At 47.2% G+C, this 144,179-nt stretch overlaps 3 protein-coding genes and 3 non-coding genes across 6 annotated transcripts in view; 4 read left to right on the top strand and 2 right to left on the bottom strand.

Annotated features, from left to right (window-relative positions):
* The window catches only part of SDF4 (stromal cell derived factor 4), a 64,673-nt gene extending 60,266 nt beyond the window's left edge, over window positions 1-4,407 (top strand). Inside the window, exon 7 of the mRNA XM_075327245.1 lies at window positions 191-4,407. Coding sequence (XP_075183360.1) covers window positions 191-367 — 177 coding nt within the window. The 3' untranslated portion in view covers window positions 368-4,407. The remainder of the gene's footprint in view (window positions 1-190) is intronic.
* A 19,897-nt stretch (window positions 4,408-24,304) lies between these two features.
* Window positions 24,305-64,490, top strand: LOC142256200 (tumor necrosis factor receptor superfamily member 4-like). The gene is made up of 7 exons (XM_075327770.1): window positions 24,305-24,486; window positions 42,449-42,574; window positions 42,859-42,993; window positions 45,355-45,421; window positions 45,799-46,016; window positions 61,677-61,787; window positions 64,104-64,490. The coding sequence occupies exons 1-7, from the start codon at window positions 24,342-24,344 to the stop codon at window positions 64,181-64,183; spliced, it is 882 nt and encodes a 293-aa protein (XP_075183885.1). The 5' UTR covers window positions 24,305-24,341; the 3' UTR covers window positions 64,184-64,490.
* Window positions 64,491-71,265: 6,775 nt separating this feature from the next.
* On the top strand, window positions 71,266-71,348 carry TRNAL-CAG (transfer RNA leucine (anticodon CAG)). Its single transcript has one exon. It is a non-coding gene; the product is annotated as a tRNA-Leu (tRNA).
* Window positions 71,349-75,131: 3,783 nt separating this feature from the next.
* On the bottom strand, window positions 75,132-75,204 carry TRNAF-GAA (transfer RNA phenylalanine (anticodon GAA)). Its single transcript has one exon. It is a non-coding gene; the product is annotated as a tRNA-Phe (tRNA).
* Window positions 75,205-79,954: 4,750 nt separating this feature from the next.
* Window positions 79,955-80,027, bottom strand: TRNAR-CCU (transfer RNA arginine (anticodon CCU)). Its single transcript has one exon. It is a non-coding gene; the product is annotated as a tRNA-Arg (tRNA).
* Window positions 80,028-101,275: 21,248 nt separating this feature from the next.
* Window positions 101,276-114,295, top strand: LOC142256978 (L-amino-acid oxidase-like). The gene is made up of 7 exons (XM_075329008.1): window positions 101,276-101,299; window positions 101,452-101,675; window positions 104,500-104,609; window positions 107,470-107,671; window positions 109,673-109,738; window positions 110,247-110,374; window positions 111,720-114,295. The coding sequence occupies exons 1-7, from the start codon at window positions 101,287-101,289 to the stop codon at window positions 112,492-112,494; spliced, it is 1,518 nt and encodes a 505-aa protein (XP_075185123.1). The 5' UTR covers window positions 101,276-101,286; the 3' UTR covers window positions 112,495-114,295.
* The last annotated feature ends 29,884 nt before the right edge of the window (window positions 114,296-144,179 follow it).

Here is a 144,179-nt window from a genome sequence, read left to right as displayed (position 1 = left end):
CACAGAAGAATGTAACCTCACAACAGCAGCAGGTTACAACAGCCAGATCTATATCAGCCACATACCTGAAATGACTGCACATTAGAAAGGAGGTTTACAGGGGGTTACCCCCAGCTCATAAAGTGATGGTCTGTCTATTTAATGTCAGTTCTAATTTACAGTAATGCAATTTGTGTTTTGTTTTTTTTAGGAATACATGGACCCCATGAATGAGTACAACGCACTAAACGAAGCCAAACAGATGATCGCCGTGGCTGACGAAAATCAAGATCATTATTTAGGCCTAGAAGAAATCCTTAAGTACAGCGAATACTTCACCGGCAGCAAACTGATGGACTACGCCCGCAACGTTCACGAGGAGTTTTAAGGTTTCCTCCATTCACCCAAGATGATTCTTCCTGACCCCTTAGCTGAAGAAGTTTTTGCGTGGATGAAGGACTCTTCTTCTAGTTTAATGGGAGGATTTACACCAGTTTTGCTGCTACTCTTCCTGTGTATACTTAGTGTGCAGTATTGAGTGCGGGGCGTCGCCTTCCCCCTCCACCATTTGCGGCCCTCCTGGCAGAATTTGCACATAAGTTACGGCTTTTATTTGCTTAGATGACATCGTTCATCCTGTTCATACGATGACTTAAAATCGCCTGTTGGGGGCGCTCTAAATAAAAAAAGGGACTTGGCCATGGTAAATGGCGAACCGTCCATGTAAAGTGTATTATATTCTTGATCTCCGGTTTCCATGAAAATGTCACTATTTATATTCATTCTGTCTTTACTTTTTATTATTCATATCTGTTCTTCCATGTCTTTGCTTCGTCAATAATAACTAAGAATAAGCGCAAAAATATTTTAATTTTTTTAATTTTTTTTTTTTCTTGGATGCATGATTAATGCTGTGTCTGTAACTATAAAATTAAATTATACTTTTTATTATTATTTTTTTTTTATTTCTATATTTTTTATTTTTTTTTTTATTTCCTTCACCTGCACACTTGACTATATCATAGTATTCGGAAGAAATAGCACCACTGAGTAATAAAGCCGTCCCCTGTTGCATAGAGATGTAGCAGCTTTTTCCATAAATTTGGCACGACTGTATAATGGCTTCATATACCCGAGCCTTAATAGGACGCTTGTAGACTTTGGGGCTGCGCTCTACCTCTATAGACCCTCTATCAATGGGACAGAAAAAAAAATACTATTGCATGTGCCATCAGGATTAATCCTGTAATACTTCATATGGCAAGACATTGAATACCTATGGCCCTTTAGTATGGAGCGACGGGGTTGCCTATGTTTTCCTGAATTTTTTTAAAGGGAATCTGACAGCAGGTTTTTGCTATTTAATCTGAGAGCAGCATGATTTAAAGGCAGAGATCCCGATTTCAGGGATGTATGACTTATTGTAGTTTCCATATAATCAGTATTTTCTCAGCAGGTGATTATCATTAGAGGACTAGGTCTCCTGTGCAGAGCAGTCCAGCTAATCTGTATAATCCCGCCCCTATCACTGATTGCCACCTTACACAGGAAGCTTCCAATCAGTGGTGAAGATGCGGTTATACACAGCTCTGCTAGATCTATAGTAGAGAAAACAGGGATTGTATCAAAACTGCAAAGAAGTGAAACATCGCAGAGCAGTCCAGCTAATCTGTATAACTTCACCCCCACCTCTGATTGTCATCTTACACAGGAAGCTTCCAATCAGTGTTGTGGGCGGGGTTATACACAGCTCTGCTAAATCTACAGCAGAGAAAACAGGGATTCTATCGAAATTGCAGCAAGCAACTTAGTAAGTGATACATCACTGGAATCGGGGTCTCGGCCTCTACATCATTCCGCTGTCAGATTACATAGAAAGAATCTGCTGACAGATTCACTTTCATTTTCTCAACAGTCAACAAAGTTAGAAGCAAGTTGTCTTATATCTTATTGTTGCTTTTGGCATCTTATCTAATCAGCTCCTCTACATGTAATAAATAGGTTGATTTTTTTTTAATGTAAAAAGTATGTCTATCTTTGCAAAGTTTGAAAATCTAATGTTTTGTGTATGCAGCTACTGTTCAGATAGAAGTGTCTTCATGGGTGCAGACTACAATCTGTCCCCTATGTCTTAATAGCATGCTCAATGCTTGTAGGGGACATATCAATTTTTTTTTTGCAGTCTGACTACAAAGGTTTGTAGTCTGTAACCATGGAGACACACAAATCTGCAGTGGAGCTGTAGACTATATGTAAGATCTCTTGTATTGTAGATGTTTTCTTCTGTGTATATTCTCTCTAACGCTTATCTGTTGCCAATTTTCAGCCTATGTAATCAATATCCGTTTTGGAAGTTGTCCCTTGTGGGCATTCAGGTGAATATTTTATTGTGACTCTATATTTTTCAGTTATTTTTTTATTTTTTGGAAGGTCCACGAGTCCACACAAGGGAGCTACAATAAAGATATAGGAGGCCTCAGGAGTCCTGCATTATGAGTCTGATTCACATGGCCATGCTTTTTTCTTTTTTTAAATATATATATTTCTTCTTTGCTGGCCATTTTTTTCTTTTCTTCCTGTTTTGCTGCTTTTTTCCCTCTTTTATTTTCTTTGCTGGCCATTTTTTTTTCTTTGCTTTTTTTTCTTTTACTGCTCATTTTTCTTGTCTTTTTCTTTGCTGCTTTTTTTCCCATCTTCTTCTTTGCTGCTTTTTTTCCCATCTTTTTCTTTGCTTTTTTTCCCTTTTTTTCTTTGCTGCTTATTTTCCCATTTTTCCTTTGCTGCTTTTTTCTCCCTTTTTTTTTCTTTGCTGCTTATTTTCCCCCTTTTTTTCTTTGCTGCTTATTTTCCCATTTTTCCTTTGCTGCTTTTTTCTCCCTTTTTTTCTTTGCTGCTTATTTTCCCATTTTTCCTTTGCTGCTTATTTTCCCCCTTTTTTTCTGTGCTGCTTTTTTTCCCTTTGCTGCTTTTTTCCCTTTTTTTTTTTCTTTGCTTTTTTCTTTTTTCCCTTTTTCCCTTTTTTTGCTTTTTTTTATTTCTTACATGTTTAATGAAGTCAGTTTTATTCACCTCAAAAGCAGCAAAAAAAGCATCGTTTTCATTTAAGCATTTTTTGCGCTTTCTCATTGCTTTCAATGGTGAAAAAAAAACGCTGAAAACACTTTTTTTTTTCCATTTCAGTCCGGAAAATTAAAAGCAACCGCGTCCACGAAATTTCTGAAATCTCATAGCTTTTGCTGGTGCTGTAAAAAACAGCTTTTAATTTGCATAAAACTTCTGAAAAAAAAAAAGCTGCAAAAAAACGCAAAATGTGAACAAACCCTAACATTCATGGACTTTTATAGATCAGGTTGTTGGGCACTATCTCTCCCTCCCAACAGCGGGTGCAGAAGGGGGCAGATATTTTTTGTTTTGGCAGTAATATTAAGTGGCAAAACTATTATTCTTTATGGTTTTGGTTCACTTTTTTTTTCCTTTTACTTTTTTAATAAACAAGTGTTGCTTCTCAGACTTTTGTGTCCCAGCACGTCATCCAGGTCTATGACTAAGCGAGTGTCTGCTGAGATAAAACCTCTACATGTCGGCCCTGTATGGGGAGGGGGACGCTTTCTATACCCCGGGCCAATGCTGATATTAAAACAATAAGTCTTCAGAACCATGCAGATTTCACTTTTTGTGTTTTTTTATTTTTTTATTTTTTTTTTTATTTTATTTTATTTTATTTTTTTTTGTATTATGTCCGTGTCGACCGAAAAAAATGAGATTGTAGCTGGCGAGTTCTGTCCTTTTGTGTTGTGTTTTATGTGTAGGATCTCATATTAATATAGCTGGGTCTGTGTCTTTATCGTTTGATGTGTTTGTCGGGCAGATGTAGCAGAGCTGATTCTTGTCGTTGGATTTGTACATTCACGGCCATGTTTTCCATTAGACATAGCAGCATTTCTCCATGACGCCGCATAATAAATGCAAACATGATGTTTTTTCCACTTATCGGATTTTCCTTCTATTCAACGCACTATTCCCAATCAACTAAGCTGATTAGACTAGTGCGTTTTTTTTGTTTTTACGTGGACCATCTGTGTACATTGGGTCAGTGGTCTGTCTAGCAGTCTGGACCCCGGCCTAATGCTCCAGCTTTACCTGCAGACCGTGATATAAAGAATAAGCCCACCATGCAGGGAGCACATAGCGTCTTGCCAAGGGAACAGGCTCAGCTCTGCTACATTTGTTCGCAGGTCTTTAGACCCCATGGGGTTGGGTGGGTTATTGGAGGGAGATGTGGACGTGGGGCAATCATCACTTAGATGCCTGTAATTTATTTTTATACATTGGTTAATAACAACCTATTTTCTATAGATAACGTTTGTGTACCAAAGTCATCTCGTTTTATTCTGCTTCTGAAGAAATAAAGGAACCCGTGTGTCATGACTGTATGCGTGTACTCTGTAGTGTTTGCAGCTCTGTGGCGTCCAGTGATATTCACATATAGAAAACTAAAAACTCGAGTCGCGCCCATCCAAGCATCAACTACTGGTGACGAGTATCGAGCACCCGAGCATGGTAGTGCCCGCTCATCACTAGTTACGAGTACAGAGCACCCGAGCATGGTAGTGCCCACTCATCACTAGTTACGAGTACTGAGCACCCGAGCATGGTAGTGCCCACTCATCACTAGATACGAGTACTCAGCACCCGAGCATGGTAGTGCTCACTCATCACTAGTTACGAGTACTGAGCACCCGAGCATGGTAGTGCCCGCTCATCACTAGTTACCAGTACAGAGCACCCGAGCATGGTAGTGCTCACTCATCACTAGTTACGAGTACAGAGCACCCGAGCATGGTAGTGCTCACTCATCACTAGTTACGAGTACTGAGCACCCGAGCATGGTAGTGCCCGCTCATCACTAGTTACCAGCACCGAGCACCTGAGCATGGTAGTGCCCACTCATCACTAGTTACTAGTACTGAGCACCCGAGCATGGTAGTGCCCACTCATCACTAGTTACCAGTACTGAGCACCCGAGCATGGTAGTGCCCGCTCATCACTAGTTACTAGTACTGAGCACCCGAGCATGGTAGTGCCCGCTCATCACTAGTTACGAGTACTGAGCACCTGAGCATGGTAGTGCCCACTCATTACTAGTTACGAGTACAGAGCACCTGAGCATGGTAGTGCCCGCTCATCACTAGTTACTAGTACTGAGCACCCGAGCATGGTAGTGCCCGCTCATCACTAGTTACTAGTACTGAGCACCCGAGCATGGTAGTGCCCGCTCATCACTAATTACTAGTACTGAGCACCCGAGCATGGTAGTGCCCACTCATCACTAGTTACGAGTACCGAGCACCCGAGCATGGTAGTGCCCACTCATCACTAGTTACAAGTACTGAGCACCTGAGCATGGTAGTGCCCACTCATCACTAGTTACGAGTACAGAGCACCCGAGCATGGTAGTGCCCACTCATCACTAGTTACGAGTACTGAGCACCCGAGCATGGTAGTGCCCGCTCATCACTAGTTACGAGTACTCAGCACCCGAGCATGGTAGTGCCCACTCATCACTAGTTACTAGTACTGAGCACCCGAGCATGGTAGTGCCCACTCATCACTAGTTACCAGTACTGAGCACCCGAGCATGGTAGTGCCCGCTCATCACTAGTTACTAGTACTGAGCACCCGAGCATGGTAGTGCCCGCTCATCACTAGTTACGAGTACTGAGCACCTGAGCATGGTAGTGCCCACTCATTACTAGTTACGAGTACAGAGCACCTGAGCATGGTAGTGCCCGCTCATCACTAGTTACTAGTACTGAGCACCCGAGCATGGTAGTGCCCGCTCATCACTAGTTACTAGTACTGAGCACCCGAGCATGGTAGTGCCCGCTCATCACTAGTTACTAGTACTGAGCACCCGAGCATGGTAGTGCCCACGCATCACTAGTTACGAGTACCGAGCACCCGAGCATGGTAGTGCCCACTCATCACTAGTTACAAGTACTGAGCACCCGAGCATGGTAGTGCCCGCTCATCACTAGTTACGAGTACTCAGCACCCGAGCACGGTAGTGTCCGCTCATCACTAGTTACGAGTACTGAGCACCCGAGCATGGTAGTGCCCGCTCATCACTAGTTACAAGTACTGAGCACCTGAGCATGGTAGTGCCCACTCATCACTAGTTACTAGTACTGAGCACCAGAGCATGGTAGTGCCCGCTCATGACTAGTTACCAGTACTGAGCACCCGAGCATGGTAGTGCCCACTCATCACTAGTTACAAGTACTGAGCACCCGAGCATGGTAGTGCCCGCTCATCACTAGTTACCAGTACTGAGCACCTGAGCATGGTAGTGCTCGCTCATTACTAGTTACGAGTACTGAGCACCCGAGCATGGTAGTGCCCGCTCATCACTAGTTACCAGTACTGAGCACTTGACCATGGTAGTGCCCGCTCATCACTAGTTACAAGTACTGAGCACCTGAGCATGGTAGTGCCCGCTCATCACTAGTTACCAGTACTGAGCACTTGACCATGGTAGTGCCCACTCATCACTAGAGATAATCCATTGTAGTCAGCTAGCCATGGTTACATTGAATATTTGTTTTCGGTAATGTCTCCGGTGGCGCTCTCCAGACTTTCATACGTTTCATTGTCACATGGAAGGAGATGAGCCTTTACGTAGTATGAGCTCACAGCATGAATGAAGCTGATGACAATCTCAGACCCCACTTTCGTGTGTGATCGTTCTGCGCAGTCAGATGTTTTTCTACTTGTGGTTACCTTTTGTGGTTGATTCTCAGCAGCGGAAGCTACCTGCTTCTCGGGCACATTTTCCACTAGAGCTCTGTTGTTTACATGAAGTCTCTATGAGTGTCTACGCTGCATCCCCCACCTCTGATGATCTGTGCCTCGGTAGTTTTTACACTAAATTTTAGAAAGGACCTTTTACTGGAATATTTATTAATTTTGGTTTATTGACATTGACTTTCTCCTCCAATTGCCGCTGATTCTGGAACAGTTTTTCTTCTTCTGTACCGATCTGTTGCAAAGTTATGCCAGCACCAACGCCGCTGGAACAGCACCACCATTGGTAGCGCATATAGGCTTTTTTATTTTAATCCTGGCAAATTTTGAATTAAAAGGGGTTGTCCTTGTAGTGGACAACCCCTTTAAAGAAAAATTGAAGGTTTTTTTTATTATCTATAATGATTAGGTCCAGTCATCATGTTCTATCAGGTTGGGAATAGGCGTCCTGCCATACCGCTCAAGATTCACAGGAAAAGTTTCATATTTCCAAGCCAGAATCATAGGTTTGTCTTTTTGCTAGACTCTAAGAAAAACACTGATGGCACATTCTACGTTTCTAATGTGAACAGGTGCAAACCGAATATGAAACATAGTAACAAAAAGGAGACAGTTGCCCTCTGTAGTGCTGAGATATGTGTGACAATGAATATGGGAATATAGACATGCATTACTTCTATGAAAAACATCCAAAAAGTGAGATACTTAGCACACAAAAATGGCTACTTTTATGTGAGCCCAACAACCAGCAGCAAGGTGACCTCTTTTTTTTGTTGGGTCCCTATGCCTTCTGATTGCGCACTCCTGCTCTTCAGCCTTAGGCAATTTTAATTCTCCATTTGCAGATTCCTGTCCACCCATAAATTGCAGGGTTTTTTTTAACCCAAACAGAGGCATTAGTTTGATAGGGACCCAACAATAACAGGTCGCCTTGCCGTTGGCTGTTGGGCTCGCATAAAACTGGCCATTTTTAGTGAAAAGTATCTCAATTCTTACATGTTTTTTCATAGCAGTAATGCATGTCTATGTTCCCATATTCATTGTTACACATATCTTAGCACTGCAGAGTGCAACTGTCTCCTTTTTGTTACTATGTTTCATGTTCAGTTTGCACCTGTTTACATTAGAAAGATAGGACGTGCCATCAGTCTTTTTCTTCGATAACAGGGTCATGGCTTCTGATTAAGTGCTCCTGCTCTACAGCCTCAGGTGATTTTAATTCTCCATTTGCAGGTTCCTGTCCGACCATAAAATGTAGGGGTTTATTTTAACCCAAAGAAAGGCATTAGTTTGGTAGGGACCAAACAAAATTGAGGTCACCTTGCCATTGGCTGTTGGGCTCGCACAAAACTGGCCATTTTTTGTGCAAAGTATCTAATTTTTTCCATGCTTTTCATAGCAGTAATGCATGTCTATATGTCCAGATTCATTGTTGCACATCTATTAGCACTGCAGTGTGCAACTGGCTTATTTTTTTTTGTTACTGTCATTTTGTTAGTCTTAAGGCTTGGTTCCCACATGTAAAAAAACCTACTTTTTCCACTTTGTTTCTTTTCTATATATTTCCGCATCAGAAGTAGTAATAGTAATCTGATCTGCATTTTTCAGGGTCTTTGAGTTTTTGGTGCAGATTTGAAGCAGCAGGGTTTTTTTTGTGCAGAGATGCTGGTATTCGGCACTGAAAACGCAACTGTTTCTTTTTTTTTTTTTTTTTTTTTTTTTTTATACCTGTCACATAGAAGCCTATGGGTACAGAAATACACAAAAGAATGCACAGATCCAGAACAGAGCATCTTAAACACACCGTGTACATAAGTTTTTATTAAATCACATCCACTTTGCTTGAACAATTCATTTACTGCACAATAATCGCAGAAAGAAAAAAAAAATGCAGCATTGACCCTGTGTGAACATGTTTTTGAGGGTCACCCTCCATCTATATAACCTACTGTATCTGTCTGTCTACTTTTATTAATTGTGTGACGCCCCTGGACAAGTCAGGTCGTCACAGGGTACTGCACGATCTTTATCTCCCAGTGCAGGACTCAAACCCCCATGATTCTGGGTTCCCAGCTTGTAGCGCTGCCTGCATCAGCATACACAAATCCTAGGTGACACCTTGCACCACACCCTGTCAGGCACACCAGTGGGCTGCTAAGCTGGCATAGGACCCCACCTAGGGGTCAGGCAGGGAGGTGGAAGGTGACAAGTTAGTCTGTGGTAGCCCTTGAGCAGTGAGGAGCTCGAGGAAGCTGGGAGTTGGAGCTACCAGGGGGAGAAGAAACTAGGTTGCAAACGGTGGTCTGGGACAGGAGGAGTCGGAGACCCGGTCTCAGATATTGGGACTGGGTGCTAGGTTAGTCTTGGAGGATAGCCAACAGCCGCAGTTCAATAGCCGGGTTGGGACCGAAGGCACGTCGGGGTACATGGACCCTAGGTCGGGGAGACTCTTCAAGCAAGCCGGCAATTAACCTGCGGAGGACAGGGCCTTTATGGACTGTCCTCACGAAGCTCCGAGATCGGGGGCACTAGCGCAACGAGGGGGATAGAGCTTTCCAAGCAAAGCAGCCCACTGAAGCTCCTGAGAGCAAGCTCCTCTTGCTACCTATAGCAGGGAGCGGGGCCCGAAAAGCTCTAAGCTTAGGGACCATTTGGACACTACAAAATAACTGTGCCCGGAGGAAGGACCTGGACCGTCAGGCAGCACTGCAGGGGACGGAACCCGGACGAGTTCCCCCCAGAGGGCAGTGGCACCCAGAGACTTGGTTTACTATGCGTTGTCCGTGTCAGCTTTCTTCTTGAGTGAGTACGTGATTAGCCCCTGCTAACAGCAAACCTGCGCTCCTCTTGCACCCCACTACCCAGAGTCCTGTGGCCTTCCCTACCCGTGGAGTGTAACGTCATCTTGCTGCCCCACTCCATCACCCCGGGTACTCCCAACGGCAGCGGCGGTACTCCCCTTTACCGCACACCACGGGTGGCGTCACAAACTATATCTCCCCTGTAAATAGCCCCTTCTTCATTTGAGTGTGGCCGCAAGCCCCCGGGGCCGGAGACCCTCGAGCCACGAGTAATCACCCCCGGATCCGAGCAGTTCGACCGCTGCAGGGGCGGCACAATTGAATGTTAATCCTTTTTGCTCTCCGGACACATCATTAACCATAGGTTACATGTCCCAAAAAGTTTGATTTGCGGAAAATGAATACATAAAAAAAAAAAGCCTCCTATTGACCTGAAAATAGGTATCAAGCACTGAGATCCCCTTGGAGTATATTGAACCCCACTTTAAGCTATTTATTACCAACAGAGCCTTATTAATGTCCAAGTAACCTCAACCAATCTAGTTAAGTGAGACGGAGCCAGCGCCAAATAGAATAGAGCTGGAGTGACGGAGGCTTCAGATTTACTATAGCTCATACACATACAGTAGATTCACGCTTGGAAGATAAAAATACATCTACAGTATGGTCGTGGGGTTTATGGTTGATAAATTGGATTGGCATACTTGCAGTATCGAGGGGTGGGAGTTAGTGGGCGAGACCGGCTGAGTAGGTGGGCGTTTCCTGACACGTGCTCTACTTGGTTAATGAGTGCTTTTTAGCCAGTCGTTTAGTTTGGCTGACTAAAGGGTGCTTTGCACGCTGCGACATCGCTAACGATATATTGTCGGGGTCACGTCGTTAGTGACGCACATCCAGCGCCGGTAACGACATCGCAGCGTGTGACATCAAGGAGCGACGATCAACGATCGCAAAAACGTCAAAAATCGTTGATCGTTGACACGTTGCTCCTTTTCATAATATCGGTGGTGGTGCATGCTGCTGTTTTTTCGTCGTTTTTGCGGCATCACACATCACTATGTGTGACACCGCAGGAACGACAAACATCTCCTTAACTGCGTCCACCGGCAATGCGGATGGAAGAAGGTGGGCGGGATGTTCCGGCCACTCATCTCCGCCCCCCCCTCTTCTATTGGGTGCCATTTTGTGATGTCACTGTGACGCCGAATGCACCTCCCCCTTGAAGGAGGGATTGTTCGGCGGTCACAGCGACGTCGCTGAACAGCTGAACAGGTATGTGCTTGTGACGCTGCCGTAGTGATATTGTTCGCTACAGCAGCGATCACCAAATGTCGCACGAACGACGGGGGCGTGTGCTATCGCTCGCAATATCGCTAGCAATGTTGCAGCGTGTAAAGCACCCTTTAGTCTGGTTGCCACCATGCCTCCACCGACCAACTGACTCCATTCTCTGCTGACACTGCGAGTGAGCATGCCCCCATGAGCGGCCGATCCACCTAAGCGTGCGGGAGACATTGGGCTGGGCACGCCTACTCACTCTGGACACTGCAAGGACAGTACGCCAACTGACCAAGGCAACAAACCCGAGAAGCAGAAAAATATATTGCACTCTTGATACATTCTAAAAAACAAAGAATGGGACAAGAATTGCAATTTCATGTTAAGTTTTGCATCCCAAAAGCGAACACCTGCACCAGATCTCTATTTGGGTGACGTATACAGGTCTAATATTAAAGTATAACAACAAAAAATTGTGCAACAAAAATTTACATTTTTCGCAACATACACTTTGTGAGGTGCACACTTGATTTTACATTTCAGGATTTTGGATGTTTGTAGTATAAAAAAAAAAAGAAAAATCTAGCTTCCCTTCCTGTGACACACAAGCCTAGGTTTCAGGATTCTTTTTTTTTTTTCTTCTTCTTTTCAAAATTATGACACCGGGTATTAAACTGCCCTCTTGGTTTGCATTTGCAGTGTATGAGGATTAATAAACTGCTGTCATTCAGGTGCATCATATCATAGATGAATGAATTAAATCACAAGCTGTTTACATTTTTGAGACCTTCATATATAAGGGAGTTTGCCCCAAGATTCTATTTTCTGCAGATTGATTTGATCATCTTTAGTGGCAAGGGATTGGTTCTAGTATACCTCCCACGTGAAGTTCCTTACTTTTGTTGGCAGTAGAGATGAGTGTCATGATCCCGGTCCGACCGCGCCGCTCACCACCCGTCGCTCCAACCCCTGGGGTCCCCGCTCCCCGCCGAGCCCGCTCTCCTGCTACCCCGTCCAGACCTTTTCCCCGTCGGTTCCGACTCCGCGCCGCACGCTCGCTGCAGCCACCTGCGCTGCAGCCACCTGCGCTCCAGCGTCCTGCCTCTCCTCCTGTGGTCTCAGCTTTGACTTCTGGGTTTCGGTCCTCACACATGCACACTATGGTGTGCACTCACCTACACTTAAAGGGCCAGCACAGCTGACCGGGATATCCCTAATAAGTAACCTTGGGTATTTAAGACTTGCTATTCCCCATGGCCAGTGCTTGTTCAACATGTCCCTGTAGCTTGTCTCTTGTACCAGTTGTTCAGGTCCCTCTATGCCTGTGCTTGGTGTAACTCTGTCTCTGCTTGCAGATCTTGAGTACCGTGCTGAGCACACACTCCAGCCTGATCCCAGTAACCTGCTCCAGTCTCCGGTTTTGGATTTCAGCCTGATCTCGTTAACCTGCACCAGTCTCCGCTCCTGGACCTCAGCCTGATCCCGTTAACCTGCACCAGTCTCCGCTCCTGGACCTCAGCCTGATCCCGTTAACCTGCACCAGTCTCCGCTCCTGGACCTCAGCCTGATCCCGTTAACCTGCACCAGTCTCCGCTCCTGGACCTCAGCCTGATCCCGTTAACCTGCACCAGTCTCTGCTCCTGGACCTCAGCCTGATCCCGTTAACCTGCACCAGTCTCTGCTCCTGGACCTCAGCCTGATCCCGTTAACTTGCACCAGTCTCCGCTCCTGTACCTCAGCCTGATCCCGTTAACCTGCACCAGTCTCCGCTCCTGGACCTCAGCCTGATCCCGTTAACCTGCACCAGTCTCCGCTCCTGGACCTCAGCCTGATCCCGTTAACCTGCACCAGTCTCCGCTCCTGGACCTCAGCCTGATCCCGTTAACCTGCACCAGTCTCCGCTCCTGGACCTCAGCCTGATCCCGTTAACCTGCACCAGTCTCCGCTCCTGGACCTCAGCCTGATCCCGTTAACCTGCACCAGTCTCCGCTCCTGGACCTCAGCCTGATCCCGTTAACCTGCACCAGTCTCCGCTCCTGGACCTCAGCCTGATCCCGTTAACTTGCACCAGTCTCCGCTCCTGGACCTCAGCCTGATCCCGTTAACCTGCACCAGTCTCCGCTCCTGGACCTCAGCCTGATCCCGTTAACCTGCACCAGTCTCCGCTCCTGGACCTCAGCCTGATCCCGTTAACCTGCACCAGTCTCTGCTCCTGGACCTCAGCCTGATCCCGTTAACTTGCACCAGTCTCCGCTCCTGTACCTCAGCCTGATCCCGTTAACCTACACCAGTCTCCGCTCCTGGACCTCAGCCTGATCCCGTTAACCTGCACCAGTCTCTGCTCCTGGACTTCAGCCTAATCCCTGTGACCTGCACCAGTCTCAGTTCTTGACTTCTGCCTGATCCCGTTAACCTGTACCTGGTCCAGATCGGATCCTGCATCCAATGACTCTTGCTGATCCCGGCTTCCGTGCATCTAGGCCCTGTGTGGTTACGCCCGACAGTCACTGTATAGGGGTTCGCTCGAGGCGGCGTCAAAGGGGAGTCCGGTGCACGGTCCAGTGGGTCCACTCCCAGGACTATCCTTACAATGAGTGAATAGATTTGCAGGATTTTCTAGTCCAAGGGCCGGGTCTGTAGTCCAGTCCATGGTCACAGGACAAGAGCCCTGTGAACCTATGCTTACCTGCCAAACATTTTGGTGCTTTTTCTGATTTGTGGGCCCAACGTGATGTTATGGGTTTTACTAGGCCAACTAATCACATGACACACCAAGGAATACTGACCTGTCCGCTGGACCAGGGTCCTGTGAATCGCTTCGCTCATCTCTATGTGGCAGGTACTCCTTTTTCCTAAGCCTTTACTAATTTGGAGGACACAAATGATTTTTGCATAGATCAGTTTGACACTGGGAGGCAATTTACAGTGGGTACAGAAAGTATTCAGACCCCTTTTAAATTTTTCACTCTTTGTTTCATTTAGTAAGTTTAAAAAAGTTATTTTTTTTCCTCAATATGCACTCTGCACCCCATAATGTCAGGAAAAAAAACCCAGAAATGTAGATATCTTTGCAAATTTATTAAACAAGAAAAACTGAAATACTACATGGTCATAAGTATTCAGACCCTTTGCTCAGACACTCATATTTACGTCACATGCTGTCCATTTCCTTGTGATCCTCCTTGAGATGAGTCTACTCCTTCATTGGAGTCCAGCTGTGTGTAATTAAACTGATAGGACTTGATCTGGAAAGGCGCACACCTGTCTATATAAGACCTCACAGCTCAGAGCGCATGTCACACCAAATGAGAATCATGAGGTCAAAAGGAACTGCCCAAGGAGCTCAGAGACAGAATTGTGGAAGGCACAGATCTGGCCAAGGTTACAAAAGAATTTCTGCAGTACTCAAGGTTCCTAAGAGCTCAGTGGCCTCCATAATCCTTAAATGGAAGAAGTTGGGACCACCAGAACTGTGCCTAGACCTGGCCATCCAGCCAAACTGAGCAATCGTGGGAGAAGAGCCTTGGTGAGAGACGTAAAGAAGATCCCTAAGATCACTGTGGCTGAGCTCCAGAGATGCAGTTGGGAGATGGGAGAAAGTTCCACAAAGTCAACTATCACAATTAAAATAGCAATTAAAACCACATGATGTGGTCGGAATTAGAAAATGTAATATAAAGTGTATAAATCCAACCTCAGATCGTAGTTGTGATATATTTAGTGCTTTTTCATTCACTAATCCGTATATACCACCAAGAATCGCCCCCTTCCTTTTCCTAATATGTTCACATAGTGTTAACCACATCAATATGCGAAATATAGAGCACAGACAGACATGAGCCCACCCGTATCATTCTATATCACAAAGGAGAAGACTATAAAGATCAGTGCATCAACCAGAAATCCAGCGACTCAGCTCAACCAAGCGTACAGGGAACCTGAGAGCTGATTCATGCTGCCCGAACCATTGGCATCATGGATTGGCGACTGACTCCATTGCAAACATCCACGATTTTCTCTGAAGTGCTGCAGAGTTTAGAATAAGGGCTTATTAAGACGTCCGTATAAATCGGTCCGAGCAAGGATCACAATGCACAGACGGCTCCCCCAACCAGAGCATCACAGCCTCATAGATATACATAAAGCTATCAGGCTCGGATCAGTAGACTTGCTGCCGGGGAGGAGATGACACATCCACCAGGCAGGTCTTGCTCCAGCTTCTGCCTATGTGTATAAAGGTAAGGATCTATCTGTGTAGATTAGCGGCTACAAGTTAGATAGTTTCATCTAGTGATCAGCAATCTTCAAGTCTGACCACAGATTCTCAGTTGGATCAAGGTCTACAAGTCTGACCACAGATTCTCAGTTGGATCAAGGTCTACTCTAGGCTGTGACTCAGCCGCACCAATACATTTACACATTTCCCCTTAAACCACTTGCGTGTTGATTTAGCAGTAGTTTTGGGTTATTGTCTTGTTAGAAGGTGAACCTCTGTCCCAGTCACAAATCACTGATGGACTGAAACTGGTTTTGCTCAAGAATATCCCTGTATTTTGCCCCATCCATCTTCCCATTGACTATTTTCCTTGCCTTTGCTGCCGAAAAACATGTCCATAGCATGATGCTGCCACCACCATGTTTCACTGTGGGGATGGTGTTATTGGGGTGATGAGATGCATTGGTTTGTCGCCAGACATAGCATTTACCTTGGTGACCAAAAACTTAAATTTTGGTCTTATCTGAGGACAGCATCTTCCTCCATACATTTAGGCAGTCTCCACATTTCTTTTGGCAAACTCAACCAGTCTTCTTATTTTTGGCTTTAAGTAAAGGCTTCTTTTCTGGCCACTCTTCCATAAAGTAAAGCCCTATGGAGTGTATGGCTCACTTTGGTCGTATGGACAGATACTCCAGCCTCTGCTTGGGAACTCAACAGCTCCTTCAGGGTCACCTTTGGCCTCTGTGCTGGACAAATTCTTTAAGGAACAAATACAGTGGGGAAAATAAGTATTTGATCCTCTGCCGATTTTTCAAGTTTTCTCTCCTACAAAGAATAGAGAAGTTTGTAATTTTTATCGTGGGTGACTTCAATTTTGACAGACAGAATTAAAAAAAATACAGAAAATCACATTGTATAATCTTTAAATGATTAATTTGCTTTATTGCATGAAATAAGTATTTGATACAATAGAAAAACAGAACGTAATATTTGATGAAACCTTTGTTTGCAATTACAGAGGTCAGACATTTCCCGTGGTTCTTGACCAGGTTTGCGCACACTGCAGTAGGGATTTTGGCGTCTCCTCCATACAAATCTCCAGATCTTTCAGGTTTCGGGGCTGTCGATGGTTAACAATGAGATTCAGCTCGTCCAAAGATTTTCTATTGGGTTCAGGTCTGGAGAATGGCTAGGCCACTCCAGGACCTTGAAATTCTTCTTACAGGGCCACTCCTTAGTTGCCCTGGCTCTGTGTTTCAGGTCATTATCATGCTGGAAGACTAGCCACGGCCCATCTTCAATGTTCTTACTGAGGGAAGGAGATTGTTGGACATAATCTCGCAATACATGACCCCATCTCCCGTGCAGTCCTCCTGTCTCCTTTGCAGAAAAGCAACCCCAAAGTATGATGTTTACACCTGCATGCTTTACGGTTGGGACGGTGTTCTTGGGGTTATTCTCCCTCCTGGCAAATGGACTTGATAGCAAAAATTTCTATTTGGTCTCATCTGACCCCATGACCATCTCCCATGTCTCCTCTGGATCATCCAGATGGTCATTGGTGAACTTGAAACGAGCCTGGACATGTGCTGGTGTGAGCAGGGGACCTTGCGTGCCCTGCAGGATTTTAATCCATGATGGCATAGTGTGTTACTAATGGTAATCTTTAAGACTGTGTCCCCATCTCTTCAGGTCATTGACCAGGTCTTCCTGTGTAGTTCTGGGCTGATTCATGACCTTCTCAAAATCATCCTTACCCCCATGAGGTGAGATCTTGCATGGAACCCCATACTAAGTAAGATTGACAGTCATCTTGTGTTTCTTCCATTTTCTAATAATTGCGCCAACAGTTGTTGTCTTCTCACCAGGTTGCTTGCCTATTCTCCTGTAGCCCATCCCAGCCTTGTGCAGGTCTACAATTTTGTTCCTGGTGTCCTTAGACAGCTCCTTAGTCTTGGCCATGGTGGAGAGGTTGGAGTGTGATTGATTGAGTGTATGTATTGGTATCTTTAAGACCCGCAACACACATCCGTGTAATTTGTACGTGTGCGGTACGTATTTCCACGTACCGGAGACATGTACACACGGAGACCCATGTTAATCAATGGTAGATGGCACACACACGTAAAATCGCAAGGAACGTGTGTCCGTGAGGTAAGTACGTGTGTGCGCTTTTCTACACGGACAACATGTTTGGCCAGCAGCACGCAGGCACGGACCCGCTTTAGTCTATGGGTCCGTGCCTGCACGTACCGCACACGGAGTATCTCCGGGTTCAGCACGTTTCGTGCGTGTGCGTTTTTACACTAGCGATCTTATTTTTATTTTTTTTTTAAATTAAAGTCAGTATACTTACCTTTTTTTCTGCTGTTCTCAGTCATACTTACATTGGCACTTGGTTTTTTTCTTCCCCCGCCTCATACCGCTCCCCGATCACCAGCGCGGCGAGGAACAGCTGTGCAGAGAATACGCTGCAACAATTACTTTGAATATGCCGGCCGCTCATTAATCAATCTCGTATTCCCTGCTTTCCCCACCCACCGGCGCCTATGATTGGTTGCAGTCAGACACCCCCCCCCACGCTGAGTGACAGCTGTCTCACTGTACCCAATCACAGCAGCCGGTGGGCGTGTCTATACTGTGCAGTAAAATAAATAAATAAATAATTTAAAAAAATGGCGTGCGGTCCCCCCCATTTTAATACCAGCCAGATAAAGCCATACGGCTGAAGGCTGGTATTCTCAGGATGGGGAGCCCCACGTTATGGGGAGCCCCCAGCCTAACAATATCAGTCAGCAGCCGCCCAGAATTAGCGCATACATTATATGCGACAGTTCTGGGTCTGTACCCGGCTCTTCCCGATTTGCCCTGGTGCGTTGGCAAATCGGGGTAATGGGTTATTGGCAGCCCATAGCTGACAATAAGTCCTAGATTAATCATGTCAGGCGTCTCCCCGAGATTCCTTCCATGATTAATCTGTAAATTACAGTAAATAAACACACACACACCCGAAAAAATCCTTTATTAGAAATAAAAAACACAAACATATACCCTGGTTCACCACTTTAATCAGCCCCAAAAAGCCCTCCATGTCCGGCGTAATCCAGGATGCTCCAGCGTCGCTTCCAGCTCTGCTGCATGGAGGTGACCAGAGCTGCAGAAGACACCGCCGCTCCTGTCACCTCCACGCAGCTAATGAAGGCAATAGCGCGATCAGCTGTATTCAGCGTTGGCCGCGAGTAACCTCAGTGACAGCTCAGCTGATCGCGCTATTGCCTTCATTAGCTGCGTGGAGGTGACAGGAGCGGCGTTGTCTGCTGCAGCTCCGGTCACCTTCATGCAGCAGAGCTGGAAGCGATGCTGGACCATCCTGGAGTACGCCGGACATGGAGGGCTTTTTCGGGCTTATTAGAGTGGTGAACAAGGGTATATGTTTGTGCTTTTTATTTCTAATAAAGGATTTTTTCGTGTGTGTGTGTTTATTTACTGTAATTTACAGATTAATCATGGAAGGTATCTCGGGGTGACGCCTGACATGATTAATCTAGGACTTAGTGGCAGCTATGGGCTGCCAATAACTCCTTATTACCCCAATTTGCCAACGCACCAGGGCAAATCGGGAAGAGCCGGGTACAGTCCCAGAACTGTCGCATATAATGTATGCGGCAATTCTGGGCGGCTGCTGACTGATATTGTTAGGCTGGGGGTCTCCCCATAACGTGGGGCTCCCCATCCTGAGAATACCAGCCTTCAGCCGTATGGCTTTATTTGGCTGGTATTAAAATGGGGGGGACCGCACGCCGTTTTTTTAAATTATTTATTTATTTATTTTACTGCACAGTATAGACACGCCCACCGGCTGCTGTGATTGGGTGCAGTGAGACAGCTGTCACTCAGCGTGGGGGGCGTGTCTGACTGCAACCAATCATAGGCGTCTGTGGGTGGGGAAAGCAGGGAATACGAGATTGATTAATGAGCGGCCGGCTTTTTCAAAGTAATTGCTGCCGCGTATTCTCTGCACATCTGTTCCTCGCCGCGCTGGTGATCGGGGAGCGGTAAGTATGAGAGAGGGCTGCTCACTTCAGTCACTCGGGGGATTAGCGGTCACTGGTGAATCCTTCACAGGTGACCGCTAATCAGTACGCGGCACACAGACAGAGCCGCGGCATGACAATGAAGTCGGGTGAAGTTCAGCCGACATGTATCAACGACATTGTTCAACACACAGACGGACATTCCACACGGACAATCCACGTACACATACACGGGCATTTTACACACAAACACGGACATTTTACACGTGCACACGGCTCGCATACGCCATCACACGGATGCCATACGTACCGGAGAAACGCCCCAAATAAACGGAACACGGACCTGAAAAACGGACCGTAAGACACGTACTTTTTTTTTGCGGAAGTGTGTTTTAGGCGTAACACAGGTTACTAGTTGAAACAGGTGCAATTAATACTGGTAATGAGGGGAGAGTAGGAGAAAAAATAACAGGTCTGTGAGAGGCAGAATTGTTGCTGGTTGGGCAGTGATCAAATACTTATTTCATGCAAAAAAATGCAAATTAATTATTTAAAAATCATACAATGTGATTTTCTGGATTTGGGAGGGGCAATTCTGTCGGTCACAGGTGAAGTTACTTACTATAAAAATTACAGACTTCTCCATTCATTGTAGGTGGGAAAACTTCCAAAATTGGCGGCGTATCAAATACTTAATTTCCTGACTGTATCTATTAAATCCATTATAATGATCTGTCCAAAGAATCTACTCTGTACTAAAACTCTTCAACCCCTAATGTTTTTTTCCACCCTTTTCAGACCAGGGTTGCCGCAGTGGATGATTTTCAAATTACTGTGGAAAGTGAAATAAAATCCACACTAAGCAAAGAAAATAAATCTCCCCGGAATTACTAAGGAACAACACATGACATTTGTTCATTACTGTCATGCCCAATCAGCAATGCCCTTAAGTGTATAAGGCTAAAAGTCTGCATTGTATACATGACTAAGATCCAGTGTGGCTCAAAATGCGTCATCCCATCCATGTGATTTTATGGATTTTTTTTTTTTGTACGTCATGTTTTTTAAGAATTTTGGAATAAATGTTGTTGTTTTCTATTTTCCTGGAATCGCAGTATTTTCTAACTAATGCTGAATTGGTGCTTTAGATCACCCAATTACAGCGCCCCTCCATTCATTGAGGGTGTAAGATGGAAGTTTTGGGAGGCCAAGTTAGAAAATAGGAGGCCAGAGATGGGGCTTGTATGTATCAGACGTGACACATCCTAAGGATATGCTGTGAACATCTGAGATGAGGATAAACCGTGTTCACACCTGTTTCAGGGCTTCCGTCAGCTTTTACGGGGGCACGGTGGCTCAGTGGTTAGCACTGCAGTCTTGTGGTGGCTCAGTGGTTAGCACTTCAGTCTTGTGGTGGCTCAGTGGTTAGCACTGCAGTCTTGTGGTGGCTCAGTGGTTAGCACTGCAGTCTTGTGGTGGCTCAGTGGTTAGCACTGCAGTCTTGTGGTGGCTCAGTGGTTAGCACTGTAGTCTTGTGGTGGCTCAGTGGTTAGCACTGCAGTCTTGTGGTGGCTCAGTGGTTAGCACTGCAGTCTTGCAGCGTTGGGGTCCTGGATTCAAATCCCACCAAGGACACTATCTGCAAGGAGTTTGTATGTTCTCCCCGTGTTTGCGTGGGTTTTCTTTACTTTAGATTGTGAGCCCCAATGGGGACAGTGTTGCCATTGTATGTAAAGCGCTGTGGAATTAATAGCGCTATATAAATTAATAAATATTATATTATATTATTACTCACAGCTGAAATCGGTGGCATGTCAGGCATCCTTCAGTCCTGGGTTGGCAACTTGATTTTTTATTTATGCTGCTGGACAGTAAATGAAAAAAAAAAACTGCACTTCCATGACATGATGTCGTGTGAGCGCTGCAGACAATCAGTCGCAGCTGATGGGCTGCAGCGCGCGGACGTCACTCGGATGAAATCGGTGGCTTGAAGGAAGTGTGAAAACGGCAGCCCATTAGCGGCCTCTGTTTGTGATGACATGTCAGCGCTGCCACCAATGTCACCAGATTGTTTTTTTTCTATTTTACTTAGAGGGCAACAGCATTTAAAGGGGTATTCCCATCTCCAATAATTATATTAGCAAATACCTCCAATTAGAAATGTAGTATAGTTCTCCTGATTAGCTATGTTGCTTACCTTATGTGCAGGGCATTGCAGCACCTTAGGTATCCATGGTTACGACCACTAGCAACTAACAAACAAACTGTGACTATATGTGTGGTTGTAATCATAGATTTCTAAGCTGCAATGCCCTGCACATGAGGTAAGAGACATAGTATACCAGCAGAACTATACTACATACTAGTTAGTTGCTGCTAGTGGTTATAACCATGAATACCTAAGGTCCTTCAATGTCCTGCACATGAGGTAAGTGACAGAGAATCAGGAGAACTATATTACATTTCGAATTGGAGGTATTTGCTAATATATTTATTATCATTACACCTACTACATATTGGGATAGGATCTTGGAGATAGGAATATCCCTTAAAGGGGAATCTGTCACAAACTATATGCTCATGTAGCTCGTTCAAAGACCAGTCCACAAATACCTTTATATGACCAGTCTGTCTGTCCGTCACTAAGAAATCAGCCTTTAAATTGATATGTAAATGAGGCTGAAGAGCTCTGGTAGATCTGAAGCCTCCGTCACTCCAGCTCTACCAAGCTCCGCCTCCTCCTGCTTAACTGACAGCTCCTTTGCCTGAGGTCACAGCATAGACAACGAGGTGATGGAGGCTTCAAATATATCTTAGCCTTTTAGCCTCATTTACATATCAATTCAAGCCCATTTCTCAGTAATACTGGTATTTTCAATAATAATATTTCTTAATGTATTTATTGTTCAGTAGTCTTATCATTCGATATTGTTCACGACAATGGTATTTTTTACATCAATCTATTCCTACCTGCTGAATGATTTAACTGAGTATCTATCAGTGAGCTCTCTATGATGGTCTAAAGTGAAGAGGAGCTTGTAGCTCTTTTATCTGTCTTTTTCTGAGCTCCTCTCAGCTTACTTATGATAATGACCACAAAATAGAGTGTCATAGGCCTCCGACACACATCCGTGCCACCGGTATGTGTTGTTACGTTTTTGCACGTACCGGCGGCACGGAGACACGTACACCAATGTTACCCTATGGTAACTGGTACACACACGTGAAACCACACGGAACGTGTGTCCATGTCGTTTGTACATGTGTGCGTTTTTCCACACGCTCAACATGTCCGTTGTTCTCCGGCATCACGCAGGCACGGACCCGCTAAAGTCAAAGTATGTGACACCCGTACCGTCCATGTGCGTTTTTTTAGTGAATTTTGGTTGCGATGTCCGTCAATCGCCCTCTGTCGGTCGGTCGGAATCTTTCGCTGTCAGATGGTCGCTCTGTCTGTCTGTCTCTCTCTGTCTGTCCTTCTCTCTGGCCGTCGCTCGGTCTCTTCCCCTCTTGCATACTCACCAATCCCCGATCACCGGCGCGGCGCTGCACAGCTGTCAAAAACCTCCGGCGGCTTTTACTTTTTTGAAAATGCCAGCCGCTCATTATTCAATCTCGTATTCCCTGCTTCCTCCGCCCACCGGCGCCTATGATTGGTTGTAGTCAGACACGCCCCCACGCTGAGTGACAGCTGTCTCACTGCAACCAATCACAGCCGCCAGTGGGTGTGTCTATATCGTGCAGTACAATAAATAAATAAATAATTTTAAAAAACGGTGTGCGGTCCCCCCAATTTTAATACCAGCCAAGATAAAGCCACACGGCTGGAGGCTGGTATTCTCAGGATGGGGAGCCCCACGGTATGGGGAGCCACCCAGCCTGACAATATCAGCCAGCAACCGACCAGAATTGCCGCATCCATTAGATGCGACATTTCCGGGATTCTACCCAGCTCTTCCCGTATTGCCCTGGTGCGGTGGCAATCGAGGTAATAAGGGGTTAATCATGACAGGCGTCTCCCCGAGATACCTTCCATGATTAACCTGTAAGTTAAAGAAAATAAACACACACAATGAAAAATCCTTTATGTGGAATAATCCCCAAATCAAACACCCTCTTTCACCAATTTATTAAGCCACAAATACCCCTCCAGGTCGGGCGTAATCCATGGAGGTCCCACGATGCTCTCAGCTCTGCTACATGAAGCTGACAAGAGCGGCCACATACCATGACCGCTCTCTGTCAGCTCCCCGCAGCAACTGAAGTGAGTCGCGCGATCAGCGATGACGTCACTCAGGTTACTCGCGGCCACCGCTGGATCCTCCAACTGTGACAGCGAGTCGCCCGAGTGACTGAAGTAAGCTGAGCGATCAGCGATGAAGTCACAGGTGAGTTGCGGTCTCAGGTGGAGGACTCCAGCTGGCCACGGGTAGGCTGAGTGACGGCAGCGATAATCACGCCGCTAACTTCAGTAACGCAGGGGATTATCGGTCACCGGTGAGTCCTTCACGGGTGATCGCTAATCAGGATGCCACACACAGACAGAGCTGCGGTATGACAACGAAGTCGGGTGAAGTTCATCAGAGTTCATTCTCATCGCGCAACTCTGTCTGCTGTCAGCGAGTATGTAGCAACGACATTGTGCATCACACACGGATCATTTCACACGGACAACACACGGACATTACACGAATGTATCTCACGCACACACGGACATTCCACATGCACACACGGCTAGCATACGCCATCACACGGATAGAGAAACGGACCCGAAAAACGGAACCAGACACATACTTTTTTTTGCGGAAGTGTGGCAGAGGCCAAAGAGCCTATAAAAGCCAAACTGCAATTTTTAAAGAAATTCAATTGCAAAAATAATTTTATAACTCCAAATATGTGCATTTATAGAAGAAAAAAAAAATGATCCCCAGAGACTGACAACCCTGGAGCCTGATTGGTCACAAATGCAAATTTGTTCTAGTTAACAAATCAGTTCCCAGTTTTAATGTGCTAAATAAATAAAAGCTGATCTGATTGGTTACCAAAGAGAGCAGAAGCTAAAGCGATTTGCCACAGCGGCCAATCAGATCAGCTTGTATTTATGTAGTACAATAAATCTGTCATCTGATTGGCTACTGTTATAACTGTACGCTCAGGACGTCCCGCCCACTCTTCCCAGTATAATAACGCGCGGCCGGTGCGGTGAAGGAGCAGAGGACGCCGCTGATGGAGGCTGCCGGGATGCGGGGCACCGGGCTGCTGCTGCTCACACTCAGCGCGCTGCTGCCGGAGCCGGTCACCGTGTGTCCTGCGGAGCAGTATCCCGAGACCTACCGGGGCCAGGACGTGTGCTGCAACTACTGCGACTCAGGTGGGAACGGGGGATACACGGTACATACAGCGCATGGGTGGATATAATGTATATACAGTGCACAGGAGATTTACAGTATATACAGTGTATATACCTTCCTCAGGGGGATATACGGTATATACAATGCACAGAAGATATACGGTATATAATACTGTATACAGTGCTCAGGTGATATACTGTATATAGTACAGTGCTCAGGGGCAATATACATTATATACAGTGTTCAGGGGATATACAGTATATACAGTGCATGGGGGAATATACGGTATATACAATGCACAGGGGATATACGGTATATACAGTGCTCAGGTGATATACTGTATATAGTACAGTGCTCAGGGGGAATATACATTATATACAGTGTTCAGGGGATATACAGTATATACAGTGCATGGGGGAATATACGGTATATACAGTGCATGGGGGAATATACAATGCACAGGGGATATACGGTATATACAGTACAGTGCTCAGGTGATATACTGTATATAGTACAGTGCTCAGGAGGAATATACATTATATACAGTGTTCAGGGGATATACAGTATATACAGTGCATGGGAGATATACGGTATATACAATGCACAGAAGATATACGGTATATACAGTTTCTACAGTGCTCAGGTGATATACTGTATATAGTACAGTGCTCAGGGGGAATATACAATGCACAGCAGATATACGGTATATACAGTTTCTACAGTGCTCAGGTGATATACTGTATATAGTACAGTGCTCAGGGGGAATATACATTATATACAGTGTTCAGGGGATATACAGTATATACAGTGCATGGGAGATATACGGTATATACAGTGCACATGGAGACATACGGTATATACAGTGCACATGGAGATATACGGTATATACAGTGCACATGGAGATATACAGTATATACAGTGCATGGGGGAATATACGGTATATACAATGCACAGGGGATATACGGTATATACAGTTTCTACAGTGCTCAGGTGATATACTGTATATAGTACAGTGCTCAGCGGGAATATACATATATATAGTACAGTGTTCAGGGGATATACGGTATATACAGTGCACGGGAGATATAAGGTATATACAGTGCATGGGGGAATATACTGTATAAACAGTGCACATTGGGATATTTTTTATATTCAGTGCATGGGGTAAATACGGTATTTACAATGCACAAGAGATAAATGGTATACAGTGCTCAGGGGGATATACAGTATGTACAGTGCTCAGGTGATATACTGTATATACAGTGCTCAGGGGGAATACACATATACAGTGCTCAGGGAAAATACACGTTATATACAGTGTTTAGGGGATATACGGTATATATAGTGCAAGGGGGGATATATGGTATATACAGTGCATAGGGGATATACAGTGAACTGGGGGATATATGGTATATACAGTGCATGGGGAGATATATGCTATATACAATACACAGGGGCATATCCGGTATATACAGTGCATGGGGGATATATGCTATATACAATACACAGGGGCATATCCGGTATATACAGTGCATGGGGGATATATTGTATATACAGTGCATGGGGAGATATATGCTATATACAATACACAGGGGCATATCCGGTATATACAGTGCATGGGGGATATATTGTATATACAGTGCATGGGGAGATATATGCTATATACAATACACAGGGGCATATCCGGTATATACAGTGCATGGGGGATATATTGTATATACAGTGCATGGGGAGATATATGCTATATACAATACACAGGGGCATATCCGGTATATACAGTGCATGGGGGATATATGCTATATACAATACACAGGGGCATATCCGGTATATACAGTGCATGGGGGATATATTGTATATACAGTGCATGGGGAGATATATGCTATATACAATACACAGGGGCATATCCGGTATATACAGTGCATGGGGGATATATTGTATATACAGTGCATGGGGAGATATATGCTATATACAATACACAGGGGCATATCCGGTATATACAGTGCATGGGGGATATATTGTATATACAGTGCATGGGGAGATATATGCTATATACAATACACAGGGGCATATCTGGTATATACAGTGCATGGGGAGATATATGCTATATACAATACACAGGGGCATATCCGGTATATACAGTGCATGGGGGATATATGGTATATACGATGCACAGTGGATATATGGTATATACAATGCACAGTGGATATATGGTATATACAATGCACAGGGGATATATGGTATATACGATGCACAGTGGATATATGGTATATACGATGCACAGTGGATATATGGTATATACAATGCACAGGGGATATCTGGTATATACGATGCACAGGGGATATATGGTATATACGATGCACAGTGGATATATGGTATATACGATGCACAGTGGATATATGGTATATACAATGCACAGGGGATATCTGGTATATACGATGCACAGGGGATATATGGTATATACGATGCACAGTGGATATATGGTATATACGATGCACAGTGGATATATGGTATATACAATGCACAGGGGATATATGGTATATACGATGCACAGTGGATATATGGTATATACAATGCACAGTGGATATATGGTATATACAATGCACAGGGGATATATGGTATATACGATGCACAGTGGATATATGGTATATACGATGCACAGTGGATATATGGTATATACAATGCACAGGGGATATCTGGTATATACGATGCACAGGGGATATATGGTATATACGATGCACAGTGGATATATGGTATATACGATGCACAGTGGATATATGGTATATACAATGCACAGGGGATATCTGGTATATACGATGCACAGGGGATATATGGTATATACGATGCACAGTGGATATATGGTATATACGATGCACAGTGGATATATGGTATATACAATGCACAGGGGATATATGGTATATATACTGTTTGCTGTGCGTATTTAACATTGGAAAGTATAGAAGAAGCTTTGTAGTTTATCCATCTGTGAAAAATATTCACGACACGGTATATATATATATCTATCATATCAGTCTCTGTCTCTTACATTCTTCGCACCCTAGCTCTTGTAAATCCATATTTTATCAGGCATTCTATCTACATAAGTAGACAAATCTTCCATTACGTACAGGTGAAAACAAAAATGGATTTTATTTCTGTCTTTTTCACTGTATTTAGTGGCTACAATGTTGCAAGGAACTGAGAAGTGCACCCAGCTTTTTAGTTACTTGTTGTTTCTTTTGTTTTCTATCCTCTACCTACATTTTTAAAATATTTTTCTATGTATCATAATATCTGTGTCTGCCTAGATATCCAAATATAGAGGAAGGCAGTAGTGCAAATTGCTGAAGAGAAATATATAGACTGCAACGACTGAAATGTTAGACCAGAGTTACAGGGTTGTGGAACGAATTATCTGCTTTTTAATAATTTCCTATGTGAAATTTCGCTTTGATATAAGAGTAACTTGGTTTAAGAGCGCACTGCCGGAACCAATTATGCTCGTAGTGCAAGGTTCCACTGTATTTGCCGCAGATGGTTTTCGTTGCCACTTTCCTCTGTATATTGATTTATATACAATTGTGTGTGTGTGTATGCGGATGGGGTGTTGTTTGATATCTATATAAGTGTGGAGGGGGATTGAAGGGGGGACAGGTTTGAACTTGGTGTCTTGCACCCAATACTTTGGGTTTGCACATTGATTCTCCATTATTTTGCAATTTATCTGTCTGTACATATATTCTGATCTCACCTGCACTGGTATAATATTTCACGAATAAGTACAAAACAGTAAAATTCCCTGTGTTCCGTCCATCTATCTGTGTTATCTGGATCAGTATTCTTTTGCCTACACTGATGTCATCAGGCTTTTTCACCATTTTTTTTAATTGCAAAACTATATAACCGGATCAAAAAAATGCAACATGTCACATTTTTTGATTCCGAGCATCGATTAGTCCGGTGCAACTATTCCGATGGATGAATGTGACTGATCCAACAGCAATCGGAAGCAGATATATATAGGGATTTTTGTTTTCTCTAAAAACTCGTATTACATGCACAACTTTTTCTATCATTCTAAAAATTAACAGTGAATGGAAACAAAACGGACCCCTTATCATTGGGGTCCCCCTGCCTCCATCTGATGCAGGAATGCACAGTGGTTTCTGTTTGTCCGGACCCCTTATCATTGGGGTCCCTTTGCCTCCATCTGATGCAGGAATGCACAGTGGTTTCTGTTTGTCCGGACCCCTTATCATTGGGGTCCCTTTGCCTCCATCTGATGCAGGAATGCACAGTGGTTTCTGTTTGTCCGGACCCCTTATCATTGGGGTCCCTTTGCCTCCATCTGATGCAGGAATGCACAGTCAGTTCTGTTTGTTCGGACCCCTTATCATTGGGGTCCTTCTGCCTCCATCTGAGGCAGGAATGCAGTTGGTTCTGTTTCTTCTGACCCCTTATCATTGGGGTCCCCCTGCCTCCATCTGATGCAGGAATGCACAGTGGTTTCTGTTTGTCCGGACCCCTTATCATTGGGGTCCCTTTGCCTCCATCTGATGCAGGAATGCACAGTGGTTTCTGTTTGTCCGGACCCCTTATCATTGGGGTCCCTTTGCCTCCATCTGATGCAGGAATGCACAGTGGTTTCTGTTTGTCCGGACCCCTTATCATTGGGGTCCCTTTGCCTCCATCTGATGCAGGAATGCACAGTCAGTTCTGTTTGTTCGGACCCCTTATCATTGGGGTGCTTCTGCCTCCATCTGAGGCAGGAATGCAGTTGGTTCTGTTTCTTCTGACCCCTTATCATTGGGGTCCCCCTGCCTCCATCTGATGCAGGAATGCACAGTGGTTTCTGTTTGTCCGGACCCCTTATCATTGGGGTCCCTTTGCCTCCATCTGATGCAGGAATGCACAGTGGTTTCTGTTTGTCCGGACCCCTTATCATTGGGGTCCCTTTGCCTCCATCTGATGCAGGAATGCACAGTGGTTTCTGTTTGTCCGGACCCCTTATCATTGGGGTCCCTCTGCCTCCATCTGATGCAGGAATGCACAGTCAGTTCTGTTTGTCCGGACCCCTTATCATTGGGGTCCCTCTGCCTCCATCTGATGCAGGAATGCACAGTCAGTTCTGTTTGTTCGGACCCCTTATCATTGGGGTCCCTCTGCTTCCATATGATGCAGGAATGCACAGTCAGTTCTGTTTGTCCGGACCCCTTATCATTGGGGTCCCGCTGCCTCCATCTGATGCAGGAATGCACAGTCAGTTCTGTTTGTTCGGACCCCTTATCATTGGGGTCCCGCTGCCTCCATCTGATGCAGGAATGCACAGTCAGTTCTGTTTGTCCGGACCCCTTATCATTGGGGTCCCTCTGCCTCCATCTGATGCAGGAATGCACAGTCAGTTCTGTTTGTCCGGACCCCTTATCATTGGGGTCCCTCTGCCTCCATATGATGCAGGAATGCACAGTGGGTTCTGTTTGTCCGGACCCCTTATCATTGGGGTCCCTCTGCTTCCATATGATGCAGGAATGCACAGTCAGTTCTGTTTGTCCGGACCCCTTATCATTGGGGTCCCTCTGCCTCTATCTGATGCAGGAATGCACAGTCAGTTCTGTTTGTCCGGACCCCTTATCATTGGGGTCCCTCTGCCTCCATCTGATCCAGGAATGCACAGTCAGTTCTGTTTGACCGGACCCCTTATCATTGGGGTCCCGCTGCCTCCATCTGATGCAGGAATGCACAGTCAGTTCTGTTTGTTCTTTTCTAACAGGAACGGACAGTCGGTAATAATAAATGGACGTCATCAGAAATCTTAGTGGCCCCATAGACCTCCTGCAGGACTCTGGGGGTCTTCTTGGTGTTATCCGTAATATGAATGCCGACGTGCACCTATATTACTTCTATAGTACATGATATGAACCTTCCTCCTTGTATATCGTCATTTAAGACAAACATCTGTATAATTTCCCCAGAAGTTCGATGTGCAAATGTCAAATCCTCCCCATGATCAGATATCAGTCTATCGCTTCCTCTTGTGATACGTGTAATGTGCAGCGGCTCCTTTAAGTCACCTGTGTGTGGGGGGATGTTTTTTTCCATTTTCGTCTGGAGGTAAATATACTTTACTATACAGATATCTGCAGACGTTGCACTTTTCATAGAGAAAATAAGTCAAGGGGGAAATCCCGAAAAGGAAGGGACTAGTCCATTACTCACACATTCAGCAGCGGTTGCAGACTTGCTTCTCATGGCTGCATTTAGCTAAAGAAACCGTATACTTACCTGAATGTGTTCTGAGTATTATCAGAATTTCTTCACTTCATTATATCCTTTCCATATTATTGCATAGAAGAATATGTCCATGATTAATATTCCTATTTCCATAGTTAGGGAGCCACTAACCTACGGGAATCTGTCAGCATAATTTCATCACCCCAACTAACCCCCCCCCACACCTAAAAAAACCCATATATATATATATATATATATATATATATATATATAAGCATATAGTTGTCATGGTCATCTCCCTGTTTTTGGAGGCTAGTGACAGCTTTAGGACTGGAGCCTCTCATCTCCATCTGGCTCCCCATTAACTTGCATTAGGTTCTTGTTCGTGACGAATATCGGAATAGTACTAGGTATTCGGTACGAATAATCCAAACCCGAATATTTTAAGATTAGCTCATTCTCTTCACTGTAAGGATCTCTAAGATCTTTATGAAAAATACTCGAGTCCCCCATTGACTTCCATTTTGCTTGAGTACTCAAGTCGTGCCCATCCGAACTTCTGACTGCTCGTTTCCAGTACCGAGCATGGTAGTGCCCACTCATCACTAGTTACGAGTACCGAGCACCCGAGCATGGTAGTGCTCACTCATCACTAGTTATGAGTACTGAGCACCCGAGCATGCAAGTGCCCGCTCATCACTAGTTATGAGTACTCAGCACCCGAGCATGGTAGTGCCCGCTCATCACTAGTTACCAGTACCGAGCACCTGAGCATGGTAGTGCTCACTCATCGCTAGTTACGAGTACCGAGCACCCGAGCGTGGTAGTGTTTCCTCATCACTAGTTATGAGTACTGAGCACCCGAGCATGGTAGTGCCCGCTCATCACTAGTTATGAGTACTGAGCACCCGAGCATGGTAGTGCCCGCTCATCACTAGTTACGAGTACAGAGCACTCGAGCATGGTAGTGCTCACTCATCACTAGTTACGAGTACAGAGCACCTGAGCATGGTAGTGCCCGCTCATCACTAGTTACGAGTACAGAGCACTCGAGCATGGTAGTGCTCACTCATCACTAGTTACGAGTACAGAGCACTCGAGCATGGTAGTGTCCGCTTATCACTATTAGGGACCCTTCAAAGAAAAAATTCCAAAGATAATTCTGCATTCAGTTGGTAATCTCATGTAAGGACAGACAATGACGTATGGAGAGTGATTTCCAGTATGGCGTATACGGAGTGAATAACTGCCAATGGAACATTCTTTTCTCTGTTTCATTGTGATTCGATGTAATTCTGATTCTGTGTAAGTGCTAGTAGTGGATACAGTAATCTTCTGAGAATCTAGACTTGCCCAGCGGAAGGAAGTAATGACTGCGAGACGAAGAACCTACCTGTTCACTTCAGGCACTGCATACCGGATCTACAAATGTCTTCATTGATAAGAAGATCTGACAGCGCTCATGATCTATCCGTTTTAATAAATGCTTTGTTTGTTTTCTAATGCTTACACCTCACTATTGTGCAGTCCCTCTGTCCCTCTGTTATTCTTCCTGGAAATGTATGAATACATTCACACCTCCTCTCGAATGGGGCATGACCCTGGTGGTAAACGTTAAAGGAGGGTTCTCCCCTTTCAGTTAATGTTAGTTGTTGAGTGGAGTTTGGTAAAGAACAAGAAACCACTCTGTAGTCTCGGCCACTCCCAAAGTCTGTCATTGGTTGCAGCACTGATCGGCAGCCAATCAGAGAGCTCAGTGGCTGTGCCATTATAACTGGAACACCCTATTCAGAGCCGCTGAGCTCACCGATTGGCTGCCAACATGACGTTAGCGCCACAGTTAATGTCAAACACAAGAAATGGTAGGGACTCAGTGACGGACTTGGGTAATGTGGTGTGTATATACAATGCCTTGCAAAATTATTCATCCCCTTCGCTTTTTACCTATTTTGTTACATTACAACCTTTGTTTAAATATTTTTGTAATCCGATTTGTGTGTGATACGTCAGGACTAAGTAGTCTAAGTTGGGGAAGTCAAGTGAAAAAATATAGGAAAAAATTTAATTTATGGGATAAAATAAATAAAAATTGCCATGTGCATATGTATTCACCCCTTTTTGCTATGAAACCTCTAAATATTCCTGGTGCAAGCAGTTGCCTTTATAAGTCACATGCTCAGTGAAAGGAAGTCCACCTGTGTGCAGTCTAAGTGCCCTGGGGTTTGTCAGTATATACACACACCTTTTCTGAAAGGCCACAGAGGCTGCAACACCATTAAGGAAGAGGCTCCACTAAACAAACACCACCATGAAGACCAAGGAGATCGCCAAACCACACCATGAAGACCAAGGAGATTTCCAAACCAGACCATGAAGACCAAGGAGATCTCCAAACCACACCATGAAGACCAAGGAGATCGCCAAACCACACCATGAAGACCAAGGAGATTTCCAAACCAGACCATGAAGACCAAGGAGATCTCCAAACCACACCATGAAGACCAAGGAGATCGCCAAACCACACCATAAGACCAAGGAGATCTCCAAACCACACCATGAATTCCAAGGAGATCGCCAAATCACACCATGAAGACCAAGGAGATCGCCAAACCACACCATGAAGACCAAGGAGATCTCTAAACAAGTCAGAGGCAAAGTTGTTGTGAAGTACAAGTCAGGGTTGGGTTCTAAAAAAAAATTCCAATCTCTGATAATTCCCTGAAGCACCAACAAATCCATTATCATCAAATGGAAAGAACATGATACCACAGCAAACCTTTCAATAGAGGGACGCCCACCCATACTCTCAGCTCGGGAAGGAGGGCATTAATCACAGAAGCAGCACAGAGACCAAAGGCAACCCTGAAGGATCTGCAGTGTTCCCAAGCAGAGCCTGGAGTATTTGTCCATCTGACCAGAATAAGCCATACACTCCATAGAGCTGGCCTTTGAGGAAGAGTAGTTAGAAAAAAAGCCTTTCTTTGTCGCTCCATTGGGAGACCCAGACAATTGGGTGTATAGCTTCTGCCTCCGGAGGCCACACAAAGTATTACACTTTAAAAAGTGTAACCCCTCCCCTCTGCCTATACACCCTCCCGTGGATCACGGGCTCCTCAGTTTTATGCTTTGTGTGGAAGGAGGCACACATCCACTCATGCATTCTCATTTTAGTTATATCGGTTGGAAGAAAAGTGGGCCCCCACGGGGCCCCCGGCATGTTCCCTTCTCACCCCACTACGTCGGCGGTGCTGTTAAGGTTGAGGTACCCATTGCGGGTACAAAGGCCGGAGCCTCATGCCGTCTCCTTCACCATCCCTTAGCGGCTCTGGGAGAAGTGGGATCCTGAGCGGTCATCCATTCACTGGGACCGTGCTCCCTCCGCAGCCCCTGTGGGAATCTGTCAGACAGGAGTCTATTTATCCTCAGGGACCGGGCCCTGCATCACTAAGGTACTCTGTGTCCCCATGGGGGATGTGCATGGAGCGCCTTCATCCCGGACGCTGCAGCAGCTGCTTATTTGTGACGGCCGGCGGACTTCCGCGCCGACCGCGCCTGCGTGTCGGCCGCGGTCTTAAATTTAGTCCCCGGCTTCAATTGCGGCCTAGTAGCAAAACTCCCGCCCCCGGGCCTGTCTATCAGGGGTAAGGGCGGGACTGCCGACCTGACGTCGGATGTGAGGGCCGGAGCATCCTGTATGTTTCCTCCCCCCTCACTGATCACTGTGGGGACTCCAGATTCCCGCACTTTTCTAGCGCCGCCCACGGCCCCACTCCTCCCCAGAGACCTCCGGCAGCCATTTTTTTGGCATTCTGCCGGTGGAGGATTTCCAGGAAAGAGCTCTGCAACGCTGGGAGACCTAAGGCAGGGAATCTGGAGGACACACGCTCCGCTTTTTAGCGGTCGGTAAGCCACACCGGTCACCCGGTGCTGGTCCCCTTAGGGTGCCGGAATAGATACTATATATTTATATATTTCTGTTCGGTCGGGCTGTATACCCTTTCCCATATACCCTCAGTGATCACTCTCCTAGGAGACAACAGCATGTCGTCCAGAAGGAGCAAGGGTGCCAAGGCACAGGGTTATTTTGCGACCTGTACCTCTTGTGCGGCTAAGTTACCTGCGGGTTCCACCTACCCTCACTGTGAGCAATGCTCAACCCCTGTTTTGCTTGCTCAGCCGGAGCCTCGGTCACTAGTGGGCCCCTCGGCTCAGGTAGACCCCCCTGCTCCCCCTGTCCAGGCGGCAGGGACAGAGTTTGCCGTTTGTGCTGAAAAACTCTCTGAGTCACTCTCACAATCCATGGCTCAGTCTATGGACAAATGGTCTGCCAAGCTGCTTGAAGCTTTGCAGTCCAGACCGGTCCTTACACAGGCCCCGGGCCCTGTTGGATCGTCGCCTCCAGGCCCCTCTCTGTCCGCGCCGCAGCGCGTTCCCAGGGGGGGCCCTAGGTCTCATGTGGAGGACTCCTGCCCGGACCACAGTCCCAGACCGGCTAAGCGGGCCCGCTGGGAATCTTCCTTGACTTCTTCACGCTGCTCGGGTTCCCAGCTTGAGGACTCTCTGGAGGACGAGGCGGACGTCGCAGCTCAGGGCTCTGACCCTGACGTTGCTCTCAATCTTGATACACCTGAAGGGGACGCCATAGTAAATGACCTTATCTCGTCCATCAACCAGGTGTTAGATATATCTCCCCCGCCGCCACCTGTAGAGGAGTCGACTTCTCAGCAGGAGAAACACCAGTTTCGGTTCCCTAAACGTACACGGAGTGCGTTTTTCGATCACTCTAACTTCAGAGATGCTGTCCAGAAGCCCAGAGCGGTTCCGGACAAGCGCTTTACTAAGCGCCTTACTGACACACGTTACCCCTTCCCCTCTGACGTAGTTAAGGGTTGGGCTCAATGTCCCAAGGTGGATCCCCCAGTCTCTAGATTGGCGGCTAGATCTGTGGTATCGGTTGCAGATGGCTCATCGCTAAAGGATGCCACTGACAGGCAGATAGAGCTCCTGGTGAAATCCATCTATGAAGCCACGGGCGCGTCTTTTGCCCTGGCTTTTGCAGCCGTGTGGGCACTCCAAGCTATCTCAGCTTGTCTGCTAGCCGTACAGCGGTGGCATCCGCTAACTCTGTGGCAGTCCGCAGGGCCATGTGGCTGCGTGAATGTAAGGCAGACTCGGCTTCCAAGAGGTTCTTAACCGGTTTGCCGTTTTCTGGCGACCGCTTGTTTGGCGAACGATTGGATGAGATTATTAAGGAACCCAAGGGAAAGGACTCCTCCTTACCCCAGTCCAAACCGAAAAGACCTCAGCAACGGAAAATACAATCGAGGTTTCGGTCCTTTCGTCCCTCCGCCAAACCTCAATCCTCTTCGTCCAGCAGGCCGGAGAAAGGCCAGAGGAACTCCTATGCGTTGCGGGCTAAGCCACGCCCCCAAAAACCCGCCGGAGGCAATGCCTCCAAGGCGGCCTCTTCATGACTCTCGGCATCCCCGAACCGCATCCTCGGTCGGTGGCAGGCTCTCCCGCTTTTGCGACGCCTGGTGGCCACATGTTCAAGACCGATGGGTGAGAGACATTCTGTCTCACGGTTACAGGATAGAGTTCAGCTCTCGTCCCCCGACTCGTTTCTTCAGAACCTCTCCGGCCCCCGAGCGATCCGATGCACTTTTTCAGGCGGTGAACGCTCTGAAGACAGAAGGAGTTGTGATCCCTGTTCCCCCCCAGGAACATGGTCGCGGCTTTTACTCCAACTTGTTTGTGGTGCCAAAGAAGGACGGCTCGTTCCGTCCCGTTCTGGACCTCAAACTGCTCAACAGACATGTGAGCACCAGACGGTTTCGGATGGAATCTCTCCGCTCGGTCATCGCTTCGATGTCACAAGGAGACTTCCTAGCATCGATCGACATCAAGGATGCTTATCTCCATGTGCCGATCGCATCCGAACATCAACGCTTTTTGCGTTTCGCCATCGGGGACGAACACCTTCAGTTCGTGGCATTGCCTTTCGGCCTGGCGACAGCCCCACGGGTGTTCACCAAGGTCATGGCATCTGTTGTGGCGGTCCTACACTCTCAGGGCCACTCGGTGATTCCCTACTTCGACGATCTTCTGGTCAGGGCACCCTCTCAGATGGCGTGTCAAAACAGCCTTTCCGTCGCTCTGGCGACTCTCCAGCAGTTCGGGTGGATCATCAACTTCCCAAAATCCAAGTTGACACCGACCCAATCACTGACGTACCTTGGGATGGAGTTTCATACTCAGTCAGCGGTAGTCATGCTACCGCTGGACAAACAGCTTTCGCTGCAGGCAGGGGTGCAATCTCTTCTTCGGGGTCAGTCACACCCCTTGAGACGCCTCATGCACTTCCTGGGGAAGATGGTGGCAGCGATGGAGGCAGTGCCCTTCGCGCAATTCCATCTGCGGCCACTCCAGTGGGACATTCTCCGCAAATGGGACAGGAGGTCGACTTCCCTCGACAGGAACGTCTCTCTTTCCCTTGCAACCAAGACGTAACTTCAGTGGTGGCTCCTTCCCAACTCTCTGTCGCAGGGAAAATCCTTCCTACCCCCAGCCTGGGCTGTGGTCACCACGGACGCGAGCCTGTCAGGGTGGGGGGCGGTTTTTCTCCACCACAGGGCTCAGGGAACCTGGACTCCGATAGAGTCATCCCTTCAGATCAATATTCTGGAGATAAGGGCAGTGTATCTAGCCCTATTGGCCTTTCATCGGTGGCTGGAGGGCAGGCAGATCCGGATCCAGTCGGACAACGCCACTGCCGTCGCATACATCAACCACCAAGGCGGCACTCGCAGTCATCAAGCCTTCCAGGAAGTCCGACGGATTCTGCAGTGGGTGGAAGCCACAGCTTCCACCATCTCCGCAGTTCACATCCCGGGTGTAGAAAACTGGGAAGCAGATTTTCTCAGTCGTCAGGGCATGGACGCGGGGGAATGGTCTCTTCACCCAGACGTGTTTCGAGAGATCTGTCGCCGCTGGGGAACGCCGGACGTCGATCTCATGGTGTCAAGGCACAACGACAAAGTCCCGGCATTCATGGCCCGGTCTCAAGATCACAGAGCTCTGGCGGCGGACGCATTAGTTCAGGATTGGTCGCAGTTTCGACTGCCTTATGTATTTCCTCCTCTGGCGATGCTGCCCAGAGTGCTGCGCAAAATCAGGTCCGACTGTCGTCGCGCGATTCTCGTCGCTCCAGATTGGCCGAGGCGGTCGTGGTACCCGGATCTGTGGCATCTCACGGTGGGTCAACCGTGGGTGCTCCCAGACCGCCCAGACTTGCTGTCACAAGGGCCATTTTTCCACCTGAATTCTGTGGCCCTCAACCTGACTGTGTGGCCATTGAGTCCTGGCTCCTAGCGTCCTCAGGGTTATCTCAAGATGTCATTGCCACCATGAGACAGGCCAGGAAACCAACGTCCGCCAAGATCTATCACAGGTCTTGGAGGATCTTCCTATCCTGGTGCTCTGATAAGGGTTTTACTCCCTGGCCTTTTGCCTTACCCACTTTTCTTTCATTCCTTCAATCCGGAATGGACAAGGGTTGTCTCTCGGCTCTCTCAAGGGACAAGTATCGGCGCTATCCGTATTTTTTCAAAAGCGTCTAGCCAGGCTTCCGCAGGTCCGCACGTTCCTGCAGGGAGTTTGCCACATAGTCCCACCTTACAAGCGTCCGCTGGAACCCTGGGACCTTAACAGGGTGCTAACGGCTCTTCAGAAACCACCTTTCGAGCCGCTGCGGGATGTCTCTTTATCACGTCTTTCGCAGAAGGTGGCATTTCTAGTGGCAGTTACATCGCTCCGTAGAGTGTCGGAGCTGGCAGCGCTGTCATGCAAAGCCCCCTTCCTGGTTTTTCACCAGGATAAGGTGGTTCTGCGTCCTGTTCCGGAATTTCTCCCTAAGGTGGTATCTCCTTTTCATCTCAAACAGGATATCTCCTTACCTTCATTTTGCCCTAATCCAATTCACCAATGTGAAAAGGATTTGCACTCATTAGATGTGGTGAGAGCACTCCGGCTCTACGTGTCTCGCACGGCGCCCCTGTGCCGTTCAGATGCGCTCTTTGTCCTTGTCGCTGGCCAGCGTAAGGGTTCGCAGGCTTCCAAGTCAACCTTGGCTCGGTGGATCAAGGAACCGATTCTTGAAGCCTACCGTTCTTCTGGGCTTCCGCTTCCTTTGGGGCTGAAAGCCCATTCTACCAGAGCCGTGGGTGCGTCCTGGGCATTGCGGCACCGGGCTACGGCTCAGCAGGTAGCTACCTGGTCTAGTCTGCACACTTTCACGAAACACTATCAGGTGCATACCTATGCTTCGGCAGACGCCAGTCTAGGTAGGCGAGTCCTTCAGGCGGCGGTTGCCCACCTGTAAGAGGGGGTCGTTTTCGGCTCTTTTTATCGAGGTATTCTTTTACCCACCCAGGGACTGCTTTTGGACGTCCCAATTGTCTGGGTCTCCCAATGGAGCGGCAAAGAAGAAGGGAATTTTGTTTACTTACCATAAATTCCTTTTCTTCTAGCTCCTATTGGGAGACCCAGCACCCGCCCCTGTTCCCTTCGGGCTGTTTGTTCTTTTGTGTACACATGTTGTTCATGTTGAATGGTTCTTTTGGTTCATGGTTTTCAGTTCTCCGAACATCCTTCGGATTGAATTTACCTTAGACCAATTTATAAGTTTCCTCCTTCGTGCTTTTGCACCAAAACTGAGGAGCCCGTGATGCACGGGAGGGTGTATAGGCAGAGGGGAGGGGTTACACTTTTTAAAGTGTAATACTTTGTGTGGCCTCCGGAGGCAGAAGCTATACACCCAATTGTCTGGGTCTCCCAATAGGAGCTAGAAGAAAAGGAATTTACGGTAAGTAAACAAAATTCCCTTCTTTCTTACAGCCAAAAGACATGTGGGAGACTTCTGAAATGTATGGAGGAAGGTGCTGCTGTTAGAGGAGACCAAAAGTGAACTTTTTTGGCCACCAACGTAAATGCTCTGTTTGGGGCCAAACCAGCAGTTCATCAATTCAAGAACACCATCCCCGCAGTGAAACATGGTGGTGGTAGCATCATGCCGTGGGGATGTGTGGCGCCCTGGACAAGCCAGGCCGTCACAGGTACTACACCAACACACCCCACACCCCGGCTAGGCACACCTAAGTCAAACACAAATCCTTGTTGCCTTCCTCCAGGGGCTGATGTCCACACCAGGGGGTGGGCCAGGCGGTTGGTCCCGCCCACCGAGGAGTTCACAGTCCTGGAGGCGGGAAAAGGCAGGCAGATTAAGTTTGGAGAGTGAAGTGGAAGTAGAGGAGTCTGACCATATCCGGGTGCGTGGCCCGGGCACATACAGCAAGGTTGGCAGACGGTGGTGACCGTCAGCAGGAAAGGCTGATTGAAGTGAACTGTAAGGACCGGGGACGGGCGGTGGCCCGCCGGTACCGGACCGGGGAGTGAAGAGAAGCCAGCACCATTCGGCAGGGCCTACGGACCCCGACCAGGCTAGGAGTCGCCGTAAAACCGGTCAAATCCGTTAGCGAAGGGAACCTCCGGGGTTTCCCAGCAGCCAAGACCCGATTGAAGGCAACAGCTCACACCGTAAAGGGAAACACAGTCACCGCCAAGGCTACAGTTCCCAGGGCCAGAGCCTGCGGGCAAAAGGGGCTCCCTCAGCATCCATCCAAGCTGGGGAGCGGGTTACCGGTGGGAAGCCATTGGAACCGTAAACACAACACAGGTACAGGGAAAGGCAATCACCATCAACCTACCGGGAGAAGAACAACCGCAGCCGTCTGTGAGACCCGTCCATCCAGCCATTTGTTTGACCAGAGACTCTGTGTGGATTACTGGCTGAGTGAGTACCACCGTGCCGTGCGGCACAGCGCTGCCCCCGCGACCCTGCACCTCACCAGGCCCCGTCACCCGCCTGTCATCCCTCCCCTCACCGGGCCCCGGGACAACCAACCCCCCTACCCACGGAGGGGAGAACCAACATCCAAGCTGCTCCCTGTCATCGCTCCCGGGATCCCCGTCCAGAGCAGCGGTGGTGTCACAACCTCACCACAACTGTGGGTGGCGTCACGGACAATATCCCCAAACCACACACCAACCCCCCTTTCACTCACGGGCGAGGAACTCCGCTCGAGTCCCCGGGATCCGGCCCACCGTTCGAGCCACCACTGAGCAGCAGCAGCAGCAGCCGGACCCGAGCAGTGGGTGAGCGCAGCGTCCCCTCCTCCGCCCGCGACAACTTGGCGTCACGAATAGGATCTTACCGCTCTGCCATCTGGTAGAGGTGCGCCTTGTGACCGCCGGAGGTGTCCGGCTGAAAATTTGGAGAAGCCGCCATTTTGGGCATGAAAAGTCCCCGCTCGAGCGTCTTCCCGAGTAGTGGAGGCGCGAAAGCTGAAACCCCGCCCCTGTAGAGGAGGAGCCGGAAAAAGACTAAGGGGGACGGATGGCGTCTGGCCGCATGTAAGCCGCGGCTATAGAAGCAGGGACGCCGGGACTCTGCAATGTTGTGGTTCCTGGAAAATACCGCTACCAACATGTCCGCCCCGCGCAGCTACGCAGAGGTTACGGAGCCGGTGCCCGGGACAACGGCGTGGCTCAGGGCCCGAACGGCGGGGATCTGCCGGCGCTACCGTAGTCAGATATGTCTGCTGATGGAGCAGTGGACCGCGGAGGTGGAAGAGGTAGCTGCGGTCGCCCGGGTATACGGAATGGAGACCATGATGGAGGAGCTGGTGAGTGACCCACGCCCCTGTGTCCCCGAGGGACCGTCCGTTGCGGCTGAGGGACCCGGTCTGCCTCTGGCCCCCATGCTACCTCCGTCTTCCCTGCCCGTGCACCCTGCTGCTGCTGGTCCGTCTGGCGTGCACCCCCTCGTGACGGTGGCTGAAGGAGTGGTGAGCCTGGAGACTGCGGCAGCTGGCGGCAATCCGCCTGGCGCAGGGACAGATGATAGTGACTCCGGACCTGACACAGAGCCTGTTTCAGAGGAGGACGAGGGAGTCGTCGCCCTGTATGGCGCGGAGGCCACTTACATCCCCCGGAGCGGGAATAATGGATACCGGGCGGCCCTCAGTCCACTATACCATCACACGACCCACTCTACCCTCACCTACTGTATCCTCACCCATCCCCTGTAGATTGTGAGCCCTCGTGGGCAGTGTCCTCTCTCCTCCTGTATCCTCATCCATCCCTGTAGGCTGTGAGCCCTCCTGGGCAGGGTCCTCTCTCCTCCTGTATCTTCACCCATCCCTGTAGACTGTGAGCCCTCGTGGGCAGGGACCTCTCTCCTCCTGTATCCTCATCCATCCCTGTAGGCTGTGAGCCCTCGTGGGCAGTGTCCTCTCTCCTCCTGTATCTTCACCCATCCCTGTAGACTGTGAGCCCTCGTGGGCAGGGTCCTCTCTCCTCCTGTATCCTCATCCATCCCTGTAGGCTGTGAGCCCTCATGGGCAGGGTCCTCTCTCCGCCTGTCTCCTCACCCATCCCTGTAGGCTGTGAGTCCTCAGGGGCAGGATTATTGTACTTGACCCTATTATGTGTACTCCTTTTCACATGTAAAGTGACATGGAATAAATGGTGCAATAATAATTATTAATAATAATAAATAATAATAATAAAGTTGTAGACATGTTCATTACATTGACTACATACTGGTGTCTTCTCTCCTGGATTGTAAACCATGCCTACATTGCTGAGTGCTCCTGGCTGATTATTTACACATTGTTTTGTACCCCCTTTTTTTAGGTCAGGAGATATCAGAGATCTGCACACCCTGGAATAAAGTATCGAAATGTAAGAATTGTAGGGAAAACCGCTTCAACGAGAAGAATGCCAGAGAAGGCTGTAAGCTCTGCACATTCTGTAACAAAGGTATGTGCCAGGGAGATGCCAGCCCTTCCTCTATAGGGGATAGTTCGTGACAAAGGTTAGGGTCCCAAACTCAAAATCCAGCCATTATGAGGAATATCTCCTGCCCTGAGGGAAGCATTGCGGTCAGATATGAAACTCTTTCCCACTTGTATGGACATTTCTAGAGAAGATACCGGCAGCTTACTCCAGTTACATCAGCCATTGGGGGCTACACTTGGAAAAAGGGGACATGCACATTAGATAATATAGCAAGATCGTGATTTTAGTGTTTTCTGATTTCACAGATGAAGGAAGCATTGAGAAAAAGCCATGCACGAAAAGCTCCGATGCCGTATGTGAATGTCCTGAAGGAAGTACAGCAAGAAACAAGCGCAACACCGCCTGTCTATGTGACAAGGGAAAAGAGATTGTGAATAACAGTATGTGGTGTGCATGGTCATTTATACATATATTTAAGGGGTACTATTAAACAGGAGAATTTAGATGAGCTGTGCCCTGGTCCTGCCTCCCGTCCGAACCTACGCGGCAGCTGGTCTTCTATTCTGTACTTGGCATCCATGGCACCTCTTCTAAGCCCCACATATCATCACAGTGTGCCATGGCAGTACTGTCGGAGGTGCCCAGGATGCCCGTCTGCAGCACAGCACTTTAGATAGTGGTCAGTTCAGCTTCTCTAAATTGATATGTGCCCCTAAGGGCACGCATGTAACACAATGAGAGCTGTCTTCTGCTTTTCACTGACTGATAGTTGAAGGTGGAGAAACTTTCCCCCCCCTCATCAGTGAGAAAAACTGATAGAACTGATGTCTGAATGACGCCTTAGTTTTGGGTATACTACAGAAACCTTACAAAAAAATTTTTTGTGTGGAGGTATGGCTTATTGGATACTGTGAGGCATATATGACGATAAGTGGAAAGAGGAATCTGACGTGTATGGGCATGTACCAAGATGGTAGAAAGAAGTGTGCACCCTGGATTACAATGCGCAAGTACTCTAGTTGTCAGACAAGGTACCTAGTCACTAGGATTTATTAGGTGAATGGGTACATAAATATATACCCATATGCCCATACACATCAGATTCCTCTTTCCACTTATAGTGTGTTTATACATGATATATATATATATATATATATATATATATATATATATATATATATAAGAAGAAAGGAGGTGGCACTCACGAGTAGAAATATAAAAATATTCGTTAATTCTTTAAATAAAATAGACATCAAAAAGCACAGAGGGATGCAGGGGGCGTCAGAGATGACGGCGGCCTTTTCGCACTCACGGGCGCTTCGTGTATGTATATATATATATATCCATATATATATATATAAGTATATATATATACATATATATATATATATATATATATATATTACAGACCAAAAGTTTGTACACACCTCATGCAAAGTTTTCTTTATTTTCAGGACTCTGAAAATTGTAGCTTCACATTGAAGGCATCAAAACTATGAATTATTTAACACATGTGGAATGAAATACTTAAAAAGTGTGAAACAACTGAAAATATGTCTTATATTCTAGGTTCTTCAAAGTAGTCACCTTTTGCTTTGATTACTGCTTTGCACGCTCTTGGTATTCTCTTGATGAGCTTCAAGAGGTAGTCACCAGAAATGGTTTTCCAACAGTCTTGAAGGAGTTCCCAGAGATGCTTAGCACTTGTTGGCCCTTTTGCTGTCACTCTGCGGTCCAGCTCACCCCACACCATCTCGATTGGGTTCAGGTCTAGTGACTGTGGAGGCCAGGTCATCTGGCGTAGCACCCCATCACTCTCCTTCTTAGTCAAATAGCCCTTACACAGCCTGGAGGTGTGTTTGGGGTCATTGTCCTGTTGAAAAATAAATTATGGTCCAACTAAACACAAACCGGATGGAATAGCACGCCACTGCAAGATAATGTGGTAGCCATGCTGGTTCTGTATGCCTTCAATTTTGAATAAATCCCCAACAGTGTCACCAGCAAAGCACCCCCCACACCATCACACCTCCTCCTCCATGCTTCACGGTGGGAACCAGCCATGTAGAGTCCATCCGTTCACCTTTTCTACAAAGACACGGTGGTTGGATCCAACGATCTCAAACTTGGACTCATCAGACCAAAGCACAGATTTCCACTGGTCTAATGTCCATTTTTTGTGTTCTTTAGCCCAAACAAGTCTCTTCTGCTTGTTGCCTGTCCTTAGCAGGGGTTTCCTAGCAGCTATTTTACCATGAGGGCCTGCTGCACAAAGTCTCCTCTTAATAGTTGTTCTAAAGATGAGAAGGTGTGTCCAAACTTTTGGTCTGTACTGTATGTATATATATATTATATATATATATATATATAATATTTACACACTATATATATATATATATATATATATATATATATATATATATTATGTACACACTATATATTATATATATACACATATATATATATAGTGTGTGTATGTATGTATGTATATATATATATATATATATATATATACCGTATATATAATATATATATATATATATATATATATATATATATATAAAAAACTCTGCAATAGAAGAAGAAAGGAGGTGGCACTCCCGAGTAAAATTCTTCGTTTATTCTTTAAATAAAATAGACATCAAAAAGCACAGGGAGATGCGGGGGGCATCAGAGATGATGGTGGCCTTTTCGCACTCACGAGCGCTTCATGTGTATATATATATATATACACAACTGATTGTCAGCTCTTGGTCATACTTCTGTGAATCATAAGAACCCTATTAATCTTCTTCTTTTAGAATGTCAGCCCTGCCTGCCTGGATATTTTTCAAGTAAAGAAAATAGCTTCTGTCAGTCATGGACAAAGTAAGTATTTAATTAAAAAATAAAAAAAAATGTTGCCTGTCCTTTTTATTGAAAAGTGTCCTTTGTTTTCTAAAACCAACTACTGGGATCCTATTGGTAGTGGTTTCATTGTAGAAAGGAAGTCTTTTTGTCATAACAAATGCATGATAGAGAAGGCCAGCTGCCACGAGGGCTCCGGCTTTATCTGCCCCAATTGGGTCCCTGTATATCATTATATGTCATTGAATCATAATACAGATGGAGCCATTAGAGGGGCTGGTACAACGTGTTTCTGTCCACCATGGCTCATGAATTCCATTTCCCGCTCTTTCTTCTTTCCCTATCCTATATAATCTGTATTCATGATTTTTTCTCTGCACCTTTTTTTCCCCCTTCAGCTGCAGTGCTTTGGGCCAAAACGTTTTAGAGCCAGGATCAGCCATGACGGACGTGAAATGTTCCAAATCCAGCAATGTGGTTGTTACAGTTCCTACCACGTCTATGAAACCAACTTCTTCCAGCAGCAGAAGAAAAGTATCCAGTCTTCCGAATGTCACTACTTCTAACCATATCTCGATCGTTAACCCAACCACAACTGGCAAGCCATTGAACTGGGGTAAGCAGGGACATAGCTATGGGAAAGGGGGCAACCGGGACCTTTACCTGGAGTATTTAGATACAGAATGAGGGCATTGTACTTCACCACTGTGTGACGGAGAGCCTAGCTAAAGTCACTTAAAGGGGTACTCTCGAGTTCAGGAATGATCCCCTATCCTATCTTCGTCGGTCCCATTAAGAATCAATTCGTAAGATCACCGCTCCGTTGAAGAGCCCAGTTTTTGGCATCCATGGGGTCCCAGTTACTGCATCTGCAGTGATCAGGATGTTATCCCCTATCCTAACTTGAGAATACCCCTTTAATAAGGTCTTTTTTTACTCTATAACTTTAGCAGATCTCTGCATTTTCTGCTAGTATCCAGCAAGTCTCAATTTCCATACAGGGGATTCGAAGAAAATCATGTTAGAATAGAGAACATAAACCTTCATATGTTCCTGGTCAGGCTAAAATAAAAAAATTCTGGGGTTTTCTGCAGATGTGTTTTTTTTTTGTTTTTTTGTTTTTTTTATTTCAAAGTGGAAAATCCTCGCCCGTCTTTCCATTTTTGCATTGACATAACATAAGAATGATGTATCATTTTCACTATAGCAAAACTCCAAATGATCGCGTAGTTGTTATAAAAGATAATACATGTATGACGTCTCCCATTGATGCATCATAAATGTTCATAAATGGAAAAAAAAAACCCTAAAGAGGAAGAAGGAGGAGGGGGAGAAATCGGAACAAAGCATTCAGCCTGTGGTGAGACTTGGTGTCAGATGGGATTGTGTTTCCTCTTCAGCAGCTTCTCTTTGCATCTCGTCTCTACTTTTGCATATATCATATTGTAAGATATGAGATACACGGGAATACTGGTGTTTTTTGGAGGAAACTCCGACACATAGTAGATGTGGTTTGGTGGATTTTAAGTTCATAAGTGGTGCAGACTTGTCTGACCACCCCTTTAAACCCAATGTGTGCAGCCAACCTCTAAATATTAGGGCTTAAGTATATAGCATGGCTACGACCGTGAACCATACGGCTCCCTGGTATGGTGCCGGACGCCTTCATATGCTGCTGTACAGGCTCCGTCTTGTGCCGTGTACAGAGATTTTCTTCTGAAGTAATACCGCACTGACGTTATCCTTCTGAACGTGCTGCACTGATCATGATAAATCTTAAGAAAAAAAAGTCGGAGTCCGTCGCATGGAGGCAGAGGGGGATCCCTACTACCCCTCTAGTTTTCTATGGCTATGGGCACGAGACCAGAGGCCCCATTCATTGCATTTGCGCCTATTTTTGCAGTTTTAAGCCCTTCACGACCAAGGACGTATATATACATCCTTTGCCATGTTTGTCCTTTTAAGGCATGTTTCACACGTCAGTGGAAAACACAGATGTTTTTCACTGACGTGTTAAAAACGCATATGTCCCTCGGTGTGCCGGGATTCACGGCACACTTGTGTTTTCCATGTGATATCCGTGATAACACATGGAGATAAATTCACCTATCCCCGCTCCTCTTGTCCGTGGTGCTGAAGTCTCTCGGATGCAGTGTCCGGCGGCTGCTGTGTCTCTCACAACTGCAGCTACTTCCGGGTCGGCTGTGCAGTGCATAAATGCATATTCATGAGAACAATTAGCCAGCCAGGAAGCATAAGAAAGCAGCGGCCGGAGACAGCGTTGCTGGAGACAGGGGAGTTTAAAAAGCTTTTTTTATTTTCAATGTACGTGTTTCATGGATCACACCATAGTGTGGTCTGTGGGACATCAGTGGTACGAGAAAAAACGTACATGCCTCCGTGCGGAAATCACGGACATGTGTGTCTGCCGCACAGGAGACACGGTCAGTGAAAAATCACTGATGTGTGCGCAGACCCATTGAGTTTAATGGGTTTGCGTATGTCCGTGATTCTGGTATGTATAAAAACTGTCACATACATACCAGAATCACTGACGTGTGAAACAGGCCTAATGCGGCCTCGCACGATGAGCCCACATTATTCCCTAGACGTGTCTGCTGATTTAATCAGCAGACATGTGCACCTAACAGGAGTGGGTGGATCTCTGATTCATTCGTGCCTGTTAACCTTTTAGATCGTGCTGTAAAACACTGACAGCGCGATGTAAGGCACTGCGGCGGGGATCACGTTGTTCACCACTGCCATTGGCGCTCCCGTGATGCGATCACGGGGCACTAATGGGTTGCAGTGACAGCCGGGGGGGGTCAAATGATGACCCCTGTCGCTGTCATAACTCGCTTCCTGTGAATGCCGGCAGACCGCCGGCACACACAGGAGAACAGCATTTCTGCTGACCATTTTTATTCATTTCACTAGTCCCCTTACGAGACTTTATGCCTGCACTGTCTGATCGCTTCTCCTATACAGCGCAATGCTTCAGCATCATTCTGTACAGGAGAAGCGATCAGACAATGCAGGCATAAAGTCCACTAGGGGGTCTAGTAAAAAAAATAAAAATGATACAAAATGAAAAAAAACAAAAGTTCAAATCACCCCCATTTTGCCCCATTGAAAATAAAACAAAAAAAAACCAAACATATTTGGTATCGCCGCATTCAGAAATGCTTGATCTATGAAAATATAAAATCAGTAAATCTTATCGGCAAAGGGCATAGCGAGAAAAAAAAATTAAAAAGCCAGAATAACTTGTTTTTGGTCACTGTAACATTGCAATAAAATGCAATAACAGGCAATCAAAACATCGCACCTAGACAAAAATGGTATAATTAAAAACGTCAGCTCAAGACACAAAAATAAGTTGCTATTAAGCCCCAGATCCCGAAATATGAGAACGCTACAGGTCTTGAAAAATGTCTCCAAAAGCGTAATTTGTTTTGTTTTTTTTATACAATTTTCTGAATTTTTTTTTCTTTACCATATGTACACCTATATACCTATATATACATTTGGTCCTCTCTCCTCTTATACCAGTCTGTTATGTACTGTTAATGATTGTTGTATGTATACCCTCTTTCTTTGTCGCTCCATTGGGAGACCCAGACAATTGGGTGTATTGCTTCTGCCTCCGGAGGCCACACAAAGTATTACACTTTAAAAAGTGTAACCCCTCCCCTCTGCCTATACACCCTCCCGTGCATCACGGGCTCCTCAGTTTTATGCTTTGTGTGGAAGGAGGCACACATCCACTCATGCATTCTCATTTTAGTTATATCGGTTGGAAGAAAAGTGGGCCCCCACGGGGCCCCCGGCATGTTCCCTTCTCACCCCACTACGTCGGCGGTGCTGTTAAGGTTGAGGTACCCATTGTGGGTACAAAGGCCGGAGCCTCATGCCGTCTCCTTCACCATCCCTTAGCGGCTCTGGGAGAAGTGGGATCCTGAGCGGTCATCCATTCACTGGGACCGTGCTCCCTCCGCAGCCCCTGTGGGAATCTGCCGGACAGGAGTCTATTCATCCTCAGGGACCGGGCCCTGCATCTCTAAGGTACTCTGTGTCCCCATGGGGGCTGTGCATGGAGCGCCTTCATCCCGGACGCTGCAGCAGCTGCTGATTTGTGAAGACCGGCGGACTTCCGCGCCGACCGCGCCTGTTTGTCGGCCGCGGTCTTAAATTTAGTCCCCGGATTCATTGCGGCCTAGTAGAAAAACTCCCGCCCCCGGGCCTGTCTGTCAGGGGTAAGGGCGGGACTGCCGACCTGATGTCGGATGTGAGGGCCGGAGCATCCTGTATGTTTCTTCCCCCCTCACTGATCACTGTGGGGACCCCAGATTCCCGCACTTTTCTAGCGCCGCCCACGGCTCCACTCCTCCCCAGAGAGCTCCGGCAGCCATTTCTTCGGCGCTCCATTGGGAGACCCAGACGATTGGGTGTATAGCTACTGCCTCCGGAGGCCACACAAAGCATTACACTAAAAAGTGTAAGGCCCCTCCCCTTCTGGCTATACACCCCCAGTGGGATCACTGGCTCACCAGTTTTTCTGCTTTGTGCGAAGGAGGTCAGACATCCACGCATAGCTCCACTGTTTAGTCAGCAGTAGCTGCTGACTATATCGGATGGAAGAAAAGAGGGCCCATATAGGGCCCCCAGCATGCTCCCTTCTCACCCCGCTTGTGGTTTGTAAGGTTGAGGTACCTATTGCTGGTACGGCGGCTGGAGCCCACATGCTGTTTTCCTTCCACATCCCCCTGAGGGGCTCTGAGGAAGTGGGATCTTACCGGCCCCAAAGCCCTGAGGCCGGGCTCCATCCACAGACCCATTGAACCTGCTGGATACGGAGCTGGGTACCGTTCAGGGACATGGCCCTGCACCATTCAGGTTCTCTGTGTCCCCGTACTCACAGGCACAGCACACTCCAGACTTGCTGGGTGTGCTAGTGCGCCGGGGACAGTAAAGGGTTACAGTCACTGCAGCCTAGCTGAGTGACTTTATGTATGGGGAACTACCGCGCCGGACGCTCCGGGAGCGGCGGCGCGGCTGGGACTTGTAGTGCGCCGGGGACTTAGCGCCGACCGCGCTTTTACGGCGGCGGCGCTTATAAATCCAGTCCCCGGCTTTTGCGGCCTAGCTCCGCTTCGTTCCCGCCCCCACCCTGTCAATCAGGGTAGGGGAGAGACGCTGTACAATCAGCAGCGCCGAGGGCTGGAGCCTTATTTACATGCTCCAGCCCTCTCACTGGACACTGTGGGACGCCGGTTTCCCGCTCTGACTTGGGGGCACGCCCACGGCCCGCCCCTACTCACACGAGCTGGAGAAGGACGCCGGCAGCCATTACTGCAATCCGAGCTGAGAGATCGGACTCTGGGCAACCAGGCACAGGACTAGGGCGACCACACACCCGCTTATAGGCGGGCGGTAAGCGGCACCTGAAGTGCTGACCCCATTAAATACCGCAGTTGTCCATTTGTATTTTTATGCATACACTGCATAGGTCGCTATTTTTGGCTATATGCCCTCTTAGATGGCGACACATCAGCAGCAGGAAAGCAGGGGTGCTAAGGCACAGGCTTTCTAGGCTGCTTGTATTGCATGTACTGAAGCGTTCATGTGTAGTTATGCTTGTATGCTATACACTGCACTGTACGGTCGCTAGTCTGGGCTATTTTCGCCTAGAATGACTAGACTACAGCAGCAGAAAAGCAGGGGTGCTGAGGCACAGGTTTTTTCTATGCTGCTTGTATTGCAGGGGTTGCAGTGTTCATTTGTACTTATGCTTGTATGCTATACATTGCACTGTATGGTCGATATTCTGGGCTATATTCCCCTAGATGGCTAGTCTACAGCAGCAGAAAAGCAGGGGTGCCAAGGCACAGGCTTTCTATGCTGCTTGTATTGCATGTGCTGCGGTGTTCATTTGTACTTTATGCTTGTATGCTATACATTGCACTGTACGGTCGCCATTCTTGGCTCTATGTCCTAGATGGCTAGTCGGCAGCAGCATATAAGCAACACAGGCTTTCGATGCTGTTTTTACTGCATGTGATACTGTTCCACGGCACTGAACCCCATTGTGTGCAATGCTCCCCTGGAGCACTTGGTCAGCCGGGGTCTCTACTAGACGTGGCCAAAGGAACCACCTGTCAACCCTGTCCAAGGACAGGGATGGAGTTGCAATGGGATAGAGACTTGCAGTCCGGACAGGCCATGGGCAATCTGGATCAGTGCTCCCTGGCCACCCTCATTGGGAATAAAATCGGTGCTCCGGGGGGGGGTCCCAGGAGGCTCTCTGTATGGTGAGGCAGACGTAGCTCATCAGGACTTTGATCCTGACAACGCTCTCAATCCGGATACACCGGATGGTGACGCCATAAGGAATGATCCTTTAGCGTCCATCAATGGAATGTTGGATCTTTCTCCCTCAGCTCCCCCAGCGGAGGAGTCAGCTTCACAGCAGGAGAAGTCCCATTTCAGTAGCTCAAACGTATATTGAGTATTTTTCTGGCCACGCTGACTTCAGAGAAGCAGTCCAGGAACACCACGCTTACCAGATAAGCGTTTTCTCCAAACGTATTAAGGATACACGTTATCCGTTTCCCCCTGACGTGGTCAAGCGCGGGACCCAGGGTCCAAAGGTGGATTCTCCAATCTCCAGGCTTGCGGCTAGAGCTATAGTTGCAGTGGAGATGGGACTTCACTTAAAGATGCCAGACAGATGGACTCTGGTTGAAATCTGTCTATGAGGCTATCGGCGTGTCGGTTGCTCCGGCATTTACAGCCGTATGGGCACCCTAAGCTTTTCAGCTGTTCTTGCACAGCTGGTCTTGAGCATATGTACATTTGTGCCGCAGGGGCGTCCGTAACCTCGCAATGTCTGCATTGCGACTTACCCTATTAATGCTGTCCTGGAAGGACAGTCGAGGTTTCGGTCCTTCCCAAGCTCGGGCAAGTCCCAATTGTCCTCGTCCAAAAGAGCTGAAAAGCCTCAGAGGGGCTCAGTTTCCGGGGGCTCAATCACGCCCAAGGAAGGCAGCCGGAGGAACCGCTACCAAGGCGGTCTCCTCATGACTCTCAGCTCTCTCATCTCTCCGCATCCGCGGTTGATGGCAGACTCGCTCGCCTTTGGCGACATTTAGCTGCCACAGGTCACAGACCGGTGGGTGAGGGACATTGTGCCCACGTGCACAGGACAGAGTTCTGTTCTCGTCCTCCGACTCGATTCTTCAGAACGTCCCCACCTCCCCACCGAGCCGATGCTCTTCTGCAGGCAGAAGGAGTGGTAATCCCTGTTCCTCTTCAGGAACAAGACACGGTTTTCCTCCAATCTGGTTGTGGTGCCAAAAAAGGATGGCTCTTTCCGTTCCGTTCTGGACCTAAAACTGCTCAACAAGCACGTGGAGGCCAGGCGGTTCCGGATGAAACCCTCCGCTCCGTCATTGCCTCAATGTCTCAAGGATATTTCCTAGCATCAATAGACATCAAAGATGCTTATCTCCACGTGCCGATTGCTACAGAGCACCAATGTTTTCTACGTTTCGTGATGGGAGACGACCATCTTCAGTTCGTAGCTCTGCCATTCGGTCTGGCGACAGCCCCACGGGTGTTCACCAAGGTCATGGCGGCAGTGGTAGCAGTCTTGCACTCACAGGGACACTCTGTGATCCCTTACTTGGACGATCTACTTGTCAAGGCACCCTCTCAAGAGGCATGCCAACTCAGCCTGAATGTTGCGCTGGAGACTCTCCAGACGTTCGGGTGGCTCATCGACTTCTCAAAGTCAAACCTGTCACCGACCCAATCACTAACGTATCTTGGCATGGAGTTTCATACCCTCTCAGCGCTAGTGAAGCTTCCGCTGGACAAGCAGCGGTCACTACAGACTGGGGTGCAGACTCTCCGTCAAGGTCAGTCGCACTCCTTAAGACGCCTCATGCACTTCCTCGGGAAGATGGTGGCGGCAATGGAGGCGGTTCCGTTTGCGCAGTTTCATCTGCGTCCTCTTATTGGGACATTCTCCGCCAATGGGACGGGAAGTCAACATCCCTGAACAGGAAAGTATCCTTTTCACAGAAGGACTCTCTGCAATGGTGGCTTCTTCCCACCTCATTATCACAGGGAAGATCCTTCCTACCACCGTCTTGGGCGGTAGTCACGACAGATGCGAGTCTGTCAGGGTGGGGAGCAGTTTTTCTCCACCACAGGGCTCGGGGTACGTGGACTCAGCAGGAGTCCACCCTTCAGATCCATGTTCTGGAAATCAGAGCGGTGTATCTTGCCCCACTAGCCTTCCAGCAGTGGCTGGAAGGAAAGCAGATCCGAATTCAGTCGGACAACTCCACAGCGGTGGCATACATCAATCACCAAGGAGGGACACGCAGTCGACAAGCCTTCCAGGAAGTCTGGCGGATTCTGATGTGGGTGGAAGCCACGGCCTCCACCGTATCCGCAGTTCACATCCCCGGCGTAGAAAACTGGGAAGCAGACTTCCTCAGCCGCCAGGGCATGGACGCAGGGGAATGGTCCCTTCACCCGGACGTGTTTCAGGAAATCTGTAGCCGCTGGGGAAGGCCGGACGTCGACCTAATGGCGTCCAGGCACAACAACAAGGTCCCAACCTTCATAGCACGGTCTCGCGATCACAGAGCTCTGGCGGCAGACGCCTTAGTGCAAGATTGGTCGCAGTTCCGGCTCCCTTATGTGTTTCCACCTCTGGCTCTGTTGCCCAGAGTGCTACGCAAGATCAGATCCGACTGCAGCCGCGTCATACTCGTCGCCCCAGACTGGCCAAGGAGGGCGTGGTATCCGGATCTGTGACATCTCACGGTCGGCCAACCGTCGGCACTACCAGACCGACCAGACTTACTGTCCCAAGGGCCGTTTTTCCATCGGAATTCTGCGGCCCTGAACCTGACTGTGTGGCCATTGAGTCCTGGATCCTAGGGTCTTCAGGATTATCCCAAGGGGTCGTTGCCACCATGAGACAGGCTAGGAAGCCCACGTCCGCTAAGATCTACCACAGAACGTGGAGGATATTCTTATCCTGGTGCTCTGCTCAGGGAGTGTCTCCCTGGCCTTTTGCATTGCCTACCTTTCTTTCTTTCCTGCAATCTGGGTTAGAAAAAGGTTTGTCGCTCGGCTCCCTTAAAGGGCAAGTCTCGGCGCTATCCGTCTTTTTTCAAAAGCGTCTAGCACGACTTCCTAGGGTGCGCACGTTCCTGCAGGGGGTTTGTCATATTGTACCCCCGTACAAGCGGCCGTTAGATCCATGGGATCTGAACAGGGTACTAGTTGCCCTCCAGAAGCCGCCCTTCGAGCCTCTGAGGGAGGTTTCACTTTCTAGACTATCACAGAAAGTGGCTTTTCTGGTAGCGATCACATCTCTTCGGAGAGTGTCTGAGCTAGCAGCGCTGTCATCCAAGGCTCCTTTCCTGGTCTTCCACCAGGACAAGGTAGTGCTGCGCCCCATTCAGGAGTTTCTCCCGAAGGTGGTATCCTCTTTTCATCTTAATCAGGATATCTCTTTACCTTCGTTTTGTCCTCATGCAGTTCATCGGTATGAGAAGGATTTGCATTTGTTAGATCTGGTGAGAGCACTCAGAATCTACATTTCCCGCACGGCGCCCCTGCGCCGCTCGGATGCACTCTTGGTCCTTGTCGCTGGTAAGCGCAAAGGGTCGCAGGCTTCCAATGCCACCCTGGCTCGATGGATCAAAGAACCAATTCTTGAAGCCTACCGTTCTGCTGGGCTTCCGGTTCCATCAGGGCTGAAGGCCCATTCTACCAGAGCCGTGGGTGCGTCCTGGGCATTACGACACCAGGCTATGGCTCAACAGGTGTGCCAGGCAGCTACCTGGTCGAGTCTGCACACTTTCACCAAACATTATCAGGTGCATACCTATGCTTCGGCGGACGCCAGCCTAGGTAGAAGAGTCCTGCAGGCGGCAGTTGCCTCCCCGTAGGGGAGGGCTGTCTTCGCAGCTCTAACATAAGGTATTTCTTTACCCACCCAGGGACAGCTTTTGGACGTCCCAATCGTCTGGGTCTCCCAATGGAGCGCCGAAGAAGAAGGGAATTTTGTTACTTACCGTAAATTCCTTTTCTTCTAGCTCCTATTGGGAGACCCAGCACCCGCCCTGTTGTCCTTCGGGATTTTTGGGTTTTTCGGGTACACATGTTGTTCATGTTGAACGGTTTTTCAGTTCTCCGATGTTACTCGGAGTGAATTTGTTTAACCAAGTTATTGGCTTTCCTCCTTCTTGCTTTTGCACTAAAACTGGTGAGCCAGTGATCCCACTGGGGGTGTATAGCCAGAAGGGGAGGGGCCTTACACTTTTTAGTGTAATGCTTTGTGTGGCCTCCGGAGGCAGTAGCTATACACCCAATCGTCTGGGTCTCCCAATAGGAGCTAGAAGAAAAGGAATTTACGGTAAGTAACAAAATTCCCTTCTTTTTTGGCACTCTGCCGGTGGAGGATTTCCAGGAAAGAGCTCTGCAACTCTGGGAGACCTAAGGCAGGGAATCTGGAGGACACACGCTCCGCTTTTTAGCGGTCGGTAAGCCACACCGGTCACCCGGTGCTGGTCCCCTTAGGGTGCCGGAATAGATATATATATATATATATATATATATATATATATATATATATATTTCTGTTCGGTCGGGCTATATACCTTTTCCCATATACCCTCAGTGATCACTCTCCTCGGAGACAACAGCATGTCGTCCACAAGGAGCAAGGGTGCCAAGGCACAGGGTTATTTTGCGACCTGTACCTCTTGTGCGGCTATGTTACCTGCGGGTTCCACCTACCCTCACTGTGAGCAATGCTCGACCCCTGTTTTGCTTGCTCAGCCAGAGCCTCGGTCACTAGTGGGCCCCTCGGCTCAGGTAGACCCCCCTGCTCCCCCTGTCCAGGCGGCAGGGACAGAGTTTGCCGTTTTTGCTGAGAAACTCTCTGAGTCACTTTCACAATCCATGGCTCAGTCTATGGACAAATGGTCTGCCAAGCTGCTTGAAGCTTTGCAGTCCAGACCGGTCCTTACACAGGCCCCGGGCCCTGTTGGATCGTCGCCTACAGGCCCCTCTCTGTCCGCGCCGCAGCGCGTTCCCAGGGGGGGCCCTAGGTCTCACGTGGAGGACTCCTGCCCGGACCACAGTCCCAGACCGGCTAAGCGGGCTCGCTGGGAATCTTCCCCGACTTCTTCACGCTGCTCGGGTTCCCATCTTGAGGACTCTCTGGAGGACGAGGTGGACGTCGTAGCTCAGGGCTCTGACCCTGACGTTGCTCTCAATCTTGATACACCTGAAGGGGACGCCATAGTAAATGACCTTATCTCGTCCATCAACCAGGTGTTAGATATATCTCCCCCGCCGCCACCTGTAGAGGAGTCGACTTCTCAGCAGGAGAAACACCAGTTTCGGTTCCCTAAACGTACACGGAGTGCGTTTTTCGATCACTCTAACTTCAGAGATGCTGTCCAGAAGCCCAGAGCGGTTCCGGACAAGCGCTTTACTAAGCGCCTTACTGACACACGTTACCCCTTCCCCTCTGAAGTAGTTAAGGGTTGGGCTCAATGTCCCAAGGTGGATCCTCCAGTCTCTAGATTGGCGGCTAGATCTGTGGTATCGGTTGCAGATGGCTCATCGCTAAAAGATGCCACTGACAGGCAGATAGAGCTCCTGGTGAAATCCATCTATGAAGCCACGGGCGCGTCCTTTGCCCCGGCTTTTGCAGCCGTGTGGGTGGGCACTCCAAGCTATCTCAGCTTGTCTGGCTGAGATTAATGCGGTCACACGTAATTCTGCTCCGCAGGTTGCGTCTTTGACTTCTCGGGCGTCAGCTTTTTCTTCCTACGCCATGAACGCAGTTCTAGACTCTGCTAGCCGTACAGCGGTGGCATCCGCTAATTCTGTGGCAGTCCGCAGGGCCATGTGGCTGCGCGAATGGAAGGCAGACTCGGCTTCCAAGAAGTTCTTAACCGGTTTACCGTTTTCTGGCGACCGATTGTTTGGCGAACGATTGGATGAGATTATTAAGGAATCCAAGGGAAAGGACTCCTCCTTACCCCAGTCCAAACCGAAGAGACCTCAGCAACGGAAAATACAATCGAGGTTTCGGTCCTTTCGTCCCTCCGCCAAGCCCCAATCCTCTTCGTCCAGCAGGCCGGAGAAAGGCCAGCGGAACTTATGCGTGGCGGGCTAAGCCACGCCCCCAAAAACCCGCCGGAGGCAATGCCTCCAAGGCGGCCTGTTCATGACTCTCGGCATCCCCGAACCGCATCCTCGGTCGGTGGCAGGCTCTCCCGCTTTTGCGACGCCTGGTGGCCACATGTTCAAGACCGATGGGTGAGAGACATTCTGTCTCACGGTTACAGGATAGAGTTCAGCTCTCGTCCCCCGACTCGTTTCTTCAGAACCTCTCCGCCCCCCGCGCGGGCCGATGCACTTTTTCAGGCGGTGGACGCTCTGAAGACAGAAGGGGTTGTGATCCCTGTTCCCCCCCAGGAACATGGTCGCGGCTTTTACTCCAACTTGTTCGTGGTGCCAAAGAAGGACGGTTCGTTCCGTCCCGTTCTGGACCTCAAACTAATCAACGCTTTTTGCGTTTCGCCATCGGGGACGAACACCTTCAGTTCGTGGCATTGCCTTTCGGCCTGGCGACAGCCCCACGGGTGTTCACCAAGGTCATGGCATCTGTTGTGGCGGTCCTACACTCTCAGGGCCACTCGGTGATTCCCTACTTAGACGATCTTCTGGTCAGGGCACCCTCTCAGATGGCGTGTCAAAACAGCCTTTCCATCGCTCTTGCGACTCTCCAGCAGTTCGGGTGGATCATCAACTTCCCAAAATCCAAGTTGACACCGACCCAATCACTGACTTACCTCGGGATGGAGTTTCATACTCAGTCAGCGGTAGTCATGCTACCGCTGGACAAACAGCCTTCTCTGCAGGCAGGGGTGCAATCTCTTCTTCGGGGTCAGTCACACCCCTTGAGGCGTCTCATGCACTTCCTGGGGAAGATGGTGGCAGCGATGGAGGCAGTGCCCTTCGCGCAATTCCATCTGCGGCCACTCCAGTGGGACATTCTCCGCTAATGGGACAGGAGGTCGACTTCCCTCGACAGGAACGTCTCTCTTTCCCTTGCAACCAAGACGTCACTTCAGTGGTGGCTCCTTCCCAACTCTCTGTCGCGGGGAAAATCCTTCCTACCCCCAACCTGGGCTGTGGTCACCACGGACGCGAGCCTGTCAGGGTGGGGGGCGGTTTTTCTCCACCACAGGGCTCAGGGAACCTGGACTCCGATAGAGTCATCCCTTCAGATCAATATTCTGGAGATAAGGGCAGTGTATCTAGCCCTATTGGCTTTTTATCGGTGGCTGGAGGGCAGGCAGATCCGTATCCAGTCGGACAACGCCACTGCCGTCGCATACATCAACCACCAAGGCGGCACTCGCAGTCGTCAAGCCTTACAGGAGGTCCGACGGATTCTGCAGTGGGTGGAAGCCACAGCTTCCACCATCTCCGCAGTTCACATCCCGGGCGTAGAAAACTGGGAAGCAGATTTTCTCAGTCGTCAGGGCATGGACGCAGGGGAATGGTCTCTTCACCCAGACGTGTTTCGAGAGATCTGTCGCCACTGGGGAACGCCGGACGTCGATCTCATGGCGTCACGGCACAACAACAAAGTCCCGGCATTCATGGCCCGGTCTCAAGATCACAGAGCTCTGGCGGCGGACGCATTAGTTCAGGATTGGTCGCAGTTTCGACTGCCTTATGTATTTCCTCCTCTGGCGATGCTGCCCAGAGTGCTGCGCAAAATCAGGTCCGACTGTTGTCGCGCCATTCTCGTCGCCCCAGATTGGCCGAGGCGGTCGTGGTACCCGGATCTGTGGCATCTCACGGTGGGTCAACCGTGGGCGCTCCCAGACCACCCAGACTTGCTGTCACAAGGGCCGTTTTTCCATCTGAATTCTGCGGCCCTCAACCTGACTGTGTGGCCATTGAGTCCTGGCTCCTAGCGTCCTCAGGGTTATCTCAAGATGTCATTGCCACCATGAGACAGGCCAGGAAACCAACGTCCGCCAAGATCTATCACAGGTCTTGGAGGATCTTCTTATCCTGGTGCTCTGATAATGGTTTTACTCCCTGGCCCTTTGCCTTACCCACTTTTCTTTCATTCCTTCAATCCGGAATGGACAAGGGTTTGTCTCTCGGCTCTCTCAAGGGACAAGTATCGGTGCTATCCGTATTTTTTCAAAAGCGTCTAGCCAGGCTTCCGCAGGTCCGCACGTTCCTGCAGGGAGTTTGCCACATAGTCCCACCTTATAAGCGTCCGCTGGAACCCTGGGACCTTAACAGGGTGCTAACGGCTCTTCAGAAACCACCTTTCGAGCCGCTGCGGGATGTCTCCTTATCACGTCTTTCGCAGAAGGTGGCATTTCTAGTGGCAGTTACATCGCTCCGTAGAGTGTCGGAGCTGGCAGCGCTGTCATGCAAAGCCCCCTTCCTGGTTTTTCACCAGGATAAGGTGGTTCTGCGTCCTGTTCCGGAATTTCTCCCTAAGGTGGTATCTCCTTTTCATCTCAATCAGGATATCTCCTTACCTTCATTTTGCCCTAATCCAATTCACCAATGTGAAAAGGATTTGCACTCATTAGATCAGGTAAGAGCACTCCGGATCTACGTGTCTCGCACGGCGCCCCTGCGCCGTTCAGATGCGCTCTTTGTCCTTGTCGCTGGCCAGCGTAAGGGTTCGCAGGCTTCCAAGTCAACCTTGGCTCGGTGGATCAAGGAACCGATTCTTGAAGCCTACCGTTCTTCTGGGCTTCCGCTTCCTTTGGGGCTGAAAGCCCATTCTACCAGAGCCGTGGGTGCGTCCTGGGCATTGCGGCACCGGGCTACGGCTCAGCAGGTGTGTCAGGCAGCTACCTGGTCTAGTCTGCACACTTTCACGAAACACTATCAGGTGCATACCTATGCTTCGGCAGACGCCAGTCTAGGTAGGCGAGTCCTTCAGGCGGCGGTTGCCCACCTGTAAGAGGGGGTCGGTTTCGGCTCTTTTTATCGAGGTATTCTTTTACCCACCCATGGACTGCTTTTGGACGTCCCAATTGTCTGGGTCTCCCAATGGAGCGACAAAGAAGAAGGGAATTTTGTTTACTTACCGTAAATTCCTTTTCTTCTAGCTCCTATTGGGAGACCCAGCACCCGCCCCTGTTCCCTTCGGGCTGTTTGTTCTTTTGTGTACACATGTTGTTCATGTTGAATTGTTCTTTTGGTTCATGGTTTTCAGTTCTCCGAACATCCTTCGGATTGAATTTACCTTAGACCAATTTATAAGTTTCCTCCTTCCTGCTTTTGCACCAAAACTGAGGAGCCCGTGATGCACGGGAGGGTGTATAGGCAGAGGGGAGGGGTTACACTTTTTAAAGTGTAATACTTTGTGTGGCCTCCGGAGGCAGAAGCTATACACCCAATTGTCTGGGTCTCCCAATAGGAGCTAGAAGAAAAGGAATTTACGGTAAGTAAACAAAATTCCCTTCTTCACTGTAAAGCGCCATGGAATAAATGGCGCTATAATAATAAATAATAATAATAATTTGGTATCTACAAACTCGTAATGACCTGAGGAATCATAATGTCAAGCTAGTTTTACCATATAGTGAACACGGAAAATAAAAAACCCAAAAACTAATTGTGCAACAGCACTTTTTTTTTGTATTTTCACCGCACTTGGAATTTTTTTTTCTCGTTTTCCAATACAGTATGGAGCAGAATGAATGATGTTGTTCAAAAGTACAACTCGTCCCACAAAAAAACAAGTCCTCATATGGCTATATTGATGGAAAAATTAGCTCTTGGAACTAGCGAGGAAAAACAAAGCGGAAAATTGGTGTACGGGTTAATTTGTGCTTTTAAGTCTACTTTAGATTGTCTTCGCCTATCGATCTATGGTCACCATTGTGGGGGCGAGTTTTAAGGGTTTATTTTTCCAGATGTTTGCAACTTTCTTCTAAAAAGTGGCAAAAGTTTTGTGCAAATATGCTACAGTTTCTCCCCTTCCTTAGAGAGTTATTTTATCCATATCAGAAATTTTTGCTCAAATTTTGTGACAAGTTTACAGACGAAAAAAGTAGGTTGGATTTTAAGGAATTTCGCCCCAAAACGTATCAAAATCCGCTCAACAAAAGGGGTTTAGTGTTTCCAGACGCGCTTGCTTCATAGTATAGGATGTAACATACTATCGTGTTTGTTGTTTTAGGGACGCTGTCGTTAATTCTGATTGGGGCGATTTTGCTGATAGTATCTGCTGGAATAATCCTAACCATGATAACGCAGATACATCGCAAGAAGAAGAACAGAGGATTCATCAGTAAGTACGATGTACCCCTATACCAGTCTGGGGTAACATTTCCCTGCTAATAGGGGGCTCAACACCAGAATACTGGACAGTCTCGTCACCTGCCTTGGTCCCTCCCCAATCTTAGGGTTAAGCACAAATGGCGGGTCGAACATTATAGATTCCCCAGAAGTGATTATATTATTAAAGGAATTTTAAAGCAAATCTGTCACCATATTTTACCATACGAGCTGAATAAAATTTTGCTTACATCCTTAGACCTGTTGAGACAAGAATAGTTACTTTGAAAACCAAAGTCAGATTGTCGGTGTAATCCCAATCTTGTGATGAGCATATAATGTCTGGTAGATTATTTGTCAGCCATTCTTACATGATAAATACACCAGCCTCATTAGGTCTGTTCAATAATGTATTCAGTTTTTTTATTATGACGTGATGACAGATCCCCTTTAATGATATACCATCATTTTGACTGACCTCTGGGGCCTCCAACAATTGTGATAATAGAAGTACAGTGACCCCCTCACAATTTCATTGTTTCCTTACCGGGAGGGGGGTATAAGTGTGCAAAAAGCAGTGGTCGTGGTATCCAACAGTTTTACCACAATCATTAGCTTTAGGCTAAATATAATATTGTTATCAAAGCTGGGATCGGCCTTAGGCCACGTGCACACGTTGAGTATTTGAGGAGTTTTTACCTCAGTATTTATAAGCCAAAATGAGGAGTGGGTAATAAATGTAGAAGTGGTGCCCATGTTTCTATTATACTTTTCCTCCTATTGTTCCTCTCTTAATTTTTACTTCCAAACTCTCAGGTAAAACACTCACCAAATACTCAATGTTTGCATGTAGTTTTAATACTAAGGTAAAAACTCACCAAATACTCAATGTGTGCACGTGCCTTAATACTGAGGTAAAAAACTCACCAAATACTCAATGTGTGCATGTGGTCTTAATTATGAGGTAAAAAAACTCACCAAATACTCAACGTGTGCACGTGGCCTTAAGGGTGGAAACACATCTATGCAAGTAAAATCGGTCCGACTGGGCAGAAAAATACTCGGCTGATTTTAGTTCACGTTAGGTGCGAGTCCAACGCTAGTGCGATGTGTTTTGCTCGCGTGTGTGTTGCGATTGCGATGCTAGTTTCATGCAACATCTTAATTAGATAAAAGCTATTACACATGTGTCATTTAATTAACCTATGGGAATGTGCTATCACATTCATCTAATGAGCGAAGTTACTGCCACACTCGCAAATGTGAACGCTGGTGAGCGTGTGTGATGCTACTTTTAATCCCCTTCCATAGGAAATCATTGGGACAAATGGTGTGAGAAACTCGCAAAAAAGCAGCATGCTGCGATTTTTTTCTCGGTCCGATTTGGACTGAGAAAAAAATCGCAGATGAGAGCTGAATCATTGACTAACATGTGTCCGATTCCAATGCGAGTTTTTCTCGCATTGCTCTACTGAGAGAAACTCGCAAGTGAGAAGCAGCCCTAATACTGAGGTAAGAAACTCACCAAATACTCAATGTGTGCACGTGGCCTTCATACTAAGGTAAAAAATTCATCAAACACTCAATATGTGCATATGGCTTTAATATTGATGTAAAAAGTGGTCATGTGAGGTCCCACTAGGCCACGTACACACGTTGAGTATTTGGTGAATTTTTTACCTCAGTATTTGTAAGCATAAATCAGGAGTGGAAGAATCAGAGGAAAAGTGTAATAAAAAATACAATGCACCACTTCTGTATTTTTCATCCACTCCTGGTTTTGTTAGGCCGAGTACACATATCCGGCTTTTCGCTGGTTTGACGGATGCGGCGCATGCCAGTACAGTGTATACAGTACACTGGCAGCGCAACAAGCGCCGGTCACATGCTGTCATGTGGCCGGAGCATGTTACCCGGAAGTTGCGGCGCTGCCACTGTACTGTATCATACTGTACTGGCGTGCACCGCATCCGTCAAACCGGCGAAAAGCCGGATATGTGTACCTGGCCTTACTGGGGTAAAATACTGAAAGTGTGAACATGGCCTTAGGCTCAGTAGTGCACATTGCATATTGTTTCTATAGGCCAAAAGTGTGTAATGTCGGCCTCTGTCTGGCAAATATTACTATATGGGAATATACTGAGGGACACTGCAAAGAAACGTACAATACAACTCATGTTGGTGGTTCCGTATGATGGATGACTACGATGGCATCCATCCTGATTATGGCCACTGATGATCACTATCCTCCTCAGTATGTGTCCTGACTTTGTTCCTAGCTTCAGATTAATTGCAAAATGATATATTATTTTTTATTAATTCTTCCTAGGAGGTGAGAGGTTCAGAGTTCCTGTACAAGAGGAGAGCACGAGTTCAGACTCCAGTCTTCCCAAGAATTGCCCGGCATGATGGCCACCTCGCACTGCAATGCAGTTCACAACTGCTTATTTCTCACTGGTATCCAGTGGCTTATTCTATGTGAACCCAGTTCAGCCCGGGAGATGTCCATAGACGTTGTACTGTAAAATCACCCCAATAAAGTGAATTTTGAAGGATTTAACCTTTTAATGACAAGACTGCTTTATCAAATTCTACCAAGAGCTGGTTTGTTTTTCGTGACCAATAGGGCCTTATTTTTGTATATTTTTTTTTGTAAAAAGCTGGAAAAAAATACTATTCATTTTTAATGATTCACAGTGAACTTGAAAATTAAAAATTGGCTTAATTTTGATATATAAAATTTGGTGTTTATGGCGTTTATCATTTCTGTTTGTATGATATCTGCAGCAAAAAAAAATCGACACGCTGATATTTCTGCAATTAAAATCTGTTCCACATGATTCTACCGTAAGGAAATCTTGGCTGCGGTCTCCATATTGAGGTGCAGGACAATGTTCGGAGTACACCCCATTTACTGACAGTGTAAGAAATGTGCAGCAGGTTTTTGGCATGACCTATGTAGTGCAGAAATGCCAAGGACTTGCAAAAAATGTTCTAATTTCAGTAGAGATTTTACTACATTTGTCTGAACTCGAGGTCCATTCACACCAAAACATTATTGTGAATCATAGGAACGCTTTTTTTCATGATAATTGTGCGGTCTAAACCGGCTGATGATCACCCAGTGAATGAGTGAAACGCACATTTGTCGGCTGAAAGGATCTTTCCTGCTGCACCAAAGATTACAGTTCTGTGCAGCACATACAACCAGCGCTGAAGCAGCTTCACTGTCGGAATTGTCTTTTGTGAAATTTTGCACAGCCGCCTCATTTACCTCCGGGAACGTCATAGACTATATTTTGAGGGGAAAATATAACCCCGCACTTTAGAGTTATTCACCAAAAAACCTTCTTACATTAAAGTCAATGGAGCTGGGAGCTACAGGTCATTAATAGGAGCTGTGATTGGTTGCTATAGGCAACGAAGGACATTCAGAGAGACGGTGACAGAGAGAGAGATGAAGAGGGATATAGAGACAGACAGAGAGAGAGAAGAAGACCGCGGGCAGTGACAGCCTCCTGCCAGAGATGATCAAATACAGTTCCCCAGATATACATGCAGCACTAGCTAAACTATTCACCCATGTCCTGAGTGGCGGCTACTTCCCAAAGAGCTGGAATCAAGGTCTCATAACGCCCATCTACCAGAATGGAGACCGATATGATCCAGCAAACTACAGAGGGATCTGTGTTAACAGTATTCTGGGAAAACTGTTTAACAGCATTATTAATAAAAGGATCATCACCTTCCTCACCCAGCGGGACACCCTCAGCAGAAGCCAAGCTGGGTTTATGCCAAACCATCGCACCACGGACCACATTTACACCCTGCAAAGCCTCATCAAGACCCACGTCCACGGCAAAAAACAGGGGAAAATATTTGCATGTTTTGTGGACTTCAAGAAGGACTTTGACTCAGTGTGGCACCTAGGCCTGTTTCTTAAATTTTTGGAGAGTGGAATAGGTGGCTGAACCTACGATGTGATCAAGAGCTCATACACTGAGAACCAATGCAGTGTGAAGGTGAACGGAAAGAGGACGGCCTTCTTCCGGCAGAGCCGTGGGGTAAGACAGGGCTGCAGCCTGAGCCCAACTCTATTCAATATCTACATCATGAGTCCCCAATTCCAGTCCTCAAGGGCCGCCAACAGTGCATGTTTTCAGGATTTCCTTAGTATTGCAGATGTGATAATTTAATCACCTGCACAGTTGATGATTCCAACACCCATGCAATGCTAAGGAAATCCTGAAAACATGCACTGTTGGCGGCCCTCGAGGACTGGAGTTGGGGAACCCTGATCTACATAAATGGACTGGCCTCAGCCCTGGAATCCTCCCCCGCCCCAGGTCTCAGCCTGCATGACCGAGAGGTGAAGATCCTGCTGTACGCAGATGACCTCCTGCTGCTTTCCCCATCGGAGAAAGGCCTCCAAGATAGCCTGGCTGTGCTAGAAACATTCAGCGCCACATGAGCTTTGCCCATCAACCAAAAGAAGACCAAAGTCATCGTGTTTCAGAAGAGGAATTATAACAAAACCTCCACTCCCTCCCTCACACTAATTGGCGCCGCGCTGGAGAAGACCAGCAGCTATACCTACCTCGGTCTGGAGCTAAACCAAACTGGGAGCCTCAAGCACGCAGCAGAGACCCTGAAAGGGAAAGCATGCAGAACTTTTTAAGCCATTAGAAAACAACTGTATCACCTCAAACGACTTGGTGAGAGTCTGGCTCAAGATATTCGACAGCGTCATCACCCCTATACTGCTGTATGGCAGCGAGGTATGGGGCCCAGTGACCTATCCAGACCAGACAAAGTGGGATTCCAGCCCAACCGAAGTCTTCCATCTGGAGTTCTGCAAATATCTCCTCCAAGTCCATCGTAGCACCTCAAACATAGCCTGTCGGGCAGAGCTAGGCCGGTTCCCTTTATGGCTCAGTATACACATGAGTGCGCTATCACACCATTCACACATACAGAACAGCAACCCCAGCTCCTACCATCATAAAGCCCTGCCGAGCCAGAGCAAACCAGGAACCCCGGCAGCCAGTACAGCCAAAGTCAGCAACACACCCTGACAAAAGCTCAAATAAAAGAGATCTCAGGTGGAAACAGGGCGGCACCAACAGACATACAAGCTGCGGGAGAACAGACTGTACCAGCACTGCCAGCAGGGGGCTCTGGAGGACGAGGCACATTTCCTACTGCACTGTAACAAATACTCAGCAGTGAGGGCCTCCCACTTCCAGATACTTACCGCTCATACCCCGGACTTTCCATCCATGGACGAGGAGAGGAAACTCTGCATCCTACTGGGGGAAGAATCAATGGTGGAGATCGCCGCCCAATATGTCACCACATGTCATAAGCTGAGGGGAACTAAAGACCTCCAAATGGACCACCATTCCCCAAATTGTGGCCCCAACACCCCATCACCACAACCCTAACCCACTCCCCTTTCACACTTTTTTTCTTGCTTTGGCAATACTAATTGTATTTTGGTCCTGCCAATAAAACCGATTTGATTTGAGAGAGACAGAGACAGACAGAGAGACAGTGACAGACAGAGAGACAGCGACAGGCAAAGAGACAGCGACAGGCAGAGAGACAGCGACAGACAGAGAGACAGCGACAGACAGAGAGACAGCGACAGGCAGAGAGACAGCGACAGGCAGAGAGACAGCGACAGGCAGAGAGACAGCGACAGAGAGACCAAGGGGGATAGACCAACAGAGAGAGACAGCGACAGACAGAGAGAGTCCAAGAGGGATAAAGAGACAGAGAGAGAGACAGTGACAGAGAGAGCGACCAAGAGAGATAGAGACAGACAGAGACAGTTACAAACAGAGAGAGAGACCAAGTGGGATAGAGACAGAAAGAGAGACAGCGACAGAGATAGACAGCGACAGAGAGAGACCACGGGGGATAGACCAACGGAGAGAGACAACGACAGGCAGAGAGACAGCGACAGAGAGAGACCAAGGGGGATAGACCAACGGAGAGAGACAGTGACAGACAGAGAGAGTCCAAGAGGGATAGAGAGAGACAGACCGAGAGAGAGACCAAGAGTGATAGAGATAGAGGCAGAGAGAGAGACTTAGACAAATAGATGGAGAGAGACGGATCTAGAGAGAGAGAGAGACAGATGGCTAGTGAGAGAAACAGAGAGCTAGAGAGACAGACAGGGAGAGAGACAGACGGATACAGAGACAGATATAGAGAGAGAGACAGATGGATAGAGAGAGAAACAGAGAGACAGATAGAGACAGTAAGGCAGAAAGGGAGAGACAGAAAGACACTTAGTTACTATCCCAGGCAACTCTGGGTACTACAGCTAGAATACATACTGTATATATATATATATATATATATATATATATATATATATATACACACATATATATATATATATATATATATATATATATATATACAACAAAAATGTTACAAAGCCTACCATATTTAATGCAATTAATGATGCATTAGTAAATGAACATTGTGTCCTTCCTACTATTCATACCTCTAGGGAGTTTTGTATCGAGTTTAACGATCCAATATGCTTGCCTCATTTACAGCTTTTAGTTTTGTTTCCCTCATTCACACCTGATGGCAGCATCAACCTTTTCCACTCCAAAGAATTTCAATGTGTCCAAAAAGCCATTATGTTGTTCAAAGAAATGCCCACTCACTCCAGAGTAATTGCTATTTTTGCTGTTAATGTTGTAGATATGCTCAGCTATCCTCTTATTAATCTACCTGCTACCTATGTATTTGTCTGAGCTGTTACTGCATAAAATGCAATATACAACATGAGTGCTGTCACAGTTCATGAAACAATATTCAGCCAGCCATCAATTTTAATTGCCTTTATTGCATGTTTGCACACATTGCACTTCTTCCCAAAACATTTGTGAAACCCCTTAATAGACAGCCAGGTTTTATTGTTGTCACTTCCAGATTTGAACAAACTAGGCGAGATCATATTACCTACAGATCTTCCTCTTTTTGCCACACATCTGACACATCATTCAAAATGTTCCGCGTTATATCATCCTGAAATAGGACAGGAATATATTTTTGAATGATAATCTTTATCGCATTACATTGAAGACTAAAGGGGGTACTAAATGTGGGCATGGATTTATCACGTCAACCATGTTTTTCCCCACAATACTCACTACTCACTAATCATGCCATGGTTATTAGGCCCCAGCCAAATAGCAACCTGCAACCACCCAAGAATGATGCATCCATTAGATATGACAGATCTGGCACTTTACCCAACTCTTCCCAATTGCCCTGGTGCAGTGGCAATCTGGGTACTATAAGGGGTTAATGTTAGCTCACAGCTGCTACTAAGCCCTAAATTAGTACTTGGAGGTGTGTATGCAACTTCCTCATTACTAATCTGTAAGTGAAGGTAAATAAACACAAACATCGAAAAAAAAATCCTTTGTTCGGAATAAAATACAAAAAAACCCACCCTCTTTTCACTTCTTTATTAACTTTTGCATTTCCGTTGTAATCCACACGATGTCCCACGACAATTCAGCTCTGCTACATCTGAAGCTCACAGTGAGGTCACAGTGAATGCCATAGAACATGACTGCCCTCTGTGAGGTTCAGGCATAGAATGAATCAGCTGCGTAATCAGTGGTGATGTCACTCAGGTTATTTGTGGTCACAGCGGGAGGTTCCCACGGTTCTCCACCTGTGATCGCAGGTAACCTGACCAAAGGTGACCTCAAAGAACTCTCACTGAATTCACAGACCTGGATCTCCTGGCAGAAAACTGTTGTTTTGCCAAGAGATGCAAATTTGGTGCTGATATTTTATACCATATTCCTACACCCAATCTACACCTCCTAGCAAAAAAAAAATAAAAAAAAATGCATCACTACCTCATCATACCACATGTGGTAGTGATGCATTTATTTTGCTATGAGGTGTAGATTGGGTGCAGGAATATGGTGTAAAAATGTCAGCACCAAATCTGCATCTCTTGACAAAAAAACACAGGAGATGCAGGTCTGTGAACTCAGTGAGAGTTCATCGAGGTCACCTGGGGTCAGGTTACCTGCGATCACAGGTGGAGGACCGTGGCAACCTCCAGCTGTGACCGTAACTAACCTGAGTGACGTCACCGCTCGTTGTGGCTCAGTCTCTGCCTTGAGCTCACAGTGGGTAGTTATGTCCTATTGTATGCGTACTACGTCATTCACACAGGCAGGGCAGATCAAAGTATTGTAGTGCGCCTGCGCAGGACCTCAATGTCGTAGGACGTGTCATGCACACAGGCTTCAGAAGAAGGAGGACACAACACAGTGGGAGGTGCATAGGGGAGCGGGCAAACAGACAGGGCGCAGAGTGCTAACCCCGCCCACAAAGTAAGTCATGAGCACATAGGCACTGACCAGCGTTCAGTAATGAACGCTGAATGTGCGTCCTTGCAGCGCACATGGGGATTTAAAGGGTCGGACGCCGCGTCTTGCCAGCAGATTCCTGGGGGCCGCAGAAAAAGTCATTGCGGGCCGCATATGGTCCGCGGGCCGGAGGTTCCTCACTCCTGCTTTAGGCTAACTTTTGTGGCAGATTACTCAAGGAATCCAGAGAACAGAAATTGCGTACTTTTTTTTACTACATTTTTGAGTAATAGCAAAATAAACGATATTTCTCAAATTTCATTTCTACTATTTTTTTTATCTTTGTGTTTTCTGACCAGGATGCCGATTCTTTTAGCATTTTTACTGCAGTTTTCTGGCTTAATGAGATCAAAATGGCTCAGCACAAAAATCACCAAAATGCTGATAATTTCCAATGCAATTTTCAGGCCATAGCCTGTGGGGTTTTTTTTTAAAACAAAGCACATAAAAAACGCTTTGTGTGAATGTAACTTTGGGCTATGTTCACATGTAGTATTCTTGCTGCATTGCTTTTCCATGCAGTTCACATTTGTAGAAAAATAAATGATATTTCTAACATCTCATTCACATGGTGCTTTTTTCCATTGCTGTTTTTAAATTTAGGTGCATTTTTTAAAATGTTAATTTTTTCATTATTTTTTTTTTACTCATTTAATAAAAAATGTGCATAATGTCGGCAGCGCGTTTCCTTCCACCACTGCATTTTTAGGTGGAAAAAAATGCAAGAAAGCACAATGTGAATTCGTGCTAAAATGATTCTTTTTTCCCCAAACGCAGGAAAAAAACACATCAGACGCATTTTCTGTGGTTTTTTTGTTGTTTTTTTTTTCCTTCTAAATATGTGCAGTCTTTTGAGGAATCTAGAGCAAATCATTCATCATAATAATAAAAAAACCCTCTCCCATTGTCTCATGCGTGGCCACTAGTTACACAACTTTATAGCTAAAAGTCCCATGTGATATAAACTGTAGGTCAGGATGAGACCATAAAGAACTTGAGCAAATACTGTGACGTTTCTTGTCACTTCCTGAGTGAGAACATTTACAAATAGTTCCCAGTGTCACTCAGGCAGTCAGGATGGCCGAGCGGTCTAAGGCGCTGCGTTCAGGTCGCAGTCTCCCCTGGAGGCGTGGGTTCGAATCCCACTTCTGACAGCGTAAAACTTTTGTATTTTATTTTTTTTCTTGTCAAAGGAGAAAATAAATGTATTACAAACGAGTTGAAGGAAAGATTTTTTTATTTTATATGAACTATTTATTTACATTAACAATATATACATATATATGTATGTGTCCATTTATACATATATATGTATGTATCTATATGTATACTGTGTGTGTGTACCTAATTGTATGTATATAGATATATATTTTTTTTTTAATACAAATATTATGTATAGGATGCATTTATGTATGCTATATATGTATCTATGCTACTTATGTGTATGTATGTTACATATGTGTGTATGTATGCTACATATGTGTGTATGTATGCTACTGATGTGTATGTATGCGATACATGTATGTATGTATGCTATTGATGTGTGTATGTATGCTACTGATGTGTATGCATGCGATACATGTGTATGTATGCTACTGATGTGTATGTATGTATGCTACATATGTGTGTATGAATGCTACTGATGTGTATGTATGTATGCTACATATGTGTGTATGAATGCTACTGATGTGTATGTATGTATGCTACATATGTGTGTATGTATGCTACTGATGTGTATGTATGAATGCTACATATGTGTGTATGAATGCTACTGATGTGTATGTATGTATGCTACATATGTGTGTATGAATGCTACTGATGTGTATGTATGTATGCTACATATGTGTGTATGTATGCTACTTATGTGTATGTATGCTACATATGTGTCTATGTATGCTACTTATGTGTATGTATGCTACATATGTGTGTATGTATGCTACTGATGTGTATTTATGTTACATATGTGTCTATGTATGCTACTGATGTGTATGTATGTATGCTACATATGTGTGTATGTATGCTACTGATGTGTATGTATGTATGCTACATATGTGTGTATGTATGCTACTGATGTGTATGTATGTATGCTACATGTGTGAATGTATGCTACTGATGTGTATGTATGTATGCTACATATGTGTGTATGTATGCTACTGATGTGTATGTATGCTACATATGTGTCTATGTATGCTACTGATGTGTATGTATGCTACATATGTGTGTATGTATGCTACTGATGTGTATGTATGTTACATATGTGTGTATGTATGCTACTGATGTGTATTTATGTTACATATGTGTCTATGTATGCTATTGATGTGTATGTATGCTACATATGTGTGTATGTATGCTACTGATGTGTATTTATGTTACATATGTGTCTATGTATGCTACTGATGTGTATGTATGCTACATATGTGTCTATGTATGCTACTGATGTGTATGTATGTATGATACATATGTGTGTATCTATGCTACTGATGTGTATGTATGCTACATATGTGTCTATGTATGCTACTGATGTGTATTTATGTTACATATGTGTCTATGTATGCTACATATGTGTGTATGTATGCTACTGATGTGTATGTATGTATGCTACATATGTGTCTATGTATGCTACTGATGTGTATGTATGTATGATACATATGTGTGTATCTATGCTACTGATGTGTATGTATGCTACATATGTGTCTATGTATGCTACTGATGTGTATTTATGTTACATATGTGTCTATGTATGCTACATATTTGTGTATGTATGCTTTGATGTGTATGTATGTATGCTACATATGTGTGTATGTATGCTACTGATGTGTATGTTTGTTACATATGTGTGTATGTATGCTACTGATGTGTATGTTTGTTACATATGTGTGTATGTATGCTACTGATGTGTATTTATGTTACATATGTGTCTATGTATGCTATTGATGTGTATGTATGCTACATATGTGTCTATGTATGCTACTGATGTGTATGTATGTATGCTACATATGTGTGTATCTATGCTACTGATGTGTATGTATGCTACATATGTGTCTATGTATGCTACTGATGTGTATTTATGTTACATATGTGTCTATGTATGCTACATATGTGTGTATGTATGCTACTGATGTGTATGTATGCTACATATGTGTGTATGTATGCTACTGATGTGTATGTATGTTACATATGTGTGTATGTATGCTACTGATGTGTATTTATGTTACATATGTGTCTATGTATGCTACTGATGTGTATGTATGTATGCTACATGTGTGAATGTATGCTACTGATGTGTATGTATGTATGCTACATATGTGTGTATGTATGCTACTGATGTGTATGTATGCTACATATGTGTCTATGTATGCTACTGATGTGTATGTATGCTACATATGTGTGTATGTATGCTACTGATGTGTATGTATGTTACATATGTGTGTATGTATGCTACTGATGTGTATTTATGTTACATATGTGTCTATGTATGCTATTGATGTGTATGTATGCTACATATGTGTGTATGTATGCTACTGATGTGTATTTATGTTACATATGTGTCTATGTATGCTACTGATGTGTATGTATGCTACATATGTGTCTATGTATGCTACTGATGTGTATGTATGTATGATACATATGTGTGTATCTATGCTACTGATGTGTATGTATGCTACATATGTGTCTATGTATGCTACTGATGTGTATTTATGTTACATATGTGTCTATGTATGCTACATATGTGTGTATGTATGCTACTGATGTGTATGTATGTATGCTACATATGTGTCTATGTATGCTACTGATGTGTATGTATGTATGATACATATGTGTGTATCTATGCTACTGATGTGTATGTATGCTACATATGTGTCTATGTATGCTACTGATGTGTATTTATGTTACATATGTGTCTATGTATGCTACATATTTGTGTATGTATGCTTTGATGTGTATGTATGTATGCTACATATGTGTGTATGTATGCTACTGATGTGTATGTTTGTTACATATGTGTGTATGTATGCTACTGATGTGTATGTTTGTTACATATGTGTGTATGTATGCTACTGATGTGTATTTATGTTACATATGTGTCTATGTATGCTATTGATGTGTATGTATGCTACATATGTGTCTATGTATGCTACTGATGTGTATGTATGTATGCTACATATGTGTGTATCTATGCTACTGATGTGTATGTATGCTACATATGTGTCTATGTATGCTACTGATGTGTATTTATGTTACATATGTGTCTATGTATGCTACATATGTGTGTATGTATGCTACTGATGTGTATGTATGTATGCTACATATGTGTGTATGTATGCTACTGATGTGTATGTATGCTACATATGTGTGTATGTATGCTACTGATGTGTATGTATGTTACATATGTGTGTATGTATGCTACTGATGTGTATGTATGCTACATATGTGTGTATGTATGCTACTGATGTGTATGTATGCTACATATGTGTGTATGTATGCTACTGATGTGTATTTATGTTACATATGTGTCTATGTATGCTACTGATGTGTATGTATGCTACATATGTGTGTATGTATGCTATTGATGTGTATTTATGTTACATATGTGTGTATGTATGCCTTTGATGTGTGTGTATGTATGTATGCTACATATGTGGGTATGCTACTCATGTGGATGTATATATTCTACACATATGTGTATATATGTTTGTTACTGATGTGTGTGTATGTCTGTATGCTACATATGTATATATGTATGCGTATTTTACTTATGTGTATATGTATATGCTACTGATATATGTGTATGTGTTTATATGTCTGTATGTGTATGTATATTTGGGTATGCCTAATTTTGGCCAAACTTAAAAAGTAGCCAGATAATCCTATGAAAACCTCCAGACATAGGACACAGATAAATTATGCATGGTGGAAAACAAGTGGTTAAAAACAACTGCCGAAACCCGGGATCGAACCAGGGACCTTTAGATCTTCAGTCTAACGCTCTCCCAACTGAGCTATTTCGGCGGTGCTGGTGGGTGCGGGAGCTGTCCCTGTTACTTCCTGACATCAGTGTGAGGGATATAGAAGCATTGTAGTCCCTTCTGCTCTATTCCTCATTCATGTAAGGATCCTTGCCCGGCAGCTCCAGAAAATGCTCTATTTGTTTAAGAAGATGCATCAAATAGTTCAACAAAATACGTTAATGTGTTCAAACCACAGCCTGGCTTCCTGTGCAGCAATGCACGCAGAGGGCTATAGACTATGCTATAGAGCCAGAAGAATATGCTCCCACTTTTTCACTTCTGGGTTATATTTTTCAGAAGGTGTCTGCACCAAAACAGCAATTTGATGTAATTGGGGGTTGTTTTTGCAGCCTTTTTTTAAAGCATCATTTTTGGTGCTTAATTGAAGCAATGTGTTGTTTCTTTATATACTTTTTTTATTGTGTAAACATTGAGGTTTTGCATTTGAAATATTTTTTTAGGCTTCCCATAGAATCCTATAGGAAAAAAAAACCCCACATTGAGTTTTATGCATATTAAAAGGGAACCTGTCAGGTGCAATATGCATTGCGAACCACGAGCCGTTCTGGGTGCCTATTGCTAATCCCTGCCTATAACTGCCTATGGCTATGTGCGCACAGTGCGTTTTTCGCGGCGTTTTCCGCCCATGCAGTGCATTGGAAAAACGCAGCAAAACGCAGAGATCAAAAACGCAGCAAAACGTAGCCAAAAACGCACCAAATCGCGGTAAAAACGCACGCGTTTTTTCGACCCGGGTGCGTGTTTGTGCGTTTTTATCGGCCAAAAACGCACAAAAACGCAGCATCAAAAAAACGCAGCGTGCGCACATAGCCTATAACTGTCCCTGTATCTGGTAGCATAGATAAGAGAATCTTGAGGCTATGTGCACACAGGAGATTAAACCTGTGGATTTAGCTGCGGATTTTCTGGATTTTCCAGATAAATCCGCAGGTTTATGCAAGTACACACACTCCCCATGTTATCCTATGGGACATAGGGAGTGTCTGTGTCCACGCTGCGGATACGTACGGCTCCAGAATATGCTGCGGATTTCCCACAGCCACACGTAACTGCATGTCAATTATTTCTGCGGAACTACCTGCGGAAATCCCGGCCATCCACTATGGAGATAGAGGCTGGGATTTCCGCAGGTAAATCGCACAAATGTCCGCAAGTTTACCGCAGCTATGGATTGCTGCGGATTCCGGGAGGCAGCTGCGGGAAACCTGCAGACATACCTGCGGATATATCCGCAGGTACAAAGTCCCATGGGCAAATAGACTTAGAAAAAGTATTTCTAAAGATCTTTTATCGTATGCTAATGAGAGCAGGGACTAGTCCCCTGGGCGTTGCTTCCCTTGCTAGTCGGCCCCTTGTTAGTACACCCCTGTGGGCCCCTGTGGGTATGCTAACATGCAAATAAATGTGCAGTGTCACAGAATGATCTCACTCACCTCTCTGCCGCCATCGCCGCCCGACACTGGATTTCAGCTCAGTGCGCATGACCCCGGATCATGCGCACTATGAAGCTGGGTGTACATGTCTTGGCTTCAAACTGAAGTAGTGCGCATGACCTAAAATCCAGGATTATGCGCGCTGAGCCGAAATCAGGACCCAGATGCGATGGCAGCGGAGAGGTGAGTGAGATCATCCTGTGACGCTGCGCATTCATTAGCATGATAGCACACCCACAGGGATCTACTAACATGCTAATGGGGCCGACTAGCAAGGGAAGCAACGCCCACTGGACTAGTCCCCTCACTCATTAGCATATGATAAAAGATCTTTAGAAATACTTTTTAAATATCTTTATAGGGATTAGCAATATGCACCCAGAACTGCTCGTGGTTCTGGGTGCATATTGGACCTGACAGGTTCCCTTTAAAAGCTGCTTTTTACAGCACCAGCAAAGCATATGATATTTCAGAAATCTCATGCACACAATCGCTTTTTTTTCCCCTGAAATGACAAACTGCTGCGTTTTTGAAAGAAGCAGCATGGAAATTATTTCAGCGTTTTAGCAGCGTTTTTTCACCATTGAAAGCAATGAGAAAGTGCAAAAACGCTGCAAAAAACGCAAACACTGTGTTTTTGCTGTACTTTTGTTGCTTTTGTGGTGAATGAAACGTACTGTAGACAAATGACACCCCAAAAATGCAGCCAAAAACACTGCAAAAATACAGCAAAAAAAGCAACAAAAACTGCTTTTTGGAAGTACCCTTTTTTACTATCAAAGAGAGAAGGTTTTGGCTGCAGAAAAAAAACACAGTGCAAACATAGCTTAAAGCGGATTTTCTGCAAAAAACAAACAAACAATGCATTGGAAAAAAAACAGAACCTGAACATTTTGACCACCCATTGACCTTGCTGCCTTCTCCCCCAAAAAATGCAGTCTTTTGCAAAAACAAGTTACATCCTTAGGGATTTTGACTATTTGGTGATTACCGGCTCGTCGGGTTATCGTCAGGCTGTTTAGCCTGTACAATAATCGGGTAATGAGCGTTCTTGGGAAAATCAGCCAGAGTTAATGCACCTTAAAGGGGTTGTCCACTAGTAGGTCAATCCTTTCTTAAATGACCAAGTATGCCAAGTAGCATTAGAAAAGCTTATATTCACCTCTCTATACAGTTGTAGAATAGCAGCACTCAACATAAGTGTCTAGGCATCTCTACTGAATAAATAATAGCAGAGCACATAATAAGGGAGGACACTGCACATAATAAGGGAGGACACTGCACATAATAAGGGAGGACACTGCAAATAATAAGGGAGGACACTGCACATAATAAGGGAGGACGCTGCACATAATAAGGGAGGACACTGCAAATAATAAGGGAGGACACTGCACATAATAAGGGAGGACGCTGCACATAATAAGGGAGGACACTGCACATAATAAGGGAGGACACTGCACATAATAAGGGAGGACACTGCAAATAATAAGGGAGGACACTGCACATAATAAAGGAGGACACTGCACATAATAAGGGAGGACACTGCACATAATAAGGGAGGACACTGCAAATAATAAGGGAGGACACTGCACATAATAAAGGAGGACACTGCACATAATAAGGGAGGACACTGCACATAATAAAGAAGGACACTGCACATAATAAGGGAGGACGCTGCACATAATAAGGGAGGACACTGCACGTAATAAGGGAGGACACTGCACATAATAAGGGAGGACTCTGCACATAATAAAGGAGGACACTGCACATAATAAAGGAGGACACTGCACATAATAAGGGAGGACACTGCACACAATAAGGGAGGACACTACACATAATAAGGGAGGACACTGCACATAATAAGGGAGGACACTGCACATAATAAAGAAGGACACTGCACATAATAAGGGAGGACACTGCACATAATAAGGGAGGACACTGCACATAATCAAGGAGGACACTGCACATAATAAGGGAGGACACTACACATAATAAGGGAGGACACTGCACATAATAAAGAAGGACACTGCACATAATAAAGGAGGACACTGCACATAATAAGGGAGGACACTGCACATAATAAGGGAGGACACTGCACATAATAAGGGAGGACACTGCACTTGATAAGGGAGGACACTGCACATAATAAAGGAGGACACTACACATAATAAGGGAGGACACTGCACATAATAAAGGAGGACACTGCAAATAATAAGGGAGGACACTGCACATAATAAGGGAGGACACTGCACATAATAAGGGAGTACACTGTTGCATGTAAGTGACAGCTGTTCCACACTACTGTATACTTCATTTGGTCTGAATATATTCTGAATTATACTCTCCTTCCACACTGGCGCTATTCCAGTGGCTCTCCTGATACTTGCTAAAAACTGCAGCCAATCAGAGGCTGCTAATGGGCTGCAATAGTAACATAATTAGTGATGAGCGAGCACTACCATGCTCAGGTGTTCGGTACTCGTTAAGAGCAGTTGATGTTTGGATTAGGCCTCTTTTACACATCCGTACAAAACGTGTGTTTTGCACGGTGCGTGGTGTAGGTGCATATGTGTGTGCGTGTTGAGCGTGTGCTATCCGTGTCACATTCACATAGCACATTGACAGCATGAACTTATATACTTACCTGTCCATGGTGCTGCTGTGTGCGGCGCTGCTGCTGCTTCCGGTCTGAGGTGCAGTGAATATTCATGAGCATAATGAGCGGGCCTGGAAGCAAGTGACATCAATGGTGGAGAAAGGTGAGTATAGAAAATAATTTTATTTCACAGAGACATGTTTTCTCCGGTGCGTGTCACACTGATGTCACACGGGTCACATCAGTGTGCAGTCCGTGTGGTCCGGGTCTACACATCTACGTGAGGAGCACACAGACATGCGTGTGCACCACACAGTCCATGGGAAAATGCGCAAACCCATTGATTTTAATGGGTCTACATGTGCCAGTGTCTCCGGTACGTGTGAAAATGGACGTCACACGTACCGGAGACACGGATGTGTGAAGGGGTCCTTCATGGAAGTCAATGGGGGACTTGAGCATTTTTTTTCCAAAAAAATACCCGAGTCCCCCATTGATTTCCATTATACTCGGGTGTTTGAGTCGTGCCCGTCCGAATGTCCGACCGCTGGTTACGAATACCGAGCACCTGAGCTCATCACTAATGAAAAAGTCACACAAGTGCAATGGTGAATATATAGTTTTCTTATTTTACTCGTGTGACTGGAGCACGGGGCGACCTATGCACCTAAAATTCCAAAGTGAAAAAAAAATATTCCTACCACCCCAGATGGGACTCGAACCCACAATCCCTGGCTTAGGAGGCCAGTGCCTTATCCATTAGGCCACTGGGGCAACTTGCATGTAAGCTTCCATGCTATCAGATTACAAGAATGGAAAATCCTCCATGTAGGCTTTGTGCACACATTGCAGATTGGGTTGCAGACAATCTACAATCAAATCTGCAAGTTGTGGCAGGAAAAAAGCTGCTGCAAAACCGCACATTTTTTTTACGTCTTTTAGCCGCATTTTTTTGTTTTATATCGAGACCTTTTTTTAATGCTTTTTTTTTTCATTGCTTTCAATGATGAAAATGTGGGAAAAAACACTGAAAATATTGACATTTTGCAGATTTTTTTTTTCTGCATCCAAATCTGCAAGGAAAAAACAATCCTGAACGTGTGCACAATACTTCAGTATTCTCATAGACTTTTGCTGGAATAAGTATATCCTTTATTTGTGAAAATCTGCAAGAAAAAAAACACCGCAAAAAAAAAAAATGTGACAGAAATGCAACATGTGCACAAAGCCTAAGGCTACTTTCACACATCAGTTTTTTTCCATCAGGTACAATCCGGAAAAAAATGGGTTAAACGGATCCGGTACTGCATCCGTTTTATCCCCATAGATTTGCATTATTACCGGATTGTACCAGATGGCTTTGCGTTGCATCCGTTTTTTTCCGGATGCGGCAAAATTTATCAAAGCGGCGGCCGGAGGCAACGTGTCTTGCAACGTTTTTTTGTCCGGCAAAAAAAACACATCGTGCCGGATCCGGCGCGGTACGGCGTGTTTTCCAATGAAAGCCTATGGACGCCGGATCCGGCGCAATGCGGTAAAAAATGGATGCGGCTTCCGGATCCGTTTTTGTAAACTGCACATGCACCAAATTAATTAAAAAAGCTGATCCTTCAAAAAAAAGGACAAACCGGATGCAAAAACGGATGCAAAACGGATCCAACGGATCCAGTTTTGTACGCATCCGGCATAACGGATCCGTTAAAAACCGGATCCGGTGGATACGGTTTTACATTTTTTTGCCGGATCCTTTGGATCAGGAAAAAAAAGGATTGTGCCTGAATGCAGAAAACTGATGTGTGAAAGTAACCTATGTTACCTATAAGTAAAGGCTATGTGTCCACGCTGCGGAAAATGCGCGGATTTTGCCGCGGATTTCTCGCGGAAAAGCCGCGGATTTCCCGAAAATCTGCAGCAGCGGCACTTCCCAGCCATTTCTATGGCATTTTGGAAATGCTGTGCCCATGCTGCGGATTTTTCCGCGGCGGATTTGGTGCGGATTTTGATGCAGAAAAATCCGCAGCAACATTCTCCCGTGGACACATAGCCTAAGGCTATGTGTCCACGGTAGAATGTCCCTGCGGATTTTTCTGCCTGAAAATCCGCGACTTTCGCGGCAAATCCGCACCCGCGGATTTGCCGCGGATTTGCCGCGGAATTGCCGCGGATTTTGATGCGGATTTTTTTTTTTCCCCATTCAAAACCAAAAATCCGCACCAAATCTGCACCAAACAATTGACATGCTGCAGAATTTTCCGGATCAAAATCCGCGGCAAATCCGCAGCGGAAAAATCCGCAGCATGGACACAGCATTTCCAAAATGCCATTGAAATGGCTTGGAAGTGCCGCTGCTGTAGATTTTCGGGAAATCCGCGGCAAATCCGCGGCAAAATCCGCGCAAAATCCGCTGTAAATCCGCAGCGTGGGCACATAGCCTAAATCCGCAGCGTGGGCACATAGCCTAACAGTCCATGAGTTCAGGTTTTGTGAAAGGTGAGTTTGATTGACAATTGTCCAAAAATTGTCAGGCAGGGTAAGGCTGTGACTGAAGGGGTTAAATTAATAGGTAAATCCCACGGTATCTGGAATGAAGGATGTGGGGTATAAGAAATACACGTGCAGATATTGGCACATCTCCTATGTAATTAAAACAGAGGTCACCTGGTAGCGTGGCCGAGCGGTCTAAGGCGCTGGATTTAGGCTCCAGTCTCTCTGGAGGCGTGGGTTCGAATCCCACCGCTGCCATTACTTTTTCATTTTTTCATTCCACCAGTAGGTGTCACTGTAGTCATTGTCTTTAATCTTGTTACTGCTGGATTCTAAACTTTTCTGGGACTATTTAATTCATTATTCTTTTCTTCTAGGACAAACTCCTTTGTAGCTACAATAAAAGGAGTCTTGGGAGCTACATATATCATTTTCAGGGACAAGACTGTCTTGATTTTTTGGCATTTTGTTATAAGTTCATCATCATCATCAATCCTAACAATGTGAGAAAGATTTTGTATGTGCTTAAAAATTAGTAATATATTATTTCTATAGCTGGGGCATTCCAGTAAAGGTGGCAAGTCTACCTCATTGGTATTATTTCAGCACCATATGGTGGAGTTATTTGGGTGCTAAGGAATTATATTATCTGAGCAATATATGATGGCATTAATATGGATCACTCCTTCCCGTCAGCCTGAGGGTGGCTTTACACGCTTCGATATTTGTCCCAATAACGCTAGCATGCGACCCGCCCCCATTGTTTGTGCGAAACGGGCATATCGCTGCCCGTCGCACACAAAATCGCACACCCGCGTCACACATACTTACCTGCATAGCGACGTCGCTGTGACCGGCGTACCGCCTCCTTTCTAAGGGGGCGGTCCGCTCGGCGTCACAGCGACGTCACTGAGCGGCCGCCCAATGAAAGCAGAGGGGCGGAGATGAGCAGGACGAACATCCCGCCCACCTCCTTCCTTCCGCATTATGGCCGGCAGCAGGTAGAAGATGTTCCTCGTTCCTACGGGGGTCACACACAGCGATGTGCACTGCCGCAGGGACGAGGAACAACAACGGGAAAGCGATAGTATCGATAATTGGGAGCGGACCCCCATGTCAACGAGGAGCGATTTTGGACGTTTTTGCAACGATCCAAAATCGCTCCTAGGAGTCACACACAACGATATCGCTACAGCGGCCGGATGTGCGTGATGGATGTGCGCAAAATCCGTGACCCCAACGAGATCGCTGTAGCGAAATCGTAGCGTGTAAAGCCCTCTTTAGGCGATTCCTATCCACTCAAAAATTGGAGATTTTTTTAACCCAAAGAGAGGCATTAGAGTAGATAGGGACCAAACATAGGAGGTACGGCTGTCGGGCTCACATAAAACTGGCCTTTTTTATATGCTATCACATTTTTTTTATATATATATATACTGTATTTTTCAGATTATAAGAGAAAAAAATTTGGGAGGAAAATGAGGAGTGTGTCTTATAATAAGAATGCAACTTCCGGGAGATGGAGAATGGGCGATGTGCTGGCTGCGAGGGCTGTACTGCGGGCGCTGTGCTGGCTGTGGGGGCTGTGTTGTGAGCGATGTGCTGGCTGCGGGGGCTGTGCTTCGGGCGCTGTGCTGGCTGTGGGGGCTGTGCTGTGGGCGCTGTGCTGGCTGCGGGGGCTGTGCTGCGGGCGCTGTGCTGGCTGTCGGGGCTGTGCTGTGGGAGCTGTGCTGGCTGCGGGGGCTGTGCTGCGGGCGCTGTGCTGGTGTGGCGCCCCTGACCTGGTCAGGCACCACTGAGTACTGCACCCATGCTGGGGACAGTACAATACAGGTAATCCAGAAGGCTGACCGAGGTGTGACTACACAGGCGCATAGTGATCAGGTCTCACACATGTACCTATGAGAGGACCCCTGGGGATCCCAGGAGGGGGAAAAGCCTTCACCTTCACTGGAATAGTGGAGGGGGCCAAAAGCCTCCATCTCCTCTCAAGGGGTGTGGTAAGAGAGCCTGGTTGCTAGGTGGCGTAGGCAAGAACAGGAGAGGAGGAGCAGTGAGCCGGTTCAGTGCAGAGTCCAGGGAGCTCCGAGAGGAGCTGACCCCTACCCCTGGGGCTGTTGCAGTCTGACAGCGCCCGCGCAGTGGCTACCGACGGGGGAGAACGGTCACCTAGGAGTGCTACCCGAAACCCGTCTCCAGCTAAAGAGAGAGCACAGAGTGGGAAGTAAGGAGACTGCTAGGGAGTACCAGGCCCAAACGGGCGGCAGATCCCGGAGCGGGGATAGATCCACCTTTCCTTGCTAAACCTGCCGGTGTGGGGCCCTCAAAGCCCACACCACAACACCCAAAAGCCAGACCCCGATGCTGCCACCGATGGGTGAGTCCAGTGATGCCCCTGCCAGCGCGAGTGCCCCGACCCCTGCTGCCACGTCCGCGGTCCCTGAAGAGGCGTCCGGCGCGGCGACGCTGAAGCAGGCCGCAGCCACGCCAGGTGCAGCCCGCCAAGCTCAGGCCGCCGCAGCGATGCCCTGCTCGGCCCACCAAGACCCGGTCCCTGCAGCGACGCCCAGTCCGGCCCGCAGAGAACCGGCTGCCACCGCGACCCTCATCCGCGCCGCAGGTGTGACGCTGACCCAGGCCGCCGCCATGCTAGGCCCGGCCCGCCGAGACCCTACCGCAGCCGCAACGCTCGTCTGCGCCGCAAGTGAGGTGCTGAACCAGGCCGCAGCCCCGTCAGGTGCGGCCCGCCAAGCCCAGATCGCTGCAGCGACGCCCAGCCCAGCCTGCAAAGACCCCATCGCAGCTGCGACGCCGATCCAAGCTGCGCCAGAAACGCCCATCCAGGCCGCCGCCATGCCAGGCGCGGCCCGCCAAGACCAGGCCGCCGCCATATCGGGCGCGGCCCGCCAAGAAAAGACAGACGTACCATTGTTTACCCCGGCCTGCAAGGCCAGAGCAGACACCGCTCCCCAGTCTAAGGAAGTCCCTGCTAGGAAGTCCCTGGTAGGTGAGGACCCCGCATACTGGCAGCTGAAGGCTGACCTGGAGGCCAAGTTCCCACAGGAGATGGTGGACCGGTACATGCTCCCTCCGCATACCCCCAAGGCGACTTCTGCAGCAACCATGCCAAAGAGATCCCCGCCTGGGCCGGCTGAAGAGCACCCATCCCCAGCACTGCCACCACCGGAGTGCTCAGAAGAACTAAGGGGGAGGGGAGGCCAGGAAGCTGAGGAGCTGACTCAGGAGCCACCAGCAGTGGATCCATACCCAGAGCCGGAGATGTTGCCATATTCCCGCTGGGATGAGGAAGACCTAACACCGTCTGCTGAAGAAGATCTGCCCAAAAGCCTCACCTGGGAGCTTGTAAGCTGTACCTCGCAGAATCCAGCCCGCAAGACACGGCGCCGTAACAGAACCCAGTCTTTCCCTGCACCGCAGTCCCCAGAGCAGAGAGATGACATAACGGCCAGAGACCTAGAGGAGAAACGGTTCCTGAGAAGAGCCAAAGCCCAGGTCAGAGGACCCCTTTGTCGAGTAGTAGTAGAAGATTTTAGCCTAAAATCAGGATACGGCTTCATCGTAGCACCTGGTATGAAAGAAGGCATTTTTGTCAACAGAAGAGACGTTAGAGCTCATTTGCCCAGAGGACATCCTGGAAGAAACCTAAGGATGGGAGACACAGTGCAGTTTACCATGCATCAAGGCGAAAGAGGCTGGTATGCGCTAGATGTAACACCATGTCCTAAAGAAAAAGAAACAGACACGGAAGAAGAAAGAGATCAAGAAAGCAGCAGGTGCCGCAGCCCTACAGGCCCAAGCCCTGGTAAGGAGGAATCTGCATAAAGTAAGAAGTACAGCAAGTTACAGTTTTGACCAGTTTGCAACGTTACTGTTTAAGAGATGTGCCCACATAAACTAATGTGAGAAATGAACCTTAAGGCTATGAACTGGCTATAGCCACAAACTCTCGCAGTGTAAATAGTTACACCAGAGGGCACCACCACCACCAGCGTCAGCCTGTTTAGGGGCTTGGCTCGTCTGCAACCAGGGAGCACGTCCGTATATAGGGCCTTGGCTTACCTGCAACCAGAGAGCATGCCTGTTTATGGGGCCTGGCTCTCCACCACAAAGAGGGTACCTGGTCAGCACCAACTGTGAAGGCCGCCTCTGGATCCTGCCAGAAGTGGCTGAAGGCGCGGCTTCACCAGGCCAGGTATGCCCTGAAGACCACTAGACCATGAAAGCCGCCTCTACATCCTGCCAGAAGTGGCTGAAGGCGCGGCCAACGTGAAAGGGTTTAGGGTGGGTTAACGGACTTGTGGGTGGAGGGTGGTGATGTATGGTACCTGGTGGTTTTAAAATGTTTTACCATGTTTTAATGTTTTATGCATTTTAAAATGTTGTCTTGCAGCCCGAGGACGTGCTGGTGATAACTAAGGGGGAATGTGGCGCCCCTGACCTGGTCAGGCACCACTGAGTACTGCACCCATGCTGGGGACAGTACAATACAGGTAATCCAGAAGGCTGACCGAGGTGTGACTACACAGGCGCATAGTGATCAGGTCTCACACATGTACCTATGAGAGGACCCCTGGGGATCCCAGGAGGGGGAAAAGCCTTCACCTTCACTGGAATAGTGGAGGGGGCCAAAAGCCTCCATCTCCTCTCAAGGGGTGTGGTAAGAGAGCCTGGTTGCTAGGTGGCGTAGGCAAGAACAGGAGAGGAGGAGCAGTGAGCCGGTTCAGTGCAGAGTCCAGGGAGCTCCGAGAGGAGCTGACCCCTACCCCTGGGGCTGTTGCAGTCTGACAGCGCCCGCGCAGTGGCTACCGACGGGGGAGAACGGTCACCTAGGAGTGCTACCCGAAACCCGTCTCCAGCTAAAGAGAGAGCACAGAGTGGGAAGTAAGGAGACTGCTAGGGAGTACCAGGCCCAAACGGGCGGCAGATCCCGGAGCGGGGATAGATCCACCTTTCCTTGCTAAACCTGCCGGTGTGGGGCCCTCAAAGCCCACACCACAACACCCAAAAGCCGCAGCCACGTAGCCACAGTTAGGGCCCATAGTTCACAGGAGGCAAGCAGCTGGAGTGATCTGGTCCAGGCAACAAGCAAACGGCAAACGAAGGGGAGAGAGGCTTCAGCAACTTCCCTGGGTGACCCCCATAGGGACTAAAAGTCGGGGTTACCCCAAACCACCAAGGGCTAAGGAAGGCGAGTTGGTAGTCACCATCAGAAGTCAGCCTGAAGGATACCTGGTTCCAGCCTGGTTCATCCCAGCTACGCCCGGGTTACTCACCCTGCCATCAACTGTGAGTAAAACCCCTGAAAGACATCCTGCTTGTGTGGAGTTATTCTGCGCCTTGTGGTTCTACACACCTACACAGGGCCCTGGGGCTTGCCTCACTCTCAGGAGGCTATCCCATCTGACTGCACACACCATCAGCCCCAGGCGACCCTCAACCTGCAGTGGCGGTCACCACTGACCGCAATACTGAGAGTGGCGTCACGACAAATAGAAGATTTCCTAACCGTGACAGGATCCAGCAGAGTGGAGTCCCTGAAGGTAATGCACCGACACAGCGTTCTCGGGGCTTCACACTGGCTGCGGGGGTTGTGCTGCGGGCGCTGTGCTGGCTGTGGGGGCTGTGCTGTGGGCGCTGTGCTGGCTGCGGGCGCTGTGCTGGCTGCAGGTGCTGTGCTGCAGGAGCTGTGCTGGCTGTGGGGGCTGTGTTGTGAACTCTGTGCTGGCTGCGGGGGCTGTGCTGTGGGAGCTGTGCTGGCTGTGGGGGCTGTGTTGTGAACGCTGTGCTGGCTGCGGGGGCTGTGCTGTGGGAGCTGTGCTGGCTGTGGGGGCTGTGTTGTGAGCGCTGTGCTGGCTGTGTGGGCTGTGCTGGCTGTGGGGGCTGTGCTGTGGGCGCTGTGCTGGCTGCGGAGGCTGTGCTGTGGGCGCTGTGCTGGCTGCGGGGGTTGTGCTGCGGGCGCTGTGCTGGCTGAGGGGGCTGTGCTGCGGGCGCTGTGCTGGCTGTGGGGGCTGTGTTGTGAACTCTGTGCTGGCTGCGGGGGCTGTGCTGTGGGAGCTGTGCTGGCTGTGGGGGCTGTGCTGCGGGCGCTGTGCTGGCTGTGGGGGCTGTGCTGTGGGAGCTGTGCTGGCTGTGGGGGCTGTGTTGTGAGCGCTGTGCTGGCTGTGTGGGCTGTGCTGGCTGTGGGGGCTGTGCTGTGGGGGCTGTGCTGGCTGCGGAGGCTGTGCTGTGGGCGCTGTCCTGGCTGCGGGGGTTGTGCTGCGGGCGCTGTGCTGGCTGGGGGGGCTGTGCTGCGGGGGCTGTGCTGCGGGCGCTGTGCAGGCTGCGGGGGCTGTACTGCGGGCGCTGTGCTGGCTGTGGGGGCTGTGCTGCGGGCACTGTGCAGGCTGCGGGGGCTGTGCTGCGGGCACTGTGCTGGCTGCAGAGGCTATGCTGCAGGGGCTGTGCTGGCTGCGGGGGCTGGGTCAAATAGGGCAGTGCTGCAGGCAGCGGATGTCCCAGATGCTCTGTCAGTGGTGTGGGCTTCAAATAATGGCGTCTGGAGTCTGCAAGTGCGCAGATGGAGCTCTCGGCTCAAGATCTCATTTGCGCACGAGCCGCCTCCGGTCCATTGATCCAAATGTTTAAGGAAAATGGCTCTCAGAGGTGGCACGTGTGCAGATGAGATCTCGATTTGTCATTGAGCCAATAGCTCAATTTGCACAAGCGCCAACTCTGGGTGCCATTTCTTTGAAGCCCGCATCACCAACAGAGCATCTGAGACACCCGCCGCACTGCCAGCAGCATCAGCCCACTGCAGCACTGCACCTGCCTTCTGTATGCCTGCTCCACCATCGCTACCACCCCCGCTCCCCCCCCCCCCCGTAAGACACCACTGTGTTTTAAGACGGACCCCTTTTTTTTTCTTACCTTTTTATTCCTCTAAAGTTGGGGTGCGTCTTATAATCCAGTGCGTCTTATAAAACGAAAAATACGGTATATATTTTCTTAGCAGTAATGCATGTTCATATTCCTATATTAAGTATTAACATATCTTAGCATTGCAGAGCGCAACTGTCTCTTCATCTCATGTTCAGTATGCACCTGTTCACACTTGCCTGATAGGTAGTGTTAAATGTTAAATTCAGAAATCAGAATTTCCTTTCCTGGGGAACATATAAGAGGGATGATTTTAGGAGGAGAGTCACCCAATCCTGACTGCCGCCACACTCCTCTACAAAATGATGTCACCTTAAATTGGATGAAGCAGCTATTGCAATTAGTGATACTGATTGTTGTACGACATTATGTTATGTTTCCTTCAGTAGCAGAAAATTATGTGGGTGTTGGCCCTTTAAGAAACCAGCTACCTAGTGTGGAATATCTAACCACAGCCCTATACATATATATAGTGAGTCAGGCGGCAAACCACCCTGTGCTATTTATGGGCCGTGTAACCTTTGCAGGGAACATATGTGCAATGTCACAATGCATGATGCAAGCACCGTACTTATAACACTTAGTCCGTGGTCACTAGAAAGTGGTGCTGCGAAATAGTCAGTGGCCACATCTCGTGATCAGTGGGAGATAGTTAGCCAATGCACATTGGTATAGTAGTCTGTAAGGTAATGTAATGTTAATGTAGGTTGTTTCATAAGGACGTTTTGGCCAGCAACAGATAGTAGAGTCAGAAGCAGTTAAGTTTTGGGACTTGCCCACCCTGGGAGGGGTCAAGTGAAAGGGAAAGTGACTGTTCATTCTAGAAGAGCCAGTGAAGACCTAGTGATGGACATGTAGTTGGTCAGTCGTGGAGGTCGCATACAGTGGCTGGTTTGTTGGAAAAGAGAGGAGACAGAAGGCAAGATAGTGTGAACCTCAAGTGTGAACAGAAACCAAGGGTGGGACTAGCATTGAGACCAGAGACCGTTCCTCAAACCCCAGACGATAGTAGCTGGAGCCATAATACTAACATCAAGGACCCTTAACCATCAAGGAACCAGGTGACTTCTACTGGTGCAGGACTCTAGTGGCCAGACTCCTTAACCGTCAAGGTAAGGGATGGACCTTAACTGTCAAAATATCGGGTGGACCTTAACTGGAGTTTGAATGTAGTCAACCAGTTTCTCACTAAGCATCCATTAGTACAAAGCTTTACTCAGGTCATTATGGAGACTGGATATGGGACTGCAGGAAAGGAAGATGGCCACCATGGTGTGTGCTGTAACACTGGGATGGATTGTGCTGGGACTCACAGTACTAGGTAGATCTGAAGCAACCCAGAAGGAAGTTGAACCGTGTCTGATAACGTGTAATGTGCTGAAAGATGTGTTCTAGCTGTCTGGAATGTGAAGTTGTGACAGAATAAACTGTACAGTAAACAGTTATGGCTTAAAGTGAACTGTTGTTCTCCGTGTGAGGGCGAGTCATCATCCGGTCCTGGCCAGCCGACACCAGAGGCAGTATGCGGCCTACATGGGTTCCCAGCCCACATGCGGAGAGTCCACACACTGAGCCGGAACCAGGTATTTCTTGTAGCCAGCTAGGACGTCAAGAGTCAATCCCTCGCCTACAGCTACCTCCCCGCCCCACTTTACAGCTGCACAGACAAAAAATAAGCTCATCTTAAAGAGCCCCTAGAGTAGTGAGAGTCCATGGGACTTCAGTTCGGTCTGGTGTTTAAGCAGAAACCATGAAATCTGATTGAGAGGCTCAGATTTATGCTAAACTACTGTATACGTGGGGCCTAGTAGAGACAAGCACCTCTATAGAGTATAGCTGCCAAATAGGGGTTTATATACACCATGCTCAAAAGTGGACCATTAATGAAGGTCCAGGGCATTTCCAGGAGGAGTGGAGGTGTTCTCAGAAACATTGGCAACTACCATATTACAGAGGAGTGCCTCCTATGTGACAAGTGGTTGTGGACCTCTCTCTGACAACTACAGAGAGAGACATCTGCTCTGACCAAAAATATGACACCTGGCCTGGGCAAGTATAGAGAAAAACACTCTAAGGTGATCTTCAGAAATTGACTCTGACAGCCATGACGGCTCTGTTAGTGGTTCTGCTTGAATTTAATGAGGCCTGAAATAGAGCTGAGCAATAGCTCCCTCAGGGGCGAGTGCAAAGAACGGGACATCAGAGTCTGAGGCTGCGTGGGTACTGAAGAATCATAATCCGAAGCAGCAGAATCTGAAGGGCAGGAGACTGCAGGTCTTGTGGCCCACAGAGTGCCCAGGGCACAGCAGCATAGTAGAGCCTGGAGCCGTGATTGAAGAAGTGGCACCAGTAAAGCATACCTCCCAACTTTTAAAGAAGGAAAAGAGGGCCAAAGTTTGCGGCGCAAATTTTTAGGCCACGCCCCCTAACCACACCCATTTCACAGTCACGCCCATATCCACTCCCCATCCACACCCATTCAGCATGGACACGCAGGCAGCCGGCGGGCCTCCAGCATGGACACGCAGGCAGCCGGCGGGCCTCCAGCATGGACACGCAGGCAGCCGGCGGGCCTCCAGCATGGACACGCAGGCAGCCGGCGGGCCTCCAGCATGGACACGCAGGCAGCCGGCGGGCCTCCAGCACGGAGACGCAGGCAGCCACAGTGAGGCGGCGGGCCGCCCGCACAGACAGGCGGCGGGCCGCCGCACAGAGAGGCGGCCAGCCGACTGCACAGAGAGGCTCCGGCCGGGAGGGGAGGGGAATCAGCGCTGGGGAGATTCTACATACCTTAGCAGCAGCACAGAGCAGACAGAGACTAGTTTCGGGCAGCGCGCTCTTCTCTGTTATGCCACGTCACGTGTTAGGATGGTAGGAGGGAAAAGCAGGGAGGCGGGGAGAGAGTGGGTGGGCGGAGCACGGGATACGGCTGTCCCGCCTGTGGCAACGGGATAAACAATGCAAAGTGTGATAGTCCCGCTGTATCCGGGACGGTTGGGAGGTATGCACTCACTCTGCTCTGTCCTCCTGCACTCACTCTGCTCTGTCCTCCTGCACTCACTCTGCTCTGTCCTCCTGCACTCACTCTGCTCTGTCCTCCTGCACTCACTCTGCACTGTCCTCCTGCACTCACTCTGCACTGTCCTCCTGCACTCACTCTGCACTGTCCTCCTGCACTGACTCTGCACTGACTCTGCTCTGTCCTCCTGCACTGACTCTGCTCTGTCCTCCTGCACTGACTCTGCTCTGTCCTCCTGCACTGACTCTGCTCTGTCCTCCTGCACTCACTCTGCTCTGTCCTCCTGCACTGACTCTGCACTGACTCTGCTCTGTCCTCCTGCACTGACTCTGCTCTGTCCTCCTGCACTCACTCTGCTCTGTCCTCCTGCACTGACTCTGCACTGTCCTTCTGCACTCACTCTGCACTGTCCTCCTGCACTCACTCTGCACTGTCCTCCTGCACTCACTCTGCACTGTCCTCCTGCACTCACTCTGCACTATCCTCCTGCACTCACTCTGCTCTCCCCTCCTGCACTCACTCTGCTCTCTCCCTGCTGCTGCTCTTACCTCAGTTGCAGAACAAACGAAGCAGCCGCTGTGGAGAGCCGGTCACATGTGAGAATCCTGGGCAGAAGAGGCAGGCAAAGGGGGCATGGCCAGCATAGAGCGAGCAGCAGGAGGGGACAAGGAAGACATCCCGAGGAGTGTATGTGTCCAGCATTCAGAGGGGGCGTGGACAACAGCAAGCGGCGTGCCCAACAGCATAGATGCCATGGAAGGCATCCAGAGAGTGTGGCCTGCATCCGGAGGGGGCGTGGTCGGCAGAGTGCGGGGGCGTGGCAGCTGCCTCTCACTACAATGCGGGATTACGGAGCTCCCGGGCGTGAGAACGGGACTAGACTATAAAATCGGGGCTGTCCCGCTGTATCCGGGACGGTTGGGAGGTATGAGTGAAGGACTCACGCTGCCTGCCATATGGTTGAGAACCAGAACCAACATAAGGAAGAGGGTTTCAGCGTAGCTTCAAGCCGCAGGAACCCACACATTACAGCACAAGCAGGAAGTCCTACAACCCACCTAGCTAGGTGGATCCTCTTAATTGCTTCCAGGCTGACCAGACTTCCGTTACTTGCTGGACCAGTCTTCCAGGCCTGTACCATCAACTACCAAGTAAAAAGATAAAGGAAACTATGGCCCTTGTGTTGTCCAGTTATTACCGGCGTCCTCAGTCCTGCACCCCAACGTTAAGTCCCTCCATCAATCACCTACTACTACCCTATCTGCCCTGGGGCCCAGCTCGGCCTGTGGAGAGCAATACCAACCAAGCTGCGTCTCCGTCTGCCTCAGAGGACCCCATCCCGCAGCGGCAGCACCTACCTTGCCGCATACCACAGGTGGCATCACAAACTACCATCCCTACTTAAACTGACACCGCCGTGGTCTTGGAACCAGGCCTTGCTGCCACCGCAGCATCACAGAAACGGATCCGTGGCCCGGTAACGAGTAACCCTAAGGCCCCTGTGTGGGCGTGTCATCTTCACTCCATCCCACCTCTGACTCCTGTCCCTGACATCCCTTTGAGATGATTCAACAAGCCAATTAACAGAAAGAGGATCACTTACTGGCCAGTCAAGTCTTCTGGCCATTTTGCACTGAGTTTCTGGCCATCTTACACTATGAGCCCAGGGTGGCCAGGGTGATTTTCCCTGGAGATGTCTTAACAGATGGTCCATACTTGGCACATATTGCCATCATGCTCTTTGGAGAGGCCAATGTCTGGTGGGTAACAATCTACTCCACCGATCCTATAAAAGCTATAACTGTGGTACTATTCCACTCCTATTCCTTGCCAGTCCTAGTCTTCTACAGTAAGCTTAGGATGTGACCCAAATTTATTCCTGGTGCAATCTGTCCATAAACACAAAAATGGTGCATTAAGGAGTGTAGGGGAAGCTCCAGTTTCCTAAAAAACCTACAGTAATGTGAATTTATCAAAGATCCTTTTAGTTTCTTAGAATGTTAGACGTATTAAAGGTTTAGTTGGAATTTTTCAAGAAACAAACCCTATTTTTTAGGGACCTAGTTAGTTTTGAAGTGACTTTGAGGGGCCCAAAGCTTGTGAAACCTTCTGAAATGTCCATATTTCTGCATAAATTTGATTTAAAACTACTCTAGATTTTCTCGCAAATCCTAAAAATATGACACGTTAGGATTACCAGTAACTTCAAGGTAAAATTAGTGTCTGGTGTTTTCAATTAATGGAAGGACAATCAGGTGTGAGTAGGCAACCTCTTTTATTGAAAGAACAGGATCTATCAAAGTCTGATCGTCTCATCATGTTTATAGAAGTGCGTCATGGCATGAAGAAAAGAGATTTCTGAGGACCTCAGAAGAAGAGTTGTTGATGCTCATCAGGCTGGGACAGGTTCTAAAATCATCTCTAAAGAGTTTGGACTCCACAAATTCACAGCCAGACAGATTGTGTACAATTCAAGACGATAATTACCCTCCCCAGGAACAGTCCACCAACAAAGATCACTCCAAGAGCAAAGCATATGATTGTCCACAAAGTCACAAAGGAACCTACGGTAACCTATAAGCAACTAAAGGCCTCTCTTTAGTTATTGGTAAAGGGGTTGTCCACAACTTGGCCAATTTTGATCAGTGCAAGGGCTAATAGGAGAATATGGTCCTCACAATTTGTTACACAATTTTTCATGAATGTGCTGAATAATTGGTTGAAAACTAAGGTATGAGCACATGGCAGGGCTCGAAAAGGTAAGAGCACTACTTGATTTTTGGAGAGAAAATTTGCCTGTAATAGATTGCAGAAGCCATATTTCATTATTCATTATTCATACTGCAAAATCTAAATTGATTTACTGACACCCTATCCTGTTTGATGCTCTGGCATTAGAAAAGATACTACTAGATAGTAAACCTGCCATGGATGTGTCACGAGTGATAGTCATGTGGTTTCTGGCAATAGAAGGTCACAGCATTGGCTCCATGACTTTCATTGTTCCTGCTGTCAGTATTCATTGGTATAAGTAGCTTTCCTGCTGGATTCATCTCTCCCCCTTTTGGACCCAGAAGGAGCTCGCCTTCTACCCAGCTGCTGATCATCAGCATTATCTTGGTGCTTAAATACTCCCTTCTTCCCTGGACTGGTGCTGGTAATATTATTCAATTCATTCTAGCTCTGGTTGCAAGCAGGTGGCTTGTATTCCTCTATGGTATCTTTGCTGAACTCCTGCCTGTATCATCTGTGGATAAGTAGTTCATGCTTTTTCCCCCGTGTGTTCTCCTTGCGTCTTCCTTTAGCGTTTAGTGGGGTTGATGAAGAGCTCATCTCATCCATTCCCTATTTAGGGTCAAGCACTAGGGATACCTAGGGTCAGGTATCTGGCTTGGCACATAGGTGCGGAACCTATCTAGGGTGGTGAGGGACCCAAGGGACCAGCGATAGATTTGGTCAGGGGTCACCATCTCCCCCTTCCCTAGACACAGGGCTTCCCTTCCCTTTTGACGCTTGCTTGGCATTTCCCCGTACCTAGCGTCAAAACCTGAGTGACTATTTGTATCATCTAATTTTTTTATAGTGTTATCAACTTACTTAAGTGTTCCAGGAACCTTATCAATATCTTCAAGCTTCATTATTGTCCGAATCAATTTAACTTTCCGGAATAGATAGCGAAAATTAAATACAAAGGAGGAAGCAACGCTCCCCAAACAAAGGCATTCAGGAACTGTCATGTATACATGGATTACTTAAAAAAAGAAGTATGAAAATAATAGACAACTATTTTTAACAAAATGGAGAAGTATTTATTTTCAGGATCGGGTAACGCAGTCACGTGCATGACAAATGCGGTCATAACTGAATACAAAATGGAAAAAGCCATGTGGTTAATGAGGCGGAAGAAATTTAACATTTTATTAAGAAATTTTATTAAAAATCGTAAAGTTCTAAAAACAAGGGGATATAATCACTGGCAACTAAATAGCTAGAATAAATTATACTTCCCCAAACAACCGCACAATAAGTAGACATTTTGGAAGCTGATATCATTGTGTAAGAAATATTAGGCGCTTGTAAAAGAGAACCTGTTGAAAACATTTTGTAAAATAGAGACATTGCTGTAATGGCGCTATAATACTGATTATATTGATTCCTTTGGTGATGAAATCCGCTTTGTGGTTCTTCTTTAATCACCATTTCAAGTTTTCTGCTAATTAGATTTTGGTGCACAGGGGCCGGACAGTGCACTGGGTTTTCTCCTCCCTGTCTGTGATTCCCCGGCTCTCTGCTGCCTTCAGTCTCTGAATCACCAGTAAGTGCTGAGATTTCATACATAGGAGGCAGATCATTCACAGACCGGAGGCAGTGGCGGGACCGGGGAATCACAGACAGGGAGGAGAAGACCCAATGCACAGTCCGGCCCCTGTGCACCAAACAGAAAGCGTCAAATGGTGACTAAAGAACTACAAAGTGGATTTCTTCACCCAAAGTATCAATGTAATAAGTATTACAGCACCATTTCAGCCATATCTTTCACATACATTACAAAATGTATTTTTCACAGCTCGCACTGTTCTATCTGTTCACTAAAACTGATTTTAAACTTTTTACTAAGATAATGGCCATTAAACTGCAGAACATACTTCCTAGCATTCTAGACCAGGGGAGCACAGCGATGCCATTGTGTGTGGCCCTCAACCAAGTAGGCACACAAAATGTTTGTGTAACAGGTTAAATTATTATGGGGCAGAATCTATTTCTAAATAGTTGTAAAAAAAGACTGTGTAAATTTATCATGAGTATTGTCATTAATTTTTCATCAGATCTTGGTATCAACCCATCCAATTCACACAGAAATCAATCCATAGATGTCCATAAATTTAGTGATTTGTAATAATGAGAAATTACAAAGGGAAAAAGTACTGAACGTGTGTACTGAAATTTATTTTATACGTCATGCAAAAGCCTTTATTGGTGATGAAGCTTCAAAACGCCTCCTGTGGAGAAACTAGTGGCCTGCATTGCTCAGGTGTGATTTTGGCCATTCTTCCACACAAACACTCTTCACATCCTGCAGGTTCCATGGGTTTCTTTTATGATCTCTGAGCTTTAGTTCCTTCCACAAATTGTCTATTGATCTTAGCTCCGTTGATAGTCTTGGCCATTCTAGCAGTTTAATTTTCTTTCTCTGAAACCAAATGAGAGTTTCCCTGACTGTGTGTTTGGCATCATTGTCTTGCTGAAATGTCCAACCTGTTCCATTTTCACAATCGTGGTAGATGGAAGCAGATTTTTATCAAGAATCTCTCTGTACATCAATCATATGAAGTTTGCCAGTGCCGTCTGATGAAAAACAGCCCCACACCATGATGTTCCCACCTCCAAACTGTGAAATATTGGCTATTCCAGCCATCCGCCAATCTTTATAAAGTTTATTTTCCATGGCCTGAGAAAATTCGGGGATGTTCCATAAAGGGAGATGCTTGGATATTCTGAGAGACTTTATGTCTTTCGGACAGCCTTTCGTGTCAAAACAGTTATGTAATGGAGATATGTGCTCTGCATGTAAAATGAGATATTCTATTAATAAAAATTACTGAAACAGAAATGACCAAACTCTTTATTTAGCATGTTAATGTCGGTATGCTTATGTAATAATGGGAGGGTTTGAATAGGATGCATTTATTTGGCCATACTCATTATTTTAATATGGTGAGCTCTGCCCAATAGTGCTATGAGGAGGACATGCCAGTTTTGTAATTGGGCGTTAATTTTGTTCACTAAGGGAGGATAATTGAGAGTGCATAATGATGAGGACAGGCATCTAATTTTGACTCCAAAATAAGTGAAGAATACAAACGCAATAGCTATAACCTTCACATGATGTATTTTGAAATGTGTATTTCCCTTTTTCCATCAAAGTATTTTACATTTATCAATATTAGTTAGCAGCATATACCTTATATGTGAAATATAAAACATAAAATTTATTAAATTATGATTAAAAACTACCTACGCAAAAAGACTAATGAATATACGTGCTATGGGCACAAAAAATATATTAATACAGCGGAACCTTGGATTATGAGTATAATTCGTTCGGGACTGTGCTCTTAAACCAAGTTACTCTTATATCAAAGCGAATTTTCCCATAGGAAGTAATTGAAATGCAGATAATTTGTTCCAAAAATATTGACTGTATTTATACAAACTTATTACAGTAATACAAAATAATGTACAGTATTTATATAAAATTATTACAGTACAGTAATACACAATACTGTGCAGTACAGTAATAGCATATAAAACAAATTAAACTGCATGTTAGCTTACAATAGAATTGTTGGTGTGCAGGATCTACAATACAAGCAATGTGCTCTACTGGTGATCAATAAGAAAGTACAGTACTGTAGCCACAAATGCAAATTGATAGACATGCTATATAGTATATACTGTACAATGGTATACTGTATACAATATTCAGTACATATGTACAGAAAGTTACCTCCAGAGCGGGTCAGAGCGCGGTGAAAGGATGGATCCGGAAGTGTATACAGTGAGTATTTGCTCTTATTGCAAAGCATTGCTCTTAAACCAAGTTACACATTTTGAGAAAGCTTTGCTTGTTTTGCAAAACGCTCTCAAACCAAGTTACTCTTAAACCAAGGTTCCATTGTATAACTAGATAGCTATTCTGACTCACGGAAATGTGTAGAACGTGATGGTGCCTGAACAGACCGCTTCTTCATGGGCCTTTCGTATTGACCTGCACTCGCGTTCATATCGGTTCCTGAGATTGCTTAAAGGGAACCTGTCACCAGATTTGGTGACTATAAGCTGCGGCCACCACCAGTGGGCTCTTATATACAGCATTTTAACATCCTGTATATAAGAGTCCAGGCCGCTGTCTAGAATGTAAAAATTACTTTATAATACTCACCTAAGGGGCGGTGCGGTGCAGACTGGTCGGACAGGTGTCTCCGTACTGCAACACCAGCACCTCCTCTTTTGGCCATCTTTGCCCACCTTCTGAAACCTACGTGCATGATGCGTCCTAAGTCATCCACACAAGCCGATACTGGGGTCCTGCACCCCATGTCCAATCAGCACCGGCTTCAGTCTCCCCACCTTCAGACCAAACGTTAATCAACAGGAAATGAGTGCTGCGGTTGCGCTAACTTCCTGTTGATTGCTCATTTGGTCCAAAGGCGGATAAGAAAGCCAGTGCTGATTAGATTCGGGGCTCGTGTGACATTTCAACCCCACGTGAGTCCCCGACACAGCAAGTCTCGACACTAGTAGAAGGGCACCGGTACGGGAGGTGATTGTAGGCTTTATTATTTTACCTGGGGAAACATGCGTAATCAGAAAGGATTGTCCTACTAGTGGACAACCCGTTTAAAATGAATTGGAAATCTTATTAGACGATCAATGGGACTCTGATCTAAGCAAAGTGCTTAGAAACCCAGAGGGTATCTCTACTCTACCAGATTCACAGGAAATATTGGACGCCGGCATTTTTAGACAGGACTGCTGCGTTGTAATTTGCCTGATGCTCATTTTATGCATATGTTTTGGGAATTGAATGAACTCAGCCCGTTCTGGAATGATGACCTAGATATAGTAAATAAGGTTTATGGTATAGCCATAAGACCAGATCCCAAAGTTTTCATATTGGGTCTCATACCAGATATTCCTGTGGAGGATCCATTGGTGATTGTTATGGTTTAAGTTAAAGCTTCTTGTTATTGTGATAAATGTGTAATTTTAGTAAAATGTTCAATAAAAATAATCTGATTAAAAAAAAATGAAAACAAACATTGTTAGTAAGTCCCCTATGTAATTTATATACTATTTACTTGCTGCAGAGTATTTGCTCACTTTATCTCTGTCTTAGGTCTTGTCATCTCCTATAGTTGATATACGGGTTTCTGGATCTCTACTTGCTCGTCTTGTCTGTCCTGTAACCCTTCCAGTTCTATGTTTAGTGTAGATTGCATTATGGCGGTGATGTCTAACAACAGGCTGGCAGTCACTGCGGCTGCCAATGAGGTATCGTCGGTAAGAAAGGAAAAGTCCAGCTCCAGGCGAGACGTGTGAAATAACCTGTGCTCTTCTTTATTCATTAAAATCCTTCCAACAAAAGCATTGCCCAAATTTCTGTGGTTAATTATCCACTCGTTTCGGATTTCGCGGCATCCTTAATCTGGAGGTGAAAGTCTCAGAATCAGTGTTTAATCAGCAAGAGATTATCACTGCAGGACTAGGTCTTGTTCAATTCAGTCCAGCTAATCTGTGTAACCCCGCCCCCACCACTGATTGGCAGATCACTGACAGAGAACACAGGAAGCTGTCAATCAGTGGTGTGGGCGGGGTTAAACACAGATCAGCGTTCCGAGCTCTGCTACTTCTAGGGATTCTACCAAAACTGCACCAAGCAGCCCAGGAAGTGACACATTGCTGGAAGTAGACTCTCTGCCTCTACATTGTGCCACTCTCAGATTTCATAGCAAAAACCTGATTTTCCTTAAATGAGGTGGTAAAGGCTTCGGGGACCCACTTAGAAATCTGGGCAGACCATAAACAATTGATTTAAAAGAAAAAATGTGACTGTCATGATCCAGGCCTGTATCAGCCACTGTGGTTTGATTATTTGACCCAGCTCTGGCCTAGTCATGTCAGGGGTTAACTCCTCAATGCCTGGCTCCAGTTTCCAGGATGCTATATCCTGGCGCTGCACCTCCGGTTCAGTGCCAGTGATAGTTTATGTTCTGCAGTGTGTGCTACTGGCTCTGGTGAGTTACCTGATCTGTCCTGCCTCCCTGCTACCTTGTTCTGACCCATACCCTCCTCCGTTCGTACATTTGTCCCGGTCCCTGACTACCCGCTCCTGTCTACTGTGTACCCTTCCCTGTCTGTCTCACCTCGGTCTTGACCTGTTTATCCTTCTCCCTTGTTTGAACTTGGACTTCCCGGCATCTGACCTGTATCCACGTTCCTGACTCCGGCCTCTGTCTCTCCCTTTTGCTATATATGTGACTTCTCAGCTTCTGACCCTTGGCTATCACCTGACCATGATTTGACTATCCCTGTACCATTGTCGAGACCTCCTGCTGCTAACCTAGTTTACTGACTACTCTACTGCCCTCTGGTGGTTTGCCTGCTTACTGCACGCTGAAGCTACACTGCTTGTAGCTTCAGCGTCTCCCTTAGTATAATGTGACAGTGGTCTTGTGAACGTTATCTGTTAATATGTAACGTAACATATCTGATGCCTTCTCTGTATCTCTATTGTTTAAAGGCCTAATTTTATATATATATATATATATATATATATATGTATATATATATATATATATATATATACCGTATATATATTTATATATATTTAAAAATAATGGAATGTAAATATTACCATACCAAAGGACAGGTACATATTGTGACATGAATTACTCAATATAATTGTCAAGTGTCACATTGCTACAAGCTGTCGTCAAATTATGCAAAATATCATAGGTCCCTCCCGCACGGGTACTCTATATAAGTATTATTACCAAATCAGTATCTTACCGGGATACGTTACAGGAAGATATGGACGTGTTTCGTAAGTAGAGGGTTTTCCAAAGTTCTCACTATTTGGTATATTGGTATATACTGGTTTATGTCAATAGAAATTGGCCAGGAATGAGTCCACAGCAGTTTCACTGTCCATGGTGTAATCTTCTCCATCACTGTCTCCATCTTTATTATCCACAGTATTTGTTCCCCTGGTACTCCGGTTATTGGCTGGGAGGGGGAAGACTGATCTCAGCCCTTTACAAGAATGCTTAAAAGACCCCGAGTATGACGATCTGCTGAAAATTGCCATAAATGGTTTACCGGTCTGCACCACAAAAACTCATCGAAAACACATTGTGATTGTTGGCGCGGGATTGGCCGGACTCTCCGCAGCCAAAGCGTTGCAAGACGCCGGGCACAAGGTAAGTCGGCTGATAAATAACTCAGAACTTCCACATCATGCTTCTATTATAATAATAATAATAATAATAATCCCGCAGCGCTTTACATACTTCATCATCTCTGTCCCCATTGGGGCTCACAATCTAAATTCTCTATAAGTATGTTTGGGAGAAAAACGGAATACCTGGATTTTTAAAGCTGGCGGTACACAAGATAGCGGATGGAAGAACATTCGTTCAATTTTTCCAACTCCCCCGTATACAGTACTGTTTGGTTCTGCCTAGTATTCATATGTTTTCAATGGGGTGAGAGGAGGGGGTCATCTCCCCTGAGAACAGAAGGATAAGGCAGAGATATTCCATTTGACCAATCCTCTCCTCCAATATCATCTCTCGAGGGAGAGTAGGAACTTGGAGGCCCCCATACACATCAGATCCCACTGAAATCACTATCCCAAAATTCATATAATCTATATTGGACCTGGTAACTGTTGTTTTATTTATCTAATGTTTTCTTTGCATAAATCAATAGATCAAATAAAAATAAGCAACTTTTTAATCTATCTTATCCGAAAAATCTGCTTCTTTCTCCTCCTGGACAGATCATTTATTCTAAATTCAAGGGTAATGCGGGCTTTACAAGAGACGATCTATCGTGCGATATGTCGTCGGGGTCACGGTTTTCGTGACGCACATCCGGCATACCGCACGACGTCGTCTCGTGTGACACATCTGAGCGACGCAGTATCGCTCACAAATCGTGAGTCATGTACTCGTCGTTAACTTTCATAATATCGTTTCTTTTCACGGGTGCAGGTTGTTCATCGTCTCCGTGGCATCACATGTTGCTCCGTGTGACACCACGGGAACGATGAACCCAGCTTACCTGCCTCCCACGGCACCCGCCGGCTTAATGGAAGGAAGGAGGTGGGCGGGATGTTTACATCCCGCTCATCTCAGGCCCCTACGCTTCTATTGGCCGGCTGCCGTGTGACGTCTGTGTGACGCCGAACGTCCCGCCCACTCCAGGAAGTGGACGTTCGTCGCCCACAGCGAGGTCATCCGGAAGGTAAGTCCGTGTGACGGGGGTTAAACGAGTTTGTGCGCCACGAGCAGCGATTTGCCCGTGACGCAAAAACGACGGGGGGGGCCCATAACAGAAATGACAGTTTTGTGTTTTAAACATTTCTATGGGGGAGGAGCTAGATACAATATATTCTACTGCAAGTTCTCCTGAAATGACAGTTACAGATATCCATAGAACTTTATGAGCACCAACTGTCATCTCCTATCTCAGTAATGGGACAATCTGAAGACAAATATTTCCGTAACAGAAATGACAGTTGGGCATTTTAAAAATTCCCTTTGGGGAGGAGCTAGATCTGAGACATTCTCCTGCAAGTTCTCCTGAAATGAAAGTTATGGATATCCATAGAACTTTATGAGCACCAAATGTCATCTCCTATCTCAGTAATGGGACAATCTGAAGACAGATATTTCCATAACAGAAATGACAGTTGGGCATTTTAAAAATTCCCTTGGGGGAGGAGCTAGATACAATATATTCTGCTGCAAGTTCTTCTAAAATAACAGTTACAGATCTCCATAGAACGTTATGAGCACCATCTGTCATCTCCTATCTAATCGGAAAATCTGTATTCACTGAAAACACATTTTACCTGTGAATTGGGAATTTTGAGATTGAATAACCTGGAAGAAGTGGATTTTTCTAATAAGATATATTACAAGGTTTCTTATTTTCATGTATACTACTGATTTACAGGGGGAAAAAAATAACGGTGAGAAGTAGTAAGAGCGAAAAGAACATACAAACAGATTCTGAAAAATAAAGACCAGAATAGTGGAACATCTGGCAGATTGAGAGAATACTAATAATTTCCACAATTGGATGTGTTTGAAAAAAATGTTCCTCTGCTTAGATAATCCTATATATGTGCCCTTGCTGTGTACTGTGTAATGGCTGTGTCTGACCGTACAGCGACATGGTCTGATCATACCACAGTTCCTGAGCCAGGGATGGAGTAAAAGAGTTATCCAAATATATGCCAGGGATTGCAGCTGTAATATTCCCCCCCGTGATAATGTCGCAGGGGTCCCAGTCGGATTGGAGAGGAACCGCAATTTCCTCTCCCAGCCTCTTAAATGCTACGATCATTATTGATCGCAGCATTTAGGGGGTTAAACAGTCAGGGGTGATGCGAAAATCGGTCCTGGCTGTGACAACCAGAGCTTGGCTATCACTTAAGCCGTGCCCCTGATGACTATAGTGCAGGCACAGCTCCTGTGCCCTATATGTCATCGGTCAGGTTCTCCTAACCGACCGTGATGTATCGGTACGTCAAATGTCGTGAAGGGTTTAAAGAGAATCTGTCACCAGGTTTTTACTACCTCATCTGAAATCAGCATAGCATAGTCAAAGAGACCCGGAATTCAATGATATATCACATAGTTTAAAGGGTGCAACTGTTCTGACACAATCAGATTTTAGATTTAGCATGTAGTAAAGCTGAGAAAGCTGTTCCCGCCCACAGCTCTTTATATACAATGTCTATAGACAATGAGCTGCTTATCACAGGAAGAGGGCGTGATTGGACTTGCTAAACTAGTCCAGCAATGATAAGTTCCAGGTCCTAAAACAATCAGTGCAAGTAAACAGCAGAGAGCTTGATAAGAGACACATAGCTGAAATCTGTGTGTTAACACCTACAGCGTGCTGTCTTCAGATTACGAAGCAAAAACAAGCTGTCAGATTCCCTTTAAATAGCTAGTCCTCATACACCTTGCAATTGTTATACAAAACCAATATTTTATCCTTATATGGCAGGTGACTGTGCTGGAGGCAGACAGTCGCGTCGGAGGTCGTGTGAGGACGCATAGAGATGCGGAGGGCTGGTATGCCGATTTGGGACCCATGCGATTGCCAGAGTCTCACAGGTATCATCAGTAGTGTTCACAGATTTGGAGATAAGTTATCACATAGATTTGGCGCTCTAATTATTTGAGAAGTGTAGTCTGTCCAGGTATATAATGTATAGTGTGGTGGTATGGGGGGAAAGTGTGTCTGGGTTATATAAAGTATTTCTTGAAATTAATTACTTATTTTTTGAACCTTTTCATGAAGATTTTTCAAGGTTTGAAAATTATAGTGTGTTTGTATATATTGTCAAAGAGTGAATAAAAAAGAAAGAAAAAGCAATAGTGGGGGAGGAGGGGGATGCAGGTGCATTTTTTTAAGCAGTTGCATAGTGATAGGACTCAGAGACTAGGCCTTACCAGTGGCGTAACTAGTGTTTGATGGGCCCCGATGCAAAATTTGGACCTGGGCCACCGCTCTCAATCCGCAGGTTGATCAGCGTTCTAAGGGGCACTTTGCACACTGCGACATCGCAGGCCGATGCTGCGATGCCGAGTGCGATAGTCCCCGCCCCCGTCGCAGCAGCGATATGTGGTGATAGCTGGCGTAGCGAAAATTATCGCTACGCCAGCTTCACACACACACTCACCTGCCGTGCGACGTCCCTGTGGCCGGCGACCCGCCTCCTTGTTAAGGGGGCGGGTCGTGCGGCGTCACTGCGACGTCACACGGCAGGCGGCCAATCGAAGCGGAGGGGCGGAGATGAGCAGGATGTAAACATCCTGCCCACCTCCTTCCTTCCGCATATCCTACGGAAGCCGCGGTGACGCCGGTAGGAGATGTTCCTCGCTCCTGCGGCTTCACACACAGCGATGTGTGCTGCCGCAGGAGCGAGGAACAACATCGGACCGTCGCGTCAGCGTAATTATGAATTACGCCGACGCTGCACCGATTATACGATTACGACGCTTTTGCGCTCGTTAATCATATCATCTAGACTTTACACACTGCGATGTCGCATGCGATGCCGGATGTGCGTCACTTTCAATTTGACCCCACCGACATCGCACCTGCGATGTCGCAGTGTGCAAAGTGCCCCTAAGTCCTATAAAGACATATGAGTTGTCCTCCCTCCTATTATGTAGTAATGTCCCCCCATCCTGTACTACTGTCCCCCATCCTGGGCTCCTTCCTGGGAAATATGTCCCCCATCCTGGTTTATAAATGTTTCCTATCCTGGTATATATGTCTCCCATCCTGATATATATGCCCCCATCCCAGGAAATATGTCTCCCATCCTGGTATATACTGTCCCCCATCCTGGTATATACTGTCCCCCTCCTGATATATATGTTCCTCTACTGTCCACATCCTGGTATATCTGTTCCTCTTCTGGGCCCCTCCTGGTATACACTATACCCATCCTGATATATACTGTCCCTCTCCTGGTATATATGTTCCTCTCCTGGGCTCCTCCTGGTATATACTGTGCCCTTACTGGTATATATGTTCCTCCACTGTCCACACCCTGGCATATACTGTTCCCCTCCTGGTATATACTGTCCACCTCCTGGTATATATGTTTTTCTCCTGGGCGCCTCCTAGTATATACTGTCCCCCTCCTGGTATATACTGTACTCACCCTCCCCAGCTCCCATGTTGCGCGGCGTCCTCTTCTAAAGCCGACGCACAGTAGTCGGCAGCTTTCATCGGCATCTGTGCCATGACAACGCATGACATCATTGTCATGTGCCGCCTCAGTCACGGGGACATCAGTGAAAGCTGCCTGCTTTTGTTCGACCGGCAACTTGAATCACAGTACAGTTCCCCGACAGGTCTCTGCGCCGCAAATTAGCTGTATGTGCAACCTCAAACACACATCCAGCTAATCAAGGGCTGCGGGCCCCCTGCACCCCTGGGCATGGCCACGATCCTTGCAACTGCGATGGTTCCACCCCTGGGCCTTATAGACTAATGAACACTTCATTCCCATAGGGAACCAAGGTCCCCACAGCCGGACCCAAGTAATCTTCCATTTATTGTTTTTCCTTAGAATAGATGATAAATGTTGTTCATGAGTTTCCCTTCTGAGAAAAAAAAATCTCCCTTCTTGAACATACCGTACTTGGTTCCTTAAAATAAACTGATTGCAAAGTGTTCTTTTGGTGAGGCGTGAGCAATCTTTGACTATTTGTAGAGCACACTCATATAACCCCAAATAATAGGGTGTCTATAATTAAAGAGTTTTTCTAGTGAAAACAAGTTATCATCACCTACTTCGCAGATACTTTTACCCCCATTCCAATGGCAGTGGACATTCATTTGGGGCTGCCGAGCTCTATTTTCGGCTTTTTCCGGTAGCCTTAGGCTACTTTCACACATCCGGTTTGAGCCGTGCGGCTCAATCCGGCTGTGAAACCTATGCAACGGATGCGGTGAAAACACCCGCATCCTTTGCATAAGTTTTTACATGCGGCCGGTCCGTTTTTTTCCGGTTGCGGCACGCTACTGAGCATGCGCAGTGGAAAAAACCGCATGCGGCGGCCGGATGCGTTTTTTTCCGCATCGCGCCGCATCCGGCATCCATAGGCATGCATTGAAAATGCGCCGCAGCGGCCGGATGCGGCGCGATGCGGTTTTTTTTTGCCGGAGCAAAAATTGTTGCAGGGAATGTTCTATCCGGCCGCTGCATTTATTAATTTTGCCGCATTCGGAAAAAAACGGATGCACCGCAAAGCCATCAGGTACAATCCGGTTACAATGCAAGTCTATGGGGATAAACCGGATGCGATACCGGATCCGGTTTACCCGTTTTTTTCCGGATTGTACCTGATGGGAAAAAACTGATGTGTGAAAGTAGCCTTATAGAGAATGAACGGAGCGGCGGTCGGGCACCCAAGCTGCTTTTCCATGTAATGATACCTCTGTTCCCTCTTACAGGATTGTTCGTGAATACATTAGGCAGTGCGGCCTGGAGCTAAGACCTTTTATTTCATCAAATGAAAATAATTTTTACCTATTCAACAACATCAGACAAACAGAGAAGGACGTCAGGAAGAACCCAAACCTGTTTGGATTTAATCTAACCTCAAAAGAAGAAGGCAAATCTATAGATGAGCTGTACAATCCGCTGTTACACAAGGTATATCCATTTTTTCTTATAGGGCGGATATAAGGGGTAAGGCATCTGCTCTTGTGAAGGTAGCCTAAGCTATAAATTGTTTGTTCAAACGTAATAAGAATATCTGTGTATGTAAATAATCAAAATGTAGATGCCATTGCATACTTATCTGTGTGTCTATATAGCAATCGCACAGACGCCATAATATGATTCTAGGTTATATCTTCAGGAAAGGGTTAACCAAAGATAATGAAGTCAGAATGTTGAACAATTAAAGTCTTCATGATGATGAGCAAAGGCCTTATCAGTAGTTTCACACACAGAAAGAATGTATAAAGAACAGAGATGTATTTTATAGTATACTGGGAAAGATTAGGGAGTTGAATACTCCCTAAACTCCCTGTTCTAGTTTCAAGGACATTCTGTATAATTGAGTCTTTTCCAATACACGAGTTCAGTCCATGACATTGGCTCATACAGAAAACACATCTCGTGTGATCATTGTCTGATTCATCTGCGTTGATATATAGCTAATACGGCACCGGCCTCTGGATGCCCTGAATGGAGATACCCTGAATGAAGATACCATTAGCTATCTTCATCTAAATTTCTCCCTTGACACTCTTCCATAGACCTCTTTAGAGATAACACTTAATATGTGCAGCCCTTTCTTTTTTTTTTTAGGCAATTCTTGTGGCCCTATGAATGTTTTTGACTTTGACAAACTAAAATTCAGTTGACCTTAAATTCAATAATAGGTCTTCACCATGTTGACAACAGCACCTAAACTCTCATTCAGACATAGGTTGTTTTACGTCTGAAAAAAAAAGATGGAATGTTATAAGTTTTTGGCTTGGGCAGAGTTTCATCGTTTTTTTATTTTACTGATGAGAAAAACAAAAGTTTTAATACCTTCTCCTATCAGTCAGTGACAAATGGACATCACATCTGAGTTCAGTCCAAGTTTTTTTCATGGACCTATAGGCTTGCATTGCCGAGTTTGCTCAGTAATCAATATCGGACATGTTTCTAAAAAAGGTCATGCACGGTTGGATTGGCCCACCAGAGGACCGGAGAATCCTCCGGTGGTCCCAGGCTGCATTGCCAAGTTTGATCAGTAATCAATATCAGCCATGTCTCTGTGATTTTGCTTGGTCCGAGGATAAAATCTGACATGTGAACAGCCCCGTAGATGGTCAAAGGTACGAGTGCTATCCATGGACAAGGTGGAAAATACTCATATGTGAAAAAATTATAGGTGAATGAGCTCTAAAAAAGGTCATACATGGTCGGACTGGAGAATCCTCTGGTGGGCCCAGGCTGCATTGCCAAGTTTGATCAGTAATCAATATCAGACATGTCTCTGTGATTTTACTTGATCCAAGGAAAAAATATGACAATTGACCAGCCCCGTAGATGGCCATAGGTATGAGTGCTCTCCATGAAAAAAGATGGTAAATACTCGTACATGAAAAAATTATAGGTGAAAGAAAGATCTAAGAAAGATCATACATGGTCGGATTGGCCCACCGGAGGACCGGAGAATGCTCCGGTGGGCCCAGGCACTTGCACCTACTGGCATTGCGTAGATATGACACTTATGTGTCAGCATTTCATTCATTGGTCTCCTAGGTTGTCTAACTTTGGGAAGCCATAAAGAAGAAACAGCGTTCTGTTCCTTACCACTAGTGAGTGGCATCTGCAGGAGACGATCCTGTCGCAGTGACGCACACTGCTCTCCGATGTTGACGTCATATAACAGACCTTTTCACTGAAGGAGAAAATACATAGTAGATATAGACTGAAAAAAGCCTGTTAGCTCCATGTAGGAACCTCTAGTTTGGACATTTTGCAAAAAATGTTCTACTCTGGTCTCCTCGTATAAAAAGGTAAACTGGGCAACACATTGACCAGTACACACACGCGCACACACACACGCGCACACACACACGCGCACACACACATACCAGAGGTATTACAATCTCGCTCTATTTCCCAACTCATCATTTTTATCTTTTTCAGGTCATCGCAAGCACAAATGGCAATTGCTCTAAACTTCTGGAAACGTTTGACCATTCTTCCAAGGAGGTATGACAAGTCATTGATCAGAAAAATATATCAACTTCTAGGGTCCAACAGCTCATCAAAATGCACATCTACCAGTTTTGGAGATGAATGTTGCCTCCATACTTCATGGGCCCATGTTGACTTTAACGGTCTACACACAGGTCTGTGTTACATCGCACAGCCATTAGATGCCAATCTATAAGTGGATATCTCCCCATTCCAATGGTTAGCAGCCTCCGAGACATCTTCTCCTTGGCAATAACAGGATTTGGCTTCTTGGTGATGCTTCATATAGCGCCATCTTGTATTCAATGTTGAGCTTTGGCATCTGCTGAGGTCTGTTTCTCAGGGTCAGCTGTTTTTTTTTTACCTTGGTACCTTCATGGCTAGTAAGCTATTCTTGAACTTGAAATGTGACTATGTCATTTGAATGCAGAAAAAGTTGAGCGTTGTAGATCTTCCTCCTCCAAAGAAGCTGGATATGGATGGTTTGGTGGTAATGTATTTGTTTTGTGCTTCTTCTCAACAGTCTTTCCTGGTGGATGAAGGACATCTAAGTGCAGGAGCGATTGAAATGCTTGGACATTACAAAAATACTAATGGAAACTACTACATCTCCTTCATTGAATCAGGATTGACATTGATTAACGACAGCAGGTATAAATTGCTCCAGTTCTTCATCAATGTCCACAAAGCCATGGTTGTTGGCTCCTTTGCTCCAACTGTGCCTAGATAGTAACAAAATAACAATGTTTAAGGCTTCAAGGAGCATTTAGGGTCTTAGATCTGGCCAAGAAGACAAGAAATAGATAGAACTTTTCCATGAGTGTGTCCGATTGAGAGGGTCCAGGAACTGTCATGGCTGACTTTCTCTGGCATTTGTGAAATATCTTTAACGGCTTATTTTTTACTCAGGCTTCCAAAATTTTGCAAAGCTTTCTTTCATCCTGTAGAAATCCTAATAACAAGGCGAACTGGCTTGTTGTTGCTTCTCAACCCTTTACCATTAATGCCCCATATACATCATACTAATGTCAGTCAACTCAGCCGGTATTGCTGCGTTTGGATATTGGTCTAACTTGCATGGAAGCCCCAAACAATTTATTATTGAGGGAGATGAGGACTGATTTTGGACTGAAGATGTTGTGCGGTATTCAGTGTTGGGTGTCATGGTGGCATTGGACTCTGTTCACACTGTAGAGTTCGACAGGCAGCCTGAGATTCCTTAGTTGCACAGCCTGTCACGGGCGTTGGCTGAGTTAATTCCTGCTGGGAGCTCCGGCTGCTGATTACCATCCTCGGCTGCCTGCACCCTTTATAAGGTTCTGGATTCTGAGGCTGAGTGCCGGATATAGCTTCTGCTTCCTCGGTTCCTGTGGTTTTTCTGTTCTATGGTGATCTACAAGTTGAGGTTCTGCGTGGTGTGTGAGTCCCCCAGTTGTGCGTTTATTTCCTACCCCTTTTACGTTACTCCCCTATTCACACACTGTCCTTCTTTTGTGTTTGAGTGCAGTGTGCATGAGTTTTCATTTACCCTTGTCTGTGCCTATTAGTGGGGTTTTGGTTACTGGGTTTCCGGCCCGCTCCCAGGTTGGGGGGAGTAGTATCAGGGGTCAGACAGGAGACTGGTCCATACTGGGGGCTCAAACCAGCCTTCCATTGGGCCTAATTTCCAGATAAGGGACAGTTCCAGGGCCCCAGTTTAGCCTAGTAGCCTCTGTTCCATCTGTACATATTCCGTGACAGAAGATCCCTTTGTTCTCCAGACGATAAGCTGCCACCAGACATGTCTGTCTCATAAAGAACACAGGAGTACTGGATTGAATGAAGTTTAGTCTACATCCAGTTGTTCAGTCTACATCCATGTTTATGGGTGGTTTTAGGTTATTGTAGGCCTAGAAATGTGTAGATTTAAGAGATAGAGATTGGTGGATAATATTTGTAAATCTGTAGTTGGGTGTTACAAAAATTTAAACCTTCAACTACTTTGTTTTCTCCATAGGTTAGATGAGATTGTTGGCGGCTTCGACCTGTTGCCCAGAGCATTTGCCAAAAAGCTAGGAAACATCATCAAATTAAACTCCACCGTGGTCAAAGTTAACGTAACAAAGGAACAAAAAATATGTGTCCAGTACCTGAAAAAGAATTCTTCTGCTCTCTCCAACATATTTGCAGACTATGTCATCATCACCTCCACCGCAAAGGCCACCAGACTTATAGACTTCAGTCCTCCTCTGAGTAGTGAGAAGTCCCACGCTTTGCAGTTCGTTCACTATACAAGTGCCACCAAGATTATCCTGAGCTGCACTGAGAGGTTTTGGGAGAAGGACGGAATAGTCGGTGGTAAAAGTTCTACAGATCGACCATCTCGTTACGTGTACTACCCAAGTCATAACTCCACCAACGGGAGAGGTGTCCTTCTGGCATCATACACCATAGAAGAAGATTCGCTCTTCTTTACAGCACTCAGTGATGAAAAATGTGTTGATGTCGTCTTGGAAGACTTAGCCATCATCCACCAAAGACCAAAAGAGGAGCTGAGGAAACTCTGCCCAAAGTTCGTGGTGAAGAAATGGAGTCTGGATCCCTATTCCATGGGAGCATTTGCCTTTTTCACACCATATCAGTATGGGGACATGTATAAAGATTTATCCAAACCAGAAGGCAAAATTTTCTTTGCCGGGGAGCACACGTCTTTCCCTCATGGCTGGACTGACACAGCCCTTAAAAGTGGTCTGAGGGCAGCAAGAGACATTCACAATAATGCTAATTGTTGATTTTGATGGATTTTCTTGTATACAGTCATGGCCAAAAGTTTTTGGAATGACACAAATATTAATTTTTACAAAGTCTACTTCTTCAGTTTTTCTAATGGCAATTTGCATATACTCCAGAATGTCATAAAGAGTGATCAGCTTAACAGAAATTACTTGCAAAGTCAATATTGGCTAAGAAAATGAACTTTAACCCCCAAAACACATTTCAACATCATTGCATTCCTGCCTTAAAAGGAGCAGCTAACATTGTTTTAGTGATTGCTCCATTAACACAGGTGTGGGTGTTGATGAGGACAGGGCTGGTGATCAATCAGTCATGATTAAGTAAGAGTGACACCACTGGACACTTTAAAAGGAGGCTGGTGCTTGGTATCATTGTTTCTCTTCAGTTAACCATGGTTATCTCTAAAGAAACACGTGCAGCCATCATTGCTCTGCACAAAAATGGCCTAACAGGGAAGAGTATTGCAGCTACAAAGATTGCACCTCAGTCAACAATCTATCGCATCAAGAACTTCAAGGAGAGAGCTTCCATTGTTGCCAAAAAGGCTCCAGGGTGCCCAAGAAGGACCAGCAAATGCCAGGACCGTATCTTAAAACTGTTTCAGCTGCGGGATCGGACTACCAGCAGTACCGAGCTAGCTCAGCAATGGCAGCAGGCTGGTGTGAGTGCTTCTGCACACACTGGGATGCGGAGACTCTTTGAGCAAGGCCTGGTTTCAAGGAGGGCAGCAAAAAAGCCACTTCTCTCCAGAAAAAACATCAGGGACCGACTGATATTCTGCAAAAGGTACAGGGAGTGGACTGCTGAGGACTGGGGTAAAGTCATTTTCTCAGATGAATCCCCTTTTTGATTGTTTGGGACATCTGGAAAACAGCTTATTAGGAGAAGAAGAGGTGAGTGCTACCACCAGTCTTGTCTCATGCCAACTGTTAAGCATCCTGAAACGATTCATGTGTGGGGTTGCTTCTCAGCCAAGGGAATCGGCTCACTCACAGTGTTGCCTAAAAACACAGCCATGAATAAAGAATGGTACCAGAATGTCCTCCAAGAGCAACTTCTCCCAACCGTTCAAGAGCAGTTTGGCGCCCAACAATGCCTTTTCCAGCATGATGGAGCACCTTGCCATAAAGCAAAGGTGATCACTAAATGGCTCATGGAACAAAACATAGAGATTTTGGGTCCATGGCCTGGAAACTCCCCAGATCTTAATCCCATTGAGAACTTGTGGGCAATCATCAAGAGACAGGTGGACAAACAAAAAACAACAAATTCTGGCAAAATGCAAGCATTGCTTATGCAAGAATGGACAGCTATCAGTCAGGATTTGGTCCAGAAGTTGATTGAGAGCATGCCAGGGAGAATTGCAGAGGTCCTGAAGAAGAAGGGTCAACACTGCAAATATTGACTTGCTGCATTAACTCATTCTAACTGTCAATAGAACCTTTTGGTACTCATAATATGATTGCAATTATATTTCTGTATGTGATGTAAACATAAGACAAACACAAATAAAAACCAGAGGGCAACAGATCATGTGAAAATGTAATTTTTGTGTCATTCCCAAAACTTTTGGCCATGACTGTAAACTCATCTACATTTAGGAATAAAATATGATCCAACAAATAGATGTGATCGTAGATAATTGATCGGCACTGATGGCTGTGGAACATCTGAAGGCTTATGTAGATCTCTAAGACTTGTATGGCCACCTAATGTGTGTCCTAAATGTTGAAATCTATCTTGGTCTCACACAGAGGAGACCGACCACCTTTCTCCTGATATCTGGATATGCTATAAATGTCATAAGAGCAGCAGCTCCGGAGAACTCAGAGTCGTGTAATGCGTTAGTTCTACTTCGCGGCAGAGGGTGGTGGTCTTGAGCAGGTCCATGGTTAGTCGGGGATGAGCAGTAGTTTATATTGGGGCCATTGAGCTTCATGTTCTATCTCTGAAGGCCGGACACTATATGCTAAAGTGAGAGGGTTTTAACTGTCTGTTGCATAATAGCATTGTCAGTCACAAGTGACCCCATCACAGTGTATAATATCCACAGATACATCCATAAGGCCGGAGTCCCATGTGCGAGTGACTCGGGGAGTCTCGCATCAGCATCACCCGGCACGGCCGCACACTCTCCGGACAGGAGCGTCTCAGCTGCATAGAAATACATGCAGCCAACCCGCTCTTGTCAAGAGAGTGTGCAGACGTGCCGGGTGATGCCGATGCGAGACTCACACAAGGCACCGATAAGTGTGACTCCGGACTAATAGTATGTCTGTAGATGTAGTCACAGAAGAATGATGTTATTCCTGGACTGAGTGAGTATGCTGAAAAGCCCCCTTTTCCTCTACCCAACGGCACCCCAAACACCAACTCTCATCAGGCCCTGGGGCACAAACCCCCTACCCACGGAGGGGTTAAACATCCTGCTGCTACACCATCGCCACCGGGCTCCCCCAACAGCAGCGGTGGTCTCCTACATTACCACACACCGTGGGTGGCATCACAAACTTCCTAATCCCCTGTACATACTCCCCCTCTTCTTTTAATTTGAGTGTCCGCGCGGACCCCTGGGTCCGGAGACCCCTCGAGCCACCGCGGCTCCGGGTCCAAGCGGCTCAGCCGTTGACACGGGGGCGGTACAAGGTCATGCCAGTTTTGTAACTGAGTGTTAATTTTGTTCAGAAAGGGAGGATAACTGAGAGTGCATAATAATGAGGACAGGCGTCCAAATTTTACTCCACAATAAGTGATGTAGACAGACTCAATAGCTATAACCTTCACATGATGTATTTTGGAGTGTGTATTCCCCATTTTCCATCAGAGAAAGTATTTTACATTTATCAGGTTCAGAAGAAAAGAGCACATTTTATGGGCATAAAGAGCCTATGAGCCTTGACTATTCCTTATGCGATGCTCTATAGAGTATACTGGGTGATAGGAAACTGTGAAGCCCCACAGGTGTTGTGTCGGTGCATTACCTTCAGGGACTCCATGTGGAGGAACAGTCTGGTCACAGGTAGGGAACCTTCTCTTTAGGATTTTCGTGACGCCACTCTCGGTATTGCGGTCAGTGGGGACCGCCACTGCAGATTAAAGGGTGCCTGGGGCTGATGGTGGGTGCAGTCAGTTGTAGTGGCCTCCCGAGAGTGAGGCAAGCCCCAGGGTCCTGTGTAAGTGTGTGGAACCACAAGGTGCAGAATGACACAAACACAGTCCAGGCAGTTTTTCAGGGTTTTTACTCAGTTGATGGCAGGGTGAGTAACAGGCTGAAACCAGGTATCCTTCCGGCTGGCTGATGAGGGTGACTACCAACTCGCCTTCCTAGCCCTGTGTGTTTTGGGGTGACCCCTACTTGAAACCCTGCTGGGGTCGCGCAGGGAAGTTGCTGATGCCTCTCTCCCCTTCTTTTGGCCCGTTTGCTTGTAGTCTGGACCAGGTCACTCCGGCTGCTTGCCTCCTGTGAACTATGGGCCCTCTCTTTGCTACATGTCTGCGGACTCTGTGGTGGTATGGTGTGGATCTGAAGTGCCCCCACCAGCAGGTTTGGCAGAAGAAAATTGGATAAATCTCTGCACTGGGACCTGTTACCCTTGCGGGCCTGGTACCTCCCTGGCAGTCCCCTTACTCTGCCACCCCTTTGCTCTCTCTAGCCTTGGGTGGATTTCGGGTGGCACTACCAGGTGACCGATCTCCCCCGTTGGTAGTCACTGCGCGTACGTTGTCTGACTAGTGGCAGCCTCAGGTCTCCTCTTTGCGTCCGTTCTCCCTGAGCTCCACTTCAGACTCGGCTCACTACTCCCTCCCCACTGTGCTTGCCTACTCAACCTAGCAACCAGGCTCTCTACCACACCCCTTGAGTGGAGATGGAGGCTACGCCCCCTCCTGGATTCCCCAGTAGTCCACTCAAAGGTAGATGTGTGAGACCTGATTACTATGCGCCTGTGTAGTCACACCTCAGTCAGCCTTCTGGATTACCTGTATTGTACTGCCCCCAGCATGGGTGCAGTACTCAGTGGTGCCTGACCAGGTCAGGGGCGCCACAAAACTCCCACCCAAAGGCGTTTGAGTACCTGGACGGTATATTTTATAATATGTGTCTCGGACAAGCACACAATAGCCTGTTGAAAATGGAGTAGTACATCTTTTTCGCATCCTCTAAACCAGGGGTCTCAAACTCGGCTGGGTGTATGGGCCGCACAGAGGAAAAAAATAGTTTGGGGGGCCGCATTCTTTGCAGGACAAAGTGACATTTTTATTGGTACAATATATATTTTTTTACACACCTTTGGACCACTGATTTTGAACATTTTTGACTTGTTTATTATAATAAATGTGCACATTCTTTGTTTAAATATATATATATATATATATATATATATAAAAAATGTGATGGTAAAAAAATGTCATGCCCTTTTTTTTTTTTTTTTTTTTTTTTTACATGTTAACCCTTTCTTGTAACTAATAGTGTTACAATTATCACTATATAGAAATTTTGGCCAACATCTTTTAGTAATGTTCCCTATCTTGCAATGTGCCCATGCTTGCCCCCTTGTAGTATTGTGCCCATCCTAGTCCCCATTCTACAGTAATGTGCTCATCCTTGTCCCCATCCTATAGTAATGTCCTCAGCCTTGTCCCCATCTTATCGTAATGTGCCCATCCTGTAGTAATGTGTCCATCCTCGTCCCCATCTTATAGTAATGTTCCCGATCTTTGTCCCCTTGCAGCAATCTCCCTATCCTGTAGTACTGTCCTCATCATATAGTTGTCCCAATCTATAGTAATGTGCCCATCCTACAGTAATGTCCCTATTCTATAGTAATACCCCAGCCTTATTCCTATCCTATAGTAATGTTTCCCATCCTTGTTCCCTTGTATTAATGTCCCTATCCTGTAGTACTGTGCCCCATCCAATAGTATTATGCCCATCCTTATAATGTACCCATCCTTTAGTACTGTGCCCACCTTGTCCCTATTTTATAGACATGTGCCCACCTTGTCCCCATCCAATAGTCATGTGCCCACCTTTTCCCCATCCTATAGTCATGTGCCCATCCTATAGTAATGGGGGGGCAGTGGTGGCAGCGGAGGTGGCTGAAAGGGGGCAGGGGCGCTATAACTTACCGATCACTCTCAGCTTCCACAATCCACAGACGCTGGAGTGAAGCTGAGGGGGAGTGGTGTCCGGCCCCAGATCCACAGTGATTGAACAGATCGTTTACAAGGCCGGTCTCTCCAATCAGAGCTGGGAGCGGGTGAAACACAGGTTACCCAGCTCCAGCCAATGATCAGGGCTACAGCTGGATTTCACTGTTTCAGCCGTTTTCAATGGCTGAAACATTAGTGGCTGTGATTGGCTGATGAACGACGCTCAGCCAATCACAGCCTCCGTAGGTCCGGGGAGGAGACACCACCCCTCCTGAGGTCCCCTCCTCCCCGAATCTAAGGTATTTGCATTGCAAAGCGATTGTAGCCACCGGGGCTGCGATCTCGCCATGACGTACAGGGTACGTCATGGGTCCTTAAGTACCAGGGAGCCATGACATACCCAGTACGTCATAGATCGCTAAGGGGTTAATATGCCGTCCTTCATACACACACACACACACACACACCATTCTTCTCACCTGTCCCGCGCTCCCTCGGCTGCCTCATCTCTGCTTGGTGCGGCCCCCAGGCTCGGGCCCCTGTTACTATCGCGGCAGGTGCAGGTGCCGCATCCACTGTCAGTGATTTCTGTCAGATGATTGTATTGCCAGCGCGAGAGCGCAGAGTCCTTGACTCAGAGATCAGCGCCGGCAAAACATTCATCTAAGGCCCGTTTCACACGTCAGTGAAAAACACTGATGTTTTTCACTGGCGTGTAAAACACGCACATGTCCCTCCGTGTGCCGTGAATCACGGCACACGTGGGTTGTCTAAGTGCAATCCGGGCTCCGTTCTCCGTGGCCCGTGATTGCACTTAGTAATCAACTCACCTGTGCCCGCTCCAGCTCCATGGTGCTGATCGCTCCCGCGGTGCAGCATCCGGCCGGCGCTGACCCCCGCAGCAGCTGCTTCCGGGTCGGCTGTGTCGCGCATCATGAATATGCGCGACAATAATGAGCCGGCTCAGAAGCAGCAGGCTGCACGGGCTGCAGAGGACATTGCTGGATGCCGGGTGAGTTAAAATGTTTTTTATTTTAAAAGCACGTTTTTTTCAGGCACATGTTTCACGGACCACACCACTGCGTGGTCCGTGGAACATCAGTGATGCCAGAAAAAAATGGACATGTCTCCGTGCGGCAATCACGCACACGCGGGTACGCCGCATGGAGACACGTGCAGTGAAAAATCACTGACGTGTGAGCAGACCCATTCATTATAATGGGTCTGCGTATGTCAGTGATTCTGGTACGTTTAAAAACAAGCACAAACGTCCCAGAATCACTGACGTGTGAAAGAGGCCTAACAAAGTGCAGACAGTGGCTGCGGCCCCTGCACCTGCCGCGATAGTGACAGGGGCCCGAGCCTGGGGGCCACACGAAGCAGCCTGAGGGGCCGCATGCGGCCCGCGGGCCACGTGTTTGAGACCCCTGCTCTACGCAATCTTGGGGGGTTAGTATACTGATTCATCGCCCCTACCCGTTTATATGTGACAAATAGAGATGAGTGAAGCTGAGGTTTGGCATTTGAACTAAACACAGACTTAAAAATGCCCCCAAAAAACAGAGTTTGGGTTTGGTGTTCAGGAGCTTTACATATACAAACCTTTCACGCGAGCATCGCTGTGCTCAGGTACGCTTGGTGCTCGACCCTGCAGTGTTTGATCGGCTCACACAGGGGATAACAACAGAATGATTGATTGGACACGGGACTTGCAAGCCCAACGTCCAATCAGCATCGGCTTCAGTCTCCCCGCCTTTGGACCAAACAAGTTAATCAACAGGAAGTGAGTGCTGCGGCTGCACTCACTTCCTGTTGATTGCTCATTTTGGTCCAAAGACGAAGAGAAGAAAGCCAGCGCTGATTAGCCAGCACAACCCCATATGAACCCTGCAAACAGCGAGTCCGGACACCACTGGATTGGCATTGATACGGGAGATGAGTATAGGCTTTATTATTTTACCTGGGGAAAACATGCATAATCAGAAAGGATTGTCCTAGTGGTGGACAAACCCTTAAAAATCAAATGGAAATTTTATTAGAAGATAAATGGGACTCTGTCCTAAGCGCAGTGCCTCTTCTTTTATTATCTGAACCCCAGAGGCTAGCTCTGCTCTACCAGATTCACAAGAAATATAGGACGCCGGCATTTTTACACAGGATTGCTGCGAGGACGTATCCTAGCTGTCCGCCTTGTAATTTGCCTGACGCTGATCGTATGTACAGTACAGACCAAAAGTTTGGACACACCTTCTCATTTGAAGAGTTTTCTTTATTTTCATGACTCTAAAAATTGTAGATTCACATTGAAGACATCAAATCTATGAATGAAAACATGTAGAATGAAATACTTAAAAATGTGTGAAACAACTGAAAATATGTCTTATATTCTAGGTTCTTCAAAGTAGCCACCATTTGCTTTGATTACTGCTTTGCACGCTCTTGGCATTTTCTTGATGAGCTTCAAGAGGTAGTCACCGGAAATGGTTTTCCAACAGTCTTGAAGGAGATCCTAGAGATGCTTAGCACTTGTTGGCCCTTTTGCCTTCATTCTGCGGTCCAGCTCACCCCAAACCATCTCGATTGGGTTCAGGTCTGGTGACTGTGGAGACCAGGTCATCTGGCATAGCACCCCATCACTCTCCTTCTTAGTCAAATAGCCCTTACACAGCCTGGAGGTGTGTTTGGGGTCATTGTCCTGTTGAAAAATAAATGATGGTCCAACTAAACGCAAACCGGATGAAATAGCACGCCGCTGCAAGATGCTGTGGTAGTCATGCTGGCTTAGTATGCCTTCAATTTTGAATAAATCCCCAACAGTGTCACCAGCAAAGCGCCCCCACACCATCACACCTCCTCCCCCATGCTTCACAGTGGGGACCAGCCATGTAGAGTCCATCCGTTCACCTTTTCTACGTCGCACAAAGACACGGTGGTTGGATCCAAAGATCTCAAATTTGGAGTCATCAGACCAAAGCACAGATTTCCACTGGTCTAATGTCCATTCAACCAAAACCACAAGGTTAATGCTAGAGAGAAACCAAAGGAAAAATTGTGAAAACATACCCTGCTGTAACTAAATAAAAGCATAGTGCATATAAACATAGGGTACTTAGTAAACACTGTTTTTGATCAAAAAAAGCATAAAGCTATCCCACCAACGCCAAGGTGTACCCAGTTGGGATAGTACCTACACTCTCTAATATTAAAACCTTACCATGGGTCTAAAATAGGCCTCAATGTGGCTAAGGGCTGAGAGCGACCGGGTCCCAACAGGACACACAGTCAGGGGGATTCACAGAATGAAATGTCCAGCTCACCAAGAGGGAGGGCCACACCCCATTTGTACTGAATACAAAAAAACTACATAAAAACAAAAAAGTGAGCCGGAGTATGAGATGGTATACATGGAGCTTGTGAGCTCATGTTCACACTGGCCATTAGACAAAGAGAAACCAAGGGAAAAATTGTGAAAACATACCCTGCTGTAACTAAATAAAAGCATAGTGCATATAAACATAGGGTACTTAGTAAACACTGTTTTTGATCAAAAAAAGCATAAAGCTATCCCACCAACGCCAAGGTGTACCCAGTTGGGATAGTACCTACACTCTCTAATATTAAAACCTTACCATGGGTCTAAAATAGGCCTCAATGTGGCTAAGGGCTGAGAGCGACCGGGTCCCAACAGGACACACAGTCAGGGGGATTCACAGAATGAAATGTCCAGCTCACCAAGAGGGAGGGCCACACCCCATTTGTACTGAATACAAAAAAACTACATAAAAACAAAAAAGTGAGCCGGAGTATGAGATGGTATACATGGAGCTTGTGAGCTCATGTTCACACTGGCCATTAGACAAAGAGAAACCAAGGGAAAAATTGTGAAAACATACCCTGCTGTAACTAAATAAAAGCATAGTGCATATAAACATAGGGTACTTAGTAAACACTGTTTTTGATCAAAAAAAGCATAAAGCTATCCCACCAACGCCAAGGTGTACCCAGTTGGGATAGTACCTACACTCTCTAATATTAAAACCTTACCATGGGTCTAAAATAGGCCTCAATGTGGCTAAGGGCTGAGAGCGACCGGGTCCCAACAGGACACACAGTCAGGGGGATTCACAGAATGAAATGTCCAGCTCACCAAGAGGGAGGGCCACACCCCATTTGTACTGAATACAAAAAAACTACATAAAAACAAAAAAGTGAGCCGGAGTATGAGATGGTATACATGGAGCTTGTGAGCTCATGTTCACACTGGCCATTAGACAAAGAGAAACCAAGGGAAAAATTGTGAAAACATACCCTGCTGTAACTAAATAAAAGCATAGTGCATATAAACATAGGGTACTTAGTAAACACTGTTTTTGATCAAAAAAAGCATAAAGCTATCCCACCAACGCCAAGGTGTACCCAGTTGGGATAGTACCTACACTCTCTAATATTAAAACCTTACCATGGGTCTAAAATAGGCCTCAATGTGGCTAAGGGCTGAGAGCGACCGGGTCCCAACAGGACACACAGTCAGGGGGATTCACAGAATGAAATGTCCAGCTCACCAAGAGGGAGGGCCACACCCCATTTGTACTGAATACAAAAAAACTACATAAAAACAAAAAAGTGAGCCGGAGTATGAGATGGTATACATGGAGCTTGTGAGCTCATGTTCACACTGGCCATTAGACAAAGAGAAACCAAGGGAAAAATTGTGAAAACATACCCTGCTGTAACTAAATAAAAGCATAGTGCATATAAACATAGGGTACTTAGTAAACACTGTTTTTGATCAAAAAAAGCATAAAGCTATCCCACCAACGCCAAGGTGTACCCAGTTGGGATAGTACCTACACTCTCTAATATTAAAACCTTACCATGGGTCTAAAATAGGCCTCAATGTGGCTAAGGGCTGAGAGCGACCGGGTCCCAACAGGACACACAGTCAGGGGGACCCATGGTAAGGTTTTAATATTAGAGAGTGTAGGTACTATCCCAACTGGGTACACCTTGGCGTTGGTGGGATAGCTTTATGCTTTTTTTGATCAAAAACAGTGTTTACTAAGTACCCTATGTTTATATGCACTATGCTTTTATTTAGTTACAGCAGGGTATGTTTTCACAATTTTTCCCTTGGTTTCTCTTTGTCTAATGGCCAGTGTGAACATGAGCTCACAAGCTCCATGTATACCATCTCATACTCCGGCTCACTTTTTTGTTTTTATGTAGTTTTTTTGTATTCAGTACAAATGGGGTGTGGCCTTCCCTCTTGGTGAGCTGGACATTTCATTCTGTGAATCCCCCTGACTGTGTGTCCTGTTGGGACCCGGTCGCTCTCAGCCCTTAGCCACATTGAGGCCTATTTTAGACCCATGGTAAGGTTTTAATATTAGAGAGTGTAGGTACTATCCCAACTGGGTACACCTTGGCGTTGGTGGGATAGCTTTATGCTTTTTTTGATCAAAAACAGTGTTTACTAAGTACCCTATGTTTATATGCACTATGCTTTTATTTAGTTACAGCAGGGTATGTTTTCACAATTTTTCCCTTGGTTTCTCTTTGTCTAATGGCCAGTGTGAACATGAGCTCACAAGCTCCATGTATACCATCTCATACTCCGGCTCACTTTTTTGTTTTTATAAGGTTAATGCTAGAGGTAGTAATAATTACCAAAAACCACCAATTTAAGAGGTAGTAATAATTACCAAAAACCACCAATTTAAGGTAGTAATAATTACCAAAAACCACCAATTTTGGCTGAGAATAATGGTAATCATACAGGTATGGGCCCCTTTACCAACCTGAAACCAAAAAGTACTAAGATGCCCCCTACTACAGACTGCAGCAGCCTGGACATTTTTTCCAAACTGGTCACTCAAGAACTTTGTACTATCAAGCCTAGGTTACGATCGACCAAACCAAACCTTACATCAGAGGAATGGGAGGCACTTGTTAAACTAGAAAAGAATACACAACTTACCATAAAACCCTCAGACAAGGGCGGGAACATAGTAGTTATGGACACAAAAAACTATCCGACCATGTGTAAAATGATATTGTCAGACTCTACAACATATGAAATATAAACAGAGAAAGGAAAAACGACCAAAGAGCCCAATTGCAAACAGTGATTTCTTTATTAGGTTATTGGTGAGCGGCATACGTAGCAAGAAAGACGCTGGCACAGGTTTTCCCAGAGTAAAAAGTGAAATTACACAATAGGTATAACCATAAACAGGGGTATATCATATACACAGTATAGAAAATGGTGGATCTCTGTTCCTATAAGGATGGATACAAGGATATACACAGTATAAAAGCAGTGCAACCATACCAAATGAAGACTAAATAGTCATAACCATCCATTATAGAAAAGGATAAGCCAAAAGATCACACATACAATCCCAAGTGATAAGTGAAAAAAGAATATTATATCATGGGTACCGATGGTGGCTAGTGGCTAATGTACGAGATACCCCTAATGCAGTAAATCAAATAGAGTCCGAAGGACAATTGCCCATCATGAGAATTACATACCACAGAAATCCGGGAGACCAGGTGGCAGCGTCCACCCGACGGCCGTTTCGGCGGAAGAGCCTTCGTCAGGGCTCTTCCGCCGAAACGGCCGTCGGGTGGACGCTGCCACCTGGTCTCCCGGATTTCTGTGGTATGTAATTCTCATGATGGGCAATTGTCCTTCGGACTCTATTTGATTTACTGCATTAGGGGTATCTCGTACATTAGCCACTAGCCACCATCGGTACCCATGATATAATATTCTTTTTTCACTTATCACTTGGGATTGTATGTGTGATCTTTTGGCTTATCCTTTTCTATAATGGATGGTTATGACTATTTAGTCTTCATTTGGTATGGTTGCACTGCTTTTATACTGTGTATATCCTTGTATCCATCCTTATAGGAACAGAGATCCACCATTTTCTATACTGTGTATATGATATACCCCTGTTTATGGTTATACCTATTGTGTAATTTCACTTTTTACTCTGGGAAAACCTGTGCCAGCGTCTTTCTTGCTACGTATGCCGCTCACCAATAACCTAATAAAGAAATCACTGTTTGCAATTGGGCTCTTTGGTCGTTTTTCCTTTCTCTGTTTATGTGCCTTGTCACGACTGCCCTAGTCCTCTCCTACTCCATTATTGACCTTTCTTTACATATAACATCTTATGGAGCAATGCTTTGGTTGATTAATTTGTCTATTAACATATGAGATATTACAAACTGATCCAACAAATGAATATGCTGGGATACTTAAAAATATCTTGCTGAGAGCCCTGGAGTTGAAACTTATTTCGGAAAGGGAATATGACTTCCTCTTACAAAAACATCCAGTGATCGCAACTTTTTATGCTACTCCCAAGATTCATAAGGGCCTCTCCCCGTTGAGGGGTCGCCCTATAGTCTCCGGCATAGATGCACTAAGCCAAAACTCGAGCATCTATATTGACCAGATCCTCCGCTCATTTGTTACCAGCCTGCCATCATATATTAGAGACACCAGTGATCTGATCGCCAAACTTGATGGGATCATTTTGAATCCCGAAACTATAATTGTCTCCATAGATGTGGAACAATTATATAGTAGCATCCCACACCAAAAAGGCCTGGATGCAGTAAAATATTTCTTGTCAACAAAAGGAAACCAGTTTAAACGACATAATGAGTTCATCATTCAAATGTTACAGTTCGTACTCACCCATAATTATTTCCTCTTTGGGGGAAAGTTCTACCACCAACTCAGGGGCACGGCAATGGGGAGCCCCTGTGCTCCCACCTATGCCAACATGTTCCTGGGTTGGTGGGAAGACACGTGTGTCTTCAGAGAGGAGGATGAGGTCTTTTGCCCCCATATAAACTTTTGGGGCCACTACATAGACGATATCCTCATCTTGTGGACAGGAGGAATATCACTCTTCCTTCAGTTTATGGAAGAACTTAACACCAACAACTTGGGATTAAAATTTACACACGAGATAGGGGGCGACTCGCTAGCATTCTTGGATGTGAGGATACAAAAAAATGCAAATGGAACATTAGCCACCTCAATTTATAGAAAACCTACGGCTACAAATAGCCTATTGAGGTGGGAGAGCCACCACCCACCGCCCCTCAAGAAAGGAATCCCCAAAGGACAATTTTTACGTCTTAGACGGAACTGTTCATCTCTGGTGGACTTTGAATTTCAGGCAAGAAATATGAAAACACGCTTTTATAATAGAGGCTATCCAGAGCCCATTATAGAACAAGCATATAAACATGCAAAAGAAAGAAATAGGAGGGATCTACTTACAAAAAAAGTCAAAAAGGAGAACAGTAAGGTCACTAGACTCATAGCGACTTTTGATGACCAGAACAGCAAGGTGATGGAAATTCTGAGAAAACATTGGCCTATACTCAGAGCAGACCCAGATATTTGTGATTCTATCTCCCAAAGACCAGAAATAATTTTTTTGTAAAGGGTGTACTCACGATTATTGACCATAGAAAAAAAACAAAACCCTTTAAAAATACATTTTATTATTTCATGTTAAAACAATCCCTAGACATACACACAAACAGGACAGACAGTCCCAAATCTGCCAACGTCCAATGGAACCCCTCTGTAATCCTACCAAAAAGGAGCAGGCAAATAAATGGGATAAGTCAAATTGTCCCCTAATGAACAATCAATTCATGCTGTATCATGATAAATCCAGTATCGTGTAGGAGTATCAAAAAAAAAAAAAAAAAAATGATGATAGTGGTGCAACCAGGGTATGGCCCAAATTCCCTTCAAAAGGCCCTACCTACCCGCGGAGGTTGGCACCCTAGACCTGGACGCAATGGCGCCCCCGCTCACCGATGACTCACCCTTCTTTCCCTCCACTGATCTTATGTGCAGCTATTCTGGGAAGAGGAGGGAGTGTGGGGAGGTTGCACCAACAGACTGATCAATAAATGAGGACTCAAACACACACATCAATGATACAGTAGATATTCCATATTACAACAGTGTTAAAGTGGACCAGATCAAAAAAGAGGATCACTTGCAATATCAAAGTACGATTTCTGATCCTGAGTACTAAAAAATTCCCCTAGCACCAATCCAGTAATTGTCCAACAAACCTCCAGGTGGACAAATAGTGAAATACATTAATTGCCTATTCGGTATATTGCATATAGCTTCTGTGTATCATAACCAGATCATACAATAGATGCAATCCCTAAGCTGAAAATCAATGCAAACGGAGGCAAAAAGCTCTTAAGGGGTCACACAAATAAGGTCATCAAATAAGGTCTGGGATCAAATGACCTTATTTGTGTGACCCCTTAAGAGCTTTTTGCCTCCGTTTGCATTGATTTTCAGCTTAGGGATTGCATCTATTGTATGATCTGGTTATGATACACAGAAGCTATATGCAATATACCGAATAGGCAATTAATGTATTTCACTATTTGTCCACCTGGAGGTTTGTTGGACAATTACTGGATTGGTGCTAGGGGAATTTTTTAGTACTCAGGATCAGAAATCGTACTTTGATATTGCAAGTGATCCTCTTTTTTGATCTGGTCCACTTTAACACTGTTGTAATATGGAATATCTACTGTATCATTGATGTGTGTGTTTGAGTCCTCATTTATTGATCAGTCTGTTGGTGCAACCTCCCCACACTCCCTCCTCTTCCCAGAATAGCTGCACATAAGATCAGTGGAGGGAAAGAAGGGTGAGTCATCGGTGAGCGGGGGCGCCATTGCGTCCAGGTCTAGGGTGCCAACCTCCGCGGGTAGGTAGGGCCTTTTGAAGGGAATTTGGGCCATACCCTGGTTGCACCACTATCATCATTTTTTTGATACTCCTACACGATACTGGATTTATCATGATACAGCATGAATTGATTGTTCATTAGGGGACAATTTGACTTATCCCATTTATTTGCCTGCTCCTTTTTGGTAGGATTACAGAGGGGTTCCATTGGACGTTGGCAGATTTGGGACTGTCTGTCCTGTTTGTGTGTATGTCTAGGGATTGTTTTAACATGAAATAATAAAATGTATTTTTAAAGGGTTTTGTTTTTTTCTATGGTCAATAATGATTCTATCTCCCCTTACGCTAATGTGACCTTTAGGAGGGGCAAATCTATTAGGGACCACATTACCCACAGCCATTTTACACCACCTAGAGGCGAGGGTACATGGCTAGAGAGAAAACCCATAGGCACTTTTAGATGCGGCAAATGCACATACTGCCCCTACATTAACCAAATGAAAACCTTTAAAAATCAGAAAACTAATAGAATTTTTAACATCAGGGGTTTTGCCAACTGTAGGACTGAAGGGGTGGTCTACCTCTGCACCTGTAACTGCTCACTGGCATATGTGGGCAAAACTAAGAGACAGCTGAGGGTAAGAATTGGCGAACATGTTGGAGACATTACACATAAAAGGGACGCACCACTGGCGAGGCACGTGAATCAATTCCATGGGGGCAATCTGAAGGACATATCCTTTCAAGTCATTGAAGTGATTCCTAGACCTCACCGAAAGGGAGACTGGGATAAAAAAATCCTACAGCGGGAGACTAGGTGGACTTTTTTACTGGACTCAGTATCTCCAAATGGCCTCAATGAGATCATCAGTTTTCACAGCTTCATCTAGGAGATTTTTAGCCACAGATATTTACTGACAGGTTAGGTTTTTCTGGCATTTATTTGTTATGCCCCGTATATGGTCATTGAATACCATTTTTTGATATACTATATAATAGACTATACTATAGATAGGCCCTATTCATATGTCACTACAGTCGAAACGGCAGGGATGTAGTTTTAGTTTCAAGATATATTGCTTTTATATAACTTTTAATAATCTAGGAGGAGATAGGCTCCTTTAAATGAACTAGGTTTTTCCCTATCATCCATAGCAATTACCCTCAAAACAATAGTCTTACATACAGTAGTCACTGCACTAGTGGGTAATAGGTTTAGTTTTAGAATTACATGCCTTAGGAGATTAGACACCCCTATACACTGCCCCCCCCTGAATAACTGGATCTCATCCATTTGCTAACCATAGGAGGTCCCCCCTATGTGCCAGTATCGAACGCAGATGCGTTCGGATTTGTTTCATGACCCAGCAGTTTACACCCACATATATGTAATATTAACATAGGTGTACACAGGGATGTAGACTGGGAGGACTTTTTCTGGCGAACGGACCGCCTCCCCTGGGGGGGAGCCTGTGTACTCCATAGCTCTCCATTGTCCATGTGGAACGCACTTGCGTTCCAGTTCCAGCGTCACTGATTGGGAGGAGACTCCCCATTTGATCATGTGACGTTGTTGCTTAGAAACGCGGGACGCTCGCCGACACGTCACTTCCGGTCGGCGGGCAGCGTCCTGTGTGGTTAGGGGCGGCCCGGCTGCTGTCTGCAGGGAAGTCCAGGCATCCCGGAGCCCATCACCGCCCACCTAGAACGAAGGTGCGTCCCAGATTCGGCGTCACAGTAGGGGAGGAGTCTCCCTGTGCAGATCATGTGACGCTGAGTTAGGGCAACCGAGGATGCACGCCGACACGTCACTTCCGGTCGGCGGTTGCATCCTGTATGGGAGGGGGCGTTCTTACTCCAGAGCATTGCATTTATAAACCTGCAATGCTTTAGCCGGGCAGTCTGGATGATGGCCACGTTCTGACCGTGCTACATAGCACCCTGGAGGAATCCACTACAGCTGTGAGCTCCCAGCGTGATAGAGTAGTTAATACTCGGGACTTACAGTCCTTGCTGGTGGAGTTCACTATCCGGTAGGTGAATTTATCTATACCACTTAGACCTCGCTTGATATGCTCTGGACCTTTTAGTCCTAAGGGACACTACCCTTTGATAGACCCTTAGGCATACATCCATAATGTATACCTGCTCAACCCAAATACTAGAGCTTACTTAGATGGATGGAAACTATCCTTTAAACAGAGGTCTAAGATGCTACATATGTCCCTTTTCTTTACAGGGAACACTAGTGACCCTAATGCTGAGTGAGATTTTGAAAGATCCATAGGACAGGGAGCTGTTTTTTCTCCTCCTCTGCATGTGGTTTCATTTACAGGTAACCTCTGTTATAGCCTACTCATAGGCAAACTGCATGATCTGCAGATGTTAGGTGAGCAGATTAAACATGTAATATAAATATGCTTCTATGCCTTCTCTCACAGGGAATAACTGTGACCATATATTGTCCAGAATAATGAGGATATCTACAGACATACCACTAGAATAGGAAACGTATTCCGTGTGTATTTTTTGACTCCTCTGACAGGTAATTTATCTAGATGACCTGAGACTGTACCCTTATGGGAATAAATTGACATGAACAGGTATATAGATTGCATTAGTATATTTATTTTGCAGAACTGTCAGCCATATTCTGCTCTATACGGTACACTAATCGGTGCTGAAGTCAGAGTGGACATAATCTCATCCGTCCAGACAATCCAACCACCACTGCGTGCACAATCTTCTATCCCAGCTCAGGTGGTAACTGTATGCTATAGAATGAGGAGAGAGCGTATGTGGCGCCCCTGACCTGGTCAGGCACCACAGAGTATTGCACCCATGCGGGAGCAATGCTTCCAGGTAATCTCCAAAGGCCAGGATGAGGTGCACACACAAACATATAGTGACCAGGCCTCCCACATCACCAGAGGGGACCCTTGAGTAGCCAGAAGGAGTTAACTTTCAATTCCCAGCTAGGGGTGTGTTCAGGGGCTGGTTGCTAGGAAGCAGGGCAGAGAGAGAGAGAAAGGAGGGGAGTCTGGAGGAAGAAGTTGAAGTGTGTGGAAGGGAGCAGAGGAGCTCTCGTGTCAGACAGGTCCTGAGGAGTGCAGTAGCTGAAAGCGGGGGAGAAAGGAGTACCGTGGGTCGGCCTGAAAATCATCCAGAGAGAAGGGTGGCTGAGTACGGAGATCCCGGTATCCGAGCACACAAGGGGAACTAGGTCCCCAGTACAGGCAGCAGATCATCCAGAGCTGCTTAACCTACAGGTGGGGGGGGGTACTTCATGCCCTCACCACGACTACACAGAGCTTGAGCCAAGCAGCAATCACCAGGCCCATAAGGGGACAGGGCCAGAAGCCATCCCACCAAGGCCACGCTGACGGCAGACGAGCCAGAGAGAGGGGAGCAGGGTGGTAACAGCTTCCCTGGAGGGGTCCTACCACGCTTCAAGCAAAGGATCCTCCTAAAACAGAAAGAGTGCAAGGAAGGCGAGTGGACAGCTACCCTCAGAACGGCCTCCTGGAATTCCTGGTTCAACCTGGTTATCACAGTGTCGCCCGGGCACCTCACCGTGACCTCCAAACAGTGAGTAAACACGTTGAAAGACTTCTTGGACTGTGTTTGAGTCATTCTGCGACCTGTGGTCCCACACACATACACCGGGGCCTGGGGCTTGCCTCACTCTCAGGGGGCTAATATACTGACTGCACCCACCATCAGCCCCAGGCATCCCTTAATCTGCAGTGGCGGTCCCCGCTGACCGCAATACTGAGAGTGGCGTCACGACAATCCTAAAATAAGGTTCCCTACCTGTGACCAGACTGTTCCATCCACGTGGAGTCCCTGAAGGTACTGCACCGACACATACTAGCGGGGCTTCACAACTTCTGGCGTCACGAACAGGATAAGGACTAGACCTGTTCAGACAGGTGACCGTGTGCCTCAGAGGTCCGACCGCAAAAATTGAACCGCCGCCATATTGCCATCTTCAAAAGCGCGCGCTGCAGCCCGCGCGAGGGAGAAGAGCACCGCCCACGAAGAGGTGTGGCCGCCCCAGAATCCCCACAATTGGGAGAGCGTTCTGACCCAGGAAGTGGAAAGGGAGCGCGGGGATTTCTGAAGAAAAATGGACGCTGCAGGAGGTAATGCCCCTGGTCAGGGCGACGCAGCCCAAGCGATGCCAGCCCCCGTCGCGCTGGACGCAGCAGCGCCTGGTGCCGGTGCCGCGGTCGCAGCCGCGCCGGCTGAAATCTCCCCCATAATGCCAGTTTCCTTGCTGTATGTCCCAGGAGCGCAATGGCTGCCCCAATACGCCGGTAAAATAGACACGCTGACCGGGTTTAAGAAGAAGATCAGCACCCTGCTAGACATGCACGCGATGACTGGTAAGCAGAGGGCCGCTGTGGTGCTGGGACAATTGACTGAGGCAGCAGAATTGGAAGCTGAGTCCTGGACCAATGATGACCGGAGCTCTGTTGAGACCATCTTTGCCAAACTAGCAGCTGCTTTTGAACACCGCACCGAGGGAGAGCTGAGGACGGACTTCTATAACTGCCGGCAGAAGCCCCAAGATAGCATAAGAGACTATGCCCTCAGGCTGCAGGCTGCACTACGGGCTCTCAAGCTGGTGGACCCTGTCAGTGATCAGGAAGGAAACCGGATGATGAAGGAACAATTCTTGCGGGGCCTGCGCTCTCCTGAGGATGGGAAGCAGATGAAGCTGTGGTCCCTGGAACACCCTGACGTGGACTTTGCCATTCTGAAAGACAGGGCAGTGAAAGCACTCCAACCTCCTGTGGACACAGACCCCATCGCACCCGCATGGCCTGCCAGTTCCACGGCTGCAGGAGCGGAATCCTCCTCGCAGGCCCTGATAACTGCAAAAGGACTCAACGCGCCAGCAGAGACCATAAATACACTATCCTCCCAGGTGCAACAGCTCACTAAGGACGTCGCACAAATCCTGAAAGCAATGCAGTTGCCCTCAGAGACCAAAGTCCCTCATCGGATCCTGCTAGCTGACAACCCAGAGGACGTCCCTTGGATGCGGAGGAGAAGAGGTCCCCCAACCCGAGGCAGGAGCAGTGATCGCTATGACTCATCTGGACAACCCATCTGTCGTCGTTGCCAGGAGGCAGGACACTATGCAAGGGCCTGTCCTTTAAACGAGCCAAACCTGGGGCCGGGGGCCAGTCCTCAGGATTAAGAAGATCAGGCCCAGTTCGCTGCTGTGATCAGTACGTGGGTGGACGTCCTGTCCTGTCCATCGTCCTCGACGGGATCCCTACCCCGGCATTATTGGACACCGGCTCTCAGGTCACCACGATCCCGTATGTCCTTTATCGTAGGTTTTGGTCGGACGACGATCTCCGACCACCGGACCCCTCCCTCACCATCTATGCTGCCAACGGACAACCTATAGACCAGATCGGGGTCAAAGAGGTAACCATAAAGGTGGGAAGGCAGGAAATGAAGGGACAAGGACTGATTGTTGTGGACACTGATATTAGAGAAAGGAACCCGCAAATGATTTTAGGCACTAATGTCATAGAAAATTGCCTAGGGGAAGTGTTGTTGTTGCTTCACCAGATTGTTGAAGGTGCTGAGGGCGGGTCGAAAAGAGCCTTGCAAAAGGAGATCCGAATCATTCTGAGGAAGCAACAGGTAAAACAGACTGGCGGTGAGATTGGTAGTGTACGGGTGATGGATGCTAACCCCATTGTGATACCCCCACGGAGTGAAATGATGATGTGGTGTAGAGCAGCGGTAGGTCTCAGAGGACAAGATTACCAGGCTGTACTAGAGCCCACTCATTCAGACCACTGGCCCACGATTCTGACAGCCAGGGGGGTAGTTGACGTACACAAGGGACGAGTGCCTGTACGAGTGTTGAACTGTGGGGAGGAGGAAGCCAGACTACCAAGGTACGCTACCATAGCCAAACTGTTTACATGCTCAGATGACGCCATAACACCTGTAGGTCCCCTGACACAAGCTGACTCAAAAGAGGGCGAGACCTCCCAAAAGCAGTTAGAGGATTGGTGCCAGAAACTACACGTGGGGACTGACTCTACACCCGACTACCAGAAACATGGGGTTTACAGGGTCGTGCAGGAATACGAGCAGGTCTTTAGTAAGAACCCACTAGACTTTGGTAGGATCAAAGGGGTGCAACATCACATACCCACAGGCAGTCATCCTCCCATTAAGGAAAGACATAGGCCTATTCCACCAGCCCATTACCAGCGCACAAAGGACATGCTGAAGGACATGAAGGAGGCAGGCGTCATAAGGGACAGTTGTAGCCCCTGGGCGGCTCCCCTGGTCCTGGTAAGAAAGAAGGATGGCACGATGAGGATGTGTGTGGATTACAGACGGATAAATCAGATAACACACAAGGATGCCTACCCTTTGCCAAGGATAGAGGAATCCCTCGCTGCCTTGAAAGCCTCTAACTACTTTTCTACCCTAGATCTTACTAGTGGCTACTGGCAAGTATCTGTAGCAGAAGAAGATCGGGAGAAGACGGCCTTCACCACCCCAATGGGCCTCTGTGAGTTCAACAGCATGCCATTTGGACTCTGCAATGCCCCCGGGACCTTCCAGAGGCTTATGGAATGCTGCCTAGGGCACCTCAACTTTGAAACCGTCCTGCTATACCTGGATGATGTCATCGTGTACTCCAAGACCTACGAGGACCACCTGAAACACCTGGCTGAAGTCTTTGAAGCGCTATCCCGATATGGAATGAAGCTGAAACCATCCAAGTGCCATTTACTGAAGCCAAAGGTCCAGTACCTAGGTCACGTGGTCAGTGCAGAAGGAGTAGCACCGGACCCAGAGAAGGTCACAGTCATCCAGGAATGGCCCACACCTACTACCGTCCGGGAGGTACGTCAGTTCCTTGGCTTGGTAGGCTACTACAGAAGGTTCATCAAGGGCTACACGAAAATGGCAGCGCCTTTGCAAGAGCTCCTGGTAGGCCACCCAAAGAAGAAAGGAAAGATCTCCGGCCCGCCATTTCACTGGGGAGAAGCAGAAGAACACTCCTTCAGACAAATGAAAGGGGCCTTGACGGGTGAAGAGATCCTAGCCTACCCTGACTACGGTCTGCCATTCGTACTGTACACCGATGCCAGTAATGTGGGACTGGGAGCAGTGCTTTCACAGGTGCAGGGAGGCAAAGAGCGTGTGATTGCTTACGCCAGCAGGAAGCTCAGGCCTACTGAAAGAAACCCAGAAAATTATAGCTCATTTAAGCTAGAGTTCCTGGCCATGGTATGGGCTATCACAGAGCGGTTCAAACACTACCTGGCAGCCACCAAATTCACTGTCTTCACGGACAACAACCCCCTGACCCACTTGGATACTGCTAAATTGGGTGCCATGGAGCAGCGTTGGGTAGCCCGACTGGCGAATTATGACTTTACTGTCAAGTATCGAGCTGGCCGCAAGAACGGCAACGCAGATGCTCTGTCCAGGATGCCTCACCTAGCAGACGAGGGTGAAGATGAAGATGATCTTGAAGAGATTGAGCTGCCAGCGTTCCATCGCCATGGAGCAAAACAGTGTCGGCAGTCGCGTGCCAACCGCCAAGAGGTGACCCTGAACCCACTACCTCACTACAACTGGAAGGAGACCCAGGAAAATGATCCAGCGGTAGGCTTGGTAAAGAAACTGATCAGCCAGCCGGGCGCCAGCCTTGACAAAGGAGCCCCACCTGAGGCACAGTACCTATGGAAGGAGAGGGGTCGATTATTCATCTATCAAGACAAACTTTACAGGAGCATCATTGACCCGAGGACGCATGAGAAGGTGTGGCAAGTGATTGTACCACAGAAGGATACGAGGATGGTGCTAGAAGCCTATCACAATGGTGCAGGCCACTTTGGTTGGAAGAAACTGGAGGCCCTACTTAAAGTAAGATTCTACTGGGTGGGCATGAGATCTGCCCTAGAGAAGTGGTGTCGAAACTGCGGGCCCTGCAATCTTAGAAGAAAAGACCAGCACAGCCAGAGAGCACCACTCCAGCCAATCCAAACTAAACGGCCCCTGGAGATCGTGGCCCTGGACCATGTAAAGTTGGCACCCAGCAGACAAGGCTACAACTACGCTCTCACTATGGTTGACCACTACTCCAGATTCCTGGTGGTAGTACCAGTCAAGGACTTGACAGGTCAAACTGCAGCCAAAGCTTTCCAAACACACTTCTGTCGACCACATGGCTATCCAGATCAAGTGCTCACTGACCAAGGACCAGCCTTTGAAGCTGAAGTGTTTAAGGAGTTTTGTAACCTATACGGCTGCCAGAAGATCCGTACTACGCCTTACCATCCTCAGACCAATGGCATGTGTGAGAAGATGAACCACATCATTCTCGACCTTCTGAAGACGCTCCCACTAGAAGAACGAAGTCAGTGGCCGGAAAAACTGCCCGATCTAGTGGACATGTATAACAACATCCCTGTGAGTTCCACGAACTGCACACCGGCATACCTGATGAGGGCCAGACCAGGGAGATTGCCAGTAGATCTGGAAATGGGAGTTGAGACCCCTGAAGACCACCTACAAGGTGCTGATTGGGATTCCAACCGCCAAGCCCAATACAAGAAAGTACAAGAGTGTGTGGAGCGAAGCCTGACTCAGCAGCGTGAGAAACAAGAAAAGGCCTACAATCGAAAAGCACCTGCTGTTCCTTTGATGCCAGGAGATATAGTTCTCAAAAGAAAGAGAAGACGTCATAAACTTGACAATCACTGGGAAGAAGAACCCTATACTGTGTTACCATCGACGCTTAGCAATGAAAAGACATGCCTTATCAGCAAAGATGGAGGAAAAACAACAGCTGTCGTTTCTAGAGATCGCTTAAAGAAATGTCCTGAACAACTAAGAATCCCTGAAGAAATTCCCAACCCTTTGCCAGTTCAAGAACCAAAAGAAAAGATGATCCATACTGTACTTGGAGATTTTCCAGCAAGTTGGCCTCAATACAATGGAGCAGTAGTTATTCCAGTCATTACATTCCCTCAATCTGGAGAAGTAAGAGACCCAGAAGAACCTGTTCAGAACCTGGAAGAGCCAAATGTAGCTGAAGCAGAAGACCACGCACTGGTATCAATACCTAGTACACCCATTATTCACATTGAGACACATACATCGGGTGGGAGGACACAACCTCAGACAGATGACAGTATAGTACTGCGTAGATCAACCCGCAGCAACTTTGGTCAGCTACCATTACGCTATAGAGAAAGTACAGTTTAGTTCAAAGTGACGGTATGAAGTGTAATGTTTAACCTGTTATAGTTAAGTAACGTTTAAGCGAAATGTGCCCACAAGGACTATTGTGAGACCTCTTTAAAATGTTTTCTTTGCACTAGTTTACGTGCACTTTAAAAATGGACCACCGGTTATGAACTGGATTTAACCACAAACTTTTGCATTGTAAAAAGTTACCTCCTTGGTATCAACCTCAGAGTCTGCCTGTTGAGGGGCATGGCTCTGCACCAACAAGGGGGCACGCCTGTTTATGGGGCCTGCCCTCCAACACTCGGAAGCGGGTACGCCTGTTTATGGGGCCTACCTTACACCACTCTCCTCAGGAGAGGAAGATTGGAGGAAAGGTCTGGGGAATGTGATGGCCCAGCCCTGGTCACCAAAAGGACCGGCGACCTACCTCCTGGAGGTTTTTGGGTGGGGTTCGGACATGTGGGTGGTTGGTGGTGGAATGGTACCTGGTATGTTTAAATGTAAATAATTGCCCCTGTGTGGGAAAAGTTTGTAATTACCTTTTTTCTTTCTCTTGTCTTTGCAGCCCGAGGACGTGCTGATGATAACTAAGGGGGAATGTGGCGCCCCTGACCTGGTCAGGCACCACAGAGTATTGCACCCATGCGGGAGCAATGCTTCCAGGTAATCTCCAAAGGCCAGGATGAGGTGCACACACAAACATATAGTGACCAGGCCTCCCACATCACCAGAGGGGACCCTTGAGTAGCCAGAAGGAGTTAACTTTCAATTCCCAGCTGGGGGTGTGTTCAGGGGCTGGTTGCTAGGAAGCAGGGCAGAGAGAGAGAGGAAGAGGGGAGTCTGGAGGAAGAAGTTGAAGTGTGTGGAAGGGAGCAGAGGAGCTCTCGTGTCAGACAGGTCCTGAGGAGTGCAGTAGCTGAAAGCGGGGGAGAAAGGAGTACCGTGGGTCGGCCTGAAAATCATCCAGAGAGAAGGGTGGCTGAGTACGGAGATCCCGGTATCCGAGCACACAAGGGGAACTAGGTCCCCAGTACAGGCAGCAGATCATCCAGAGCTGCTTAACCTACAGGTGGGGGGGGGTACTTCATGCCCTCACCACGACTACACAGAGCTTGAGCCAAGCAGCAATCACCAGGCCCATAAGGGGACAGGGCCAGAAGCCATCCCACCAAGGCCACGCTGCCGGCAGACGAGCCAGAGAGAGGGGAGCAGGGTGGTAACAGCTTCCCTGGAGGGGTCCTACCACGCTTCAAGCAAAGGATCCTCCTAAAACAGAAAGAGTGCAAGGAAGGCGAGTGGACAGCTACCCTCAGAACGGCCTCCTGGAATTCCTGGTTCAACCTGGTTATCACAGTGTCGCCCGGGCACCTCACCGTGACCTCCAAACAGTGAGTAAACACGTTGAAAGACTTCTTGGACTGTGTTTGAGTCATTCTGCGACCTGTGGTCCCACACACATACACCGGGGCCTGGGGCTTGCCTCACTCTCAGGGGGCTAATATACTGACTGCACCCACCATCAGCCCCAGGCATCCCTTAATCTGCAGTGGCGGTCCCCGCTGACCGCAATACTGAGAGTGGCGTCACGACAATCCTAAAATAAGGTTCCCTACCTGTGACCAGACTGTTCCATCCACGTGGAGTCCCTGAAGGTACTGCACCGACACATACTAGCGGGGCTTCACACGTACATACAGATGATCTAAGTGTATAACCTCTTAACCACTTGCTCTTTACTTACAGGGACTAGTCAGTAACATCTGACCGGACTAACAAGTCTTCATTTAACTACGTTACACATGAACTAAGAAATAAGCCCTAGCCTGAAACTCAGGAATAGTCCCCTGTGTGAGTGACAAATGTGCTATAGACCAACAACAGTATAGTCGTATATGCATCATATACATTCCATTTTTTTCTCTTTATTTCAGGTGTGATAATTAATGAAGTGATTCAGAATTGATCCCCTGATGATCCCCTGTATTGCGTTAGGGGGGGTGAAACGCGTCGGGAGAGTTTGAGGGGGTCCATGAGCTAAGTGGTCCTGTGAAGCCCCACGGGTGTTGTGTCGGTGTCGGTGCGTTACCTTCAGGGACTCCACGTTGCTGGATCTCCGTCACTGGTAGGAAATCTTCTGTTTTTGATCGTGACGCCACTCTCAGTATTGCGGCCAGTAGGGACCGCCACTGCAGGTTGAGGGTCGCCTGGGGCTGATGGTGTGTGCAGTTAGATGTAGTAGCCTCCTGAGAGTGAGGCAAGCCCCAGGGCCCTGTGTAGGTTTGTAGTACCACAAGTCGCAGAATGACCACACAGGCAGGATGTCTTTCAGGGTTTTACTCACATTAGATGGCAGGGTGAGTAGCCCGGGCGTAGCTGAGATGAACCAGATGGGAACCAGGTGTCCTTCAGGCTGACTTTATGAGGGTGACTACTGACTCGCCTTCCTTAGCCCTTGGTGGTTTGGGGTGACCCCGACTTTGAGTCCCTATGGGGGTCACCCAGGGAAGATGCTGCAGCCTCTCTCCCCTTGTTGTTTGCCGTGTGCTTGTTCCCCGGACCAGGCCACTCCAGCCTCTTGCCTCCTATGACCTATGGGCCCTCACTGCGGTTACGTGGCTGCGGCTTTTGTGGTGTTGTGGTGTGGGCTTTAGGAGCCCCACACCGGCAGGTTTAGCAGGGAAAGGTGAATCTATCCTCGCTTCGGGATCTGCCGCCCGGTTGGGCCTGGTGCTCTCTAGAAGTCTCCGTACTTCCCACTCCGTGCACTCTCTAGCTGAAGCTGGCTTTCAGGCAGCACTTCTAGTTGACCGTTCTCCCCCGTCTGTAGTCACTGCGCGGGCGCTGTTAGACAGCATCAGCCCCACAGGTCTGCTCCTCACTGAGCCCTCTGGAGTTCTGCTCTAACCGACTCACTGGTGGGTTTTTCCATCTCCGCTCTTTCTGCTGACATCTCCTCAGTCCGAGCTCCAAGCTCTAACTAACTCCTCCTATCTCTCTTTCCTTCCCCACTTGTGTCTGCCTACGCCACCTAGCAACCAGACTCTCTTACCACACCCCTTGAGAGGAGATGGAAGCTCTCACCCCCTCCACTATTCCAGTGAAGGCGTAGGCTCTGCCCCCTCCTGGGTTCCCCAGGGGTCCTCTCTTAGGTACATGTGTGAGGCCTGATCACTATGCGCCTGTGTTCCACACCCCAGTCAGCCATCTGGATTACCTGTATTGTACTGTCCCCAGCATGGGTGCAGTACTCAGTGGTGCCTGACCAGGTCAGGGGCGCCACATTCCCCCTTAGTTATCACCAGCACGTCCTCGGGCTGCAAGACAACATTTTAAAATGCATAAAACATTAAAACATGTAAAACATTTTTAAAAGCACCAGGTATCAGACATCACCACCCTCCACCCACAAGTCCGTTAACCCACCCAAAACCCTCTCACGTTGGCCGCAACTTCAGCCACTTCTGGCAGGATGTAGAGGCGGCTTTCATGGTCTGGTGGTCTTCAGGGTATACCTGGCCTGGTGGATCCGCGCCGTCAGCCTCTTCTGGCAGGATGCAGAGGCGGACTCCACAGTTGGTGCTGACCAGGTACCCTCTTTGTGGTGGTGAGCCAAGGCCCCATAAACAGGCGTGCTCTCTGGTCGCAGGTGAGCCAAGGCCCTTTTCTACGGACGGGCCCCCTGGTTGCAGACGAGCCAAGCCCCTAAACAGGCTGGCCCTGGTGGTGGTGCCACTGGTGTAACTATTTACACTGCGAGAGTTTGTGGCTATAGCAAGTTCATAGCCTAAAGTTTATTTCTCACAATAGTTTTTGTGGGCGCATTTCTTAAACGTTGCAAAACAAAACTTTTCAAAACTGATCAAAACAGTAACTTCTCTTCTTACTTTCCTTTACTTTACTCCTCTTTTTCACTAGGGCGAGGGCACGTTGGGCACTGGCACCTGTGACTTTCCTGCTCTTTGTCTCTTTCTTCATCTGTGGTTGCCTCATCTGTAGGTTCTGTGTCTTTCCTTTCTTGGTCTGCATCTGATTCCTTTTCTGTATCTGTTTCTTTATCTCTGTCTTGTCTTTCTTGTCTTTCTTGTCTTTCTTGTCTTTCTTGTCTTTCTTGTCTTTCTTGTCTTTCTTGTCTTGGACATGGTGCTACATCGAGCGCATACAATCCCCTTTCACCTTCATGCAGAGTGAACTGTACTGCTTCTCCAATTTTCAAATTTCTGCCGGAATGTCCTCTGGGCAGGTGGGCTTGAACATCTCTCCTGTTAACAAATATGCCCTCTTTTATTCCTTTCACTACAATGAAGCCGTATCCACTTTTCAGGTTGAAGTCCTCTACTATTCCTCTGTAAAGGGGTCCTCTAGCCTGGGCTTTGGACCTTCTTAGGCACCTTTTCTCCTCCAGATCTCTGGCTGTAACCTCTTTCTGTTCTGGGGACTGTGGTGTCGGAGGACGCTTTGATCTGCTGCGCCGTGTCTTGCGGGCTGGGTTCATGCCTGCAGGCTCCCAGGTGAGGTCTTTGGGCTGATCTTCGTCTGCTGACGGTGTCAAGTCTTCCTCCTCCCAGCGGGAATAGGGCAGCATCTCCGGCTCTGGGTAGGGGTCTGCTGCGGCTGGCGTCGGAGTTAGCCCTTCTGCTTCCTGGCCTCCTCTCCCCCTTAGTTCTTCCTGGCACTCCTCTGGTGGCAGGACTGGGGATGGACTTTCTTCTGCTGGCCCGGGCGGGGGACTCTCCGGCGCGGCTGCAGGGGTTGCCTGAATCTCCTCAGGGGTGCATGGGGGGCGCAGGTACAGATCCACCAACCACTGGGGAAACTTGGCTTCCATGTCAGCCCTCATCTGCCAGTATTCTTCCTCCAGCGTGGGCTTCCTATCAGAGACCTCCGTGGATTGGGGAGCGGTATCAGCTCTGGCCTTGCAGGCCGGGGTAAATGGTATGTCTCTTTTATCTTGGCGGGCCGCGCCCTGTATGGCGGCGGCCTGGTCTTGGCGGGCCGGGCAGGGCATCGCTGCGGCGGCCTGGTCTGTGCGGGCCGGGCAGGGCATCGCTGCGGCGGCCTGATCTGTGCGGGCCGGGCAGGGCATCGCTGCGGCGGCCTGATCTGTGTGGGCCGGGCAGGGCATCGCTGCGGCGGCCTGGTCTGTGCGGGCCGGGCAGGGCATCGCTGCGGTGGTCGGAGCTTGGCGGGCCGCACCCGGCGGGGCTGCGGCCTGGTTCAGCATATCACCTGCGGCGCGGACGAGCGTCGCTGCTGCGTTGGAGTCTTGGCGGGCTGGGTTCAGCAGGGTGGCAGCCTGGGTCAGCGTCACACCTGCAGCACGGATGAGCACTGCCGTGGTGGTCGGAGCCCTGCGGGACAGGCGGGGCATCGCTGCAGCGGCCTGGGCTTGGCGGGCTGCTTCTAGCGTGGCTGCGGCCTGGTCCAGCGTCGCCGCGCCGGGCGCCTCTTCGGGGACCGCGGGCGTGGCTGCAGGGGTCGGGGCACTCGCGCTGGCCGGGGCATCACTTGACTCACCCACCGGTGGCAGCATCGGGGTCTGCGTCGTCGCCGCTCGGTCTGACATGCGTCGCGCGGCTCCCTCCTCGTAGGTCCGCACCGCCGCAGCCATCCCCAGGAACTCCGCGTACTCTTCTCTGACCTGCTCTATGACCCGGGTCTCCAGTCGATCACAGAACTGGGCCAGCTCCCGATACCACCAGGCAGCGGAGCCTGGTTCTGGGTTCCTGCTGTCAGACGCCATTCCTTCTGCGCCGTCTTCCGCACGATCTCCCAGCGGTGGCCTCGTCGCTGCCTCCTGTAGCAAGCTGTCCAGCTTCTGTTCTGCCTCTTTCAGCAGCTTCTCTCCCAGCAGCAGGCTTGTGGCTCCCTTTCTGTTCCGCCGTTTCTCGACGCTTCCACTCTCATAGCTGGCAAGGTCAGAACTCTGCAGGGGATCTCTGGGTAGCCACACCTCTTCGTGGGCGGTAACTTCTTCCAGCGCGGGCTGCTGTTGTTTTTCAGCGCGCTTTTCATGGTGGCAATATGGCGGCGCTTCCAATTTTTCAAGCGGACCGCCCAGGCACATGGTCACCTGTCTCAACAGGTCTAGTCCTTATCCTGTTCGTGACGCCAGATGTGAAGCCCCACGGGTGTTGTGTCGGTGTCGGTGCGTTACCTTCAGGGACTCCACGTTGCTGGATCTCCGTCACTGGTAGGAAATCTTCTGTTTTTGATCGTGACGCCACTCTCAGTATTGCGGCCAGTAGGGACCGCCACTGCAGGTTGAGGGTCGCCTGGGGCTGATGGTGTGTGCAGTTAGATGTAGTAGCCTCCTGAGAGTGAGGCAAGCCCCAGGGCCCTGTGTAGGTTTGTAGTACCACAAGTCGCAGAATGACCACACAGGCAGGATGTCTTTCAGGGTTTTACTCACATTAGATGGCAGGGTGAGTAGCCCGGGCGTAGCTGAGATGAACCAGATGGGAACCAGGTGTCCTTCAGGCTGACTTTATGAGGGTGACTACTGACTCGCCTTCCTTAGCCCTTGGTGGTTTGGGGTGACCCCGACTTTGAGTCCCTATGGGGGTCACCCAGGGAAGATGCTGCAGCCTCTCTCCCCTTGTTGTTTGCCGTGTGCTTGTTCCCCGGACCAGGCCACTCCAGCCTCTTGCCTCCTATGACCTATGGGCCCTCACTGCGGTTACGTGGCTGCGGCTTTTGTGGTGTTGTGGTGTGGGCTTTAGGAGCCCCACACCGGCAGGTTTAGCAGGGAAAGGTGAATCTATCCTCGCTTCGGGATCTGCCGCCCGGTTGGGCCTGGTGCTCTCTAGAAGTCTCCGTACTTCCCACTCCGTGCACTCTCTAGCTGAAGCTGGCTTTCAGGCAGCACTTCTAGTTGACCGTTCTCCCCCGTCTGTAGTCACTGCGCGGGCGCTGTTAGACAGCATCAGCCCCACAGGTCTGCTCCTCACTGAGCCCTCTGGAGTTCTGCTCTAACCGACTCACTGGTGGGTTTTTCCATCTCCGCTCTTTCTGCTGACATCTCCTCAGTCCGAGCTCCAAGCTCTAACTAACTCCTCCTATCTCTCTTTCCTTCCCCACTTGTGTCTGCCTACGCCACCTAGCAACCAGACTCTCTTACCACACCCCTTGAGAGGAGATGGAAGCTCTCACCCCCTCCACTATTCCAGTGAAGGCGTAGGCTCTGCCCCCTCCTGGGTTCCCCAGGGGTCCTCTCTTAGGTACATGTGTGAGGCCTGATCACTATGCGCCTGTGTTCCACACCCCAGTCAGCCATCTGGATTACCTGTATTGTACTGTCCCCAGCATGGGTGCAGTACTCAGTGGTGCCTGACCAGGTCAGGGGCGCCACAGTCCTCTTGACTCTTACCTAACAGTTCTATACCTATGCAAGGGAAACCGTGTCCCATTGAAGAACCTTGATAACTAACGCACTACACCGTATCACTTTTTCTGGTGATGGCCACCCCCGCTATAGGCTACTAGGACAGTGAGGGATAGCGTATCGATAGGAAC

This window comes from Anomaloglossus baeobatrachus, chromosome 11, assembly GCF_048569485.1.
Source record: "Anomaloglossus baeobatrachus isolate aAnoBae1 chromosome 11, aAnoBae1.hap1, whole genome shotgun sequence".
Taxonomy (NCBI): Eukaryota; Metazoa; Chordata; class Amphibia; order Anura; family Aromobatidae; genus Anomaloglossus; species Anomaloglossus baeobatrachus.
This window is presented reverse-complemented; position numbering and strand designations above follow the sequence as displayed.

Excerpts from the sequence above, each read along its gene's own strand:
- LOC142256200 (XM_075327770.1), top strand. The coding sequence starts at position 24,342 with ATGGAGGCTGCCGGGATGCGGGGCACCGGGCTGCTGCTGCTCACACTC. Across the intron at positions 46,017-61,676 it reads TGGCAAGCCATTGAACTGGG|GGACGCTGTCGTTAATTCTG; the intron begins GTAAGCAGGGAC and ends TTGTTGTTTTAG. Across the intron at positions 61,788-64,103 it reads GAAGAACAGAGGATTCATCA|GAGGTGAGAGGTTCAGAGTT; the intron begins GTAAGTACGATG and ends AATTCTTCCTAG.
- LOC142256978 (XM_075329008.1), top strand. Across the intron at positions 101,676-104,499 it reads TGCAAGACGCCGGGCACAAG|GTGACTGTGCTGGAGGCAGA; the intron begins GTAAGTCGGCTG and ends CTTATATGGCAG. Across the intron at positions 110,375-111,719 it reads ACATTGATTAACGACAGCAG|GTTAGATGAGATTGTTGGCG; the intron begins GTATAAATTGCT and ends TTTTCTCCATAG.